This window comes from Trachypithecus francoisi, unplaced genomic scaffold (assembly GCF_009764315.1).
Source record: "Trachypithecus francoisi isolate TF-2019V2 unplaced genomic scaffold, Tfra_2.0 Contig01566, whole genome shotgun sequence".
Taxonomy (NCBI): domain Eukaryota; kingdom Metazoa; phylum Chordata; class Mammalia; order Primates; family Cercopithecidae; genus Trachypithecus; species Trachypithecus francoisi.
In genome coordinates, this window is record NW_022681441.1 from 2,559,103 (window position 1) to 2,703,281 (window position 144,179).

Here is a 144,179-nt window from a genome sequence, read left to right on the forward strand (position 1 = left end):
GTCTGTTCATGTCCTTTGCCCATTTTTATGGGGTTGCTTTTTTTCTTGTTGATTAGTTTAAGCTCCTTATAGATTCTGGATAGTAGATGTTTGCCAGATGTATAGTTTGCAAATATTTTATTCTTTTCTGTAAATAGATTGTTTATTGATATTCTTTCTTGCTGTGCAGAAACTCTTCAGTTCAATTAGTCCCACTTGTCAACTTTTGTATTTGTTGCAATTGCTTTTGGGAACTTTGCCAAAAATTATTTGCCAAGGATGATGTCAAGAAAAGTATTTCCTAGGTTTTCTTACATTTAAATCTCTATTCCATCTTGAGTTAACTTCTGTATATGGTGAAAGATAAGGGCACAGTTTCAACCTTCTGCACATGCCTATCCAGTTATCCTAGCACTATTTATTGAATAAAGTCCTTTTCCCATTGCTTCTTATTGTCAACTGTGTCAAAGATCAGATAAGTGTGTTATAAATGTGAGACTTTATTTCTGAGATTTTTACTCTGTTCCTTTGGTCTATGTGTTGGTTTTTGTACCAGTGCCATGCTGTTTTGGTTGGTATAGCCTTATAGCATAGTTTGAAGTCAGATAATGTGATGCCTCCAGCTTTGGTGTTTTTTTCTTAGGATTGGTTTGCCTGTTTGGGCTCTTTGTTGGTACTATATGGCTTTTAGAATAGTTTTTCCTTAATCTGTGAAGAATGATGTTGGTAGTTTGGTAGAAATAGTGTTAAATCTGTAAATTTCTTTGGGCAATGTGGCCACTTTTTTTCTATGTTAGCTTTCAACTTTTTATTTTTTTTTTAAATTTTGTGGGGGTACATAATAGGTGTATATATTTATGGGATACATGAAGTATATTGGTACAGGAATGCAATGTGTAATATTCACATCATGTAACATGGGGTATCCATTCCCTCAAGTATTTATCCTTTGTGTTACAAACAATCTAATTATACTCTTTAGTTATTTTAATATGTACAATTAGATTATTATTGACTATAGCAGTGCTACTGGGCTATCAAATACTAAGTCTTATTCATTCCTTCTATGTATTTGTACCTATTAACTATCCCCATCTCCCCCCAATCCTCTCTGCTACCCTTCTCAGCCTCTGGTAAACATCCTTCTACTTTCTATCTCCATGAGTTCAATTGTTTTGATTTTTAGCTCCCACAAATAAATGAGAACATACAATTTCTGTGCCTTTTCCTTTCTGTACCTGACTTATTTTACGTAACATAATGACCTCTAGTTCCACTTATGTGGTTGTAGATGACAGGATTTCATTCTTTTATATGGCTGAATAGTACTCCATTATGTATAAGCACACTACACTTCCTTTATCTATTCATCTGTTGATGGACACGTAGAGTAGATTATTTCCAAATCTTGGCTATTGTGATCAGTGCCGCAACAAAGATGGGAGGGCAGATATCTCTTTGATACACTGATTTCCTTTATTTTAGATATATACCTAGAAGTAGGATTGCTAGATCATATAGTAGCTCTATCTGTGTTTTCTGAGGAACTTCCAACCTGTTATACAAGGTATTTGTATTAATTTACATTCCCACCAACAGTGAGTGAGGGTTCCTTTTTCTCCACATCCTCACCAGCATTTGTTATTGCCTGTCTTTTGGATATAAGCCATTTTAACTGGGGTGAGATGATATCTCATTGTAGTTTTGATTTGCATTTCTCTGATCATCAGTGATGTTGAGCACATTTTCATATGCCTGTTTTCCATTTGTATGTCTTCCTATGAGAAATGTCTATTCAAATCTTTTGCCCATTTTCTTATTGGATTATTAGACTTATTCCCATAGTGTTGCTTGAGCGCCTTATATATTCTGGTTATTAATCCCTTGTCAGATAGGGAGTGTGCAAATATTTTCTTTCATCCTGTGAGCTGTCTCTTCACTTTGTTGATTGTTTCCTTTGCTGTGGAGAAGCTTTTTAACTTGATGTGATCCCATCTGTCCATTTTGCCTTGGTTGCCTATGCTTGTGGTGTATTACTCAACAAATTATTGCCCAGACCAATATTCTGGGGAGTTTCCTGGATGTTTTCTTCTAGTATTTCCAATGTTTCAGGTCTTAGATTTAATTGTTTAATCCACTTTCATTTGATTTTTTAACATGATGAGAGACAGGAGTGTCATTTCAATCTTCTGCATATGAATATCTTGTTTTTCCAGCACCATTTTGAAGAGGCTGTCTTTTTCCCAGTGTATATTCTTGACATCTTTGTCAAAAATGAGTTCACTGCAGGTATGTGGATTTGATTTTGAGTCCTCTATTCTATTCCACTGTTCTCTGCATCTGTGTTTACGCTAGTGCTATGCAGTTTTGCTTATTATACCTCTGTAGTATGTTTTGAAGTTGGGTAATGTGATTCTTTCAGTCTTGTTCTTTTTGCTTAGAATAGCTCTGGATCTTCCAGGTCTTTTGTGGTTTAATATAAATTTTAGGATTGTTTTATTTCTGTGAAGAATGTCATTGGTATTTTGAAAGGGATGCATTGAATCTGTAGATTGCTTTGGGTAATACAAACATTTAACTTCATTGGTTCTTCCAGTCCATGAATATGGAGTATCTTCCATTTTTAGTGTCCTCTTCAATTTCTTTCATCAATGTTTTATAGTTTTTATTGTAAAAATCTTTCACTTCTTTGGTTAATTCCTAGGTAGTTATTTGCGCCTATTGTAAATAGGATTACTTTTTGATTCTTTTTCAGATTGTTAACTGTTGGCATATAGGAATGCTACTGACTTCTGTATGTTGATATTGTATCCTGCAACTTTACTGAATTTGCTTATCATCTCTAATTTTTTTTTTTTGGTGGAGTCTTTAGGTTTTTCCAAACATAAGATCTTATCATCTGCAAACAAGGATAATTTGACTTCTCCCTTTCTGATATTGATTCCCTTTATTTCTTTCCCTTGTGTGATTGCTCTAACTAGGACTTCCAGAACTATGCTGAATAGTAATGGTAAAATTGGCCATCCTTGTCATGTTCTGGATCTTAAAGGAAAATCTTTTAGGTTTTCCCCATTCATTATGATACTAGCTGTGGGCCTGTCATTTATGGCTTTTATTATATTGAGGTATGTTCCTTCTAACCCTAGTTTTTTAGTGTTTTTATCATGATGAAATGATGAATCTTATCAAATGCCTTTCATCATCAATTGAAATAATCATATGGTTTTTATCTTTCATTCTGTTGATATGTTGTGTCACATTGATTAATTTGTGTATGCTGAACTAACCTTGTGTGTCTGGGATAAATCCCAGTATGGCCATTTTAATTATGTTGGTTCTTGAAATCTACAAGCAGGGCATATTTTCCCATTTATTTATGTCATCTCCAATTTCTTTCAGCAGTATTTTGTAGTTCTCCTTGAAGAGATCTTTCACCTTCTTGGTTAGCTGTATTCCTAGATATTTCAGTTTCTTTGTGGCTATTGTAAATGGGATTGTGTTCTTGATTTGGTTCTTAGCCTGGACATTATTGGTGTATAAAAGTGCTACTGTATTTTGTACATTGACTTTGTACCCTGAGACCTTATTAAAGTCATTTATTACTTCTAGTGGCATTTTACCAAATTCTTTAGAGACTTTCTCTCTTCCTATTCAGATATCTTTTATTTCTTTCTCTTGCCTAATTGCTCTGAGTAGGACTACCAGTACTATGTTGAATAGGAATGGATAGAGTGAGCATCCTTGTCTTATTCCAGTTCTCAAGGAAAATGCTTCCAGCTTTCACCTGTTCAGTATGGTGTTGGCTATTAGTGCGTCATAGATGGCTCTTATTTTTCTGAGGTATTTTGAGATTCCTTTGATACTTAGATTGTTGAGGGTTTTTATTATGAAGGGCTGCTGGGTTTTATTGAAAAATTTTTCTACATCTGTTGAGATAATTATATATTTGTTCTTTTCAATTCTATTTATGCCATGGATTGCTTTTATTAATTTACATATGTTGAACCAGCCTTGCATCCCAGGAATAAAGCCTCCTTGATTGTGGTGTATTATCTTTTTGGTGTGCTGCTGGATTTGGCTTGCTAGTACATTGTTGAGGATTTTTTCACCTATATTTATCAGAGATATTAGCCTGTAGTTTTCTTTTTTCATTGTGTCTCTGCCAGATTTTGGTATTAGGCTGACGCAGGCTTCATATAATGAGTTAGGGAGGAGCCCCTCCTCCTTAAGTTTTTATAGTAGTTTCAGTAGGATAGGTACCAGTTCATCCTTGCACATCTGATAAAATTCAGCTGAGCTAATGTGGTCCAGTACTGTATTTGTCTGGTAGATTTTTTATTACTGATTGAATTTCAAGACTTGATATTTGTCTATTCAGAGATTCAATCCTTTCCTTAATCATGGGAGACTGTGTGTTTTCAGTAATTTATCCATTTCCTCTGGATTTTCTAATTCATGTGCATAGAGTTCATAGTATTTTCTGAGGATCTTTTGTATTTCTGTGGGATCGATTTTAATGCCATCTTTATCATTTCTGATTGTACTTACTTGAATCATGTCTTTTTTTTTCTTTTTCTTTGTTAATCTAACTAGTGGTCTATCAGTGCTGCTTATTTTTCTGAAGAACAGACTCTTGGTTTCACTTATCTTTCATGTGGATTTTTGCAGCTCAATTTCATTCAGTTCATTTCTAATTTTAGTTATTTCCTTTGTTCTATTAACTTTGGGGTAGATTTGTTCTTTTTATCTGGTTCATTTGGGTGCAAAATTAGACTGTTAATTTGAGATCTTTCTAAGTTCTTGATGAAGGCATTTATGGCTACAAACCTTCCCCTTAACACTGCTTTAGCTACCTCCCACAAGAGGATTTTGGTAGCTTTTGTCCCTACTCTCATTAATTTCAAAGCATTTTAAAATAATTTTCACCATAATTTCAATGTTCACTCATGAGTTATTCTGGAGTAAGTCATTTGATTTCCATGAATTTATATCACTTTGAGAGATTTTCTTGATATTGATTTCTATTTTTATTGCATTGTTGCCTGAGAGTGTGCTTGGTATGATTTCAATTTTTTGAATTTGTTGAGACTTGCTTTCTGACCAAGCATGTGCTTGATATTAAAATATATTGCATGTGCAGATGAGAAGAATGTATATTTTAGGGTTGTTGGGTGGAATGTTCTATAGATGTCTTTTAGGCCCAATTGATCAAGTATTAAGTGCCAAATTTATCTGTTAGTTTTCTGCCTTAATTTGTCTTACACTCAGTGGGGTGTTGGAGTCTCCCACTGTTATTGTGAAATTGTCTAAGTTTTTCATAGGCCAAGAACTTGTTTTATGAATCTAGGTGCTCCAATGTTGAGTGCATATATATTTAGGAGTGTGTATATATTTAGTTCATGTACAGTTACACTTAACTATGTGTACTTGTTGCATTGTAAACTTTATCATTATGTACTATCTTAATTTTTGTCTGTTTAAAATAAGTCTTATAAGAATAGTGACCCCGATCTTTATTGTTTTTCATTTACATAATAGATCTTACTTCATCCCTTTACTTTGAGTGTATGGGTGTCATTACATGTGAGATGGGTCTCTTTAAGACAGCAGATGGCTGAGTCTTGACTTTCTATCAGGATTGCTACTCTAAGTCTTTTAAGTGGGGTGTTTAGCACATTTACATTCAGGGTTAATATAGATAGGTAAGATTTTGATCCTGTCATCTTGTTATTATCTGTCTATTGTGTAGACTTGATTATGTGACTGCTTTATAGTGCTTGTGGATTATGTGCTTTGGTGTGTTTTTGTGGTAGCAGGTGTCATTTTTTCAGTTCCATGTTTAATACTTCCTTAAAGACCTCTTGTAAGACTGGTCTAGATAAAATGTATTCCCTCAGCATTTGTTTGTCTGAGAAGAATTTTATTTTCCCATCATTTATGAAGCTTGGTTTGGTGGGATATGAAATTCTTGCTTGGAATTTCTTCTTTTTAAGGGTGCTGAGGATAGGCCCCCAATTTCTTTTGGCTGGTAAGGTTTCTGCTGAAAGTTCTGCCGCTATCCTGATGAGGTTCCCTTTGGATGTGACTTGACACTTCTCTCTAGCTGCATTTAAGATTTTTTTTTCTTTTGCGTTGACGTTTGGTGAATCTGATGACTATGTGCCTTGGGGATGGTCATCTTGTATAGGACCTTGCTGGTGTTCTCTGTATTTTTTTGATTTGCATGTCCACTTCTCTCGCAAAATTAGGGTAATTTTCATGGACTATATTTTCAAATACATTTTTCTGAGTTGTTTGTTCTCCCGTTTTCTCTCTCAGGAATGCCACTGAGTCATTTGATCTGTTCACAATCTCATATTTCTCCAAGGTTTTGTTCACTTTTAAAAATTATTTTTTTATGTATTCTTGTTTGAGTTTATTTGAAGAACTCGTCTCCAAGCTCAGAGATTGTTTTCTCAGCTTAGTCTATTCTGCTGTTAATACTTTCAATCATATGATGAAATTCTTGTGTTGAGATTTTTAGCTCTAGAAGATCAGTTTAGTCCTTCCTTAAAATGGCTCCTTTGTCCTTTAGTTATTGGATCACTTTACTGGAGTCCTTAGATTCCTTGATGATATGATTTGGCTGTGTCCCCATCAAAATCTCATCTTGGATTCCCATGTGTTGTAAGACCTGGTGGGAGGTGGTCGAATGAAGGGGGGTGCTGTTCCCATAGTGGTGAGTGGGTATCATGAGATATGATGGTTTTAATGGGGGGAGTTTTCCCCGCACAAGCTCTCTTTGCATACTGCCATCTATGTAAGATGTGACTTGCTCCTCCTTGCCTTCCATCATGACCATGAGGCCTCCCTGGCCATGTAGAATTCTAAGTCCATTAAACCTCTTTTTCTTTCCAGTGTTGGGTATGTCTTTATCAGCAGTGTGAAAACAGACTAATACACTTGATTAGGTTTTAACTTTCTCCTGAATCTCAATGAGTTTCATTGCCATCCGGATTCTGAATTCTGTCTCTTATTTTAGTCATTTCTGACTAATTAAGAACTGTTGCTGGGGAGTTAAAAAACTCATTTGTAGGTAAGGGGATACTCTGGCTTTTTGGACTTGCCAGAGTTCTTGCTCTGATCCTTTCCCATCTGGATTGATGTTCCTTGAACTGTGAAATAATTTGAGTATAGTTAGTCGGCTTCATTTCTGGTTGTTTTCAGAGGGCCAAGGCTCTATGTAGGGTCTCTATTTGCAGCTAAATTTTTGCCCTTGGTATGACCTCCTCTTTCTAGGGCAGCTGTGGCGTGCTAGAGGTATGAGTAAAGCACTGAGGCTCTTTTTTTCCCCTAACCTGGGGGCAGCAAGGGGAGGTATCACAGCAGTCAGTGGAGGAGAGGCTATCAGTTGCCTCTGGGAACTCCACTCTAGAGGGACACAGAGATACTGCCTCAGGATAATCAGTTGGGGGTAGGGTGGCTGCAGTGTAGGCCCAAGTCAGGGGTCTTGCTTGGTGCAGAGCAGGGGAAACAGAAGACTTACAGGGAAGACAATGTGGCCACCTCTCCATAGGATATCTGCGGTATGCTGGAAATGAAAGCAAAGGAATCAGGGTCTTTTGTTTCTTCCCTAGCTCGTGGAGAACAAGAGTGGGTATTATGGACATGGCAATGGCAGAGGGCCTGTTAGTTGTCTCCGAGAGCTTCACCGCAGATAAACGCAGAACTGATGCCAACTGAAGTGATCAGGTGGGGGTAGGGCAGTTGTGCTGGTGGCTCAAGCCAGGTGGCCCTACCCAGTGAGGAGTAGCAGGAACAGGGACTCAGGTAGAAAACAGTCTGGCTGCTTTTCCATATGGCAGCTGGGTACACTGGAGGCCCAGAATGGTTCTAAGGCTTTTCACTTCCTCTCCAGCCTGAGGACAGCAGGGGCAGGGAGCACAGAAGCAGCAATCAGCAATTGCAGCAGGTTTGTAGGTTACCTCTGGGAGCTCCCACCCAGAGAAATGGAGAGCCATGACCAACCATAGTGCTCAGGCAGGGGTGGGATGGTTGCACTGGGGTCCCAGGTCAGTGAGCTTTGCCTGGCAAAGTGTGATGGAGGTGAGGTCTGTGGTCTGTCTGCTGCTCAGCACCATGGATATGGCCTGTATTCTGGGGGTGCATGAGAAAGCCTGGCCTCCCTTCTTGGTGGGGCTACGGCAGCTGGTGCTGAGGTGCTCGGGGATCCAAGGCCCCTGGAGCTCCATGTGGGCCTGAACAGTGGCTCTGTACAGATTCCCAGCAGTTCTCTGTGTCAATCTAGAGGGTCTGGGGGGTCAGGGGAATCTCCCATGCCCAGGATTGCAAAGGTCCATGACAGAAGTGTAGGTACCAGGGAGCACTCACTCATACACCCTTTCCCTGCGGTAGGGAGCCTCCTCTGGCTCCACACCAAACCCCGGGTGGTTGGCTGTCCTGCCTTTCTCCTCTTTGCTCTCCATGGGTAGCTGTTGTTTCCTTGAAGGATTCCAACGTAGCCTCTTGGTTAATCCACTTGAAGAACTAGTATTTACTTGCCACTCTCTCTCCTATGACAGCAGTGCATACTAGCTGCTTCTAGTCAGCCATCTTGGCCAAGACTACTATGAGTTTTTTTATAACGGTTTTATTGAGATATAATTTGCATACCATAAATTCATCCCTTTCAGGAGTGCAATACAGTAAGATGTGCAATTCAGCTTATTAGTTTACTCACCTGGTACTGCAGCCACCAATACTATCTAATTTTAGAATATTTCATCACCTCCAAAATTACTCCATAGTAGTTAGCAATCACTGTCCATTTGTCTCAAACTGACAACCCCTGACAATCATTAATCTACTTTCTGTCTCTAAACATTTGCTATTCTCAATATTTCTTATGAATGGAATCATATAATATGTGATATTTTATAACTAGCTTCTTTTACTTGGTGTAACATTTTCATGTTATAGCAGGTATCAGTACTATACTTATGTCTTTTTCATTGACAAATAATATGTTATTGTATAGTTATACCACATTTGTCTATCCATTCATCAATTGATGAACATTTGAGTTGTTCCCACTTTTTGACTATAAAAATAATGCTGCTATAAATATTTCTGCCTAATTTTTTTTTTAAGGTTGATACCAGAGAAAACAACTCTTAATCTTACTTGGTTTGCCTCAGTTTGAACATATTTTGAACTTTTTGAGGGAACTGTTATAGAAGAAAAAAAAAGTGGAGGGAGAAATTTTATTTCTATTTCCCCAAGGTCCAGGTATATCACTCCCCTTCCCATAGATTAGTTACGTACCCCACTAATAAATCTATTAAAATACCCCACTTTATAAAGCTAATTCAAAATGGCTTTCTATTATGTGCATACAAAAATTCAGACTAAAACATGACTTCCGATGAAACCTTAAACAACCCCACAACAACTGAAGCTACTTAAATAATAAAAGTCCAAAGTTTAGAAGTGACTTACAGCTGTTTCCTCATTCTACCCACCGTTCTCTCTCTATGGAAATAATCTGCCTATTATTGCCTCTCTGTGGAATCTGCCTCTCTGTGGAAATAATCCCCAAGATAAAGCAGCAAACTCCAAAGCCTACTTTGTTCTCAGAAGGTTCCCAATGATATTTAATCACCTCTTCTGTTTTTAAGCTTAAATAATTTGTTTTACACATTTATTTGGAACTTATTTCCATGTGAATTAAATTATTCATTTATATACCTGCCTTCTTTATTAGACTGGAAGATTTTTTGAGACCTGGGATTTTTCTTGTTCAACTTTGGGTTTCCAACAGTTTATGTATGTGTGTGTGTGTGTCTGTGTGTGTGCATAATTTTATACTAGAAATTATGATACACTTTGGGATAAGAAAAAATCCTTTGGTTTGTACATTAGTCAGGATTCTCCAGAGGAGACAGAACCAACAGAAGACAGATAAATAGATAGCTAAGAGGAGGTTTATTAGGTTTATTAGGGGAATTGGCTTATGCAATTATGAAGGCTCAGAAGTCCCACAATAGGCCATCTGCCAGCTAGGATGCTGGTAGCATGACTGAGTTTGAGTCTGAAAGTTTCAGAATCAGGGAAGCCAATGGTCTATGCTCAGTCTGAGGCAGAAGCCTTGAGAACTTTTGGGTCACTGGTGTAAATCCCAGAGTCCTAAAGGCAGAGAGTCTGGGATTTTGATGTCCAAGATCTGAGGGGGGTGGGGGAGAGAGAGAGAGAGAGAGAGAATGGAAATCCTGTTCTCTGTCCTTTTATTGACCCCCAGCTGAATGGACCCCCATCAATCTCTAAAGGAGATAGATGTGTGAGTCAGTTAACGGAGTGGGGAAGATCCACCCTCAATGCAGTGGATCATTGAGGGTGGATGTTTCCCACTCCGTTCACTGAGTCACACATCCATCTCCTCTAGAAACACCTTCACAGACACACCCAGAAGTAATACTTTACCAGTTTTCTAGGTTTTCATTAATGCAGTTAAGCTGACATCTAAAATTCATCATTATAAGTCCACCCCTTGTCAACTTAGCACCCATACCCTGAGTGGGTATGTTTGAGTCTCTTTAAACCATACTTAATCTCCAAACAAAGACAAAAACAAGGTAATATGGAACAACTATCTTGTGTACAACCAAAAACAAATTAATCCTTTCCCCAGAAGAGAAGATTGGGTCTCTGGGTGATGTTTACTCTACTCCTGATATGCAATAACTTAAATACTATGATATAAAATTAACAGTACAGTCATGTATAGGACATGAGACTGTGGCCAATGATGAATCACATATATGATGGTGGTCCTGTAAGATTATAATACCATTTCTATAATTATATATGTTTAGATATATAAATATTTATCATTTTCTTATAATTCCCCACAATATTCAGTACAGTAACATGCTGCATAAGTTTGTAGCCTAGGAGTAAAGAGGCTATATCATAAGCCTGGGTATGTAGTAGGCTATGCCATGTAGGTTTATGAAAGTATACTCTGTGATGTTCACACAATTACAAAATCATGCAAGGACACATTTCCCAGAACATATCCCAGTTTTTAAGCAACATATAACTATACATACATACTGATAATAAGTCAACATATTTTATATTACATGATAAAGAAATGAGAGGAACAAAACCAACATATTTGCTTAATGTGAATATGTTGTGAATATGTATGTGAATAATGTGAATATGTTAATCTGCCAAAGGAGATTAACATTTGAGTCAGTGGAATGGGAGAGGCCGACCCACCCTCAGTCTGAGTGGGCACAATCTAATCAGTTGCCAGTGTGGACAGAATAAAAGCAGGCAGTAGAATGTGAAAAGACTAGAATGGCTGAGTCTTCTGGCCCACATCTTTCTCCATGCTGGATGTTTCCTGCCCTCAAACATCAAACTCCAAGTTCTTCAGTTTTGGGACTCTTGGACCTTTGACCACAGACTGAAAGCTGCATTGTTGACTTCCCTACTTTTGAGATTTTGGGACTTGGACTGGCTTCCTTGCTCCTCAGCTTCCAGATGGCCTATTATGGGACCTCACCTTGTGATTGTGTGAGTCAGTACTCCTCAGTAAACTCCTCTTTATATATACATTTAACCTAATAGTTCTGTCCCTCTAGAGAACCCTGACTGATACATTTAATATACGTGTATATACACATAAATGTATTCTTAACAAAATGTGGAGGAAATTACTCATGACACAGTTTTTATTTCTATAACGGGTTGCATGGTCATGGTTGGTATTTATAACTACCTTTTCTTACTACCCATTCTGTATTCCCTTTGCCTTCAGCAAACTTCTCAGCTGGTCATAGTTCTTTACCTGGTAGGGCAACCCAGATCTTCATCCCTGAAGTGTCTAGACCATTCATGGTCCTGCCTGGATTGGCTTGTTTTAATTTACTTTTAACCTTAATCATGGGGTATGGTAACATTAAGAGATGCCCTAAGGGATCATCTGTATTCTAAACATACTCTTTCTTACCATTATGCAGCAGTAGTCCAATTTCCCCTGGGTAATCTGGATCAATCACCCTAACAAATACTGTAACTCCCTTAGCCTATTGACTCAGATGCATGAGGAACTCTATGTGACCAGGTGTCAGCCTTAACTTTCAGACAATAGATTCATTGTTGTGTCTTCTGGTGGCCGCATTCATCTCTCTGGAACTAAGATTTCTAGGCCAGCAGAGCATAGAGTTGTAGAAACAGGCGGCATAAATTTTACTTTTGGGTCACTAAGGGTAAGGGTAAATGGTACTATTCCCATTTCCACCCCTTGACTCTTGGACCCATAAATCCTGGATATGAAACAAACAGTGCCATACATAAGATGCTTATTAAAGAATATACAGCTTTCTGGAGGATGTTGCCCCAGTCCTGCAAAGTATTTTTACTTAGCTGGCAGTTTAAATGTGAGTTCAAAAGGCTATCCCACCATTCTATAAAGCCAGCTGCTTCAGGATTATGGGAAACTTGCTAAGATTAGTGAATTCTATGCACAGGAACTCATGCCACACTTTTTTTTTTTTTGGCTGTGAAGTGAGTTCCTTTGTTAGAAGTAATGTTGTGCAGAATACAATGGTAGAGAAGGCATTCTCTAGGTCCATGGATGGTAGTTTTCCCAGAAGCCTTGCACACAGGGAAGGACAATCCGTAGTTGGAGTAAGCGTCTAATCCAGTAAGGACAAACCACTACCCCTTCCTTGAGGGAAGTGGTTCAGTGTAATCAATCTGCCACCAGATAGCTGGGTGATCAATCCAGTGAATGATGCCAAATAGGAAATTCATTGTTGGTCTCTGCTGCTGGCAGATTAAGCACTCAGAGGTGGCTGAAGCCAGGTTGGCCTTGGTGAATGAAAGTCCATGTGGCTGAACCCATGCATAACTTTCATCCCTGCCACAATGGCCAGTTTGTTCATGAGCCCACTGGGCAATGACAGGAGTGGCTGGGAAAAGAGGCTGATTGGTGTCCACAGAACAGGTTATCCTATCCACCTGGTTGTTAAAGTCCTCCTCTAGGGTTCACATGGAACAGAAATATCTTAGTATCTTTTGCCAATTCAGAGAGATCTATCTACATACTATTCCACAAATTTATTTGATGCCAAACTTCCAGACGTGTTCCTTCCAAGTCCCTGATCATACGGCCAAACCACTGGCTATTGCCCATGAATCAGGATATAATTGCATGTCTGGCCATTTCTCCTTCCATGCAAAGTGCACAAGCATGTGTACTGCCCAAAGTTCTGTCCACTGAAAAGATATCCTTTTTTCACTCTCCTTCAGGGATGTTCTAGAAAGGGGCTGTAGTGCTGCAGCTCTCCACCTTCAAGTGGTACCTGAATATTATATAAAGCCATCTGTAAATCAGGCCCTATTCTTTTTCTCTGCCAAGTGATCACAGAGTACTTTCCATGAGTAAGCGTCTAATCCAGTAAGGACAAACCACTACCCCTTCCTTGAGGGAAGTGGTTCAGTGTAATCAATCTGCCACCAGATAGCTTGTGATGGATGATGTAGTGCCACTGTGCATGGCGAACTTTATGGATTGATGGGTCAGATAACACCCAGTTTATGATAGGCAGCTCAAACTGCATAGTATCTTAGCAACCCATGGTCAAGTGTTCAGTTTCTACAAAGGACTAGTAGCAGGCCAAGAGATGTCTCTCAAAAAGAAAGTAGCAATCTACAGATGATGGCAGGGCCTTGTACCCCAAATCCTAGGGACCTTCCCTGTGATTCACCTATGACAGTCTGCCAAGGGTTCCAGCCAGCATCCCTATCTGCCACTGACACTTCAAGTACCATTGAAACTGATGAATTATACGGCCCTAGTGGCAGAGAAGCTTGCACAGCAACCTGAACCTGTTGAAGAGCATTCTGTTTTTCTAGACCCCACTCAAAACCAGCAACGTTTTGAGTCACTGGGTAGGTGGGCAGGAGCAACAAACTGAAATGGGGAATGTGTTGCCTAAAAAAAAAATCTAAATTGTCCTGCTGGGCATTGTGCCACTTTCTTGGTTGTAGGAGATGTCTGATGCAACTTACCTTCCACCTTAGCAGGGATAACTCAACATGTGCCACACTATTGGACCACTAGAAATTTCACTGAGGCAGGAAACCTAAACATTTTAGTTGGATTTATATTCCAGATGAATACAGAAATGTCACCAGTAAATCCAGAGTAGTTGCTACCTCGTGCTCACTGGGCCCAATCAGCATAATGTCATCAATGCAATGTATCTGTGGAAGGGGAAGGCAATCAGGATCCCTGCAAATTAAATTGTGATTTAGGACTGGAGAGTTGATATACTCCTAAGGTAGGACAGTGAAGGTATATTTCTGACCCTGACAACTGAAAGCAAATTGTTTCTGGTGGGCCTTATGGACAAGTATGGGGAAAAGGGCATTTGCCTGACCAATAGCTGCGTTCCATGCACCAGGAGATGTGTTAATTTGCTCAGGCAAAGAAACCACATCTGGCACAGCTGCAACTGGAATCACCATTGATTAAGCTTATGATAAACCACTGTCGTTCTCTAGGATCCATCTTTCTTCTGCACAAGACAAATAGGATAGTTTAACAGGGATGTGGTTTGATCACCAACTCTGCATATTTCAGCTTTCTGACAGTGGCACAATTCTCTGCCATCCATCCAGGGACAGGGTATCATTTTTGATTTACTGCTTTCCTAGGTAGAGGCAGCTATAATGTCTTCTATTTGGCCTTTTTCAGAATAATAGCCCTCACCAACTGGTCAGAGAATCAATGCAGGGATTCTGCCAGCTGCTAAGTGTGTCTATTTCAGTTATGCATCTGGAACTAGGGAAATAACCATAGGATGGGTTTGGGGACCCACTGTGAGATGAAGCTGAGCTAAAACCCCACTGATCACCTGACGTCCATATACCCCTACTCTAACTAGAAGGCCACAGTGACATGTCAGTTCTTCTGAATCAATGTCAATTCAGAGCCAGTAGTCCTCAAAACGTCTGATTATTTTCATTTCCCCAATGCAGTTACCATGGTAAAAGGCTGTAGGTTCCTCTGGGGAAGGGTAGAAGAAAGATTAACAATATCAAATTTTGGTAGTTACTGGGTCCTTCCTGGAGGTGACCTGGCCTCCTCTCTATTCAAAGGATTTGGGGTCAGTAAACTGGCTCGATCCTTGGAACAGATTGAGGGGCTGTAATTCTCTGTTTTTATGATTCAAGTTTACCTTGTGTTCACTTGACCTGAAAGTTTTCTGCTCAGATAGATTAAGTAAGAATTCAATAGGCTTTCTATCTATTTCACCTCTAGGAGCACCATGGCTAACTAGCCAATGCCACAGTTAGAGTCAGACTATTCTAATTGTTGCTTTGCCTCTGTTTTCCATTATGGTAACAATACCCACCTTGCCTTTGGGTTGAGTATTACTATTTGGCCCCTGCCACTCTGGGATTCAACTACTAAGTTTTCCAGTTGAGTGACTGTAGTTCCCACTGTAAGATCTGGCTTACAGAGAAGAGCAATCACAGAGCTCTTCATGGATACTGTGGGATCCATGGATACCTCACAAATCTATTTCTCCAAGTACTGTTGAAAGGACTCTCCCACATGTAAGTGACATGTCCACTCTAGCATTACAATCTTCCTAAGCCTTTGAATCCTTTCGTGTACATTAAATCAAGAGAGATTGGACATTTCCAACTAGTGCACGGTGGGCCATCTTGATCCATGTCTTAGCCAACCAAACAAACTGTTGGCACCTTTCATAATTTCCCAAGCTGCAATATTGAATGCAAATTCTGTGCTTAGTGGGCCCATATTAACAAATTTGGCCTGATTCAACTTTATGTCCCTGCCACTATTACTCCGTGACTTTATTATACACACATATTCCCTGGATTTCTGTTTGTATAAATTGAAAAACTCAGGTACCTCTTTTGGAGTGTGGTGCAGCCCCTCATGGGCCACACTTTGTACCTCACTTTAGGGTCTGCTAGGACTTGACTCCAGTTACAAGTCTAGAAGCAAAGAAGGGTGGTGGGGGTGGGTCCTGAGGAGAATCAGCATTGTCTTGTGTGGCAACTGACTCAGGGGAGGCATTACTGTTTCCTCAGGCAACGCAGGGTTAACCCTTCAGAGGTGGAATGGCCAATACCACTGTGGGTAGATATGCTGCTGGCACTTGAAGTAGGGAGGACACTTCTGCTGGCAAAATAGACTTACCAGAATATAGGAGCTCAATGCCCTCAGTCTCATCAAGGTCTTCCCACATATCCTCACCCCAGGATACAGGATCCCATTCTTCCCCAACCAATGCCCTCACATTAACAGTAGACACTGAGAAGTGAGAGCCCATCTTTCATTTTAATTCAGCCAATCAAATGACAAGGGCTTGCATTTGACTTTCAGCAATTTTGGCCCTATGACTACAGGAGAGAAGATTCTGGATCAGGGCACACTTAATAAGCTCTTAGGCTATTTATGTGGGACTTGAGCCAGAAATTTGAATACTTGAGCTCATCTTTTTTTTTCTATCATTTTTTCCAGTAACATTAGAAGCAACCAACCAAAATCATTGTATTCCTTGGTTTTCTACAAATATTCGAAAGTATCATATATAGTTACCAAGTCCTTGCCTCTTATGAGAGACTGACTAGGAATATCAAAGGCAGATATTTTATATTTCCATAAACAGTTCATATCATGGGCTATGAGTGCTCTCTGTACTGTTAACAGTAGAGTCCTTAGCATTTTTAGGTCTAATCAGACTACAGAGCCAACTCCAGAAACCCTGAAACCAATAAAGGAAACTCATTCTTAAATTCTGTTCCTCTAGATCACTTTTGGTACCAAAATCTATATTAGCCAGGGTTCTTCAGAGAGATAGAACAAACAAAATATAGATAGATAGATAGATAGATAGATATAGATGGATAGATAGATAGATAGATAGATAGATAGATAGATAGAGATAGAAAAATGAGAGGAGATTTATTCGGGGAATAGGTTCTTGTGATCACAAAATCTGAGAAGTCCCACAATGGACTATCTGTAAGCTACAGAACCAGGAATTCTGGTAGCATGACTCAGTCCAAGTCTGAAAGTCTCAGAACCAGAGAAGCTGATGAAGCTGATGGTGTACTTCTCAGTCTGAGACAAAAGCCCTGAGAACCTGGTGGGGGAAGGGGCTGCTGGTGTAAGTCCTGGAGTCCTAGGGCCAGAGAGCCTGGGGCTCTGATGTCCAAGGGCAGGAGGAGGAGAGTGTCCCAGGTCCAGGAGAGGGAAAGGAAAAGCCCTTTATTTCTCCTTTACTTTTCTTGTTTTTTGTTCTATCTGGGTACCCAGCTGAATGAATGGTGCCTGTCCCCGTTGAAAGTTGACCTTCCCCACTCAGTCCATGGACTCACATGCCAATCTCCTCTGGAAATACCCTCACACACATACCTAGAAGTAATGCTTTACAAGTTATCTAGGTACTCCTTAATCCAGTCAAGTTGACCTCTAAAATCAACCATCACAAGAGGCTTACAGTTTATTACAAGAAGGGTATATTAAACAAGTAAAAATAAACTATATAAGTGGTGCTACTATAAAAACATCAATAATTACAGGGGACAAGAAAGTCACCAGAATAGGGGGTCAGTTCATAGAATCTTGAATTTAAAGGCAAATTCACTGTTAAACCCATGGAGGTAATCCTTTAAGTTTCTGACAAACGTAATGTAATAAAAATACAATGCTTAAATCAGGGTTAATCTGACTAGTTCATTTCAGATTCACAAAGTGTCCACGAGTCTCAAACTTATCTATACTATCATTCTAGTTAATCTGGACACCTATCAGAGAGTGAGATCACTTTTGTGTCTGTATGAGAATCAGGTAGCTAGGCCTCCTCCTGGGAAGAGGAGGCTCACTGGTTAAATTTGTGTAGGAGGAATTACCCCAATCCTTGCGTAATAGGTACTTATGCAAAGGGTAAAAAAATGACAAGCTTTTCTCACATGTCAGTTCTTCCTGTCTCCTTTAAGGTACTATTTCTGATTATTTTTAAAAGTGGCAGACAAGATAGAAATTGCAATCTATCAGTGACCAAAAACAGAGCCATTTTTACAAAGCATGAAAGGTGTAAAAGAAGAAAACTCCCAACATAGTTGGTATTTGTCCATTCTACTTCAGAGTTCGAAGAGAAGAAGGCCGAAGAAATAATTACCCCTTGCTAATAGTACTACAATATTGACAAAATATAGCAAATATTTTAAAAATAATGTGCCATAAAAGTGTTCTATACAATATATTTACCGATTTATCACACACACATTCACACACACACACAAACACACACACACTAGTGTAGGTTAAAGTTCACTTGTAAAAAGAGTTTTGATGCATGAAGGGGCACTTGTCTTTTCCTGAATTGAGACTATTTGAGTGACTATATTTTCATTAGATTAAATTGTATCCCGGTAAGGAACAGGGAACATTTCTCTCATTCTAAGACTGGGCTAACTTCCATTTGTCCTGCCGTAATCTGCAAAGTATTCTGTATAATCCAGTGCTTTCTCTATTATATTATCCCTTCTCTATTATAATATTGTAATACTCTATTACAATTACTTTATTGCAATTGCTCTTTTTGTCTTATTTTTAAAACTCTAAGGATAAAAACCGTGGCACATAGTAAATAATATTTAATTCCAGAATGGCTACATAATAATCTCTCATAATTGTTTTAAGTATTTACTTTTTAAAAATATTGTAGTGTAATTTCATGGCAAGTATTCATTGAGTCTATACATCGAGATTCATTTATTTTTAAGTGGAATTTTTATTGTGTCTAATGATTATACTGTTAAGGTTTCATTATAAATTATGTCTTTTAGTGCATAAAATGTCCATCTTTTATATGCCATTATTAGCATATTATACACATAGAAGATGCTCGGTAAATATTTACAGAGTAAAAACTTTTGTTCTTAATCTTACATTTCTAAATTACTTTTCTATTACTTTTAAGTATTATTTTTAGTTTGTTCCAACATTTTTCAACAGGAAGCAAATGTAACACAATTTATACAAGATATTTTCAATAGCATTCATGAAATTAAATACATTTTCTAGATCCCTCAGCAGAATTTTTCAAAGTGCTCTTCTACTCACATTTCTGCCATTAGACAAATTCACCATACCACTCAATTTCTCTGTATTTTTACCTATTCAAGCTACCACCTGAGAGGTAGCTAGATTTATAAGTTAAACTCTTATTTATCCTTCAATGTAATTTTAAACATCCTTCTCCTATGCACATTTGACCTAGACTCAGAAAGACACCACCCCTAAGTAATGTCTTCTCTTTCCTTCAAGCATATACATGATGTTTCTGGTACCAAGATCTTTATGAAGAATTACTTTTCATTGGTCCCAATAAAGATGGCCTGAGATTTCCTTTAGCATTCCTCAATGGCTCAGCATCCATGAACTCAACGTAATGTCGTGCAACAGGTTGTAGAGCCTGAGCCACCGAGAGCCCTCTATCCTGAAATCTTATGATGGCTTACTAGGACAGCAGGAGTTTTCCATAGGTGTCCTCTTCAAAAGACTAATTGCTACCACACAGCTGGTCCCTTAGAGGGTGAAGAATGCACTCTAAACTAGCCACAGGAAAGGAGCAAGAGAAGCATTCAGAAGATCTGCAGGAGATGCTATTTTCTTGGCACTGGTTTTTTGTTTCAAACATTTCTGTAATTTGTTTTCAGTGAGAATTTCACCATAAAAATGTCACTTTCTGCTTGTAGTTCCTTTCTTAGTGTTTTGGAAAAGCGTTCATTATGCTAACTGCGTTTTCTTCTCTGAATGGGTGTTTCAGATAGTGACTGCAATAGCTTTTGTTTTTCACTATGATTTGAAAAGAAACTAACTTCACTTGCCTCAAATAAATGTCTGCATTTTTTTGCTTCTAAACTATTAACAGGCTACTCATTACCCTATGAAATTATGAGGTAGATATTCTGTATTCTCTTCCAATTCTTAGATCATGTCAAGAGGTACAGTTCTTGGAACCTGCCCTAAGCACAATAGTAGCTAGTTACATCATTGACTGAAACACATTATCTTTGTTTCTCTTCCTGTTGAAATTTTTCTCCAACCACTTCCTGTTGCTATCTTCTGGTTCCAAACACTCCCAATTTCAATGTTTCTTCATTATGAATTATTCATAATGGAACCTGCCCTAACAATCACATTACTTACAAGAATATTCTTGATCCTTCTAATGGTCCAAAAGTATTTTTCATTTATCATGGAACTATTTAGTATTATTTTACCCTACACAATTTTCCACAAAAACTGAAGCAGAATTTCTAGAAGGAAGATATTTTTGGAAGCAAGGGCTATATCTTATTATCATTGTATGCTCAGTGCCCAACATATAGTAGGTATTTACTACATTCTTTTTGAATGAATTAATGAATAATAAAAATATGAAGAGCAATGCTGTTTTATCAATCCTGTTGACAAATGAAGCTAATAAGTTTGGAAGGGAGAGCCCTGTGTTATTACATGTTAGGTAAAGAGTGGGGCTGAAACTCTAATAAAATCAATAATTACAGGGTAAAAATGGAATCAACTCACCATAGTTTACAAAAAACAACTAAAAAGAGAAATGGAGATTTTAGCTTTCTTGACATTCAAGTGTTTTATAATATTGTCTGTTAAAAGTCAGATCTAGGCCAGGCATGGTGGCTCATGCCTGTAATCCCAGCACTTTGGGAGGCTGAGGTGGGCGGAGCATGAGGTCAGAAGATCCAGACCATCCTGGCTAACACGGTGAAACCCTGTCTCTACCAAACATACAAAAAATTAGCCGGGCGTGGTGGTGGGCGCCTGTAGTCCCAGCTGCTTGGGAGGCTGAAGCAGAATGGTGTGAACCCAGGAGGCGGAGCTTGCAGTGAGTAGAGATTGCGCCACTGCACTCCAGTCTGGGCAACAGTGCAAGACTCCACCTCAAAAAAAAAAAAAAAAAAAAAGTCATATCTATGGAGCAAGGCTCCTTCCAGCAAACTCACTTTTGCTTGTTAGTACAGACAGGGGTCTGACTCTGACTGGAGGGGCAGTGGTGGTGGTGTGTGCTATGGTATAAGCAGAAAACCTGCTTACTTCTACAAGTCAGACTCAATATAATTGAAAAGAGAAGAATCAGCACATTTATGCAATCACTAACAAACAAAAGCAAGTACATAATGCAAACAACCATACAGAAAGGAATATCAAATAACTACCACAATCACCAATTAACAATGAGATATTGTTCCATGGGGACTTAACATTAATGGTGAAGGGAATTAAATGTTCTTTAACATATGTTTAGTTAGAAGAATGCACAAAGATTCACCCTATTAATGAATCTTCCCCCAAACTCATCACTGTGAATGTGTTAGCTTCCTATCACCATAAATTGATGTGTTAGCTAGCTGCTGCTGCAACACATTACTACAGTTTAGTGGCTTGAAACAATCTAAATTTATTATCTTAGAATTACAGAGGTAATAAGTCCAAAATCAGTCTCATTAGGCTAAAAGCCAAGATATCAACAGGGCTGGTTCCTTCTGTAAGCTCTGCAGGAGAATTCATTTCTTTGCCTTTAGGCTACCTGTATTCCTTGGCTTGTGGCCCCTTCCTCCATATTCTAAGCATATTACTCCAATCTCTGTTTTCTCATCACACCTCTTCTCTAACTTTCACTTTTCTGCCCCCATCTTATAAGTACTTTTATGATTACACTAGGCCCACCTGGATAATCCAAGATAATCTTGCCATCTCAAGATCCTTAATTTAATTCCACCTTCCAGGTAAATAAATATATACACAGGTTCTGCAGATGAGAATGTGAACCTCTTTGAGGGTTTGCTAAACAGATTAGTATTAAAGAATTCAATTAAATGTGAGGAAGCAAAAGAAAATAAAGCCTCCCAGTAATGACAAAAAAATTATTGCTAAAAATTCCTTCAGACATTCCTGGTATTTGGTTTAGTTTTGAGGGAGTAAATAAGAAGTGTAGTAACATCTTGGGGGAATAATATAATTCAATGTCTAAAAATCCAGGCATGACTGTCAAGAGGAAAATTCCCCAATTAACAAATAGCCATGAAGAAGCAACTATTTCACTTTTACAATAGATTATTACTTTAGAAAAGAAGCAGTTTTGTTCTTTAAACATATCCAGAATCTAAAGGCATAAATAAAGTCAATAGCATGCACAACAGCATCTAGTCTGCAAAGGACACAAGAAATCAGCCATGGCAACTGCAGGGCAACACCAAACAGCTTTAGATATCCATTTATTGAAACACACGGCCAGCGTGAGGCTCTTATAATCTTCACAGAGTGGGGTAATAATATTGAGGCTGTCAATATGCTGCTAGAAAAAATAACGCAAGGGAAGAAGTCAATGGATCCAAGAGTTTGATACATTGAGAAACAAGAAACCTACTGTGGCTAGCATTTTTTTGATACTCTGTAACAGAGGTAAAATCAGAAACCTGTGATTACACACTGCTGGTGGCATTCTGCCTGAAAAAGCTTCTCGGTGTGAGAATTGCTAAGTGCCTCTTCCCTGAGAACAAGTATGAACCAAGAGATAACCCAACATTCCAGATGGTATCATCTCCTTAAGGGAGAAAGCAGGGGAAAAATAAAGTCAACTGTGATTAAAGATGTGTTTGACACAGAAACAAGACCAAAATGAGTAAAAAAAAATCTTTTAAAATATATTTTTATAAATGCACCAGCAAAGTATGAAAACATGTAGACTTAGGTTATCACGTATATGTGTGTGTATGTGTGTGCACCCATGTGTGAACATCTATATATCAACCAAATAGCACCAAAATTGTAATAAACTATAAGTACAGTTCCTACTTATTTTTAAGGCTATTAGTATTTAATTGTATGGGCTTATAGCTCTGTGGAAAAGTGGATAGGGAAACAAAAACATATTTTCAATACTTATATATGTATAACCTATGCTATGATGTTCATGTAATCTTTAGTAAGGGCCTTATGTTACCTTAAAAGGAAGCAGGGGGAGGGGGACCGTTATAATTAAGAGGGCAGGCTATGAAATCAGATCTAGGATTGAATTTCAGTTCTGCCACCTACAGTTTTCAACACCCAGATTCTTCATTTGTAAAATATGGTTAAAGATTCCTTGTTTTGAGAACCAAATGACATGAATATTGTGAAATTCTTACATAGAACATAGCATATAGAATACTTAAAAAAAAAAGAGTAGTGGTTGACTGAAAACAGTAAAACGAAAGAATAAATAAGTCAGTCAATTGGGTAGTCAATAGCTATTTTCTTATTCAAAACAAAAATGAAGCTAGAATAATTTTAACGGAAGATTTTAAATATTTTCTAACACAATCTTATTTTTTTTTAAAAAAGAAAAAAGTCTTCTTTAAAAAAAAAAAGCCCATAATTTTCCTTTCTTTTTTCTATTCACTAGCATCATTTGACATAAGTAATGGAAATGAGCATCTGAAAATATACTGAATTTTCATATTATAAATCTTAATTTCTATAGTTTTGTTAGGAGACAGTATAACATTTTATATCTAGCAAAAACTCGAATACAGTAATTTTAATTTATTCATTAATAATGAATAAATTAGATGTGATATGCAAGGCTCAGAAATATTAAGAATTTCTCCAAACACCCAGATATTGAGGAGCAGAGGCAGGATGGCAACCACAACCTTCTGACTTCCAATCCAGGGCTCTTCATACAAGAAGACTGTCCTGTATATGTGATAGATATAAGTTCCTATGTGAACGCTGTCTTTATTAACATGTTTTTGTATGAATAAATGGGTGCCTTTGAAGATCTGGACACTTAATTGGGGAGCATCATCCGAAGTGTTCATGTTGGCTAAAGTAGCTCTTGTCAGGAATACCTATACCAGTAGATGCATCAGTTAGAATATTCTTTTCTCCAATGGGTTTGTTTAAGACATACTTTCCTAAGAATTGAGTTTCTGAAACACTGAACAACACCCAAACCCTGCAATCCAAATTTCTGTTTTTGCCTATTATGCTGAAGGCTCTGTGTTAACAGGCATATATAGAAGACAACCATTTTTTCAATATAATATTATTTCATAAGTTAGAATAAATCTTTTGTTCCATTATATAAAGTTCAGAAAATCAACATAAAATTAATAATGATGTTAAAGAAACTACTGGAAATCAGATAAATACAATACAACCTATAATTGTTTTCAAGTTTTTTGGACATTTCACATACTTCTCCAAGTTTTCTACATTATGTTATAAAGTTCTAATAAGTTCATTTATGTGAAAAAATTAACGTTTTCTTTGATACTTGATATTTATACTATTCCTAAAAAGCACTTCATCCGAGAGAAAGTTTCAAAGAAAGCCTTCCTTTTATAAGGAGAGGAACATTTAAATTATGTATTATTACCAAATTGATAATCAAAAAATATCTTCAACTTCAAAAGGCAAATGACTAGTTTAGACGTGCTTGAGGGAAGAGACATTCACTTTAAGGTTCTGGGACAACTCCTTTGATGTATCTCCATCTTTAAAACAAGCAAACAAACTTTTGTTTGGAGGGGCTATTTAGAGCCATAAATAATTTTTTACTGGGTCTATTTCTGAGTTGGAGCAGGAGTAAGAAATACATTTTATATGAAATTTTTAAATCACTTTTCAATTTATGAACCTAGCCTAGAAAGTCTGTGTAAAACGAAGTATTTTAAAAATTACAATATCTGTAGCTTCATTTCCATATCTATCTATGTATCTATCATCCATGTATCTACTCATCTATCTATCTAATCATTCTGTCTTTCCAGCAAATGTTCACTAAGTGGGGGCAGTATGGCAGTGTGGAAGACCTAGAAAGGGACAAGGAGAGCTACAGCAACAGAGGCCTAAATATATCCTAGGTGAAAAGGTGAGGAAGGAAACAAGAGCAGAAGTGTTATAAGAAACCAAAGCGGCCTTTTGAGAAGGGATGCAAGAGCAGGCCCCTGAGCAGTTTCACTTCCTCTGGGCGCCCAGCAGAGCGGAGCTCTGGCCTTGCGGGCATGAGCCCCGGGGCTGCGTTTCCTGAGATCTGGCCGCAGCCGCCCCGGGTGGCAGGCGGGCTGGGGAGAGCTGAGGGCCAAAGGAAGAGAAAATCGCGAGGAGTCTCTGGCCGGGAGAGTCCAGGCAGCGCTCGGCGGGCAGCAGTGCGCAGGCCCCTCGGCTTCAGCCGCCACAATGCTGCCTGCAGCGCCGGGCAAGGGGCTTGGAAGCCCGGACCCGGACCCCTGCGGCCCAGCGCCCCCAGGTGGGTAGTTGCGCATTCGGAGGGGCTTGACGCGGAGGCCAGGCTACGGGGCTCTGCGGAGACCACCGGCCATCGTTAGACAGCAACTGCACTCGGGCACTGAGGCAAGGGCGTCCCTGAGATAGGGCTTTCCCTTTTTATCCTGCCGCCGGGCAGACCAGAGGGTTCTTCTGTCCCTGACTTCTCTGAGGGGCATCTGGACGCCAGGAGGAGGAGCGCGCTAGGAGTTCTGGCCAGCGGGCCACCCTCAGTGTCAGGAACTTCTGAGGAGCTAGAACTTTCCCCAGCACCCGGGTCAGGGTCCTGTAGTTTCTAAAGTCACTTTGCAACCTGTTTTAAAGAAATGCGCGTTTTAAAATTATACGTAATCATTTTCAACAGTCGGTAAACACAGCAAAACCGCTCATTTGTAGCGTCACCCATTTACCTGCCCGGCCTGACAAAGCCCAGCCTGGTGAATTGGTAGCGCGGACTGTAAGTGCCCTGCTTCTTGGGCAGTTAGCTTTGCAGAGAAGCTCTACCAACACCACCTCCCTAATCCACTGGCTTTACTAACTTGGTCAAAGGAAAACAGTCAACTTGGTTGAATGCAGTAGATTTACATTTTCAAATGGACGTTAAGGCAGTTTTATTTAGTTCTTTTTGAAGCATTTCAAATGCATTTGCAAATTACATAGTGATATAAAAATGTTTTTTAAATTAAAAAAACTTCACAGGTATTAATATTACTGTAGTGTTCTTGGTGAGAAATGCAACAAGAAAGTATATTCGGAGTGAAATTCTCTTAATTTGCTGAATAGAAATAAATTTCTCATACCTTTCTAGAATTTTTTAGGTAATGTAATTTTGGTTTTAGCTATTTCTGTTGGCTAGTGCATTTTTACATAAATAAACTTTAGGGATTGCTTTAAGTTAAATAAGAGGTATAGTTGTGTCAATGAAAAATGACAAGAAAGGACTTAGCGCCCATGTCTTAATATATTAATATTTTAACTATTGCATATTGACATTCTTGAAAACTGTGACTCTGATGGTCTGCAGCAGAGCAGCCTTTGCTAGCATCTGCAGATAAAACCAACCATGTGTTTGGAACTTTGAGCAGGTTACCTCTACTTTTGTAATTTCATTTAACAATTTTGTTAGGGAATGGGGTACAGTTTGTTTCAAACTTCTAGATTAAGCAGTTTAGGCAGAAAATGGCTTTTATTTCACTTGATACTAAGCAACACTTTGAGGCACTTGCTACTGTGAATAATGCAGGAGTAATGTGAATCAGTATTTATAGCATTCCAATTATTCTTGTTCCTCCCATGCATTCCCCCCCTCCCCATCTCCTTGGGTCCTCCATACAGTATTTATTACTTGCTTCAGATGCTTCCTTTTCTGGCCAACATAATGAAATGTTTCTAACAATGAATTGTCTTTTGACATTATCCCATGTCCATATTCTTGATATGAGTAATCTTCTAATATTCTAGCTTTTATAAATCCAATGGTTTTTTTGTTTGTTTGTTTTTAATGGAGAGCTCCCTCTCTCTCCAACAACTATCTTAATATGGCACATTGGGGGTCAATTGGTCCAACTGCCTCATTTAGAGAAGAGAGCACTGAGATCCAGAGTGTGAGTTGCTCATGGTTTTATAACTAGTAACTATTTGAAGGTCACCCATTCATTAACTTACCAATAAACTTTTGTTCCCCCACAAGAGTCATGTAGTAATAATAAGAGTGTAAAATGGTAAACACAGTTTCATGCCTAGGAAGGTATATTTCTAGCAGGAGGTAGAATGTGCTGCTAGACAACATTAGTGTATACTGCCATCAGAGATTTATTAACTGTTGAGTTTACAACTAGTTCTTTAATGGAAGCAAGAAAAATAGAATACCCAGTTCTACAACAAGGTAAAAATGACGCACGATGGATGAAAATTCCACTTAGAATGTATTTTCTGGTTTGTATTTAACTAGATATTGCTATTAGTGTCCAAAAGAGAGATTCTTCCTGTTTTATTCCAAAACTAATGATTTGAAAAACTTAATTTTAACTGCTATTTTAATTAGGGAATGATTATTTATTAAATCAGATTTTTCTCCACCCCATAGTTTTTTTTTTTAAATTTTTATTGATATTATTTGATGCATCTGATGAAATTTTAATAAATGATTTACTTAAGAACAGAAAGCATGAAAGGGTGGAACTAGCATTTAGACTGTTTCACCTTATGCTGGATGCTTATACATAACTTGTGAGGAACATGGTTTGTCTAGGTCTCTGCCCTCTAGCTTGAAGTTCTTAAAGATTTGAAGCTTTTTTCTTTGACTGCAATCTTCCAACATAGCCAACGTCCTACATTTGTTCCACGAAGGAAATAACCTGGTTCCATGCTGGTGGCTGGAAAAACTTGCTTTCTTCAGACCAATCTGGAAATGTTCTGATAAGGTCATTTTTGCTAGGATTTTAAAGACAAGCAGTGCTTGTAGGATATCTTCACCATAATAAGGAATAAGTCTGAAAAATGCAGTTGCTGAAGATTTCAGGGTTAAATATCAGCATATTCAAAGTTACACCTGGGACAGTAGAGAAACCTTTTCTGCAATATCTATCTGAGGATGTATTGTAGGTGGTTATGCCCTACTTATGATGGTCTTTTGACTCATACTGCCTCGGATCTAGTCCCAGTTTAATTGCCTGCCTTACCTATGACCTTGAATAAATAATGAAACCTGTCACTATCTCAGTTTTATTTTGTTTATTAAAAAACAAAATCCAAGAGAAGAAAACCTTTATATGAAAGTTGTTTGGGGGATTAAACGGGAAAATGCAGGTGAAGTCCTTTTCAGGGTCTCGTAACAGTAACTGCTTTATACATGCTAGTTGTTATATTAATTCTTAGGTCATTGATCAATAGTTTCATATTTGCTTGTATAAGAGTGAGAGTTCTTATCGAAAAACTGCCTCATACTGACTTGAGGGACAACTTAATGGGTGAAGGAATCAAGCTCCCATATCAAAAATAATAGGAGGTATGGCCTCTTGTATAAAGACACTGCTGTATCCTTGGGGACATATTGTGGTTAATAGTTCTGAGAGGAGAAAAAAAGAAATTCATAATGAGAAGAACTAAGGATAGGCTGATTAAAAGGGCATTAAACTAGAGCAGTTGCAGGAAAGAATAAAGGAATTTAATAGGACAAAATGAGAGCATGCTCTGTTTTCTCATATCTGAGTACCAGTTGTGTGACTCAGTTTACATAATATATAAATATATTTGAAAAAAAATAGGCATCAAACAGAAAAACTGTGGAATACTTCAACTTATAGGAAGATGAAGAATCTATTTTACCAAAATATTTACTGCTGGGTTAAAACAAAATTCCAACCTAAAATGAGGAACATCATTCCTGACAAAAATAAATCACATGTTTTAAGAGTTTAAATGGTTGTTGCTTTATCACCTAAGTTACACTTACTAATTTACTGCTTTCTTCATAGCATATAGAGTATCTTGCATTAATTTTGGAGATAGCTATGAAATAAGAATAGAAGGAACAAACATTTCATAAGTTATTATTTCAAAATTAAGTTATTATTTGGCCTTGTAATTCTTTCCTGTTTTAAATATAAAGAATGGTATCTAAGTTTTAGTGCAGATATTGAAATTAGTCCCAGTGGTGGAAATATCAGATATCATATGGAATTATACCCCTCCACTAATTAGTTTTTAGTCAGGGAAAAATAATGAGCCTTTTAGACATTTACCCCTGAATTGAAATCTCTTTGTTGTTTCTAAGTGTTCTGCACTGAAATGATCCAGAAAGATGACTTCCCTCTGTAATCGTGAAGAGTAATTAATCAATGCTTTGTGATCTTTTACAAGATTTCCTTTATATCTAGTTCATTAAAATATGTTGTTACGTTTCATCATGCTATGTGTCATATCTTTGTTTCTTCTAAGTGTCTCTGCCATTTTCCCATATTATTAATTCCCATTGCTTTGTTTTTATATAGAGACACACTGAAAAGTATAAGAACAGTCTCTGACTTGGAATTCCGTTTACTATATGCCTCATTTTTTTGGATCTGATACATGCTGAGAACAATTCCTCCTTTGGTTGGGAGCAATATTCTCATTCCTTTTTAGTTGTAGGATCATGTCTAATTTTCAGAGGAATAATGTGGTGTCAAGGCCACTTGAAATTTTAGCCATCTTGTAATAGCTTCCATTTATTGTGTTTCTACTTTGAATTCATATGAAATGGGAATCATACTAGTTGATAAGTGAGGGTGTCAGAAGAGTAGTGTCTACTCTGGACAAGAAGTCGTATTGTTCAGTATAGTAATATGAAAATATTTAATAATTCACTGTGTTCTTTCATCTATGGAAGCTTTTCTAAACTGTTAAAGGTGAACTATTAAGTCACCATGATTTTTATGTTTTTTTTTCTAGGATTGGGGGTGGAGAAACACACAAGGGCATGACTATAAAATCATTGAAATGGCAATTGTAGAATATTTATTGTTACTGTCTGAAGAATCTCTAAGGTTACACATTTTCTATTGATTACATTTTGTTTAGATTTAATATATTGATACAGTTCAAAATATTGGGAGATGAATGTGTTTTTAGTACAGTTAGTAAAGTATTAGGTCACTATTGTAAAAAAAGTGAGTGAGATAAAATTGAGGCAAAATCTACCCTGGTTCCAATTAATGGTATAATTTCTTTAATTCTCTCCTAATTTCTTAGTAAAAGCTTAGAACTTTCGCTACTTTAAGTACTTATTTGTAGGTCAGAGACTTTTCCTTTATCACGTCCTATAGATCCACAGCGATTTAAATAAAGTAGAATGAGGACAATTATTCAGATTCCCAGAAACAGTCACCTGGGCCAAAAATAGGCACATGATGCAAGCCAGCCAACTGGTTGCTTAATGGCCAGTGCCGCGTGTTGTCAGGCTTATATAGATTTGTTGAATCTGTGTAAGTATAAGCCACATATATAATCTATATAAGCCACAAAGTCCTTTTGTCTTATTAAATGAAAGAATAAAGATTCTTGTCAGTAGAAGATTGAGAAAAGATGAGATTATTGTCAGTGGAAGATTCAGTATACAGTATAAGATGACAGTTAGTTGCCTCATGTTTAAGATGGTTAAACAGAAAGAAGTTGTGATGAGAGAACTAAGGAGACCGAAAGACAAAGGGAATAGTCTCGATTTCTGATTTCTAGTGACAGAGCAGCTGCACTTGTTTTTTTGATCTTATCTGCCCATGAAATTGCTTATAGTATCCTTATATGAACTTCTTACATGAACTACTTTGAGTGAATTTCTCTTTTTGGGAGGAAAAAAAAGTTTGGGCTAGCATACCTTTATTTCTCAAAAACTGCCAGCTATCAGCTTCTCTTTTCAAAAGTTGTTGTTATTGTTAAAATGATGTCTTCTATGTATCTTCCATTGAAAATTAAACAATCTGAGAGTTAAGTCTGTTCCTTTCATGCACTATGAATAGAGTATGAGTAAGTCTGGTGGTCCTGCAGATGAGCATATTTTGGGTGTCCTGTCTTTATTAGTGAAATTTGAAGAATGTCCATGCATTTATTTTTAGGTTTTCAAACTTAAATCCTTAGAACTGGAGAGAAAATAATTCACTCAAAGGTTAGTATTATAAGAATTAAGCACTATTAAAAGGTTTAGAGCTTTGAATTATGTAGCTATAAATGTATAACAACGTTTTCCCATGTTTTGTTAACAGGATATTTTTACTTATCTGAAAATTTTATAGCATACTGTTTCTGGCAAGTTTTTAAAATATATTTAAATTGAGGCATATATTAGTGAAAGAATGGTTGGGGCATTTATCTTAGTAAATGTCACAAAATGTATTTACTTAGTAAAAAAGGAAGACGAGATATAAAACTAGGGATTATCTTCAACCCTCCTGGTATATGAAAAATTATGACACCATGAACAGGCTATTGTGAAAACTTTATATACAATCTCAGTGGATTAATATCAGTATGAAGCAATACAAGTACTGTGTTTTAGAGATTAGTCTTTTACTAACCCATTTTTCTGCAGTGGAGTAGAAAGTATAGTATCTCCATTAAGTTATACATAGTGTGTTATTAATGTTCCCCTTAGAAAATAAGAATTCAGTGTATTCTTTCTAAACTTCAGAGACAGGAACAAATTAATGAAGTTAAGGTGTGATCAATTAACTCCAATGATGTCAGTGAAGAAATGAGACACAGAAAGACAAAACTTTTCAAGATACAACAAGGTTACACTCACAATGTTATTATAATGAGTGAGGAGAAGAATCTGAAAAGTAAACCAAAACCTAATTGCATAAATTTGTGTAAAAAATTCTCCAAGTATAATGAGGAGCTCTTGAAGAGTTTTTAATGAGGGATGGCATGATTAGATTTTGTGTTAGAAGATCACATGAGCTGCTGTTGATAAAATTAATTGGAAAAGGGCAACGATGGAAGTTGGCAAACAATTAGGGGTTTGCAAGGACTAAAAATACAGGGAGAAGTGGACAGATGTATTAAGAACTATTACTTACATACCTTTTGTGATATAGTAGATTTGGAGTCTGAGGGGGACAGAAATGTGAAGAATGACACCTAGGGTTGTGGTCTGTAAACCTAGGAGAATCCAGAATGTGTCATTTACTCCATTGGAAAGGAATGAAGGAACAAGAGGACACTGGGAGGACATGAGAGAATGTCATTTCAATTTCAGACCCGTTACATTTGAGGAGCATGAGAAATAGTCATGTTAAGATGTCAAGTAAGCAGTTTGATTTTAGGATCTGGATGTCAGAAAGGCGGTTCAGACTGGAGATATGAAATTAAGAAAAACATTGTATTTAAAACTATAACAATGAATAGGATAACATAGATAAGATGACCCAGGATAGAGACCTGTGGAAAGCAAACATTTCAGTGTAGGTACAGAAGGAGGAGCTGCTCAATATGACTGAGGGAGGCTAAAAAAAAAGATGGAAAAGAAAAATATAGTGACAAGAATTCAAAAATAGAATTTTTCAGGGAGGTACAATGGTGAACTGGCCCGAATTCTTTTGATAGGTCAGGCAAACTGAAGCCTGAAATTGAGCCAATGGATTTAGTGTCATGAAACTTACAGATGACCTTAGAGAGAGAAGTAAGTAGCTTTAGTAAAGGGGATGAGAGCTGAATGGGAATGAGTGGAAGAAGGTAAGGTGATGGAGGCCATGGAGACACCCTTTAGAAATATGGCTGTCTGATAAGCAGCTGAAGATGTGCCATCAAGGAAAGCATTTTACTTTCATTGTTGCTTTAAGATCAGTGTCACTGCAACAATTTAATAGTTCTCAAAAGCTGATGACATCACACCAAAAGGGGGTTTTCTGCTATGAAAACTTTTAGAGAACAGCTCCATGAATTACATTAGTAATACACTTTAATGTGTAGATTTTCTTGTGTGTTTAAGAATTTCTGTCTCATCAAATGGTATTTCTAGTTCTAGATCCTTGAGGAATCGCCACACTGTCTTCCACAATGGTTGAACTAGTTTACAGTCCCATCAACAGTGTAAAAGTGTTCCTATTTCTCCACATCCTCTCCAGCACCTGTTGTTTCCTGACTTTTTAATGATCACCATTCTAACTGGTGTGAGATGATATCTCATTGTAGTTTTGATTTGTATTTCTCTGATGGCCAGTGATGATGAGCATTTTTTCATGTGTCTGTTGGCTGCACAAATGTGTTCTTTTGCAAAGGGTCTGTTCATATCCTTTGCCCATTTTTTGATGGGGTTGTTTGATTTTTTTCTTGTAAATTTGTTTAAGTTCTTTGTAGATTCTGGATATTAGCCCTTTGTCAGATGGGTAAATTGCAAAAATTTTCTCCCATTCTGTAGGTTGCCTGTTCACTCTGATGGTAGTTTCTTTTGCTGTGCAGAAGTTCTTTAGTTTACTTAGATCCCATGTGTCAATTTTGGCTTTTGTTGCCATTGCTTTTGGTGTTTTAGTCATGAAGTCCTTGCCCATGCCTGTGTCTTGAATGGTATTGCCTAGGTTTTCTTCTAGGATTTTTATGGTTTTAGATCAACCTTTAAGTCTTTAATCCATCTTGAATTAATTTTTGTATAAGGTACAAGGAAGGGACCCAGTTTCAGCTTTCTACATGCGGCTAGCCAGTTTTCCTAGCACCATTTATTAAATAGGGAATCCTTTCCCCATTTTTTGTTTTTGTCAGGTTTGCCAAAGATCAGATGGTTGTAGATGTGTGGTATTATTTCTGAGGGCTCTCATCTATTTCGGTGTCTCCGTTTTGGTACCAGTACCATGCTGTTTTGATTCCTGTAGCCTTGTAGTATAGTTTGAAGTCAGGTAGCGTGATGCCTCCAGCTTTGTTCTTTTGGCTTAGGATTTTCTTGGCAATGCAGGCTCTGGGTATATACCCAAAAGATTATAAATCATGCTGCTATAAAGACACATACACACATATGTTTATTGCGTCACTATCATAATGGCAAAGACTTGGAACCAACCCAAATGTCCATTAATGATAGACCAGATTAAGAAAATGTGGTGGCCGGGTGCAGTGACTCATGTCTGTAATCCCAACACTTTGGGAGGCCAAGGTGGGCGGATCACGAGGTCAGGAGATCGAGACCATCCTGGTTAACATGGTGAAACCTCATCTCTACTAAACACAAAAAATTAGCTGGGTGTGGTGGTGGGCACTTGTAGTCCCAGCTATTTGGGAGACTGAGGTAGGAGAATGGCATGAACCTGGGAGGCAGAGCTTGTAGTGAGCTGAAATTGCACCACTGCACTCCAGCCTGGGCGACAGAGCAAGACTGTGTCTCAAAAAAATAAATAAATAAAATAAAGTAAAATAAAATAAAGAAAATGTGGCACATATACACCATGGAATACTATGCAGCCATAATAAAGGATGAGTTCATGTCCTTTGTAGGGATATGGATGAAGCTGGAAACCATCATTCTGAGCAAACTATCACAAGGAAAGAAAACCAAACACTGCATATTCTCACTCATAGGTGGGAATTGAGCAATGAGAACACTTGGACACAGAATGGGGAACATCACACACTGGGACCTGTCATGGAGTGGGTGAGGAGGGAGGGACAGCATTAGGAGATATACCTAATGTAAATGACAAGTTAATGGGTGTAGCACATCAACATGACACATGTATACATATGTAACAAACCTGCACATTGTGCACATGTACCCTAGAACTTAAAGTATAATTTAAAAAAAATAAAGAAAAGGAAAACAGAAAAGAATTTCTGTCTTGTTTTTTTTTCATTCCTTCTTCTATGTTTCTGGAGCTCCTCCTTCTCTTCTTCCCATTCCTCTCCTCTTTCCTTTTTTCCTTTTTTGGGTTTTTTTTTTTTTTTTTTTTGTATTGATCTTAATGGAGAATAAATAGCTGATACTTCTTTCTGTGAAAACCTTGGTACAGTGTTAAATTATTTCCTAGCTTTACTTTCTATATATCATCCCTTCCTTTTTATCCATTTTGGAATCCATTTATTCTCATTAAAATCCTGTCTTTGCATTTGCTTTGACTCCTTGATCCATCTATTTTACTGTCACAACTACTTGATAAAGCTGTACTCCTGAATAAGTCTTTCTAGCTCTATTCTTCCTGTCTGAATCCAAGAGACTGACTATTGCTAGATAAAAACACAATCAAACAGGTTGGTAATATAACTTCAGGCAATTCTTGTTACATCTTAGTTGTTTCATATAAGATTTATTTATAAATTTTTAAATTTATTTGAGATAGTTTCTCGCTGCTGTCACCCAGCCTGGAATACAGTGGTGCGATCCCAGCTCACTGCAACCTCCACCTCCTGGGTTCAAGTGATTTTCCTGCTTCAGCCTCTCAGATAGCTGGGATTACAGGTGCCTGCCAACACACCTGGCTAACTTTTGTATTTTTAGTAGAGACGGGGGTTTCACCATTTTGACCAGGCTGGTCTCGAACTCCTGACCTCAGCTGATCTGCCTTCCTCGACCTCCCAAGGTGCAAATGTTTCTGTCATGTCAGATTGCTATAATCTTACATGTTTTCTCTATTCTGATGGGCAAAAAACTGTATGCTTTGCTACCTAACACTATAGCCTCCTCTGTTGAGGACTTAAAATATGTCTGGTTCAAGTTGTAATGTGCTGTAAATGTAAAATACACACCAGTTTTCAAAGACTGAGCACAAAAAATAGAATGTAAAATCTCAATAATTTTTATGTTAATTACATGTTAAGATTATACCATTTTGAATTTATTTGATGAAATAAAATCAGTATTGTAATTAATTTACTTTTCATTTGTTGCAATATGGTTGCTAAAAACATTAAAACAACATATGTGATTTGAATTAAATTTTCTGTCGGATAGCAATGCTCTCGGCTTTCAGAAAAAAAAAATTCCAATGAAATAAATTAGAAATTTTATTTCTCTCTCATGACATATTGTTGAATATGTATTATGAGATTACTCTCATAAAAATGTGAGCAGAATTCACAGTTCCTCCAGCAATTTAGAGAGAACCTCTGTCTATTCATGCTCATCACACAAAGCATTTTTATAGTGATATTTTGCTATTATTTTAATTAGCATTTGTCTGTTGAAATTGAGTGTTTCTCATATATTTCTTTGGCATTTTGATTTCTTCTGTGTGTTATATATTCACATCATTCATTCATATTTCTCTTGTGCTTTTTGTCTTAAAAACTTGTAAGGCCACATTACATATTTAAAATGTAAACTTTGTCTTATGCATCACAAATATTTTTCTTTTATCACTTATTTGTTAAATAATTTTGATTGTAATATTTGCTGCTGTTGAACACTTTTTAACACTCATTGTGTCAAATATACTTTTCTTTCATAGTTTCTGTTTCTTGTCTTGATTGAAGACACCAGTGCGTTCCTCTCGAAGTCCAGCCACCTGCCTGCTAGGGTCTAAGGGTCTTTTATAGGCACAGGATGGGGTTGTGGCAAGACAGGGTGGTCTTGGAAAATGCAGTATTTGGGCAGGAAAACAAAAATGCCTGTCCTTACTTAGGTCCGTGGGCACAGGCCTGGGGATAGAGCCCTAGCCAGGGACAACACCCTCCTCTACCCAGTACTTCCCTTCCCACTTTCAGTATCATTTAAAGGGACCACACCCTTCCCAGTACTTCCCTTACGTATCAGTGTCTTAATGATTTTTGTGATGAAGCCATTTCTAACATCATCATACAGATAAAAGAGTAATAGTTGATATAGTTCTATGAATAAAGCTTTAGTGACATATTCAGAATTGCCTAAATGATGCCTGAAGTAATTTATTCCCTACAGGGTATAAATATATACAATGTCTCACCTAGATCTGTGAAGGTCAACAGAATGATAGAAAGCTTCCATTAAGCAAGTTTCTATTTCTGAGCAACATATGGGTAATTAGGAAGCATTTATAATTATGGAAAGAAAACAGGGGCTGCTTATCTATATCTTTTATGAGGGCTAGTCTGCTAAGAAGTTAGCAGTTAGCACACATTACATTTCTGCTTTCACTAAGCATGTATTTTGTGTTTGTATGTAGTAATGACCTCTTAGAATCATATTCTGATCTGTTGCAGAAATGATCTAATGGCTGCTTCACTTAGTGGTTGTAAGGCCCTGTGAAACTTCATTATAAGACCTCTCGGGCCGGGCGCAGTGGCTCACGCCTGTAATCCCTGCACTTTGGGAGGCCCAGGCGGGTGGATCACGAGGTCAGGAGATGGAGACCATCCTGGCTAACGCGGTGAAACCTCGTCTCTACTAAAAATACAAAAAATTAGCCGGGCGTGGTGGCGGGCGCCTGTAGTCCCAGCTACTCGGGAGGCTGAGGCAGGAGAATGGCGAGAACCTGGGAGGCGGAGCTTGCAGTGCACCGAGATCGTGCCACTGCACTCCAGCCTGGGCGACAGAGTGAGACTCCGCCTCAAAAAAAAAAAAAAAAAAAAAAAAAAAAAGACCTCTCTATACCTCACGTTTTTTCTTTTGGAAAAGATGAAAAAAACAAATAGTATACTTGAAACAAAATTGGTGCTCTGTGATTGACAATTATGGCTGTTGCTGGGTGAGTAGGTGAGTCGCCATGTGGGACATTATGAAAGTTGACTTATACTTTTCTTACCTGATAGTCAGTTCCTGAAATATATGGATACAGACTTCCAGGGCTTTATTCCTTTAGTACTCTGTTGCCCAAACCGTGTTCTGTAGCATATACTGTATGTCCTGTGGAAAAAAAATTCTGTGGTGAAATGTTCTGAATATGCATATTAGGATATTTAAATGTGTGAGAGATTCTGCCACACTGTCTCTTCAATTTCCTCTAAGACATTGTTTAACAAATATTTATTTAACTATGGGATGCATTGTTGCCTCAACATTGATAGAGAAATAAGTTCTTTTGAACAAATTTGTCATCTCTGTTAAATGGCAACTAGTTCTTGAGAGAATGATTCTTTCAGCCAGAAATAGGTAGTACTGCTTTTAGTTATATTTTCTTTAGTGTTATGCATACCATAGTGTAAATAGTTATGATCCAGTCTTGGTGGCCATATTTTCATTGAGTGAGAGGGAGGGAATTAATAGGAACAGAAAATTAAGGGGCTACAGTATAGGGAAAATGGCATTGGTAGGTTGAGTAGAGCACACACAATTTGCCTATTTCTTTAATTCCTTTAGATTAATTCCAGCTATTCATTTGGGGTGAGTTAGGGTTGTGCTAGTGAAAATGAGAGGAAAATGAAAAAGTGGTTATCTATTAGGGAAAGTAAAGTGTGTGTGAATGAAATGGAAGTAGGAAAGTGCATAGAGAATTGTAAATACAGTTAACTCTTGAAAACACAGATTTGAACTTCATGGGTCTACTTATGTGTGAATTTTTTTCAATAAATATATTGGAAATTTTTTGGATATTTGCAACAATTTGAAAAAACTCACTGATGAACTGGGTAGCCTAGAAATATAAAAACATAAGGAAGTTAGGTATGTCATGAATGCATAAAATTATGTTGATACTAGTCTGTTTTATTATTTGCTACTTTAAAATATATACGAATCTATTATAAAACCTTAAAATTTATCAAAACATAGTCACACAAACACTTACAGACCATACATGTTGTTATACACATTTAAGAAGAATGTAAACAAATATAAAGATGCAGTATTAAATCATAACTGCATACAATTAACTGTAGTACATAGTGTCCTGCTGTAATAATCTTATGGCCACCTCCTGCTGCTATTGCAGTGAGATCAAGTGTTGGGAGTATCTGTTAAAATGGTGTGTGATGACAGTCAAATCTGAGTGAGTAGTTTGTCTAATAAATTGCATATCACAGTACAAAGAGATGTCTCGTGGTTCTTGTATGTTTTTCATCTTGTAAACCTTGAATAATGCCATGGGACTCATAGGAAGTGCCAGTAGTGATCCTGGTAGTACTCCCAAGAAGAGAAAAGTCATGACATTACAAGCAAAAGGTGATTTGCTTGATACATACTGTAGAATGAGGTCTGCAGCTGCAGTTGCCTACCATTTGAAATGGTGGGCAATTCATCCTATAAATAGATGATGTAAACTTACAGTATTGATAAATACAGTACAGTTTTGTGAATGTATTTTATCTTCCTTATGATTTTCTTAATACGCTTTCTTTTCTCTAGCTTACTTTGTTGTAAGAATATAGCATATCATACATATAAGGTACAAAATATGTGTTGATAGATTGTTTATGTTATTGGTAAAGCTTCTAGTCAGCAGTAGTTGAATTTTTGAGGAATCAAAGTTATATGGGGATTTTCAACTGCTCAGGGGTCATTGCCCCAACCCCTGCATTGTTCAAGGGTCAATTGTATAAGAATATTTTGAATGTGTGTGTTTATGCAGTTAAATAGCACGTGTGCATCTCAACTAATCAAATTATTTTGAAGGTATTTCACATGTTAGACTATATAAATCTGCCACTATGCCAATAATCATGTAAACTATGTAAGTGACATCTCATTTAAATATTGGAATTTCATACATCAAAATGTTCCAAAATCAAGAACTATTTGACTACAGTGGCTACAAACAGATTTTTTTTCATGTTAGAAATGTTTGTCAGTGAAACATGTTTAAAGTAAACATATGGGCTGTTAAGAGTCATCCAAGTAAATTATTGTTGAAATATTTTTCTACCTAAAATGACATTAACATATAAATGCATGTAATTTAGACAAGAATGAATTTTATGTCTTTTAGGTTGACTAACTTAACAGGACATGTAGAAAACAACATTAATATGATAGTAGCTTTAGTACTCAGATGGGATGCTCTTTAAAGAAAAGGGTAACTTCTAGCATCAGTTTAGTAGACATAAGCACATTAATAGATGCTGGCTGACTAATTAGTACCAAGAGTGACATTAGAGTAGCTAATTAAGTATGTGAAAAAGGACAAATAAAGTTGTAGCCATTTCTGAATGCCACATGTCTGAACAGCCTCAGAATTCTTATATCCAACCTTAAACTAACACTCTGGTTTTGGCAATCTTTTTCAAACTCTTTGGTTTGCAGAAGAGCTTCGTTTGGTTATGAAAAAGATCTTTAAAATTCATGAAGGCTTTTACACCTAAAGATAATCTTAAGGTGTTTTCCAATATGAAATTAACTTTTAATCTGATAACAAGTAGTATAGTTATTTTGGCTAAGATTCCTACAACCTTTTAATATAACTTTGAATATTTAGTGAACTATAATATCTTCAATATCTTCTAGGGCAAGTAGAGAGAAAAAGTGTGATTAGGGTCTAAAAGCAAATAAAATTTAATATCCTCTGTGTGTGCCTAGAATATTAATATATTTTGTTTTATTTTTCTTTTTCTAAAATAATACATGAACATAATTGAAAATATGTCATAAAGACACAAAAACTAGAAAAAAACTGTCATATATGTACTTCTAGGTTTTTTATACATTACTTTTATTAGTTTTACTTCATTTTTGTGGCTTTAATATATTTAATATTTGTACATGCTTTTAAAATGTTACATTTTCATGGCTATTTGTTGAGGTGTCATTTTTCTTTCTTTCTTTTTTTTTTTTAATCACCTCCTACCAGACCCCACGTCCAACACTGGGGATTACATTTCTTTTTTTTTTTTTTTTAAGCTTTTTTAAAAATTTATTTATTTTTTATTATACTTTAAGTTCTAGGGTACATGTGCATAACGTGCGGGTTTGTTACATATGTATACTTGTGCCATGTTGGTGTGCTGCACCCATCAACTCGTCAGCACCCATCAATTCGTCATTTATATCAGGTATAACTCCCAATGCAATCCCTCCCCCCTCCCCCCTCCTCATGATAGGCCCCAGTGTGTGAGGTGTCATTTTTCAATAGTTTAGTTTTGCTCTTGCCTGATATACATCTATTATACAATGTTTAAAAACAAAATACAAAATAAAAATCCTCGATGATTTATTGAATAATAGGATAGATCATCCTCCATATAAGCCTGTTAATTAATCTACAGAAAGACTGAGTTATTCTTAATAACATAGAAATATGTTGCACTGGATTTGAAGTTGAATAAGTACAGGATGAAGCCTTGGCTCTGGCACTAACAGAACTTCACCTTTTGCCAGCTCTGCAACCTCTCTGATGCCTAGGAGAGGCAATATTATGTATATTGATACTCACATTAATTATCCATGAGACTAGTTGGTTCATAATACATGGTGCATAATAGTAATGCAATTAATATCTCTGATCTGAACAAAAGCGCTGCAAATATGAAAATAGCTTTTGTTCAGCATTGGGAATTTAGGTTCTTCGTTGAGAAAGAGTAAAGGCCCCATAATCGTATGGAGGGATAATTATACGTCATTCATTTATTCTTCAACCATTTATTCGTGCACTCCTGTGCTCAATTCAGGGGATACACAAAAGGCGGCTACTCCCATCAGGGATTGTATTTAAGTGAAATAGGAACAGAATAAGTTGAACAGCTCTGTTTCATTTTATCTTTACCCTAACCCAATATCAGATGACTCAAAAACCCTAAGTTTACAAAAGTCTGAATAATTCAGCCATGAGAACTAGTTAGCAAGGACAAGCAACAGCTAAGAGTGTTTTCTTTAGCTACCGGGGGTGACTCCTGATGCGTAACTGCTGTTCCAGAAAATCACCAGTCATTTCAGAGGCAGTCATTAGTACATTCCCCTGGGACAGTGCTTTGCAAATTTCAGTTATTCTCATAAGACCTTCCTCAATTTTTGGTTATTCTACCTGTCCTCTTGTACAGAAAAAAATATTTCTTAGACTGACTCTTTTTTTTAGCTTAAATGTCATATATTTTAAAGGAGCATTGTATATCACTACCATAAGTAAGAAAATCATTACTGCCATAAATAGAAGGTAAACATACAAACATACAGATTGAAAATAAAATGGGCTGAAAAAAATTATAGCCAAGGACAGGCTCTGGGCATACAGTTCACTCTCTTTGATAGTGTTGGAATTCACGAGGAACCAGGAGCTCCAAACCGAGACATTGTCCTGGAAGTCATCAGGATTGGATAAGTATTCTAAAAGAAACTGACTTTCTCCCTCTGTGACTCCCTACCACTGTGTCTCCTGGAGATTAGATCCCTACCACTGTTCTCCAAAATGAGATTTCATTTTCCAGAAAGTTGAAACAAAGTTTTGTTAGCAGCAGGTGTCAGGCACTATGATAAATGCTCTACATACTTTATCTTACTGAATTCTCACAACACTGATTCCATAGGTGGTGTTATCCATGTGTCACAAGCGGGAAATCTTGGAACAACGAGGTTCATTATTTGCTTCAGGCCATATAGTTAGTGATAGAACTGGATTTTTAAAATTCAGGGTTGGGCATGGTGGCTCACGCCTGTAATCCCAGCACCTTGGGAGGCTTAGGTGGGTGGATCACCTGAGGTCAGGAGTTCAAGACCAGCCTGGCCAACATGGCGAAACCCTGTCTCTACTAAAAATACACACACCAAAAAAAATTACCTGGCTGTGGTGGCACACACCTGTAGTCCCAGCTACTCGGGAGAGTGAGGCAGGAAAATTGCTTGAACCTGGAATGCGGAGGTTGCGGTGAGTGGAGATCACACCACTGCAGTCCAGCCTGGGTAACAGAGCAAGACTTTCAAAAAAAAAGTGAAATTTTAAAAAATAAAAAAATAAAATCCTAGAGAACCTGTCTTGAAAGCCTGGCCCCTTAACCACTATATGTTTATCTGAAATAAACTCACTTAATTCTTTTGCAAATATATATTTGTGTCGATACCAGAAAGGTTTTCCTCCCATGTAGACATTTCCGTTTTCTAAATAAATAAGGTTCTAGTTTTTTTAACAGAAAAATATACAACATAAAATATGATATTGTCACCTACTAATAGATCCACATGGAGACATTCTTTCCGAGGGATAGAACAGACAAGCACAATTTCCAATTGATAAAAGTAAAAATTTATAGAGTTTTGCTACTTTCAAGGTCCTTGGAGGTGAATAAAGTAAAAGAAAGCAAAATATCTACAATGTAAGCTAGAAAAATTGTATCTTTAATGATCACCATTAGGGTATTTAAAATCATCAAAGTTGTAGTACAGTTGTGATTAATCGGCAGAGTAAACAGACAATCCACAGAGTGGGAGAAAATATTTGCAAACTGTGCATCTGATAAAGGACTAATATCTGGAATCTACAAGGAGCTCAAACAAATCAGCAAGGAAAAAAAACAATCCCATCAAAAAGTGGGCAAATGACATGAATAGACAATTCTCAAAATAAGATATACAAATAGCCAACAAACATATGAAAAAATACTCAAAATCACTGATTATCAGGGAAATGCAAATTAAAACCACAATGAGATACTACCTTACTCCTTCAAGAATGGCCATAATTAAAAAGTTTAAAAAGGCCGGGCGCGGTGGCTCAAGCCTGTAATCCCAGCACTTTGGGAGGCCGAGGCGGGCGGATCACAAGGTCAGTAGATCGAGACCATCCTGGCTAACACGGTGAAACCCCGTCTCTACTAAAAAATACAAAAAACTAGCCGGGCGAGGTGGCGGGCGCCTGTAGTCCCAGCTACTCAGGAGGCTGAGGCAGGAGAATGGCGTGAACCCGGGAGGCGGGGCTTGCAGTGAGCTGAGATCGCGCCACTACACTCCAGCTTGGGTGACAGAGCGAGACTCCGTCTCAAAAAAAAAAAAAAAAGTTAAAAAAAAAAGATGTCGGTATCCATGTGAAAAGTGAACACTTTCACACTGCTAGTGGGAATGTAAACTAGTATAACCACTATGGAAACCAGTATGGAGATTCCTTAAAAAACTAAAAGTAGATCTACCATTTGATCCAGCAATCCCACTACTGGGTATCTACCCAAAGGAAAAGAAGTCATTATATGAAAAAGACACATGGACACATATGTTCATAGCAGCACAATTTGCAATTGCAAAAATATGTAACCAACATAAATGCCCATCAATCAATGAGTGGGTAAATAAAACGTAGTATGTATGCACCATGGAATACTACTCACTCATAAAATGAAATGAAATAATGGCCTTTCCAGCAACCTCGATGGAGCTGGAGGCCATTATTCTAAGTGAAGTAACTGAGGAATGGAACAACAAATATTGTATGTTCTCACTTATAAATGGGAGCTAAACTATGAGGATGCAAGGGCATAAGAATGATATGATGGAATATTGGGACTCAGGCAGAAGGGTTGGAGGGGATGAGGAATAAAAGACTACATATTAGGTACAGTGTACACTACTTAGGTGGTGGATGCACCAAAACCACTAAAGAACTTCTCCATGTAACAAAAAACTACCTGTTTCCCCCAAACTACTGAAACAAAAATATCTAAAAAATTAAAAAGTGGATACTGTTAAAATATATATATTATAAAATGCCAATAATAGAGTACTTTAAAAATGGAAAGATTATAATTTGCATTTCCCTAATTCTTTGCATTCTCAAAGGAACTTTCAAGCTCCCACTAGCTGACTCCTAGAAAATTTTTCTAATGTGTCATTTGCTTTAAATCATGGAGAAATCTAAACAATGATCATATAAGCTACTTAATCAGGGCTATTCTACAAATACTGTGTGAAGAGAAGCAGAAAGTATACTGTACATATATCCATTTTACTTCAAAAGGCTTTAGGAAAGGAAGAGAAGGAACTATAGCTGAAAGCAGTGTTCAGATGGTGTGGTAGGCAGAACAGTGGTACCTCAAAAGTGTATGTGTCCTAAGCCCCAGGCCTGTGAATATGTTATGTTATATGGTACAGAAGAATTAAAATTGCAGATAGAATTAAGATTGCTAATCAGCTGACTTTGAGATAGGGAGATTATCATGGATTGTCCAGTTGGGCCCAATTTAATCACAGTGATCCTTATGAGTGAAAAGGGAAGCAGAAGAGTGAGCACCAGAGAAATGGCAACATGAGAAGGACTTGGCCCAATATCATTGGCTTGAAGCTGGAGGAATGGGACCATGGGTCAAGAACTGTGGGTAGCCTTCAGAAGCTGAAAAATGCAAGTAAATATATTTCTTCATGAGGCCTATAGAAAGAATGTAGCCCTGCAAATATCTGATTTTGTCAAATTGAGACCCATTTCAAACTCCTAAATTTCAGAACTGTAAGATAATAGCTTATGTTGCTTTAAACCCACTAAGTTTGTGATTTTTTTTAGTAGGAGCATTAGGAAACATACAGATATCTAAACACATGTAGGCTATGCAAAGACAAACAGTACCATAAATACTGCAGATAGGACCCCCTCATCAGGCATTTATACACCATCCATCTAGTTAAAAAACAAAAAACAACTAGGTGTAATCATGAAGAAATAACCTTTATAAAGTATGAAGAACATATCAATGTTACCCTTAGGTAGTCATCTTTGGCAAGATATATATTTATACATTATTGGAACATCTTTCGGGAATTCACTGTTATATTTTATTGGCCAAACAAAATAAAAAAGAATGTCCCATTATTGTTTATTTACAGTGAGTGATTTTATCAATTTAATTATTCTTGTCAATAATACTGTTGGCTACTGCTGCTATTATGATTCTTACTAGTACAAATACGTGTTTATTTTATCAGTGGTTCATTTTCCACAAGTGCCAAAGAGGATACAGAGAGCACAGGATTGTTATGAAGTTAAAGTAAATTAATGCTTATAAAGCATCAGAACATTCATTTGCATATGTTAGGCATTTACTGCATTTTGGTAGCCTTTATTATAGGTATCATCATCATTATCTTCATTATTACTGCTGTACATCTCAATGATTGCTGGTCACCAGGTCTTAAACCAGGCATGTGGGCTTCATATTTTATCTCTAGGAATGAGGGATCAGAATCTCTATCTCTTCAGGTCAAGCAACTGAAGCTCAGAGTATAGGAAGTCACCTAACTAAAGTTGAAGAGCTTTTAAATGACAGGGTCAGGACTGTTCCTGAAATGTTTTGTGAAACTTCTGTGAGTCTTTGTGCTAGGTGCTGTGTGCTTCCATTAAATAAGGCCCCATTCCAGCCCAAGCCCCCAAACAAAGTATTCTGAGAGACAACTTGTTAGATGTACAAGTATTATTCTAATCTTTTAAAAAGGCCAGTAATATTATTTTATGGTCTCATTTTACTTTAATATCTTAGAACATGAGCCATTTTTAACCCTGGTAGGGAATTTTTTTGAGACCGTTTTCTCCTAGTGATAAAATTTCAGTTGGAATAGGATCATATGGAACCATATGGCATAGTTTAAAAGCTACTCTCTTATAAAAATAATATATACACATTCTAGAATATTTGAGGAATAAACAATGTAAGAATAATATTATAATATACTGCAACCGTCAGAAATAAATATTGATAATATTTGTCTTGAATTATATGAGTTTTTGTGTATATACATAAAGAAGCTCATATTGTGTTCATGGTTTTGTAATTCTCAACATTGTATAACCCATTCATTTATGATGATTCATTTTAAAAATGCCAAACCATGGAAAATCAGGGCCATTTGTCAGACAGGAACATTTTATAAAATTCAGATCTTTTTGATTTCTGAATTTTTCAGTTCTGCACTTTGTGATACTTAAAGATTTATTGACACTTCCCTTGCAAGACAATACTTTTACACTAACCCTAGGATAAATAAGATTAGAAGATTCCTTCGCCACAGGTCTTAATGAGGTATTAGAATAAACTACTTTGTGTTAAAGTAATTTATAGAAGTCCATTTCCTTTTTATAATACGCAAGTTTTTTTAAGGGCAGGAATTGGGCTTTATAATCTTTTGTCTCTTAAAGTCTGAAAATTTGTTCTTTATCATAATCATTAAATAACTATTACATAAACATATAAACAAAGGTTTAAGTGATTAGAGAATTAATATTGAGGTATTTTTATCAACATTATAATACTTATAAATGATTATGGTAAATTATCTTGTTGAATTTTAAAATACCTGGTCTGGAAATTCCAGTGATGAGTGAGAACTAAAAAATGTTAAGGTAATGAATATTAGAGTCATAGAATGGTAAAGAAGATTATTCTGTGAAATATGACTGGAATTAGTAAGAAGTTCCAAAGAATAAACTGTATCTTTAATTATATATATTTTTAAGTGTCTGTTGCTGATTTTCAACTTTGATTACAATTATAAAGTACATTAACATAAAGGAATACCTTCAAGTTCAAGTGGTAAAATGTTAAAATCATAATAATATCTTATTTTTACAAACTCAGATTAAAAAATGTATATCTAGGGTAACATGTAATATTTGGATTGCTGTTTCTCTACACTATATTTAAAGAAATAATTAAGCAATGAGATTCATTAAATAAAATAAATTACTAAAATTTAAGGATAAATGTAAAACATTCATTTTTATATATTCTTGACATAGCTCTATCTTTAAAACATTTATATGATGTAGAGCTTCAGTTTTTGATGATACTGTTCTATACATTTTAATAGGAGAGAAGAAAATATAATTTTTTATTATATTTTTTATATAATAAATATATAAAAAAGCAAACCAACCCCACCAGGAATTTCCAATGCTTCATTATTTCAATTCAGAAAAGAGTTTGGTGTTCAATCTTGTACAAAATGTCAGCCAGGGACAAAAATAATTGAGCATTTTTTTTTTAACTTTGACCTTTGTAAACAGGTTATTGCCTAAATTCTGAACTGTGAATTTTCCTAATATGACACCTGGAATGTGGGAATTAATAATAGTAAAAAAGTAATCTTGGTTAAAGTTAGTATGAATTTAAATACTGTTTAAAAATTGCTTTTATTTAATCACATATTGTATTATAAACACTCCCTCAAATCACCATCTATATTATATTTTATAGTTTTGGATAAACATCATATTTGTATTTATATACAATATTCACTTCAGAATTGCAATCTAAGTTTTAGATACATAATGTTAAATATTGTGTTCTTTGTCCATACATACATGATTTGGCCCTCATCTAACAAAAATCACTTTGGTGAATTAAGGTAGATTTCAGGCAAGTTAATGATTTTAGTGAATTTAATAAATCACATGGGTTTGGTTCCTTAATAAATAACATTTGAGCTATTTCAATGTATTTTCCTCAAAGAAAAAGAACCTAAAATCTTTATTTTCTTTTTTCACATTAGCAAAACGTGAGAGAGAAAAAAATTGTGACTGTAATAATCTACTGTGGTACTGGAAATATTGTCAGTATAAAAAAGACATTATGGTGATTCTCAAACTTGAGTGGACTTAAGAATTACCAAAGTGCTTAGTTACTTGACAATCCTTTCCTGAACCCCAATTCTGGAAATTCTGATTTGACCAAGTGCCCAAAAGTGGCTCTGATGGATGTGCGTCCTTGACCACATTATGAAAAGACATTGTCACTCTAGGAGAAATGTAGTTGTGACCAAGTGCTGCAGCATAACTGAGGATTGTTTTAGAGTTACCTAGAATTTTTAGCACTTGCTATCTTGTAGACTCCATGCAGAAGTTACGTTTACTCTGAACATAGACCACAGGAGGCCTCAGGGAGCTTCTGCGGGTGATAGGAGACACACTTTGCTAGGTCTGCGATTTCCCTTCTGGCCAAGAATGGCTGCAGAGGATGCACACATCAGGAAGAGGGTGGGGGACTACATGCTTGCTGGTTTTGCTTGCATCCGATGAGTAGAAATTCAACCTATTCTTTGTTTTGGTATGTACATATCTTCTAGTATATAGCTATTTCTAAGATATTTTACAATTACTACATATGATACAAATTTTGAGATGAAATTTATTTAGAGGGGTTTGCTTGTGTTTCAGTCAGTTATGTTTCCAAAGTGTGACGTCCTATGTAATTCTGTACATAACAAAGCCCTTGAAAGATATTAGTGTCACTGTACACTAATACTTGCCAAGATAATTAATTGCAAGATCTCATTGCAGTTAGTTAGGAGTGTACTTATTACATCCCTAACTTATATACTTTAGTAATACAGGCTAAAAAGCATTCATTGTACAGTTAGATCTGCCTAAAGCCCATGAAAAGAATTCAGGCAGGTAAAACAAATTTTAAATATTTTAAGTACTCTGTTTGGGTCATTGCTCTCAAAGCATGATTATGCATACTGTCTTTTTTCCACCACTGCCACCATCTTGTGTTCTGGAAAGAAGAGGTTGAATTAAGGAGAGAGAAAGAACAAGGAAACAAGGGAAATGCCAACACAGTTTTCTTTTCTCGGAACTAGGACAGCAAAATTAGATTTGCTGGTGAAACTAAAGTTATTCTCTTTTCAGTCTGATCGGCTGGTCATATGCTTTTATCCATTGGGAACCTCAAGAAACGGACTGGAGTTTTATTTCATTTTGTCAATAATATTGCCTGTGGTATGGTTTGATACTTGAAGTAGAGCTGGCAGTAGATGATGTGAATTTAAGTTCAGCTTAATGACTTACTATTGGTGTGACCTTGGGGAAGTCTCCTAAACTTTCTAGCTATGGCTTTTCAAGTTTAACATTTTTGTTTTTTCATTAACCTAAGTTAAAATTCTTTCCTTAAAACTGTAATACTAAGAATGGTATAAAAACATACCATAATATTCATGTGAATGTACTTTGTATATTATTACTATTGAATGGAATTCAGTGTACTTTGAAATGTGGCACATTTATTATGTAATAGAATGTTAAGCCACTTTTCAGCATAAGAGTTCAGGGAGTATTGGGTGTAGGGGTGAGGACTGAGCAATAAATAACCCTCGTCAGTGTTTGAGTTGTTAAGCAGTATTAAGAAATACGACAAAGAATAAGGGAAGGGAGAAATCAAATATTGCCTTTATTACTGATGAAGTTGATAATTGGCTCACATGGCTTATATCTGTGAAAAAGTGGAGTTTATAATGTGAAATCCTAGAATTAGAGAAATATACCCACCCAGCCACAGGAGACCCTGGACCATAGGTCAGGAGCTGTCAGAACATATGCCCTCATGCTACAGAAGCTTAACAAAACAATTACAGGTAGAAATTGGGACACTGACTACACGCATATTCTGAATCCTGGCCCTCCAGGATATTTGCCGTACTGGAAATATAAAAATTGAGGAGTAAGTAGAAACTACTACTAATTTATCACAAAATAAAATTGTAAGTATTATACCTGGGATTTTTAAACATATGTCGTTTTGAGGTCTGAGTACTATAATCTGCATTTATTATTGGTTAAAATGTCAATTATTTCTTCAAGAAATAATTTTCATTTTTAAATTACACCAACATTTACTAAGTAATTTAAAGAAGATTCTATTTTCAAATCAGAGATGTACTGAAATTATTATTGATAGATGTAATAGATATGGATCAAGTTCTGACTTTATACATTTTTAGGGTTAAAAAAAGATATTTAAAAATTATTGGAGTTTAAAATATATTTTAAGGCCGGGCGCAGTGGCTCAAGCCTGTAATCCCAGCACTTTGGGAGGCCGAGACGGGTGGATCACGAGGTCAGGAGATCGAGACCATCCTGGCTAACACGGTGAAACCCCGTCTCTACTAAAAAATACAAAAAACTAGCCAGGCGAGGTGGCGGGCGCCTGTAGTCCCAGCTACTCGGGAGGCTGAGGCAGGAGAATGGCGTATAAACCCAGGAGGCAGAGCTTGCAGTGAGCTGAGATCCGGCCACTGCACTCCAGCCTGGGCGGCAGAGCGAGACTCCCTCTCAAAAAAAAAAAAAAAAAAAAAAAAATATATATATATATATTTTAAATGTTTTAAGTACTCTGTTAAGGAGTTGCCACCAGAGCTCTAGACATGTTTTTTAAATCAAATTTTATGATTTTTACTAATTTTTGTCACACTCTTGTTTTTTATAGTCAAGAATATTAAGGTATAATCTACATAAATAAAATTCACTTTTAAAAGTGTGCTTCTGAAGGATTTTTAGAAATTTATACACTTTACAAACCATTACAAGTATTTAAATTTAGTCTATTAGCACAATAATAATGTCTCTGTTCCATGTATTCAAAATATCTACCCTGACTACCCTAACTTTTTTGTAATTATGTGTATTTCCTTGAAATGAACTGTATGTGTTTGTGGAAAGTGCTTTGCCACAAGACAAGGAATTTCCAGGATGAGTTTTCCTACAACATACAAAACCTATAAAACTTTGATTCTATTGCAGCCTCATTTGTAGCTCTAAAAGTTTTCAATGGGCATTCATTGATCACTGATGTGGTCAAAGGCTTGTTATGCAGGTATAATTACTCACAAAGGAAAACTGAGAAACATGAATTCAAGTCTAATTTTCCTTTGTGTGTAACAAAAGACATAGGCTCATGTTTCCTAGCTATTTTTTCTTGTTTAGTAATTTAGTTTGTATATTTAATTCTGAAATGAAATGAACATATCCTTTCCCATTTCTTCTTATTTTGTTCAATGTAGATTCATCCATAGCTCAAGCCATCTTTTCTGTATATCAAAGTGGACTCTCAAATATATTACATGAACTTCCATCAACTGGAAGAATTTCCATTCACCATGAGTGGGGCTGTAATGTGGAAGTGGATGTAATATTCACTTTGGACTGGTGCTGGCATATTTTTCAGAATGATCTGGAAACTAATGCCATGTTTTTTTTTTTTTTTTTTTTTTTTTTTTTAGTGTATTATGTGTTTATCATTATTCACCTCCTTGAGCTTTTTTTTTTTTTTTTTTAATTTTAAGTTCTAGGGTACATGTGCATAACGTGCAGGTTTGTTACATATGTATACTTGTGCCATGTTGGTGTGCTGCACCCATCAACTCGTCAGCACCCATCAAGTCATCATTTATATCATGTATAACTCCCCAGTGCAATCCCTTCCGCCCCATGATAGGCCCCAGTGTGTGATGTTCCCCTTCCCGAGTCCAAGTTTCCTCATTGTTCAGTTCCCACCTATGAGTGAGAACATGCGGTGTTTGATTTTCTCTTCTTGTGATAGTTTGCTAAGAATGATGGTTTCCAGCTGCATCCATGTCCCTACAAAGGATGCAAACTCATCCTTTTTTATGGCTGCATAGTATTCCATGGTGTATATGTGCCACATTTTCTTAATCCAGTCTGTCACAGATGGACATTTGGGTTGATTCCAAGTCTTTCTATTGTGAATAGTGCCGCAATAAACATGAGGCTACAGATGTATGTTGAGGAAGGAGTGGTAAAGTGGTAAGATTTGGTGTCATAGAAGCTTAAGCTACAGGCTCATGGCATTTACTTCTCCCATCCAGAATTGCCTGAGTCTGGTTTTGTATATATCATACTCATTTTCAAATAGAATATTATTTCTCACAACCAAATTATAATTTGGTAGATCACATACACCCAGTTTATGAATGGTCAGTTAGACTACATAAACACTTGGTATCATATAAGCAGACATTATTCTCAATCAGGATCCAATAATAACTCACAAGTTAATTTTCAAATAGAAAGGAGTCATTGGAAGAATAAGGAATGGTATTCCTCCAAAATCTCAGGGGTATGTGTTGTGGATCTCCTATTGAGAGTTGCCAGAAACTCAATAAAGCTTTGTTATAAAGCTCAAAGGACAGTGTAGTGTGCACTGTAGCCTGACTGTATAGTAGAGCCCTTTTTTGCTCCTACTCAAAACTGGTTTTGTTGCTGGCTACCCGGTAAATGGGCCCAAATATGTTTGTTTCCTTCAGAATACAAAGAGACCCATCAAATGGTGAGACCCAATAATTTATATACCCAAAGGAGTGTCAATTGTTCTATTATAAAGACACATGCATATTTTATGTTCATTTCAGCACTGTTCACAATAGTAAATTTATGAAATAAACCCAAATGCCCATCAATCATAGACTGGATAAAGAAAATGATAGACTGGATAAAGAAAATTCCATATACACCATGGAATTTTGTGCAGCCATAAAAAGTAATGAGATTATGTCCTTTGCAGGGATGTGAGTGGCGCTGAAGGCCATCATCCTTAGCAAACTAATGCATGAACAGAGAACCAAATACCGAATGTTCTCACTTATAAGTGGGAGCTAAATGATGAGAAAACATGGACACATAGAGGGGAGCAACACACACCGGGCCTGTTGGAGGGTGAGGAGTGGGAGGAGGGAGAGGATCAGGAAGAATAACTAATGAATGCTGGGTGATTAATACCTGGGTGATTGGATGATCTATGCAGCAAACCACCATGGCACACATTTACCTGTATAACAAAGCTGCACATCCTGCACACGTACCCCTGAACTTAAAAGCTGGAAATAAAAAAATTGTCTTTCAATATATAGGGCTATCCTGATATGCCTTAAAGGAAGCTTGTCCAACCTGACCAGGATGGCTTTGAATGTAGCCCAACACAGATTCGTAAACTTTCCTAAAATATTATGAGTTTTTTTCTTGCAATTTTTTTTTTAGCTCATCAGCTGTCATAAGTGTTAGTGTATTTTATGTGTGGCCCAAGACAATTCTTCTTCCAGTGTGGCCCAGGAAAGGCAAAAGATTGGATACCCCTGATACACCATTGGCTGTCTAGAAGGATTGATGACATTTTAGGTTCCTGAACTTCAACATGGTTTATCCTTCACACTCTGACACAAATGTATCATATTATGACAACTAGAGCATTTGCTCTTTTGCTATGGCAAGTTTATTTCATCAATTTTATATTTTACATATAAAATTATATACTGTATGGCATATATATATGGTCAGTATTTATACAGATGTTATTATGACATGGGGCATAGCCTTGAGGTAAGTCAGTGAAAGGTTGCTGCTGTTTCTACCAAGTGACTGCAAACTGATTATTATCTTTATTCATTGCAATTATAAAGAAAATGACTTGATAAATATCTGTTTATAGTTTACATAGGCTAGTTGATTTGCTCCAGTAAATATATCATCTGTGGAATAGCAATTAATATCAATACTTGGTTATGTTTATGAAAATCAGCAGTTATTTTACAAGACCCTTTGGCTTTTGTACTGGCAAACCGGAGAGTAAAGCAGAGTTGTGAAGAAATAACCACCGTTATATCTTCATCTCCCAATTCTTTGTTGGTGGCAATAATCTGTAATTCCTTCAGGAATGTTGTACAATAGTCCCCTTCTCTGTGGTTTTGCTTCCTGTGGTTTTTAGTTATCCATGGTCAACCATGGTCCAAAAATAGTAACAGATTTTGAAAGGAAGATAAAGAGAAACCACATTCATATAACTTTTACTATAATATGCTGTTACAGTTGTTCTAGTTTTAAAATAATTTTTGTTGCTATGCTTTTACCGTGCCTAATTTATAAATTAAATTTTATCATAGACATACATGTATAGCAAAAAAGCTTAGTATATATAGAGTTCTATGCTATCTGTAGTTTTGGGATCCGCTGGGGGTCTTGGAAGGTATTCTCCATGGATAAAGAAAGATTACTGTATTTTTGGGTTTTTCTAGTTTACTGTGAGGATGGGATTTGACAGTTTCAGATACATATATTTTGCCTTTCCTACCATAATAGTCCTCATTCTCTGTTAGGATTCTGACATTTGCTATGTATACACATTTTCACCAAACATTTCTGGCTTAAAAAATGCCCACAGGATACCTCTGTGGTACTCACATGGGCCCATTGGAATCATTATCATATATACTTAAGGCAAGATATCATTTACTATTACGCCTGACTTCTACAAATTCCAAAAAAATGCCATGGTGGTATTTTCAGTCTTTGGGAATTTTTTATCAGTTAAGACCAGTAACTAATAATTGCTAGAAGATATTCCTGAGTATTCTGAGTATTATTTTTTCCCTAGTACAAGTGCCTTCAGGTCACTCTGACGAAGGCTTGGAGGAAGATTTGTAGTATCCATATTTAGCATCATAGAAAATCCCTTTTTCAGAGGGACTTGAGTTCCCTTCAGTCAAAGTCATCTAAGTCTATAAACTAGGGAGCAGTCTGTGAATTTCCATTATAGCAACTTAAGTACGTTTTTGCACCCCAAACGAGAATTGTTTTGTTTGTAAAGATGATATAGAACCTTCATAGGCTATACATTTTAGGTTTACATTACATTTATAATCTGTATTACAAATATGTACACTATATATTTCATTCCTAAGGACCGTCAGATGAATTAGATACCACCACAATACCTGCAGTGAAAAACACTTTTATTATTTATATTGTCTCTAATGATTGAGTGTTACCGTTTGTTCTCTACCAACTCAGACTTCATTATTCTCCATCGACATCAAAAGTTTACTTCAAAGGTCTAAACCTAATCATTGTGTCTATGCTACAGAAGACAGACATCACAGCACTTTTCATGAATATATTTCTTTCTTTTTTTTCTTTTTTTGAGACGGAGTCTCGCTCTGTCACCCAGGCTGGAGTGCAGTGGCCGGATCTCAGCTCACTGCAAGCTCCGCCTCCCGGGTTTACGCCATTCTCCTGCCTCAGCCTCTCGAGTAGCTGGGACTACAGGCGCCCACCACCTCGCCCGGCTAGTTTTTTGTATTTTTAGTAGAGACGGGGTTTCACCGTGTTAGCCAGGATGGTCTCGATCTCCTGACCTCGTGATCCGCCCGTCTCGGCCTCCCAAAGTGCTGGGATTACAGGCTTGAGCTACCACGCCCGACCTTCATGAATATATTTCTTAATGCTAGCAGAGGGAACATCAAAACACTCTAGAGTAGAGGTCAGCAAATGATAGTAGACAAAATCCAGCTAGTGTCCTGTTTGTGTATCACCTGTGAGCTAACAATGGTTTTTACACATTTAAAGTTATAGAAAAGAAGAGGAGAAGGACAAGGAGGAGAAGAAGGAGAAGGAGATTCCAAGTGTGCCGCAAAGGCTAAAGTATTTACTATCTAGCTGTTTACAGAAAGTTTGTCTACTGACCCCTCCTCTATGTCATAGCAGGGAAATTCTGGCATTGCAGCCTCATTGACTGTAGGCCACCATGGAATCCAAGCTTTAATTAACCATTCTAATAGGCTGTTAATACTACCACAGGTACTTGAGATAATACATTAAATCCTGAATGCTGTTAAAATACAACCATATTGATAAATTCAGTCAGATCCAATCTTCTGATTCATCTTTCTCAGTCTAATAACCCTTAAAATTCATTCCGTACATACTTTCCAAACTCATGCTGATACATATTGGCAATATCCACGAACAATTTCTGAATATTAAATCTTTTTTTGTGGATTTTTCTCCCCTTCCCTTTTGTGGGCTCTAACTCTAGTTACGGATTCAAGAGGCAAGCACTGAGGGATGTTGGCGTCTGTACTAGGAAAAGTTGACATTACTTGTAAGGCAATTGTCTCAAGTGAAGTTTTAAAAAATGTTATTTTTTTTTAACTTTTATTTTAGGTTAGCGGCTACATGTGATGGTTTGTTACATAGGTAAACTCATGTCATGGGGGTCTGTTATACAGATTATTTCATCACGCAGAAATTAAGCCCAGTACCCAATAGTTACCTTTTCTGCTCCTCTCCCTCCTCCCATCCTCCACCTTCAAGCATACCCCAGTGACTGTTGTTCCTTTTTTGTGTTCACAAATTCTTATCATTTAGCTCCCACTTATAAGTGAGAACATGTGGTATTAGGTTTTCTGTTCCTGCATTAGTTTGCTGAGAATAATAGCCTCCAGCTTCATTCACGTTCCCACAAGACATTATCTCATTCTTTTTTATGGTTGCATGGTATTCCATGGTGTATACGTACCACGTTCTCTTTATGCAATCCATCATTGATGGGCACTTAGGTTGACTCCATCTCTTTGCTATTGTGAATTGTGCTGCAGTGAACATTCATGTGCATGTGTCTTTATGGTAGAGTGACTTATATTCCTCTGGGTGGGTCAAATGGTATTTCTGTCTTTAGGTCTTTGAGGAATTGCCATACTGCATTCCACAATGGTTGAAGTAATTTACACTCCCACCAACAATGCATAAGTTTTCCATTTTCTCCATAACCTCACCAGCATCTGTTATTTTTTGGCTTTTTATTAATAGCCCTTCTAACTGACGTGAGGTGGTATCTCACTGGGCTTTTGATTTGCATTTCTCTAATGATCAGTGATATTGAGCTTTTCTTCACGTGATTGTTGGCCACATGTATGCTTTCTTTTGAAAAGTGTCTGTTCATGTCCTTTGCCCACTTTTTAATGGGGTTGTTTGTTTTTCTCTCTTGGAAATGTGTTTAAGTTCCTTATAGGTGCTCGATATTTGACCTTTGTCAGATGCGTAGTTGGCAAAATTTTTCTCCCATTCTGTAGGTTGTCTGTTCACTGTTGATACCTTCTTTTACTGTTCAGAAGCTCTTGTTTAATTAGATTCCATTTGTCAATTTTCGCTTTTGTTGCGATTGTTTTTGCTGTCTTTGTCATGAAGTCTTTGCCCATTTCTATGTCTAGGATGGAATTGCCTAGGTTGTCTTCCAGGGTCTTTTTTTAGTTTTGGGTTTTACATTTAAGTCTTTAATCCATCATGAGCTGATTTTTGTATATGGTATATGTCTGGTTTGGGGTTTTTTGTTTGTTTGTTTGTTTGCTTGATTTTTTGAATTGAGGAGGGATAGTGAAACATTCAAACTAACAGCAAAAATTGTTTACTACACTAGTGAGATAAGGGGAAGGAAGATAGTTATTGGAATTGCATGAAAACTGGATCCATGAAAAAAAAGTCATAGAAAAATGACAACACAAGAAAGCAGCCACTGTCCAAACTGAAATGGAGGAGTGGGTGGAAGGCCAAAAAAAAACCCTATTATTCTTTCTTCTCATCTGATATTCTGATGGTGCTTTCAATCAAGGTAGGCATGGAAGCCTGGGTGATGTAATCCATAAGCGCCAGCCTCCAGGAAAGAAATCAGTCTGGGGGAATCATAGAAAATAATAAGATTCTGAGGAGATCATTCTTGATGTTGAATTGGAGAAATGAGAAGCACTTGGCAAGGCGTGGTGACTCATGCCTGTAATCCCAGCACTTTGGGAGGCCTAGGTGGGTTGTTCACTTGAGCCCAGAAGTTCGAGACCAGTCTGATCAGCATGGTGAAACCTTGTCTCTACCATTAAAAAAAAATGCAAAAAAATTTAACCTGGCATGATAGTGAATACCTGTGCTCCCAGCTACTCAGGAGGCTGAGGTGGGAGGATTGCTTGAGCCTGGGAGGCGGAGGTTGCAGTGAGCCCCAAGATCATGCCACTGCACTCCAGCCTTAGTGAGACCTTGGCAAAAAAAAAAAAAAAAAAGACACTTAAGAGACTGTATGAGATAGTAATGTTACCATATTTCACTGATTCTGGCAATTTGTTATTCAAATGCTCTAAAGTTAAAATTTATCTTTAAATTTGTAGTATATTATCGTTTTTGATCACAGCATTCTCTTCTTAAAGAAACAAAATAATGGGTGGTCTTATGGACAGTGCTGTCTTGGAATGAATACTTTTTTCTTTTTTTTTTTGAGACACAGTCCCGCTCTGTCACCCAGGCTGGAGTGCAGTGGCGCAATCTACCCTCACTTCAAGCCCTGCCTCCCAGGTTCATGTCATTCTCCTGCCTCAGCCTCCTGAGTAGCTGGGACTACAGGCGCCCACCACCATGCCCTGCTAATTTTTTGTATTTTAAGTAGAGGCGGGGTTTCACCATGTTAGCCAGGCTGGTCTCAATCTCCTGACCTCGTGATCTGCCCACCTCGGCCTCCCAAAGTGCTGGCATTACAGACATGAGCCACCGCATCTGGCCACCACATTTTCTTTATCCAGTCTATCATTGATGGTATTTAGGTTGATTCCATGTCTTTGCTATTATAAATTGTGCTGCAGGGAACATTTATGTGCATGTGTCTTTATGGTTGTCTTTGTACTCTGTTGTTAGTTTCTTTTGCGGTGCAGAAGCTGTTTAGTTTAATTAGACCCTATTTGTCATTTTTTGTATTTGCTACAGTTGCTTTCTAAAAGCCATTTCTAACACAATAACTTTCCCAAATCATCCCTCACATTTTCTCTTCTTTTAATACAAATTATCAAAAGGTGCAAGATGTTCTCAACCATGATATCTATATCTTGATAAAAAATATATTTTCAAAAAATTTTCTTTTAATTCCCATTCCAATGTATATAAATAATATAGACAATATAGAAACTTAGGAAATAATCACTTAATTTATGCATATATATATAATTACCTTTGTAAACCTTATTATTGTGGTTTTTGGGAAACTTTTGAGTATGGCCTTCCTGCTTTCAGAAGTAGACAGTCTTACTGGTAAGATCTAATATTTCCTGACTTCTATTGTCCTTGCCATGTGATAAGCACATTGTATGATTTTTTTCAGTTAGTACTTTCAGCAACCCTATTAGGTACTTGTGTTTTATTCAATTTTATGAATGGCCCAACTAGATATAAAAAGTGATTAGAGATGGGATTAGAACATTTTCAGTTTATATATCCAGGGTTAGGAAGACTTCACAAAATAATACTGTAACAATCAATGTCATGCTTTTTTATATAGAAAAAAATCCCTTCCATGGTTGCTGTATGAGACATAAAAGTATCTGTTTGCATCTTAGAAGAAGAAAGTGAAAAATTCTGAATTTGCATAAAAATTTTTGCTGGTTGTTCTTCAACATAGCTGAAAAGCATAATCTTAAAATTATGTGTTAGTACCTTCCTGCATTTGAAAGAAAGAACGAAGTAAAATAATGTAAGTGTATAGGAGAAGACTCCTGTAGAAGATTTGGAAAAATGGACTTGAGTACAGGTATTTGATGATGAGCCCATGAAGCTCTAGTGAGAGAATGGAGAAAGATAAGAAAGGGAGAAAAGACAATTTGTGTATTAATAAGCAGAATAACACAGTGAGGAGTTACAATTCAATACCATTGGGACTTTCTGATTACTGTGTAAAACAAACCTCAGAATTGCCCCATTGCAGGTTGGATAAGCTGAGTTATTTACACATTTACTTCTGATCCTCACTGCCTGAGGTTGTCCCCCTATTCTTGGTGCACTAAATCCCTGGAACTAATGAGCTGCTGGGCAGGTGCACAAACTGAGGAAGTACTCTTAGCAGCAGATAAAGTCCTCAGGCAATAAAGCAGAGGTCAGAAGTGGTCAATATGCTTAATAACTGATGACTAAGCAGTAGCTGGTGGTCCAGGAAGATATGAGATGTGCATTCACAGCGCCCACTACACAGATTTATGCAGATTATACAGGAAACGCTTCATATATGAATGTCCCACTATGAATAAGTGGAAGTAGCCACTTTCCCAGAGGAGAAATATTAGTTATAGTGTGTTTCACTACATTCAAACCTTTGAAAAATCCCCAGTTTTGTTCCCATGTTGTACTAGAAATAACAGTACAAAGTTGGAATGTAAACTCAATTGAGTTATACTTACTGTGTAATTTAAGTAATGATATATGTGTGTGTGATTATATTAAGATTAATGTTCTTGTTGTTACTGCTGAATCCATTATGGCTGTAACTAATTTTTTTCATAATTTTCTGCTTTCTTTTATTCTGCCGTTTGGTTACCAGTTAGAAAAATGTAATATTGAAAGGATGCATTATGCAATCTTTTTCCATTATGCACAATCAAAACATGGGTATAAGATTGGATCTTATTCAAAAAGAAGAAAATCTGCCACTTAAAGCTGTGCATATGGAATAAGAAGAATTTTAATATATGTTTACTCTCATTCTTTTGGTAATATGTAATGTATCCTGATTTTGGTGGAAAAGCAATTATTGATATAAATTATTGATAAATATTTCTTTGAGGTTTGAACATTTGTTATACAATATTTAAGATAAATAAATAAGGCATTATTGAATCTGAAAGAGTATGGTAAATTTATAAAAATTAATATGGCTCGGGGGCGGAGCAAGATGGCCGAATAGGAACAGCTCCAGTCTCCAACTCCCGGCGCGAGCAACACAGAACACCGATGATTTCTGCATTTTCAACTGAGGTACTGAGGTCATCTCACTGGGGAGTGCCAGACAATCGGTGCTGGTCAGCTGCTGCAGCCCGACCAGCGAGAGCTGAAGCAGGGCGAGGCATCGCCTCACCTGGGAAGCGCAAGGGGGAAGGGAATCCCTTTTCCTAGCCAGGCGAACTGAGACACACAACACCTGGAAAATCGGGTAATTCCCACCCCAATACCATGCTTCAAGCAAACGGGCACACCAGGAGATTATAACCACACCTGGCTGGGAGGGTCCCACGGCCACAGAGCCTCCCTCATTGCTAACACAGCAGTCTGCGATCTAACTGCAAGGCAGCAGCGAGGCTGGGGGAGGGGCGCCTGCCATTGCTGAGGCTTAAGTAGGTAAACAAAGCCGGTGGGAAGCTCGAACTGGGTGGAGCTCACAGCAGCTCAAGGAAACCTGCCTGTCTCTGTAGACTCCACCTCTGGGGACAGGGCACAGCTAAAAAACAACAGAGGAGGCAGCAAGGCCTGTGCAGACGCCAACGACTCTGTCTGACAGCTCTGAAGAGAGCAGTGGATCTCCCAACACGGAGGTTGAGATCTGAGAAGGGACAGACTGCCTACTCAAGTGGGTCCCTGACCCCTGAGTAGCCTAACTGGGAGACATCCCCCACTAGGGGCAGTCTGACACCCCACACCTCACAGGGTGGAGTACACCCCTGAGAGGAAGCTTCCAAAGTAAGAATCAGACAGGTACACTCGCTGTTCAGCAATATTCTATCTTCTGCAACCTCTGCTGCTGATACCCAGGCAAACAGGGTCTGGAGTGGACCTCAAGCAATCTCCAACAGACCTACAGCTGAGGGTCCTGACTATTAGAAGGAAAACTATCAAACAGGAAGAACACCTATACCAAAACCCCATCAGTACGTCACCATCATCAAAGACCAGAGACAGATAAAACCACAAAGATGGGGAAGAAGCAGGGCAGAAAAGCTGGAAATTCAAAAAATAAGAGCGCATCTCCCCCTGCAAAGGAGCGCAGCTCATCACCAGCAGTGGATCAAAGCTAGTCAGAGAATGACTTTGACGAAATGAGAGAAGAAGGCTTCAGTCCATCAAACTTCTCAGAGCTAAAGGAGGAATTACGTACCCAGCGCAAAGAAACTAAAAATCTTGAAAAAAGAGTGGAAGAATTAATAGCTAGAACAATTAATGTAGAGAAGGTCATAAATGAAATGACAGAGATGAAAACCATGACACGAGAAATACGTGACAAATCCACAAGCTTCAGTAACCGACTTGATCAACTGGAAGAAAGAGTATCAGCGATTGAGGATCAAATGAATGAAATGAAGCGAGAAGAGAAACCAAAAGAAAAAAGAAGAAAAAGAAATGAACAAAGCCTGCAAGAAGTATGGGATTATGTAAAAAGACCAAATCTACATCTGATTGGGGTGCCTGAAAGTGAGGGGGAAAATGGAACGAAGTTGGAAAACACTCTTCAGGATATCATCCAGGAGAAATTCCCCAACCTAGTAGGGCAGGCCAACATTCAAATTCAGGAAATACAGAGAACACCACAAAGATACTCCTCCAGAAGAGCAACTCCAAGACACATAGTTGCCAGTTTCACCAAAGTTGAAATGAAGGAAAAAATCTTAAGGGCAGCCAGAGAGAAAGGTCGGGTTACCCACAAAGGGAAGCCCATCAGACTAACAGCAGACCTCTCAACAGAAACTCTCCAAGCCAGAAGAGACTGGGGGCCAATATTCAACATTCTTAAAGAAAAGAATTTTCAACCCAGAATTTCATATCCAGCCAAACTAAGTTTCATAAGTGAAGGAGAAATAAAGTCCTTTACAGATAAGCAAATGCTTAGAGATTTTGTCACCACCAGGCCTGCCCTACAAGAGACCCTGAAGGAAGCACTAAACATGGAAAGGAACAACCGGTACCAGCCATTGCAAAAACAACCAAAATGTAAAGACCATTGAGGCTAGGAAGAAACTGCATCAACTAATGAGCAAAATAATCAGTTAATATCATAATGGCAGGATCAAGTTCACACATAACAATATTAACCTTACATGTAAATGGACTAAATGGTCCAATTAAAAGACACAGACTGGCAAATTGGATAAAGAGTCAAGACTCATCAGTGTTTTGTATTCAGGATACCCATCTCACATGCAGAGACATACATAGGCTCAAAAGAAAGGGATGGAGGAAGATCTACCAAGTAAATGGAGAACAAAAAAAAGCAGGGGTCGCAATCCTAGTCTCTGATAAAACAGACTTTAAACCATCAAAGATCAAAAGAGACAAAGAAGGCCATTACATAATGGTAAAGGGATCAATTCAACAGGAAGAGCTAACTCTCCTAAATATATATGCACCCAATACAGGAGCACCCAAATTCATAAAGCAAGTCCTTAGAAATTTACAAAGAGACTTAGACTCCCATACAATAATAATGGGAGACTTCAACACTCCACTGTCAACATTAGACAGATCAATGAGACAGAAAGTTAACAAGGATATCCAGGAACTGAACTCATCTCTGCACCAAGTGGACCTAATAGACATCTATACAACTCTCCACCCCAAATCAACAGAATATACATTCTTCTCAGCACCACATCACACTTATTCCAAATTGACCACATATTGGAAGTAAAGCACTCCTTAGCAAATGTAAAAGAACAGAAATTATAACAAACTGTCTCTCAGACCACAGTGCAATCAACTAGAACTCAGGACTAAGAAACTCAATCAAAACCGCTCAACTACATGGAAACTGAACAACCTGCTCCTGAATGACTACTGGGTACATAACGAAATGAAAGCAGAAATAAAGATGTTCTTTGAAACCAATGAGAACAACGATACAACATACCAGAATCTCTGGGACACATTTAAAGCAGTGTGTAGGGAAATTGATAGCACTAAATGCCCACAAGAGAAAGCTGGAAAGATCTAAAATTGACACTCTAACATCACAATGAAAAGAACTAGAGAGGCAAGAGCAAACACATTCGAAAGCTAGCAGAAGGCAAGAAATAACTAAGATCAGAGCACAACTGAAGGAGATAGAGACACAAAACACCCTCCAAAAAATCAATGAATCCAGGAGTTGGTTTTTTGAAAAGATCAACAAAATTGACAGACCGCTAGCAAGACTAATAAAGAAGAAAAGAGAGGAATCAAATAACGCAATAAAAAATGATAAAGGGGATATCACCACGGACCCCACAGAATACAAACTACCATCAGAGAATACTATAACACCTCTACGCAAATCAACTAGAAAATCTAGAAGAAATGGATAATTTCCTGGACACTTACACTCTCCCAAGACTAAACCAGGAAGAAGTTGAATCCCTGAATAGACCAAAGCAGGCTCTGAAATTGAGGCAATAATTAATAGCCTACCAACCAAAAAAAGTCCAGGACAGATGGATTCACAGCTGAATTCTACCAGAGGTACAAGGAGGAGCTGGTACCATTCCTTCTGAAATTATTCTAATCAATAGAAAAAGAGGGAATCCTCCCTAACTCATTTTATGAGGCCAACATCATCCTGATACCAAAGCCTGACAGAGACACAACAAAAAAAAGAGAATTTTAGACCAATATCCCTGATGAACATCGATGCAAAAATCCTCAATAAAATACTGGCAAACCGGATTCAGCAGCACATCAAAAAGCTTATCCACCATGATGAAGTGGGCTTCATCCCTGGGATGCAAGGCTGGTTCAACAGTCGCAAATCAGTAAACGTAATCCAGCATATAAACAGAACCAAAGACAAGAACCACATGATTATCTCAATAGATGCAGAAAAGGCTTTTGACAAAATTCAACAGCCGTTCATGCTAAAAACGCTCAATAAATTCGGTATTGATGGAACGTACCTCAATATAATAAAGCTATTTATGACAAACCCACAGCCAATATCATACTGAATGGGCAAAAACTGGAAAAATTCCCATTGAAAACTGGCACAAGACAGGGATGCCCTCTCTCACCACTCCTGTCAACATAGTCTTGGAAGTTCTGGCTAGGGCAATCAGGCAAGAGAAAGAAATCAAGGGTATCCAATTAGGAAAAGAAGAAGTCAAATTGTCCCTGTTTGCAGATGACATGATTGTATATTTAGAAAACTCCATTGTCTCAGCCCAAAATCTCCTTAAGCTGATAAGCAACTTCAGCAAAGTCTCAGGATACAAAATCAATGTGCAAAAATCACAAGCATTCTTATACACCAGTAACAGACAAACAGAGAGCCAAATCAGGAATGAACTTCCATTCACAATTGCTTCAAAGAGAATAAAATACCTAGGAATCCAACTTACAAGGGATGTAAAGGACCTCTTCAAGGAGAACTACAAACCACTGCTCAGTGAAATAATAGAGGACACAAACAAATGGAAGAACATACCATGCTCATGGATAGGAAGAATCAATATCATGAAAATGGCCATATTGCCCAAGGTTATTTATAGATTCAATGCCATCCCCATCAAGCTACCAATGACTTTCTTCACAGAACTGGAAAAAACGGCTTTAAAGTTCATATGGAACCAAAAAAGAGCCGGCATTGCCAAGACAATCCTAAGTCAAAAGAACAAAGCTGGAGGCATCACGCTACCTGACTTCAAACTATACTACAAGGCTACGGTAACCGAAACAGTATGGTACTGGTACCAAAACAGAGATATAGACCAATGGAACAGAACAGAGTCCTCAGAAATAATACCACACATCTACAGACATCTGATCTTTGACAAACCTGAAAGAAACAAGAAATGGGGAAAGGACTCCCTATTTAATAAATGGTGCTAGGAAAATTGGCTAGCCATAAGTAGAAAGCTGAAACTGGATCCTTTCCTTACTCCTCATACGAAAATTAATTCAAGATGGATTAGAGACTTAAATGTTAGAGCTTATACCATAAAAACCCTAGAAGAAAACCTAGGTAGTACCATTCAGGACATAGGCATGGGCAAGGACTTCATGTCTAAAACACCAAAAGCAACGGCAGCAAAAGCCAAAATTGACAAATGGGATATGATTAAACTAAAGAGCTTCTGCACAGCAAAAGAAACTACCATCAGAGTGAACAGGCAACCTACAGAATGGGAGAAAATTTTTGCAATCTACTCATCTGACAAAGGGCTAATATCCAGAATCTACAAGGAACTCAAACAAATTTACAAGAAAAAAACAAACAACCCCATCAAAAAGTGGGCAAAGGATATGAACAGACATTTCTCAAAAGAAGACATCCATACAGCCAACAGACACGTGAAAAAATGCTCATCATCACTCGCCATCAGAGAAATGCAAATCAAAACCACAATGAGATACCATCTCACACCAGTTAGAACAGCAGTCATTAAAAAATCAGGAAACAACAGGTGTTGGAGAGGATGTGGAGAAATAGGAACACTTTTACACTGTTGGTGGGATTGTAAACTAGTTCAACCATTATGGAAAACAGTATGGCGATTCCTCAAGGATCTAGAACTAGATGTACCATATGACCCAGCCATCCCACTACTGGGTATATACCCAAACGATTATAAATCATGCTGCTATAAAGACACATGCACACGTATGTTTATTGCAGCACTATTCACAATAGCAAAGACTTGGAATCAACCCAAATGTCCATCAGTGACAGACTGGATTAAGAAAATGTGGCACATATACACCATGGAATACTATGCAGCCATAAAAAAGGATGAGTTTGCGTCCTTTGTAGGGACATGGATGCAGCTGGAAACCATCATTCTTAGCAAACTATCACAAGAACAGAAAACCAAACACCACATGTTCTCACTCATAGATGGGAACTGAACAATGAGATCACTTGGACTCGGGAAGGGGAACATCACACATTGGGGCCTATCATGGGGCGGGGGCAGGGGGGAGGGATTGCATCAGGAGTTATACCTGATATAAATGACGAATTGATGGGTGCTGACGAGTTGATGGGTGCAGCACACCAACATGGCACAAGTATACATATGTAACAAACCTGCACGTTATGCACATGTACCCTAGAACTTAAAGTATAATAATAAAAAAAAATTAATATGGCTGTATTTTGTTTCTACTGAACCATTATATAATGCTGTCACTTTATGATGCAAGACTGTAAGATGTACATTTAAAATAATTTGTTTTCAGATCTTGATTCCATCTTCAATAGTAATGTCTTTTTATTATGATGAAGCTTTCCAGGAATGGAAATTATATATTTCTATGTTTCAAGTTTATCATCTATTGTTTCATTGCAAAGCTTATAAAAGTTGACCAATCTTAATGACAGTAACCCTCCTTAAATGGGGAGAATTACTTAGGGTTGATTTAATTCAAGTGTATAAAATGAAGTACAGTGCAAGGCCACTGGGCTACTTCTGAGAATTTATAAAGAACTATTTTGGGTCTATGGTCCTATATATTATTCAGGTATAAACTTTTTTTCTAGAAAAAGGGAAAAGAAAACCATGGCTTATTAAAAGAGTTTTTATTAACTTTTATATTTCAACACAACTTAGTTTCGTATGAAAAGAAAGAAAGTCAGCATAAAGATCAACAACTATCTTTGTGGCTCTGATAAATAACTTAACCCCTCTGAACCTCATGAGAACATCAGTAAAATAAGACTAACAGGACCAACTCCATGCAGTTTGGTGAGTATTAAATGAGGTTATACACGTCAACTGCTTAGCAACATGCCTGGTACATAGAAAGCCTCAGTAAATAATAAGTGAGAAAACCAAAGATTAAAACACTGAAATGAGTTTATCTGTAGAGAAGAAAGGAATGATATTTGATGTCAAATGAGGATATTGAGAAAATATAAGTCAAATAAAAAGGCTCAATTTTCAACATAAGTAAAAATGCATCTGGAGTATTGAGAAAGACTACCTGTGCAATTTTCTTGGGCTTTGAAAGACAGGTTATTCTAGTTTTGATTTCATATAACTGTCTGCCAATTGTGATACCCAGCCAAATAACATGGGAGTATTAATTCTTTACATTAACATATACTCATAGCTCATTCTACAATTTTCTTGATTTAAATTATAGAGTCAAAAAATCAATTCTGTAAATTCTTCATAGATTGCTCTACTCTTGGAGTGCATGATATGTTCTGTTTCCTCTTTCTTCTTGGTAGGAAACCAGACTCCCAGTAAGCCTTCACATACTGTGCATAGTTAAGAATACCCCACAGTCTGCTTAATACTGACTAATCAACTCATATCCCTGCAAATAATCTACTGTAATCTTTTAAATAATATTATTGTGTCCTTTGCTGTTAGAAGTTAAAAGTATAGGGTATAGGGCAGACTGCCCGCATTGGAGTCCTGATTCTAATACCACTTCAGTTTTCCCATCTGTAAAATGAGGATAACATTAATACTTACTTAGTAGTGTAATTGTGAGAATTAAATGAAACAGCATGTGTGAAACACATGGAGACCTAATTTAAGTGCTTGATAATTTTAATTATTATTAATTTTATTTATACTCCTATTATTTTTATAACTGTAGACCAACTTATTCTGGCTATATGCAATATGAAGAAAACCCTCCTTCTCCCGTTCCTCAAACATAAAAATACTGAATTATGGCATAATATTTCTGTTTGTTAAACAATTTATTTATTTAGCATCCAGGCTGGGTGGGATACTACACTACTACACACAGAATTACAGAACTATGTTGATGATTCATATACAACTTACACGTGATTCCCATATGTTTTCTGTCAGATTTTTTCTCATTTGCATACATAAATATGTAAAAAAAAGTTGAATATCTGTTCAAGAAATTGTGCTTGGCATTGTGTAGGAATTTGGATTGAAAAATAAAGCATCTGCCCTCAGAGATAATATTTATATCACAAGAAAAGACAGAAATACATAAACTCAATAATTTAATAAAATACAAAAGATCTCAGAATCATTATGGTTTTCATTGCCACATCGGTGGTATAGAAAATACATGTTCTGTTTTCAGAGGAAGAAGATGACAAGAGTTTGGTGTTTCATTCTTTGTACTCATGATAATACTGTAAAAACTGATCTTTAAAAATGATTGTATTTTGTAAAATAAGGTTATTATAAAAATATAAGCAATATGGAAGAGTGAAGAAAAAGAAAGTCATGTATCTCTCAAAGTCCTCTCTCTCATAAACAATTGTTGCTAATGATAGAATTATTTTAGGTAGATAGGCATGGAGGTACTATTTTATTAAAAATGAGATTAGACTTTACATGTGCTCTTTAAATATAAAGTTAATTTAAAGTTAAACTAATGATGTATTAATTTTAAGATAAAAATTTCTTTGAGTACTTTTTAGATTATTTATTATTGTCTTGGGAAAAATGATGATACAGAAATATTGAATGAAGTCATTACTTTAAATTAATGTTTCAAATTTAGGCAGTGTTAAAAGATTACATTGTATTAAACATGAGGTTTGTATGTTTTACTTTCTCCTCCCCAAATGCTCAGTTTTTCCCGCTGTGTAATCACTTTTATTTCATCAAGTTAACATGTGCATTTTGTAGTGCAATCATAATGCCCTCAGCATTTAGTTGTTGTTCTATATGTACATGTATTCAACTCACCCTATTCTTTTTCCAAAGTTGAGTTCATTTCCTTTTACTTTACTTTGGTTCTGGGCTATTTTTTGGCTGGATTTTCCTCTATTGTTTAAATTTTGGTTACAGTTACACTTTCATGTAAAACAATGATAAAACATAGTGAAAATCAACAGTGCTTTACTTTCCCTTTCCCCAAATACCATTCCACCCTTCTAAGAACCTTAAAAACCATAATTTTTTCAAAGTTTCTTTTTTTATTCTTTTGCATGTTTCAAAAAGATACATTTATATTATGATTTCTTGATTTACTAATTTTAGTTATTATCTATTGTCTTCCTGTAATACATAAGATAGATATTTTTATACTTTTGTTTGTCTTACTCTTCCTTTATTCTCCAGAATATTTAAATCTCAACTTGTCATTAATTAATTAGTTTTTATATTATTATAACTATAAACACATGCACACTATTGATCCAAATAGTCTATAATTATCCTGCTTTCTTTCATAAATTTTGGGGCTTTCTTCTGGAATTAATATTTACTTCATTTTTTTGTTTTTTGTGCAAAATATTGAAATGTACCTCTCTTTAATTCTTTTTGTAAATGCCCTATAAGACCTGTGAAACCTCCATTATTAGCATATTTTCTCTAATTTTTCAAATACATGTGATAATGTTACAAATGCTTTACTTATTTCCTATGGCTTTCCCTCCACAAGTCATCTAGCTTTTACAGGTTTATTGCAGTATAACTTATATCTAAGATATGTAGATGAGTGAATTTACACACATATATGTTATATATATGTATATCTCCATAAATATATACCACCTAGATCAAGATATAGACCATATCCAGAACTCCAGCAGGCTCTCTCATGCCTACTTTAATTTGTTAATTCTGCCCTAAAATATTCAGATCTGTATCACCGTGAATCAAGTTTTCTGTTTTGGAACTTTATATAAATACAATTATGCAATATATACCCTTTCTTATTTCACTCAATGTTATGTCTTTAGATTCATCCATGTTGCATGTAGCATTGTTACATTCTTTTTCATTGTTATGCAATATTTTATAGTATGAATATACTGTAAAAATTAGTTTTATAAAAATTTTCCTATAATTCATCTGGAAATTGCTCTGAAGAAATCAACACCAACCTCACATTTTTCTTATCATGGTGACTTGGTTTTCCTTCCTGGATATGTGAAGAAATTTTTTAATTATCATTAAGTCAAGGACAATGTAATCAAGATTTCTTTTCTTTTTTATTTATTTATTTTTTTTGAGACAGAGTCTAGCTCTGTTGCCCAGGCTGGAGTGCAGTGTCACGATCTCCGCTCACTGCAAGCTCTGCCTCCCGGGTTCAAGCCATTCTCCTGTCTCAGCCTCCCAAGTAGCTGGGATTACAGGTGCCCACCACCACGCCCGGCTAGTTTTTTGTCTTTTTAGTAGAGAAGGGGTTTCACTGTGTTAGCCAGGATAGTCTCGATATCCTGACCTCGTGATCCGCCCGCCTCAGCCTCCCAAAATGCTGGGATTACAGTTGTGAGCCACCGCGCCCAGCAAAATCTGTTTTCTTTAACAGTTTTAGTTGGAGCCTGATTGTTTCACACTGATTGATAAAGCTGGCCCCTTTATCTTTCTTATTACAACGATTTTTAAAATTATTAAAAATTATATGTTTTACAACATTTTAATGTGTATATTATTCTCTTCTACTTCAGGTTTTTGGATCATCCTTATACTGAATCTTTTCTGTTTTTAACTCTCAACTAAATGTATTGTATTTTCAACAGTTGTGTTAGCCTTGTTCTCCTCCTTTATTTATTTATTTTTTTGAATTACTATGAAAATATCAAGCTTTTCTTTTGGGCCAGAAGTTAAAATATTATCTATAACATTATCTATGTCTAATCTACTCATTTCTTTTTCTAATGTATTTCTTATCTGGGTAATGGTATTGTTTTGGCTCTCAACTTGTTTTCTTATTTATTATACTTTTTCTTATCATTTTTTAAAAATTTAAATCAACTTATCTTTGAATTCTAGTTTTATTTAATCTATGGTTTTTTAATACTATGAAGGACTTTCATATAGTTTTTCTCTGGTATCAGCAACTTAATATATTGCCTAGTAAGCATATTAAAATTTTTGAAAAATAATAACCTGCTGATAGCATTGCAAATATAAGAAAATATTTTTTCTTTTTCAGGAAATACAAAAGACATCATAATGATATATGAAGAGGATGCTGAGGAATGGGCTCTGTACTTGACAGAAGTATTTTTACATGTTGTGCAAAGGGAAGCGATCCTGTTATATCGCTTGGAGAATTTCTCTTTTCGGCATTTGGAGTTGCTGAACTTAACCTCTTACAAATGTAAACTTTTGATATTATCAAATAGCCTGCTTAAAGACCTAACTCCAAAGAAATGTCAGTTTCTGGAAAAGATACTTCATTCACCAGAAAGTGTAGTTACTTTGCTTTGTGGAGTGATGAATTCACATCAGCTTTATGAATTATTAAATATCTCTCAAAGTAGATGGGAGATCTCAACTGAGCAGGAACCTGAAGACTACATCTCTGTAATCCAGAGTATCATATTCAAAGGTAATGTTGCCAAATCTTCTTTGTTTGTTTCATTTTTATTTGTTTTTTGTAATTAAAGAATTGCACGTTCTTTTAGAACCAATAACTGATGTTAGGATTAAAATAAGAAAAATGAGAGCTGCTTTTATTTAACAGTGTATTGTACTGTCCACAAAATACATTAAGGTTCTTAATTTTTAGCTCCATTCGAATCAAGGCTTATTCGTTGTTTTAAAAATGGCTTATAAATATATTCTTCAGGGCAGCCTGGATGAGACCATGGCGGAACAAGTATTGTATGCTCAGCCATATGACAGTTTGGTTCTGGAAGTTGGTTTCTTATATAACTGGTGAGGCATGAGTTAATATACTCTAGTAGTGTTACCAGTCAGTAACAGTTCAAGGTTTGAAGGTCTGGGTTACAATTACAGAGCTTTTAAAATTTTAAGCATGTAACCTTTAGATAAAATACAAGGTCCTGTTAATTAATTAATTACGTTTCCATGTAATAATCAAAATGCTGCAACTTACTAATGTTAAAGCTTCTCCCTTCCATAGTTTTACTCTGCTTGGTGTGAAAGGGGTGCTGTGGCCAGCTGCTTCCCTGGTTTTCTTAGTCTGTACTTTGCTCTCAACTCCCAGTCTTCCAACTATGGTTTCATGGCTTAAAGGGAAGGAGTGAAGCTATTATTTTATCTTGGCCACATCAGATTAAAAGTTACCTGTTTTTCTTGGAGCAGATTTCTGAGTTTTTGGAAATCCCTTATTCGCTGGGAATGTCTCTCCTGCAGTTTCTTAATGAGTCAAATATTCTCTCTTCTCTAAGATCATAGCTGTGGTTGTCTAACGCATATAGATTCTTACTGTTGAGTTCTATGGCTCATTCATATATCTCTCATGATGAAAATGGCACTGAGATATCTCCTGGCTGGGTGTTTCTCCTACCTTGTCCACATCTATCTGAAGATAAACCTTCCTTTATCTCCATTTATCTTTTTCCAGACAAACTTTGGGCATACAAGCCATTCCCAGAGTAGCTATCACCATCCTGCCCTCAGAGCAGCAGTACAGCAACAGTCTCTTGCTTTTAGTAATTTCCAAACCTGGATCAAGCACAAGTGTTGGGAGTTCTGGAAATCCAGGGAACCTATATCAACCCCAAATGGTTTGCTAGAAGCTCTTCTCACTACACTTCTCACTATACTTCTTTCCTGGTGGAAAACAACTTTCTTCTTGCTCTGTCACCCAGGCTGGAGTGCAGTGGCTGGATCTCGGCTCACTGCAAGCTCCGTCTCCCGGGTTTATGCCATTCTCCTGCCTCAGCCTCCTGAGTAGCTGGGACTACAGGCGCCCGCCTCCTCACCCGGCTAGTGTTTGTTTGTTTGTTTGTTTGTTTGTTTTGTATTTTTTAGTAGAAACAGGATTTCACTGTGTTAGGATGGTCTCGATCTCCTGACCTCGTGATCCGCCCGTCTCGGCCTCCCAAAGTGCTGGGATTACAGGCTTGAGCCACCGCGCCCAGCCTGTTTTGTTTTGTTTTGAGACAGAGTCTCACTCTGTTACCCAGGCTGGAGTGCAAGTGGCATGAACTTGGCTCATGGCAACCCCCGCCTCCCAGGCTAAAGCAATTCTTGTGCCTCAGCCTCTGGAGCAGCTGGTATTACAGACATGTACCATCATGCCCGGCTAATTTTTGTACTTTTAATGGAGATGGGGTTTTACCATGTTGGCCAGGCTGGTCTTGATAACCTCAAGTGATCAGCCCACTTTGGCCTCCCAAAGTGCTGGAATTACAGGCGTGAGCCACCGCACCCGTCCCAAATTCAATAGTTTTTAAAAGCATTGTCTTAGTTGTCTGTTGTTGCATAGCAAGTTTCTGTAACTTTTAGCAACTTAATAAATAATGGTTATATCCGTTTCTATGATTTAGGAATCTAGGAGAGGTTTAGCTGGGAGGTTCTGGAGCAGGCTTTGTCAAGAGGATACAGTCAAGCTGTCCGGAACTAAGATCCTCTGAAGGCTCCACTGGGTGAGGATCTACTAACAGGGCTTATGTTGTTGACAGTTTCCTTTGTTGTTGTGATTTTAATAATCCCTTGGTTGGCTGAAGGTCATTTCTAATCATTCCTGAGGAAGGTCCCTTGGAAGTAATGTTTCTAAATTCCTGGATGTTTAAAAGAGTTTGTCTCTTGTCTTACACTGAAGGTAGAGTTTGTCTGAGGACAGTGTTGCTATTGCCCTTCTGTCTCTAGCATTGCAGAATTTACAGAATTTGTATTTGCCTAGCTGACTAAAGGATTCTTCATTTATAGTTGAAGTTTAGTGACTTTACTAGACTATTTTAGTGCTGACTATTCTGGATTATTTTTCCCAGGGACATGCTTTCTTATTTTTGTTTTTATCTTTTTCCCAAAATGTAGATTCAACTCTTCTTTTATTTCATGAAGACTTTTTTAACTTATATATAAGCTTACGGTTTATTTTTCAGGGATTCCTTTTTTATGTATTTTGGATATCATTAGTCTGAAGTGCACTCTACAATTTCTCTCTAATCCCTTTTGACTCTATTAATATCTAATTAACTTAGTTTGCATTTTCACTTTAACTTTTGCTACCATTTTGTGCTTCCAGGAGTCTCTCTTCCTCTGTATTACTTTCAATCTCTTTCATTTTCATAGTACTTTTACTTTTTCTCATTGTACCATTTGGTTGAGCACTTGTAATTTAAAATTCATCTCTTGTTCTTAATTCACTCACCTCTCTCTAACTTCTTGCATATCTGCACTATATAATTGCTTTCAAAAGGTGATTTCTATTCAATACATTAAAAATTCATGGTGAAATGTTTGGTTACAATTTTCAACTTTGTTTATGGTAACATGTTTTTAGTTTTTGCTCCCCATCTCCTTTGGTTTTCTCCTTTCCTCTTTTCCTCCCTCCCTTCCTTGCTTTCTTCCTCCCTCCCTTCCTCCCTTCCTTCCCTCCCTCTCTCCTTCCCTTTCTCACTTTTTCTCTTTTAGTATCTTTATGTAGATTCTATGCTTGTTCAGGTTTTCCTCCTCTCCTCTCCTCTCCTTTCAAGACAGAGTTTCACTCTTGTTGCCCAGGCTGGAGTGCAATGGTGCGACCTCTGCTCACTGCAACCTCCGCCTCCCAGGTTCAAGCAATTCTCCTGCCTCAGCCTCCTGAGTAGCTGGGATTACAGGCGTGTGCTACTACACCCAGCTAATTTTGTATTTTTAGTAGAGATGGGGTTTCTCCACGTTGGTCAGGCTGGTCTCGAACTCCCGACCTCAGGTGATCCGCCCGCCTCGGCCTCCCAAAGTGCTGGGACTACAGGCATGACACCACACCCGGCCTCAGGTTTTCTTATGTGTCACTGAGAAAAGTGAGTTTTTTCAGTCCAGCCAGTGGAAATAGACAGAGCGGGTTTTATTGTTCTGTTTTGTTATTGTTGTTGTTATTTTACCATGAAAGACTGTACTTCTCTGCTTCCACAGATGTAGACTGCTTTCTGTAATATGATTTTTCTGTATAGATCTTCATTTAACCTCACTTTCTCTACTTTTTAGAACCAGACTGCTTCCATAGATGCTTCTCCTTAAATTGTTGCCTCATATCTATAATGTGCCCTTAGCCTTATAGGAAGTATGTTTGCTGGCTGTTATTTAAAATCTGCAGCTTCTGGACTGTTTCTTCAAAGTGTCTTTTCTCTGTTTCCTCCTGTACACCCTTGCGCTCTATTATCACTGTTTTAGGAAACAGTTCATTGAATTTGGGTCTAGAATTTCACTGTTTCCTATTTCCTCTAAATAGGATATTTGCATAATATTTCCTCATTGTCTGTGTGTTGGGATGATTTCCAAGAATAAAAAGGGGAAATATTCACAATACACCATAATGTTTAAACTGGAAGTTTTCAAGTTTCTTACGATCTCTTTTGCTCTCTTGTTAGTATTCCTCAAGTACATTAAACTTTTTTGAGTGAAAAGAAAAAAGTGTTACAGTAGGAAAATTATTTTTTTAAATCACAATAAAGCACAAGTAAGCATATGCTACTTTTCTCCCTGAAGATTGTTAGTAAAATTTTAGATGGCTCCTCACACCCATAATTTCTATTTATTCAAAGAACTCATGTTATTTTGGCCACTTGAGCTATACTGTCACTATTATGTAAAAATATTTGATGTATACCTTTTTATTGCTTCAGTTGTTTTATAAAGAGTGTTTTTGGGTGGATATAAAAGTGGTATTCTGCTATGTCTTCAAATTATATTTCTGTTCATACTTGATGAGAGAAAAACTCACACCTTGTAGACAACACAGTACTATTTTGGAGACACTATTATTTCTCATCTGCCCACATTGATTTTGGACCCCGATTTCATAGCATAACTTAGATATGCCAATTGGAAAATATAACCATCTTATTTGGAAAAGGATGTTCAAATATAGTGTATTTTTGTCTGAGGTACAAGAATGCAACCAGAAGCATATAGTTGTATTTCCAAGTCTACAAAATGGTAGCAATTTCCAAACTGCATAAAATAACTTTTTTTTTTTTTTTTTTTTTTTTTTGAGACGGAGTCTCGCTCTGTCGCCCGGGCTGGAGTGCAGTGGCCGGATCTCAGCTCACTGCAAGCTCCGCCTCCCGGGTTTACCGCCATTCTCCTGCCTCAGCCTCCGAGTAGCTGGGACTACAGGCGCCCGCCACCTCGCCCGGCTAGTTTTTGTATTTTTTAGTAGAGACGGGGTTTCACAGTGTTAGCCAGGATGGTCTCTATCTCCTGACCTCGTGATCCGCCCGCCTCGGCCTCCCAAAGTGCTGGGATTACAGGCTTGAGCCACCGCGCCCGGCCAAAATAACTTTTATATGTGGGTTGTGTCCTTTGAAAAAATTGGTTCTATTTGCTGTAGTCTATGCAGTGATAAATTTGCTTAAGTGCTTTGCTAAATTATTTTATGTTTATGTTGCCATTCATGTTGAAGACATAAAGTCTTGTATTTAAATTGAGATCAGTACAAAAAAAAATGGGTGAAATAGGACAAAGAATGTGGAATGCAGTTTTTACTGTCTCTTTTCTACTTTTCCTCATTCCATAAATAAATTATACAAAGAATAAGGGGAACTTATTATTCAGAAACATGCTATGAAAAAGAGAATAATAACAATGCCAAGAAAGTCAGGGAAATAATTAAATGTTCTAATATATTAATATAAGACAAAGAAAAATCAGAGGAATTTTAAGAAAGAGAAAGCTATTTTATAGTTAATCAAGGCTCCAGAGAAAAGTTTTTAACATTAAAAAAGTTTTTTTAAAAGATACAATAATTTATGTTTTCTCCAAGTATTTTATTTCCTTTAAAGGAATTAAGAAAACCAAATATCCTGTCTTCTTAATTCCCAGATTGGGAATAACACAAATCCAGATGTATTTCCTCTTTTCTGTGTGTTTTATAACCATTTGTGTGATATTTCTTACTTTTTCTGTCCTCTATTTGTTAGTTTTGGTTTGTTACCTAATTTGCTCTTTCCACATTTATAGGTGATATAAATAATCTGATCTGAAATTGTTGTAAAATTAACTGCCATTTCTGAGATTCACGAACATGTACTTGAATCCTTCTGGTTTTCAGGATCCTGGCACCTCTCCAAGACCTCTTTCCTCCCTTGTTCTTTGTTCTTGACTCTGCCCCTGTCACTTCTGGACCAGGCACCCTGGTTTGCTTGCAACCCCTGAGTTATCCTTTACCAACAGCTCTCTCCATGGCTTATTTTCTCATATTTTCTTATTGTCCATTAACAGGAAAAAACTTCTAACTCTTTCTTGAAGAACCTTAGCATTTCCATTTTGTTTTTCTATTACCAAACCAAGGATTTCAAATTTTTAGCTTTATTACACTCTTTAAGAGAAGGACAAAATGAAAAGTAGTAATGTAACAGTAGAATTATTGGAAAGACAAAACAAAACAAACAACACAACAGAAACAAACTATGCAGAAGCATTGTTCTCCTTTCTTTCTGTCTGTGCCGTGTATTGCTTAAGAACTCTGACTCACTGGACCTTCCTAGAACTGGTCAATGAGATGTTGTAGCCTTTCAAATGAAGTCCTTCCTTTTTGCATGGTCTTTCAGCTCTTTGAAGATATGGCTCCAGCATGGTTGTCCAGGACATTTCTGTCACCAGCATTAGTGTAGACACATACTGTATAGTAGGGTAATTGCATCATTCACCATTGAACAAACACAGCCTTTCCATTTTTGCCTTCACTCCATTGTTCTTTCACTTTTCTCTTCATCTGGAGTATCCTTCCACATACTTTCAGTTGAAATCTCAACCATCCTTCAAAGTCAGTTGAAGAGTTTCTTTATTAATAAATTCATCTCATATCATTTCTGCTTGAAAAATATTTTCCTTATCTAATTTTATTAATTTTGATTATTGCTTACTTATGACTTTCATTACATTCTATATTCTCTGTAACTATTTTTTACCATTTTTTCTTCTCCTTTTTGCTGCTTTAAAAATGGAATGTTGTTAACTTTCTTTTACGCCTGTTGCGGTGGCTCATGCCTGTAATCCAAGCACTTTGGGAGGCTGAAGCAGGCAGATCGCTTGAGGTTAAGAGTCGAGACTAGCCTCGCCAACATGGTGAAACCCAGTCTCTACTGAAAATACAAAAATTAGCTGGGTGTGGTGGTGCACACCTGTAATCCCAGCTACTTGGGAGACTGAGGTAGGTGAATCACTTGAATCTGGGAGGCGGAGGCTGCAGTGAGCCCAGATGGTGCCACTGCACTCCAGCCTGGACGACAGAGCGAGACTCCGGCTCAAATAAAGCAAACAAATAAACAAACAAAAACAAAAAAACTTCATTTAAAAAAAGTCAGCATTCTCAACATCAAAAAAAACCCACAAACCCAAAAAGCACAAATTGTGTTTTTAAGTGCAGATTTATAAATGTTTATGGTACAGTGTAGTTTTTCTCTTTGTTGAAACCTCTTGATGAAAGGTTTACTGTGGGATTCTTGTCAAGAATATATAACCTCAATCTAATCATGAGGAAATATCAGACAAATCAAACTGGGAGATTTTTGTGGAATCAAGGAAGATTCTATAAAATAATTGCTCTGTACTCTTCAACACTATTAAAATCAAGAGGTTAAAAGAAAGGGTGAATTATTATTTCAAAATAACGTAATCCAAAGCCATCAGCTCTGCACTATCCCAGAGCTTTCCCCATCTTCTATGTTCAATTAATTTCTGTGGGAACTGTATCTTCGTTCCTATTTCTCATCCATTGGCCTAGATCTTCATTTTCCATTTCACAGTCTACTACTAGAACCTCCCAGCTGGTGGCCTTTTTCCTCCCTATTTTTCTAAAACACACACTATATTATGGGCTCTACGTCATCTATGGAATAAAGTCAAAACACCTTAAAGTAGCAGACAAGGTCTCTCATAATAAAATATTATGTAAAAACATTTTTTAATTAGCAGGATTTAAAACACTTACTTTGATTGTTCACAAATTTAGACAATAATCAATTCTATCAGTAAATGTGTAATGATAATTTAGTATATTTAGGACTAAGACTGGTACAACTGTTTTTGTGCTTCTAGAATTTATTAAGGTTTGAAAAATTATTAGCTGCCAACTTTAAGACTCAGGAATTGAATACTCACTTTTTTTCTTTCTCTAAGAAACTAATAGTTCATTATAACTTCAGAATTCCAATTAAAGTGATGGATTGTTTGAAAAGAATATTATTCAAAAAGTCTGAATTATAAATTGAGTTCAGGTATCTGATACTTTACACAAGGGTTTTATTGTGTCCCAAAGAGTTTCTTTGGCTTGCATGATTTAATAAAGTCATTCAAATTATTTCTAAGACTGTAAGGACTAAGGTTTCAAGGATTTTTCCCTCAATGTATGGCACATATTCAATTTCTCTTTGAAGAAATTTTTTATATATTAATAAATTTATCTTTTTAAATTCTATTTTTAATTCTTTTTTTTTTAATGTCATGTTTGGTCAGTCTCATATATATTGAAGAATGAAACTCAAACAACAAAATGGTTAGTAAAACTTTATTAGTCCTAGACACCAGAATGTAATTATGATTTGTTTATTGCTAATAAGATAAGATAAAGGCATTTCATCAGGATATTTTTAGCGTGTTGGTAATGGCATTTTGTATACGACTCTGGGGAGCTTTTCTCCTCTCCCTCTCCCTCTTCCCTTTACCTATCCTTTCTCCTTCTCCTCTCTCCCCTTCTCCCTCTCCTCTCTCTTCTTTTTCTTTTCTTTTTTGAGATAGGGTCTTGCTGTGTCACCCAGACTGGAGTGCAGTGGTGGGACCTGGGCTCACTGCAACGTCCACCTCCAGATTTCAAGTGATTCTCATGCCTCAGCCTCCTGAGTAGCTGGGATTACAGGTGTGCACTACCACGCCCAGCTATTTTTTTTTTTTTTTTTGTAATTTTAGTAGAGATGGGGTTTCACCATGTTGGACAGGCTGGTTTCGAACTCCTGGCTTCAAGAGATCCACCCACCTCGGCCTCCCAAAATGGTGGGATTACAGGCATGAACCAACACGCCTGGCCTCTGGGTAGTTTTTAACCATATTCATATTATGAATGTATGCACCCTATTTCTGAGTTCTACTGCCTCCCTTTTTGAACTAAAAACTAAGGTACACTATTACATATTACTCAGGATCATTGTGTTATTAATAACTTAGAAGTTAGCTTATGTTATTCTTTGCTTTCCAAAAATCTTACCTTTCTTTAGATGATTTCCTCTTTATCTTTGCTAAAAGCTGATTTTTTTTCACATTTCAGTGCCACAAGGGAAATGATCGTCTGCTGCATAAACAGCACGATTCCAAGGCTTTTCTGAAAATTAACTCTAGTGTTAAAGGGAAGAAACTATGTACAGAGTCCATGAAAAAAACAAAATTTTACTGTCTGTTATTATAAATCATCTTGTTCTGAAATCTATGCCGAGACAGTTGGTATCCTGAAGTCTACCTTTAATCTAAGGTCCAAAAAAATCTACACTTACGTGATGATTGAGCCATCCATTGGAGGGAGAGTACACCTTTGAGCTGTGTTTGACTTGAACATGCCCTCACTTAGCTGGTGACCAGCCACTTGGTAACCTCAATAATTATTTTTCAAGACAGACACTTTAAACTTTATTTTCTTAACATCAGTAACATTTTCTTGTTCACACATATTTATTCTGGAAATTAAGGTGTAGGATCATATGAGATTAGTTAACAGCTTGATACCAGATGATGTATCTGACACTGTTTTGCCATATTTTTGTATTTCACACAGGGAATAGAGTGAGAAACTCGTAATTTTAACTTTATTCTTGACTGAGAAACGCAATAGGTAGTTTAAACTAAATTAAGAAATTAAGATTTTAAAAGTCAGACATTTTATGGTATCACCAAATGAGAATTCACTTACACTCATTTATCGAGGATATGTATTTTTAACCTTAAGTTTTCACGAGTGATTTCAAATTACTTTTACTAGTGTCTTAATATTCTCATGTATTGAGAGAGTTGAAAATTTTAATATCCCATTTTATAAGTTGCATAATAGAAGGGTTGAAATTACATGGCTTTCTTCAGGAACTATATTCATTAAATGTTTATGGTTGTGCTCTTTACGAGGCAATTATTATTTCCTTTTGATTGTAAGAGAAATATTAAGATATATGGAAATCATCACAAGTGCTTCTCTAAAGCTCATCTCATATCTGAATTTTTTAACTATTAATAGTATCATAATGCTACAAAATGTATTTCTAGGGAGGTAAGTAATGCTCGTCAATCCATTTAATAGCTTCCCATAAGAGGAAGCTTAACTGTTATTCAACATTACTTTCTCTTCAAGTACTTTTGTAGGAATTCAATTTGACTAACATTATGAAAATTGAGAACCTGTATTTTTCAGCCCCATTATTATGCTACCCTATCCCTTAATAAATGCTCTATCATCCCTTCAATTCTTAAGCAGAGAGGATTTGTCTGAATCATTGCTTCATTATTCACAATGACCAGCACCATATACAATAATTAATTTTCTATTCAACTGGCCAAGTTCATTACAACTCATTGAACTTATTTTGGAATATGAGAAAGCGTGATTTTTATCTAATGTGTAATTGTTTCTTAGGTTTTCATAACTTTTTAGAAACTAGGACAAAGGAGATACACAATTGCTTTCTTCCCATATTCGTTCCAAGATAGCTACTATATAATTTCAAATATAGCGTATTTAATCTCAATAAATATATGACACCTGACTTTGAATTATGGACAATAATTTTTAAATTTAAAGAAAAAATAGGCCGGGCGCGGTGGCTCAAGCCTGTAATCCTAGCACTTTGGGAGGCCGAGACGGGCGGATCACGAGGTCAGGAGATCGAGACCATCCTGACTAACACGGTGAAACCCCGTCTCTACTAAAAACTACAAAAAACTAGCCGGGCGAGGTGGCGGCGCCTGTAGTCCCAGCTACTCGGGAGGCTGAGGCAGGAGAATGGCGTGAACCCGGGAGGCGGAGCTTGCAGTGAGCTGAGATCCGGCCACAGCACTCCAGCCTGGGTGACAGCGCGAGACTCCGTCTCAAAAAAAAAAAAAAAAAAAAAAAAGAAAAAATATGTATTTTGAGAGAAGGTCTCACTCTAGAGTGCAGTGGTGCGATCTCAGCTCACTCCAACTTCTACCTTGCAGGTTCAAGCAATTCTTATACCTCAGCCTCCCAAGTAGCTAGGGCTACAAGCATGCACCACCATGCCCAGCTAATTTTTGTATTTTTAGTAAAGAAAGGGTTTCACCATATTGGCCAGGCTGGCCTCAAACTCCTGGCCTATGTGATCCATCTGCCTCAACCTCCCAAAGTACTGGGATTACAGTCATGAGCCACCGTGCCCAGCCTAAAATTAAATTATGTGTATATTTAAAAGCTTTTTATTTTTCTAATTATAAAAATAATACATATTCATTGTAAAAAAAATCTGAATAGTACAGAGAACATAAAAGAAGCAGGAAGAAAATGTCACTTAGAATGACAATACCCAGAGGCAATCACTGTTAACATTTTGGCATATTTCATTCCATATATAATTCTGATTGTGCAGAATATAAACTGTTTAAAAGTTGAGAGAGTACTTGCCAAATATGTACATACAAACATTTTAAAACAAAATCATAATATGTTAGAGGAAAAAGCAAGGTATAAATTATAAGACTAAACTTAAATGAATATGTGAATAATCTTTTTTTAAATTAAACGAAATCCGAAATGATAGGCCAGAATTTCAAATTTTGCCTTTGGCTCAGAAATGATGTATTGACAACTGTTCCGTGAGAAATGAAAATCTCACTGAAATCAAAGTTGAACTCCAATGAAAGATTCCAGTTTGGAATGAATAATTCAAAATAATGAAAGCATAGATTCAAATGGTAATAATCTTAATTACACAGAGTTGTTCAATATGTTGATGTAGGGAGAAGCAAAAATTTTATAGATAAGCTACTTACAGATGAATTATTATGAAAAATAGAAGTTATAAATGTATATGAAGAATTTTCTGGTACTTCATATGAAAGATTTTTAAAAACCTTTCTTATAAATATTAAACCAGTTCCAGCATTAAACGTGGTCTCAAATAATATCTCCTCAAACATTGCTATTTGACAGATTGTGAAACTGAAATTCTGACACCTTGCATTCTTTGTGCAAGACCCATGGTGCAGAAGTGGGGAAGAATCTGGTAGAACCCATGTTGAGTCAGAACACTGGCTTCTCCTTTCCAAAGTTCTAAGCCAAATGGCAGTAGCACTTAGACAAGAGAGTATATGATTTCTATTCCCTTATTTGTTCATGATTGATCAATTCCTTTATTCCTTCCATTTAAAAATTAATTTATAACATTCATTAATAAATTTCTATGAGCCAAGCACCAATATAAGAACTTCCTACACATTTTAAAGTTTGTCACAAAAACATTAGGTGCAGTCACTAGTACTAGTCTCCTTTTTAAGTAAAAACACAAACAGAGGAGGCAACTAGAAAATAACAGAGCTGGAATGTGGACCAAATACTTCCAGCATCCCCATTTCAAACAACTACACTTGAACAAATTTTGGTTTGACTTTGAAAAAATAATTTTTAGGCTACTCGGAGAGAACTAGATCACTTCTAATTTCTTAGATATATACGTACTCAAGTCTAATCTATGTGTTCGAGTTTTTATATTTCGGAGTCTAGGATGAAATCTGAGGTGACAATATTGTCATCTTGAAATATAAAAACCTGGACACATGGACAGCTGAGCTAATGCTGTCACAGGTGGTGAATTTTCCGTTTCTTCATCACCTTTATTTTCATTCATGAGAGATTCTCAGCTTTTATTTGGCACCTCTGCATTCTAGGTTTAACAAGAGTGTCACAATGTAACATATTTGATATCTTAGACATCATTTCTTGATTTACACATATAAAGTTGCAATTTATTTTATTTGAATCCAATTTCAGTTATCTTCCCATGCTAAATCAGCTTTAGAAAGTTTTTCTGTCTGGAACAGTATAGTAATACTTAGAAAATTTAAAACTTTTAAAGTAAATGATTTTCTGAATTTTTTATTGGAAACATTTTCTTTTTCATACAAAAATGTATTTCCTTTCATTTTAGGCTTTACATTTCAAAATTTCAAACAAAAAATAGTGTCCACTTTTTTAATGTACCATCTTCTTAGTACACCAGCTTTCCTCTTTGGTCTTATTATGGTAAGGTTTAGTTTTATTTTTCCTTATCAATATTACTTCCCTATTTTGTACTTTTTTGATAAATATTCTATTATATTAATCTTGATTCAATGATGTAAAATGGTGCCCCATAGTGCCTTCTTCAAGAGCATATTAATCATACCAAATTACTCTGATCATAATGCATTCAGACACTTTCTTTATATTATCCTTTTGATCTCTGGGATGTATTTTCACATTGTTACTTGAAACATTAGTATTACACATTTTATCTTTTTTTCCTTTATTATTATATTCAAATGTTAGGAATGCTTTCCCATAACCCTGGAAACCACTTAGATATTCGTGATACTTTTTCCATAAGCCAGAAAATTCATATTTTCTGTGTCTAGTATATTGTCTTTGCATAATTTTCTTTTAAATATATGACTATGGCAGGCCATTGTGGCTCATGCCTGTAATCCCAGCACTTTGGGAGGCCGAGACAGGTGGATCACAAGGTCAGGAGTTCGAGACCAGCCTGGCCGACAAGGGGAAACCCTGTCTCTACTAAAGACACACACACAAAGAAAGATTAGCTGGGCGTGGTGGCTCGCACCTGTAATCCCAGTTACTCAGGAGGCTAAAGCAGGAGAATCACTAGAATCTGGGAGGCAGAGGTTGAAGGGAGCTGAGATCGCACCATTGCACTCCGGCCTGGGTGACAGGGCGAGACTCGGTCTCAAAAAGTAACAATGATAATAAAAATAAATAAATAAATATATGGCTACAAGAGTAATTGCATTCTTTTGGAATACATGTATTTCCCATTGGCTTGGCTGCTTATCCACTAAATAATGGTTTTAGCCAAATCGGTGGACTTTTATTGAGCTTCTACTATGTGGCAGGCCTTTAATCCATGAAGTTTAGGTGGATCCAAAGGTTATTGATTATGGACATCCAGCTATCACTATCTAATGAAAGGGACAGGAAAGTGAATAATATGTAAATAATGTAATGCAATGTGACAATAGTTCTAATGAGGTGCAGTGCATCCAAAGAGCTATTGCCATGTGAAAAAGGATCTTCCACTAGAAGCAACATTGATATGAGTGTTGAAAAGTAATTAGAGGGAAAAATGGGGTTAGGCACAATAGGCAAAACAGAAGAGCATACATGGAAGAATGAAAGGTTGTGGTTATATTCCGGAACTGGTGAGAAGATTGGAATGGCTGGAATGGGAGAGCATGGTCACACATGAAGCAAACCAGGTGGGTCATGAGGGCCCTTCCTATCTCAGAGCACAAGCAAGTCTGCTGACAAGGCCCACTTGCTAGAACTTCTCTTGTGTGAGGCTGAGGAAGGACAAGATGTAGGTGGATCTACCAAAGGTCTTTTACCCTCAGTGCAAAGTATGACTTTGTGACCAAGAGCAGAGGGTTTGGAGTCAGACAGACCTGGGTTTAAGTGAAGCTTTGTGACTTATGACAATTTGTTTAACTTTTTAAAAACTCAATTCTCAGTAAAATCGTTAATTCTTCTCAGAAAATAATGGTTGCATCCCTTGGGATGAGTGTGAGGATTAAATATGATTATGGATATAAATTTCTACATAGGTCATTTGAGACATAGTCAAAACTCAGTACCTATTACCTTACACCAACCCCAAACAAGCTTCTTTTAGGGCTTTATCTATCAATACAGTGGTACTCAAGGAAAATGTTCCTAGACCTAACTGGAAAGGGTCCTTTTTAAATGTAACATACCCTACTGAAGAAATGAGGGGATAAACAAAACTTATTTCTGTCTCAAAGGTGAGTAAACTCAGTTTCTACAATTTTTTTAAGCTGAGGATCAGACATACTTATATATAATATTTCTGAGAAAGTGAAAGGAAATTAAAATATTATGTAGAAGGTTGCTTTATATGGAAGCAAGCAGTTTCAAAATCATTTTACCTAGTCACATGAAAATATGAAACTAAATACTATTCCATTCCTTGATGTGATTATTATGCACTGCATGCTTGTACCAAAACAGCTCACATACCCCGTAAATATATATACCTACTATGTAACAACAAAAGTTAAAAATTTAAAAATTTAAAAAGATACCACATCACCAAGTTATGTACATATAGCAGTGAGATATTTTAAATTTTCAAGTTAAAATAAAATCCTCAGGTATAGCATCCCTGAACTTTTATGAAAATATTCCTAAATATATCAGATTAACATGTTGATTAATATTCTGAAAAACATGCCAAAAAAAAGCCTGCTGTCAAAATTCAAGTACCTCTTAGATAATTGTAGATAATTTGAAGCTACTTGAGGGAAAACAACTGAGATATTTACCTGTCTTTTTCTCTTTTTCAAACTCACTTTAGACCAAGAAGAATCATTATTACCTATTGGTAAGGATTACACATTTGACACAATAAAAATAATTATTTTCTCTAGCAGTGAAAACCAATTGACAACATATAACTGCCTCTGAGAATTCTTTGTAAAGTAAATCATCCTTGTGAGATAATTCAGTGAGAAACAAGAACTGATAAACATACTGACTTACTCATTATTGCCACTTCTATGTAAATTAGCAATCCTAACTAAAACATCAATGCATGTCAAATAGGTATAATCTTATGCTATGTTAAGAATTAATGCCTTAGACATTTTTATAGAGATTTGGGCCATATGTTGTTTTTAACAGCTGTAAAAATTTTGTGTTTTTAATTCCATCAGATAATTCCTGTGATAAAATGGCTGCAGTATGCATGGATAAAACTGTGGGTTGGGAAGCAGTATAGGGTAGTGTATTAGTCTGTTTTCACACTGCTATAAAGAACACTCAAGACGGGGTAATTTTTAAGAAAAGAGGTTAAGTGACTCACAGTTCTGCATGGCCAAAAAGGCCTCAGAAAACTTAAAATCATGGTGGAAGGTGAAGGGGAAGCAAGGAATATCTTACATGGCAGCAGGAGATAGGGCAGGGGAAGTGCTACGCTTTTAAACAAGCGGATCTTATGAGAACTGACTCACTTTCATGAGAATAGCATGGGGGAAACCACCCCCATGATCTGATCACCTCCCACCAGATTCCTCCCTCAACACCTGGGGATTACAATTTGAGATGAGAGTTGTGTAGGAACACAGAGCCAAACCATACCTAGTAGTGATCAAGGTTCTCTGAAGTCTGACTAGCTAAGTTAAGTATTCTCCTGACTTTAGCAATCACTAGCCATGTGGCCTTGAAAGAGTTCATTTATTGGTCAGAAACTTATTTTCCTTATTAAAAATGGCAACCCCCATCCCTTTTCCTCACACTCCTTGTCAGCATCTGCTGCGCTCCAGATTTTACTCATATATTGTTTGCCTCCCCCTATCAGATTGCAAGTCCTCTGAAGGAAGGTTTACCACCATGTCCTCTGCATCCTGAATAGCACCTGGTACATAGTTGGCTGGTAAATATTTGTTCAAAGAAATCCATAAAATGAGGATAATATTATTGCCTGCCTCTTGGGTTGGCAGAGTGTGTGTGTGTGTGTGTGTGTGTGTGTGTGTGTGTGTATAGTGAGTTATTATATGCAGGGCACTAAGAATAGTACTGGCACATAGTCAATGTTCAATGTTGTTAGTTGTTATTCATATTCACAAGAAATTTGGGGTATTTATTTTAATGTTTTATATTGTCTTTTTTTTTTTTTTTTACTATTGTTATTTTTAATTTTTCCATAAGTTATTGGGGTACAGGTGGTATTTGGTTACATGTGTAAGTTCTTTAGTGGTGATCTGTGAGATTTTGGTGCACCCATCACCCAAGCAATATACACTGCACCGTATTTGTAGTCTTCTATCCCTCACCCCCACAAGTCCCCCAAATCATTGCATCATTCCTATGCTTTGTCTCCTCACAGCTTAGCTCCCAGTATCATTGAGAACATATGATGTTTGGTTTTCCATTCCTGATTTACTTCACTTAGAATAAAAGTCTCCAATCTCATCCAGGTCACTGCAAATCCTGTTAACTCATTAATTTTTATGGCTGTGTAGTATTCCATCATATATATCTCACGCAGTTTCTTTATCCGCTTGTTGATTGATGGGCATTTGGGTTGGTTCCACGATTTTGCTGGATTTGCTTCCTCCCCCGAGTTCGGGCCAGGAGGCTTCTTGCCCGGTTCAAATTGTTACAAAGTTCAGCTAGAGAATTCCTTCTCCTGATGGAGTTTTACGCCCTGATCCTCTGGCCATCTTCCTGATGGATCCCTTTGGCGCCAGTGAGGAATGGCTGCTTGGGGACCCAGTGAGCTCCCAGGGCCTTTCTGCTGCCTCCTCTACCTTTATGTTTCGCTCTGCTCTCCAAATTGACTCAGTCAGGGAAAGTTGCACATTTCTCCCTCAAACAGATCTTCAGCTTCTCCAGTGGGGGTGTGTGTTAGGGAGAAGAGGGTCTCCCTTTCCCACTTCCGCAGTTGGGGCACTCACAGTTTTGGAGGGGTGGTCTCCTGGGTCCTGTAGGAGCAGTCCGCTTCCTTCAAAGGGTCTGTGGGTCCTCTTGGGATTGCTGGTTTGTTCTTGCAGTTAATCTGGAGCTAAAATTCACAATGTGAGCCCCCGCTTGCTGCTCTGTTTGGAGTTGCACTCTAGTCCTGCCTCCTGTTCGCCATGGTCTCCGATATTCATTTTAGATCAAATCCATATTTTAATTTTTTTTCTTTTAGGCAATAAATTAATTATGGCTTCCATTTCACTTTTTTTTTTTTTTTTTTTTTTGAGGAGGAGTCTCGCTCTGTCGCCCGGACTGGAGTGCAGTGGCCAGATCTCAGCTCACTGCAAGCTCCGCCTCCCGGGTTTACGCCATTCTCCTGCCTCAGCCTCCCAAGTAGCTGGGACTACAGGCGCCCGCCACCTCGCCCGGCTAGTTTTTGTATTTTTTTTTTTTTTTTTTTTTTAGTAGAGACGGGGTTTCACCGTGTTCGCCAGGATGGTCTCGATCTCCTGACCTCGTGATCCGCCCGTCTCGGCCTCCCAAAGTGCTGGGATTACAGGCTTGAGCCACCGCGCCCGGCCCCATTTCACTTTCTAGGTAGAAGTCATCACTAAAAACACTCCAGTTTCTACACAGTAACTTAAGGTTTACCTTGCTACATTGGGAAAGGAAAGATTAGGCACTAGATCCATTTTCCTAGATAATACAGTCATGCACCTGGGATGTAAGAGAAACACAATCCAGTGTCAAGGGCATGCAGTTTAAAGTGAAGAGTAATATTCTTTTATTAATTGTTTCATGCTTTATTATTTAATTTAGCTATTCAATCATGATAGTAAAAACAAAACAGAACAAAACAATTCTATTGTTACTTAAACATAGGTAATTTTAATGTACAGCCTCTTTTTCATACTCTTTGCAAAGGCAAGTGTATCTAACTTTTAGACATTAGAGATGGATGTCCCTTCATCCTCTTCCTAGTCTCTCTTTCCAGGATCTTGTTCAGGCCCTTCTAGCATCCTCCCACCTCTCCCTTTCAGCCATACAATCACTCCCCAAGTTCTAGCTGCCTCATAGGCGTATCCCCTTATCTGCTGAGCCACGGAGACAACTGGGGCTAGATATACATGCCTTGCTCTTACTTCCCTGCACTTAGCCCCTTGCACTTCACTTAAGCCTATCACACTAGGTTCCACAGTTACATGTAAAAACTTGTAGTATACTGAAGGTAATACCAGAAATGGAAACATTAAAGTTGTTATTACTTCCCTGAGTCTCATGGCAACTGCAGGTAGGCCTTTCTCAAAGAGAGGTTTGGTACTTTTGTACTCTTAATCCGCTTCTTTCAACCTCATCTCCTTGAAGTATGTCCAGTTGAAATGCAATAATGCATTTATTTTACCAATAGTTATTAAGTGCTAGTCACTTCCTCGATCTCATGGAGACTGGAGAAAGGAGTTATGAGAATATAGGTCCGATGGCTAGAATGTTCTCTGTCTTCTCTTCACCATTTTAAGTTTAAGACCCACTTCTGAGGAGGCGAACCACCTGAATGCCTAATACATGTCTTTAGCTTAACAATGAACATACAGTAGTGGTGGTGTTTTTAGTTAGGACATGAAGATACACACACACACATACACACACAAATATATAAGCATATGTATACAAACACTCATATTCTTAGGACATGGAGATATAGATAATGTATGTATTAACACATACTATATATTAAAAATTTGTGTGTGTGTATATATACACAATAAAATTTGTATGTCTGTGTATATATATGATTGTGTCTATCTAATTACATTCTAAACTATTTAAAGCTTATAGAAAAGAAAATTAACTCAAATTGTTATCTAAACAACAGTGAAGTTTCATTTTCTGGCCAGAAAATGTCGTCATTTATTTACTTTGGGAAATTTGGATTTTTCTGTTGAATTTACTACATATGGCTCTGTTACTTTATTCCTAGGTTAATTCTATCTGCTTTTTAGTTTTCTATGTCTGTTTAATGCAAAACACTGTATTCTCTGCACATTTTAGAAAAGTGTTAGAAGAGGAGAGAAAGATTCTATTTGACTTCACATTTTATTGGGGTGGAACAGCTTCTGAGCCACAGAGTTTAAGAACTGTCTACAAATAGTTTTAAATGTTTGACAGAAATTCAGTAATCCATCACTGGACAGGTATTATATTTTTAAGTGTGTGTTCAGAATGAAATACAGTGTTGGTAAAAGTCTTGATAAACTGTAAAAACTCATTAAAATATAAAACATTTTTATTATTGCACTTAATATGAGTATACCTTGATTTGTTCTGCTTTGTGTTCACGTTTGGGTACCTTTTTGTTTGTTTGTTTGTTTGGTTTTTTTTTGAGAGGGAGCCTTGCTCTGTCACCCAGACTGGAGTGCAGTGGTGTGATCTAGGCTCACCACAACCTCTGCTTCCTGGGCCCAAGCAATTCTTCTGTCTCAGCCTCATGAGTAGCTAGGATAATGGGTGTGTGCCATGACACCCAAATAATTTTTTTTTTCTTTTTTTGTATTTTTTGGTAGAGATGGAGTTTCACCATGTTGGCCAGGCTGGTCTTGAACTCCTGATCTCAAGTGATCTGCCTGCCTTGGCCTCCCAAAGTGCTGGTATTACAGGCATGAGCCACTGTGCCCAGCCTGTGCTTTGCTTTTTTGTGCTACACAGACACTGCATTTTTTTTACAAATTGAAGGTTTGTGGCAACCTTTTGTTGAGCAAGTCTATTGGCACCATTTTTCCAACAGTATGCACTTGCCTCATGTTTCCGTGTCACATTTTGGTGATTCTTGCACTATTTCAAAGTTTTTTCATTATCATTATGTCTGTTGTAGCGATCTGTGACAAATGATCTTTGGTGTTACCATTGGAATTGTTTTGGATACCATGGACTGCACCCATACAAGACGGTGAACTTAAGCAATAGATGTTTTGTGTATTCTGACTGCTCCACTGACTGGGTATTCTCCCATCTCTCTCCCTCTGCTTGGACCTCCCTATTCCCTGAGACAAAACACTATTGAAATTAGGCCAATTAATAAGCCTACAATGGCCTCCAAGTGTTCAGGTGAAAGGAGGAGTCATACATCTCTCACTTAAAATCAAAAGCTAGAAATGATTAAGCTTATTGAGAAAGGCATGTTGAAAGCCAATATAGGCAGAAAGCTAGGATTGTTTCTCCAAACAGTTAGCCAAGTTGTGAATGCAAAGGAAAAGTTCTTGAAGAAAATTAAAAGTGCTACTCCAGTGAACACACAAATGATAAGGAAGCAAAATAACTTTATTGCTGATGTGGAGAAAATTTGAATGATCTGGATAGACATCGAAACAGCCATAATATGTCCTTAAGCCTTTTTCAGAGCAAGGCATGTGGTAGATAGAATAAGTTACTGTCCTTGAGATATAAGTCATTTAAGGAAACCTAACAAGGCATGGATGTATTTGCTTATTAAAGCAGGCAACAAATATTTATTAAGTCTCTACCATGTGCCAGGCACAATTGTATGCACTAGAGATATAGAGGTGTGAAGTTCGACTAGGGTGTTGCTAAGACAAGGTGCCTCAGAGGAAGAGTGAGTGAATTTGGGTGGGCAATAGCATAGAAGGAGAGCAGAAGGATAATCTTGGGTGGCGGTTTAAATTTTTAGTTGAGGATCACTGTCAGTTAATAGTTGTTGCTCCTATGGATCTCCTGGTCAAAACACCTGCAAAGTAGAGAGCCAAGCCTAAAAATTTAACCCTTGGGAAAAAATGCTGGAATTACCCCTTCTCTTATCAGTTTTTCTTTCTCTGTTGTCTTTGGGAAGGGTGGTAAGTACATCAGGTTCCATTCTGTTCCCTTATCTAGTCCCAATACTAGCTAATTTTGTTTTAAAATAGTGTAGTTTTATTCTTAGGACAAAAGCAAAACTTCCTTTTGCTCAGTAGAAGTAGCAGCTAGGAAAGTCCCAGTTATCTCTGTTCCAAATTAGGTTTTAACTTATTAACATTATCTTTGTCCCAGGACCTTCTTCTGCTCTTTGAATTTTAAGTTTGTGGTTTATTTAGTTTTGAAAAATAATTAGTTTTGGAAAACGAATTTTCTATTTGAAGTTGTCTTTTCCAATCATGTTTTGGGCTCCGTTTTCTCTGTTGTGATGTCTCTGTTCATTTAGTTCCAGATTAACATTTATCTTTGAGAAACTCCTCAAAATTTGTTCTTATGTAATTGCACCATTTATGAATTTCTAGTGCTTTAATACATTCATTATCTTAAAAGCAATCTTTTCTATTATTGCATTTATATGTTGTAGAGTAGGAAAATAGATACCTGTTCTCAGTCTGCAATCTTCATCATTTCATTCCTCTCTTGAATTAAATGGACATATATAATTTAAAGCTGTAAAATAAATACATTTTCAGTGTAGAAAAATCAGAATGTATATTACATATGCCATATTATTAGATGGTATAAATATTGTATATTTATACCTATTTAGTAAATTACACATGACCCATGAGCCAGAAATAACCACTCAATATTTTTGGGTTATATATATACACACACATATATGGCTAGTCTATTCTCATTCATTCAAGTCTATGTCTTTAATTCCCTCTACACAGCTCTGTATATGTACAGTTTTTATTTTACTAGAATGAAAACCTACTAAATTGACAATTTTTTAACTTGAATTTTTTTCAGTTATAGCATAAACTTGTTGCTTGTTTTTAAATACTCCTTGATAGAATTATTAGTGACAACTTTTATCACATTTTTATCTTATTCCTTATTTCTTAGATTGCTTCCAATTTTCTCCATTATAAACACTACTTCTGTGAATATTCATAGAGATAAGTCTTTTTGTACATTTGTTTTTATGTCCCCAGGGTAAATAAAATAACTTTTTGTAACCTAATATCAGAAGAATTAGCAGAAAATCCTGGATACTGCCATGGTGGAATGACTTCTCCTTTTAAGGTGTATTAAATAAAATCTATTTCTTAGTTTTTCTACAAACTCACAAAAGTAGTGAGCCAGTTTTATACAACCTTTCACTATTTTGATTTGTGTATGTCTATGTGTGTGGGTAGAAGGGGGGGGGGGGGGGGAGAGAGAGACAGGGAGAGAGGGAGAGAGAGAGAAATTGGTTATGAAAGTGTTTTAAATTGTTAGTGAAATAAGGACTGTTTTTCATTTCAAACAAGACTAGTACTGAGAGCAAGCTGGAAATCCTAGGTGCTTTTGTGCCTTAGTTCTTCAACTTTCATAAGACAGAAGAAAACAAGAAAACTTTCATTTTCAGACACAGCGTGGGGACAGCTCCTCCCTCTCAAGGGAGGCTCTCTTTTGTTACTCTGCTTTTCTGATCGAATTACCTATGTGAAGCTGGTGACTTCTCTTACCGCCTTTGTCTCTATCTTTTTACCCTGTCAATGCTGCTTAGCCAAAGACTACCAGGAAAGTACCTGCACTTGAAGTGTTTGGATGTTTTTTCTTGTTGCAATAAAGAGAAGGCATATCAGGGAGAACCATGGGGTATCTCAGGAAAAGGGCGTTAGAAAGGACTTGGAAGATTTAGACTTGTGTTAAGTGATTTGAGGGAGGGTTCAAGGAAGCAGAGCTTGGATATAGTTTGCCTGCTATCAAGAAGCAGGCGTAATTTTATGATTTGACATATTAGTGGAATATTAATGACTCTACTTGGAAGTGAGGGACCAACTTTTCTGGTCTGCTTGAGAGTGAGGGGTTTCCTAGGGCAAGGCATTTTCAGAGCCCAAACCAGGAAATTCCCAGACAAACTAGGAGGAGTGGATCACACCATGCAGAGGGCAGGAGAAATGAGATGAGGCCGGAATTGCTAAAGAAACAGTCATTCGTACTAGCCAGGACTTAGTCATTTTTGTGGTTTGGGCAGTGTTCATTATTTTATCTAGATTCTGACATGATTACAACGTGGTCTTGTCCCTCTCTTGGTTCATCATGGTGACAGAGTGGCCTTGTCTAATTTTGATGTTGCTGGTGCTCAGTAGAAAACCAGATTCTGCCTCTGAGTGCCAGGATGGCTTCCAGAAAACCAAGGCATTCTCATGGTGCCAGGTTAGTTTCCAACTGTCAGGGGCTGCTTTTCTTTATTCCAGTTCCCTTCTTGGAGGGTTTGAGGGCTGCTTTTGGGTGGACATAAGTTTATAGATGTGACCTTCTCATTTCAAGAGTCTTAATTTTAGCTGCATTGGTTCTGTGCCCTAGTGAAATATTTTGGGCTTTGAGACACTGAATAATAATAAAACATTATCTATTTCTCTTAACACATTTTTTTCCAAATAGAGAACAATGTTTTAATGATTAAGACTAAATGTTAAATTGCTGTTAAGATTTTTAAAATCAGATACTATGCTCCTTCTTTGAGATTGGAAATTTACATTAGCATATTTCAGTGTTCTTAGTAATACTGATATAAGTAAACCCAATTTATTTGATATAGACACTTATTTCCATAGAATGCATTAACATTTTGATGAGTACTAGTATTTCACTATTAAACTAGTATATCCTAGAAATAAATACTGGTTTAATTTATTTAGTGATTGTCCCATAATTGTGCTTTCTGTTTTTTAAAATTAGAAATATGTAAAGGGCAAATAACTATTCTGATTTAAATTGTTCCGACTTAAATGTCCTTAATAACCATCATGGAAAACAAATGGTTTTATGTTTTACAGATCTACTGTTTTAATATTAAGAGAAAATATAAATGGTGACTGGATTCTATTTTTTGGAAAACACTTAACTAGTAGATGAACATAGTATTACATATTTGATTTAGTTTAGTCATAATGATTATAAAACTAGTTAAATTGTGAAGCATTATTTTAATTATTAACATTGGTTCAATTATTTCAGCTATCTTAAACTCAGTTCGGTTTTCCCATATATTAAATTGGTTGTTCAGCAATTAGTCTTTATAACAATGGAGGAAATATTGTGGCTTTAGTTATATGATAATCTACATTCATAAAATTTTCTCTAGATTCTGAAGACTACCTTGAGGTCAACATTCCAACAGACCTACGAGTAAAACATTCTAGGGAAATAGGTGAGAGAAAGGAAATTGAAGAACTGCCAGAAGCTTCAAGAAACACCATACCACTAGCAGTGGTGCTTCCCGCTGAAATTCCATGTGAGGTCAGTAAAGATACCTTGTTATTTAAGTGACCCCACTGTGTTATTGTTGTTGTTGTTGTTGTTGTTGTTGTTGTTGTTGTTGTTTGTAGAGACAGGATCTCATTATGTTGCCCAGGCTGGTCTTTAACTCCTGGCCTCGAGCGATCCTCCTGCCTCAGCCTCCCAAAATGTTGAGATTACAAGTCATGAGCCACCGCATCCAGCCCACCTGTTATTTTTTAATAGATATTGTATTTCACAAGAATGCAAACTCCAACATAGCTGTCATTTTTGTCTACTTTGTTCATGGCTATCCTCTGAACTTAGGCAATTAGTAGTAGGCATTTGATGCACACTGGATGATAATTGAATAGGCATTTGTTACATAATTGTTGAAAAATTAAATAGTGAAGGTTATATGGAAGCTTAATTTTATCAACTGTTACTTCACATTTTGCAAATAGATGTACAATTGCCATAGCTATCAAGCTAATTAAAATAAATTTAGATTCACATTAAATAGGTTAAAGATCTATTTTCCTAAAGGGAAACATACCCTTGGATAGAATTTTAAAACACCAATTTTTCAATGATGAAACATGTATTAAAGGCTGATATTAAGTAGAAATACCATAAAAGTTAGATGAGATGGTCCTTCAGGAAGTAAGAGTATAATGTGGGGGGATGATTTCTGGGCAAATGACTGTGGGAATGTATGTTCCCAGCATGTCTTCCTCCTAAATCTTGCTTGGAATGAACCACTAAAATAAGCCTTTCCAAATCTCTGACTACATAAACTTAGGACAAGGAAAAGATGCTGGGCCTCAGTTTGTGGCATCCTTGAGTATAAAGAGGCAGATATACAGGAGAGTCTTATGGGAGTTGCCTGAAGGAGTCTTTCTGATAGAAGCCAGTGACAGGGGCTCACTGACCTTTGGGTGGGTCTCCTGATCCTACTGGTATCAGTGGTTCTGATGGAAGTGGAATATCCTGTGTAGAGGGGTAAAGTTTAGTTTCCTCACCCTCACTCTCTAGACCCTTACCCCATGCCTGAGCAGAAGAATTGCTGTTTTAAGCTATTTGTTCTCAGTTCCAGAGGAACAAAAAAATGCTTTGACACTACCTTAGAGACCCCAGGAGACTGAACTATACAGGTGTGAGGAAACTGACACAGATGATTAGGCAAAGTAAAATTACAAGGACTCAGAACTTAAAGGAAGGAGATCAGGCTAAACAGTCAGAACTCGTGGCTCCTACTGAGTCAGAAACAATGGAAAAGACAGAAAAGACGTGTAATAAAAAAAATGGCAACTACTCTCAAGTAGATAAAAATCAAAGCAGAAAAAAGAAAACCCTCTGAAACTAAAAGTAGCTCAACAGGAGTTATACAACGAGTCTAAGTAGCTGCTTTTAAAAATATCTGCAACAGTAAAATTCGAGCACTACAAGACCCTTCTCTTACTAAATTTTCAAAGAAATCAGTCGCAAAATCAAACCTCACTGCTATTCAAGCAAAGATGTATTATGTAGATAGCTAGTTAGATAAGGGTTTTTTTCAGTAGGAGAATCATGGACTGTTTTTTATTGACATTGATATAATTCTTTCAGACTCTTGGATTTTAATTATTTCAATATAAAATTTCTTTTAGGTTCCCCACTTTTTAAAGAATCCTAAACATTTAAAAGGCTATACAAAGTTATTTTATTACCAGCCCCACATTCTCATCAAAGTAAGCTAATCATTGGACCAAAAATAGTTATCCCAGACAAGATTTTGTTGTTTTCAGAACCTAGATTTTAGTATAGTCTGAATCTATAAGACTATTGCCAACCACCATAGAAAAGATCACTTTTACCCACTGAGTGAAAATCATGTTTCAGACTTGCCACGACAACTTTCAGCCTATGGCAACTGTCTGACAGCACAACTTTTGAACTCCAATTCATTTCTGAGAAGTATTCCAAGTAATCTGTGAATAGAGACCACTTAAGACTACTGCCTTAAGGAAATGATAGTTGCGGTTTCCCTATCATCCTAAAAAATCTAGAAATTTTACAATACTAACTCAGTCAGTCACCAGGTCTTCTTTAAGATGTACCTGATTTACACCCAGTATCTTCAAACTCTGTTAATTTCTCTTTTTAGTTTTGTGTTTCCAGCATGCTAACACTGGGTTGACTGTGAGTTCTTTATAGTTGCATAATTTTCATTCTCCCTCATGAAAAGGGAGTTAAATTATTCCTGCTGCTGGTTCTTGCTGTAGAATTGCTGAGGTCTATGGACCTTCCTCCTAGAGAAATTCTCTTCTCTGTGCCCTCATCTGCTCTGGAGCATTAACTTTAGTCTATCGTTAATTAAGGTAGTGGGTGCTGTTGCTATTGCCTGTGACCCTTGGAGCTTGAGTATATTGATTCCTCTGCCTTGTCACTCTTCCTAGCACTGCTCTTTTTCACAAATTTGGATTTCCTAGACCTTGAAGATTTTGTACCACTTCTCAAACAGCAGAAAAATATTTTACTTTATTTCTTTAACTTTTTTCTCCCCATGCACTAATGAAGATATCCCTCCATTGTCCTATTTATATAAGTTAATTATCTGTATCTTTGAGAAATACCTAGGTGAGTTTTAGCAGTTCCAATCTGCTTCTTAATTTGACCTCTTCTTTTACTTTCTGTATGACTGGCACACTCTTCTTGTTTTAGTATATTTTTTTGAACTTTTCTTTGTTTATGGGCCAAGACATTTGTTTGTCTGGCATATGCCTCTTGATTTTTTTGTGTGGGTTAATTGACCATGAGAGATGTGAGTTCTAGGTCTCCCAAATGCATCCACTGTTCAAATGAATCTCACCCAATTTTATCTCCCTGATGAAAAATATACATGTGAGGTACTCTCCCATTGAAATTACAGCAAAACCAGAACTAGACCTGGTCTGTTTTTTAGTAACTTCTCTTCCCTCTGCAGTCTTTTACTCCGGCAAACACCCCCAAAGCAGTGACTCTCCAATGCAGGTGATTTTGACCCTCTCTACCAAGGAGATATTTGGCAAAGCTTGCAGACATTTTTGATGGTCATAACTGGGGGATTGCTACTAGCATTTAGTGGATAGAACTCTGAAAGCTGCTCAACTTCCCATAATGCACACAACAGCTGCCACAACAATTACACATTTGGTCAAAAAATATCAACAGTGTCAAGGTTAAATCTTATTTTTGTGATCCCTAGCCACAGATTCAGAAATGACTTCTATATTTTCTCAGCAGTAGCTCCATCCTAAAGAACAATTAAGAGTGAGCTTATTTTCTTTATCTCTTTTTTTCTTTAAACCCAGATCTTTAAATGTATCATTTTCCCTTCCTTTTGGTAGAATCTGCCCGCTGTAATCTCAACTTTCCTTCTCCCCAAATCTCTTACTTCCTTTAGTATAATCAACCGTAATTCTTTTATTTTTATTTTATTTTCCCACTGCTGCTATTCTGATGTTAAGATAGAGACATTTAAAAAACCAGTTGAGTCACTTATTGATTTCTTGAGAAAATTTAATTCTGAAAGTCATCGTGCAACCGCAAAAGATCTTTAAAGTGGCTTTATCAGCATTTGGATCTATATTAATTTTATTGAATGTTTTTAAAATCAGAATCCTACCACACACCATATTCCCTAATAAAGGTCTTTATTTTATATGACCTGTTCATTGACACACTCTTAAGGCTAAAACCCTAATATGAGTCTTCAAGCCCATAGGACAGACCATGGATTATGTAATAAACAAATATAGAGATAAATTGAGATGCCATGAAAGAATGTGAGTCTTAAGGGCTAGAAGAATCTCAGAGATAACCTTTTTACCAGTTCATCTGTTGACTCTGAATACAATTTAAAACAGTGTACAAAAGTTAATAGCACTACCCACTTACTTCTGATACCAAATCACAAACTAGTCCTTGGTAACCAACCTTAACTTAAAGCCCAATCCTGTGATTTAATTGAAAAATACAGTAAAAGCAGCAAAAGATGATTGTATGCATTAATGCCTGAAATGTCTGTATTGTGAAGTGATGCCTTCTCAGAGGTGAAGTTTTACAGTGACCAAAAGATGTCTCTTTCTTTTAAGTAAGTGGTTATCAAAAACTAAACTACATACAGGGACTACTAGGGGAGTTTTCACACACAAAAAATAATGCCTGTGTCCTACCTCAGAGATTCGGATATAAATGCAACATTGCCGATGAAATTTTACCTCTTTTGTTAGGTCTCAAGGCTTATGACCAATGTAGCCAAGCTTTAAAGTTTGGAAGTGATAATTGTCATAACCCCTTGTTTCCCTGAATGCTCTGACCCAAATAAGAGATTCACAGAGGAGTCAGAAAGATTGGGAGCAAAACAATAGCTTCATAAGTGGTAAAACCAGTTTATGACCATTTGGGGTTCCTAATATTTTCTCCACTGAATTAAATTTACTCATATAATTAAGAGCCAGTGCTTACTCCCAGGGGTAGAGGAAGCTTTGAGTACTGAGAGAAGTATGGAACAGAGATGAGCATACTCAATTTCAAAATGTCATCTTTTTACAGACTTACTCCATCTTAATTTAAAAATTTATATACAGAATGTTTTTATGTGAATCATTTTTGAAAGGTGCTACAATAATATAAGAAAACAAAAACACCCTTAGGATGTTTAAAATCTAGCTAGAAAGGCAAGACACAGACATGAAAAACTAATCAGTAGTAGAGAGCATGACTCTTAGTAATAGTCAAATGATGGTTATGGATATGCTGTGCTCTAGTGTTCCTTTGAAAGTTCTAAAACTTTTGAGCTGAAGTTGCAGGAGGATTTTGTGAAGCTGGTGAGATCTGAGTTGGACATTGTTGGAGAGGATAAATATGAGGATATAGAAGGAGAAAAGGAATTAAATATCATGCCAACATTATGTTCAAGCAGGCCCAGCTGCCTAGTTTACAGTGCAAAATGAAAGTACAAAGTACCATGTTCAAATTATTATAATGTCAAAGTAATTACAGCAGAATATTAAACCAGAAACAGGGCCTTCTAAGTGTGGGGTCCTGTGTGACTGTAAGGTCATGGGCCCGTGAAGCTGGCCATGGGTACAAATGAAGATATGAGTGCCTCATTTGGGGTGGTCAGTGTGCTTGTCTTTTGTTTAGAGCTTTTCTGTGGAAATGGTTGAAAGGTGGAGTCCTGCCTTTTTTTTTTTTTTTTTTTTGAGACAGAGTCTTGCTCTGTCGCCCAGGCTGGAGTGCCGTAGTGTGATCTCGTCTCACTGCAACGTCTGCCTCTCGGACTCAAGCATTTTCTTGCCTCAGCCTCCTGAGTAGCTGGGATTACAGGCATGCATCACCATGCCCAGGTAATTTTCATATGTTTAGTAGAAACGGGGTTTCACCATGTTGGCCAAGCTGGTCTTGAACTCCTGACCTCAGGTGATCCACCTGCCTCAGCCTCCCAAAGTACTGGGATTACAGGCGTGAGCCACTGCGCCTGACCCTGAAGGGGGAATCTGATGTGTCAGAAGCAGTCATGAGTAGGGAGTCGGTTGGGTGGATAAAACACTGGGAGAGTGCATGTGCACTGGCCAAATGTGGAAAGGTATAAGTCAAAGTTAAACAAGGAATGATGCACACACAGGAAATATCTCTGAACTTTAAAGCAGAGGATCTTGAGTAACTGAGCCCAAGTGAAATGGAAAGACATTATTTGGCTCTTAAAGATTTCAGGTAAAGGGGCAGATATGAGAAACGAAAGGAACAAAAGAACTGCCAGAAGCGAGGCCCTGTGAGGAGGAGGTTGCAGATGTGAGGAAGGGAAGGGTTTACCCTCCTGCTTTTCTGGCATGTTGCATGTGTGGGGCAAGAGCAACAGGTGGAATAGTGGGAGTTCCTTTGAAATAGGATCCTTTCCCGATGAGCACTGTAAATTCTGAGGAGAAATTTAGTTCAAAATACCCTATGGACAAATATTTGGGAGTATTAGACTCTGGTGGAAAATGCCTGAAGTAGATTTTTGTGTGAGCTGAAATGATTCTGTAACATCAACATAGTTAGAAGCTCTTTGGGATAAAGCATAAAGATGTAAGTTTTATTGGTCAGTAATTTATACTTAGGGGCATTTAAGAGAATCTTGAAATTAGTAACTTTTTGATAAACGTGATTTTATAAAACCATATAAGTATGATCCCTGTTTTTTTTTTAGCATGGAATTGAAAGTTAGTATGACTTGAAGAAAGCTTTTGAAAGTTGATATCTAAGATAATCATAAAAAGAATGTTTTATTTTAGCTTTTTCATGGGGTTTGACAGCATGATATAAGGAGTAGTGTGGATTTGGAAATTAAATATTTCTGATTAGACTTCAGAATGCAATTCTATATATTAGTTGTCCTTTTCTTAAAAGAGAAAAAGAAATAGCCTTATCTATTTATTTTGGGGTGTGTGTGTGTGTGTGTGTGTGTGTGTTTGTGTTTGTCTTTCTATATGTATGCCTTTGTGTTTATCTGTTTCAGTTAGGATTAGAGGAAATATATGTATATAAAAAGTGCTGAGTATAATTTCTAGTATAAAATAGATAATAAATGTTTATGCCTTTCTTTACTCTGTATTAACCCCAATCTTTCATTCCTAGTATTGTTTCTCAATATTTTTTCACAAATAGTTATTCAATAACCTTTTTCACCTTATAGATGTGGCTCTTCCATCTTAATTAAATCTAGAAACTTTAGATTTATAACCTTTAGTCAACTCAAAAACCATCGCAGACACTTAATCATAAATAAAGAGTAGCCACTGAACTTCTACTACACAAAACATAAAACTATTGGACTTCTTAAAAGAAAAGTCATTATATTTAAATTGTAAGAGATCTTAAACTTTTTCAATTCTATCATTTATAGATAAAGAAACCAAGTTATACAAAGGAGTAAAAAAGGGATTTGGAAAAATGATTTGGTTAACAACTGAATTATAGTCTTCTGCTGGTCTGTGAAATGATGCGTATACCCTGGTACAGAGAGCCATATTTAGGAAGAGGCAAGAGGAAAAGGAAGAGGCCATATTCACACTGTTTCTTTAAGTTGCAAAGCATGGCATTAGAGGGAAAAAAAGAACATCTAATAACAATAAATTTGATAATATTTAAAATGTAGTGAGAATCACATTTATGTATTTTATTTCTGGATACAGTTGAAAATACAAACACCATAGAAGACTTATTCAATGATAGTGTATTACCTTAATTATAAAGAAATGTAGTGGGTTCTTTGGCTAATGTAAACTTTTTCAAATGCTTAAATGGGTTACATTTTAATCTTACAGAATCCTGGTGAAATATTCATAATTTTGAGAGATGAAGTAATTGGTGATAGTGTGGAGGTTGAATTTACATCAAATAATAAGCGCATTAGAACACGGCCAGCCCTTTGGAGTAAGAAAGTCTGGTGCATGAAAGCTTTAGGTAAGAATGTTTATGATTTAATAAGTATAAAACATCATCCTTAGTTCCTTCCAATAAATTTATGATAAATGGTTTCACTTCCCTTCAAAAACTAATATTGTTCTGCAGGTGTTTCCTGTGTTTAGTTTTCACATACCCAAGGTTGTTATTATTAATCTGGATTTGCAAAAGTAAGAACATGCAAATTATGAGAAATTAGCTTGTATACTGTGTAATGAAATGACATCCAGTAACATCATACATTTTTAAACATGTCAGCAGATTATGGCAATTACTAAACATATAACTAAAATTGTGTGCTTTGTTGTGATATTTGGATTAGCAATTTATTTTGAGTTTTATTAATAAACTCTATTTTCTTCCCTTTCTGTCTTTTTCCCCCCAAGTGTCTGGTATATTTTTGTGGCTCTGAAAAGCATGTTTTCTCCATTATTTTATCAGTATGGTGCAATTTGTACACATAATCTTCTCATCTTTTCCTTATCTCACTTACAAAGCTAATCATTTGATTATTCAGCTTTGCTTATAGCATGATAAATTGTATCAGATTTAAAATTCCAGATGGAATAACCATACTTGCAACAATAATTGTGCTAAAATCAAACTCTAATATTAATCTAATACTAATTTCCAGATATCTTAATATAAATGTAAGACTACTTGGTTTTTACATTTATGATGTCTTTTCATGATCAGAGAATAAAATCATCTTACAAAACCTCATAAATGTGAACTTTGTAAAATATTTAGAAATAAAAAGATGCTCAATCTTGTCATGAATTTGGAAATGTGGCAAAAATATTTTAAATTAAAGATCATGTTAAACACATTTTGAACATTTATTCCTTTTAAAATATAGTGATTATGCAGTCTATTTACAAGGTATTTACAGACTTCTGTTTGTGTGGAAAGCGTGTGTATGGATTTCCTTGCACAGCTTAGACTGAAGTTGGATTATAAGAAGGAAAAACTCCATACTAAACATTTATAAACATTTCAGACACTGCTTTCTGTCATGGATAAGCATATGTAGAAGTGAAATGAGAAAAACTCCATCTCTTTCCTTTTCTTTCTTTCTTGTCTCAATGCCCTCTACTTCATTATGTCACATTCTTAAGTGGTTTAATGAATAAAATTTTCTAACTAATTAGTTTCAGAATTTAAATTTAGTTAGAATAAAGTCACTGTAGAAACATCAATATTGCAGATTCAGAAGCACTTAAATAATATTTCCCCAAAGCAGATCAAGATGTCAAATGTAATTATTCACATTACTTAAAAATTTTTGCTCAGTATACCTGCTGGCTAGGACAGAATAAAGAATAAAACATGTCAAAGTTCAAATTAATTATAAGAAAAGCAGAAAATGAATATGTCATGCTTTCCAAGATATACCAAGACATAATATTATCTCCATGGTTAAACAACAAATCTGTAATAAATAGATAAATAAACCACTATTTACCAACTATCATAATTAAACTTATTTAAGTATTTGTTTCAACTGTTGTATTCTGTAAATTGATGAGAAATTTTCTCCCAAAATGTTGACTGCTTTGTATCAATATTCAAGATGGTTACTTGAACCTGTTTGGGAGTATGGATGGAAAATGCCTCAGCAGAAATAGGCCCAGAGCCTTATTTTCTCTGCTTCATGTCACTGTGTTTTGAAATGTTTTGAACCCTACTAAGAACAACTAGTAAGAACTACATTTTACATCATGACCCAGTACATGTGCACAGATATATAAGGAAAACAAACGTTTTACAAGTAATATTTAGACTAATCATTTTAGCCCCACAGTAAAGAGCCCATTTTTACAAGAAAAAGCTGAACAACTACAAATCGACCACGTTTCTTGAACCCATTAGAAAATTAAAGTTGGAAGGTGTTAGTTGCAGGTGTGATACCTTTTCTCACCATCATAAGGTTAACAGCTGTCATTCCTATAATAAAAGACAGATTAACAAGAGAAAAGCGTAACAAATTTATTTAATCAAAGATTTATAGGAGCCTTCAGAAATGGAGACCTAAGGACCCAGGGAAACTGTCTATTTTTATGCTTAGGTTCAATGAAGAATAAACAGCCGTGTAGAACAGTGATTGAACAAAAGAGTATGAACTAGTGGCAACAAGCTTGAGGGGAGGAGGACCCAGTAAGGCCTGGCTGTTCCGACTTTTGTTGGCTTCTCTATGTGACATTCTTTCCTCCCATGTATGGAGCAGGCTTTCTCTGAAATGAGGATCTTTAAGGGAGAAGAGAGAAGGGAGACCTTTTTTGGTTTTGTGGTTTTCTTTGGGAAAGAGGAGTTCCAGTTTCTATGATCTGCCTTGGGGAAGAGGAATTCTTGCTTCTATGACTAGATCAAGGGCAGGAAGAAGGGTGGGAGACATGAGGATGGAATGTCAGAAAGACCTTGCTTCTGAGGCTCTTTTGTCTTCTTTAGTTCAAAGTATGCGGCACACCAAGACGTCATACTTTGGGGTATTGTCTTCTGAGCTCTGACAAGGGCAATCCACTATTTCAAAAGCTGGAGAAAACAATGAATTAAGAGAGTGTCATTTGAAATCTACTTACCTAGAGCAGAAGCCACTGGAGCCACAAAGTAGTAGGAGCACATAAGTGTTAATTTTGATGGAAGTCTGAAAGCTGAGAATGGATTAGTTTGAGAGTGAGAAACTCCTGGAGGCAGTAGTTTTAGGAGGTTCCCACACTTTTGTAGGATTTACCTCCATGAATCCCACCAGGTTTGTACAATGCAGATCTGAGAAAAATCCCATGGAACCCTGGTGGGGTCAGAGGAAGAATAATCATGGTGAAATACTTCCAGCATGTTCTCCATAGCACAGGCCTACTCTCCAGAAGAAAACACTTTACCAGAGCCTCATTCCAGCTGGGAAAGGATATCATTTCACTGTGGCTCCCTCTGGCCTTCCTGTCTCACTTAAGGGGGATTAGGGGAAGCTATGCCACAGCAAAAACACTTGTAAAGTCATAGCGAAGAGTCACTAAAAGACTAAGACTTAATCATAAGAATATAGAATGCTTTCCTTCCCTACAACCTTGTGGTTACCACAGCAGGATTCCAGCATAATGACAGTGGATTACTGTTTAAAAAACGCAACCAACCAGCCGAAAAAACCCAGCAAGATCCAGACTCTCTCTAGGTAAAGTACTTAGAAAAGTACATAATCAAAAGAGAGACAGAAACAAAAATGGTAGAGGAATTTAAAGCCGCTAGCACCGATAGCTACAACAAACATTAAATACAGTCCAACTCCTAGAGAGATTCCCATAAATTCTTTCACTACAAGACTATTTACCTTATATCTAGTCATAAACCAAAACCAAACATTGCAAGGCATTCCTAAAGCAAGATAAACACAATTTAAAGAGACAAAGCATGCATTAGACTAGTATTAGATACGACACAGGTGATGAAATTTTCAGAGAGGGATTTTAAAAGTGATTAAGATATAAAGGGATCTTACGGAAAATGTAGACAACATGAAAGAACATATTGATTATGTAAACAGAGCTAAATTTTGAGAATCAACAGGAAATGCTAGAAATCAGAACCACTGTATCAGAAATTAAAAAGTAATAGGTTCATTAGTAGACTTGACAAAGGTCAGAAAAGAATCATTGAACTTGAAGATAGGTCAATGAAAACTTCCCAAACATAAACGGTAAAGAAAAAGAAGGTTTTTTTTTGTTTGTTTGTTTTTTAAAGAAAGGACAAAACATCTAAGAAATGTGAGACAATTTCTAACATACATGTAATTGGAATACAAGAAGAATGAGAAAATGAAGAACAATAAATGTTTACGTATTAATGGCAGCGATCAAAACACAGATATAGAAAGCTCAAATAACACAAAGAAAGATAAATATAAAATATTGACACCTATTCATATTACATTTGATCTGTAGAAAACTGAAAACAAAAGAGAAAATCTTGTCAGAAGCCAGAGAAAACAAATAACTTACCTGTAGAGAAACGAGTATAAGAATTATGTTGAATTTCTCTTCAGAAACCACGCAAGCAAGAAAATAGTGAAGTAAAATATTTTAAGTATTGCGAAAAAAAGGAACCCACCAATCTAAAATTCTATATTCAGTGAAATTATCCTGAATATAGAATGAAGGAGAAATAAGGACTTTTTCAGACAGAAAAATGAAGGAGTTCATTACCAGCAGACCTGCCCTGCAAGAAATTTTAAAAGAAGTTATTTGGGAAAGAAAGGAAATAATATAGGTGAGAAACTTAGATCTGCATGAAGAAAGAGCATCAGAGAATAAATGAATGAAGGTAAAAACAAAATCCTTCATTTTCCTTATTTTTAATTGATCTAAAAGATAAATGTGTGTCTGAAGTAAACACTATCAATGTGTTGAGTGATTACAGCATATGGATAAGTGAAAGTAATGACAGCAATATAAGGGACAGGAGGGACTTAGGTTTATTAAAAATGTATATTTCAGACTCTAGGACAGTTACTAAAAATTTTTTTAAAGCTATAAATGGTAGGCTAAGAAGAGAGAAAATGGAATCCTACAAAATTATCAAATAATTTTGAGAGAGAGCAGAAAAGGTTGGGTAGAGAGGGGTAACAAAGAAAAATGTAGGGAAAAAAAAATTACAAGTATGGTAGATATAACCCAACCATGTTACTGAAGCCAAGTAATCACTACTTAAGTTTAGTGAATAGTCTAAGAATGTCAGTTAAAAGACAAAGATTGCCAGAATGGATAACAAGCAAGACCCAATAATATGTTGTCTGTAAGAAACTCAGTTTAAATATTAAGACATGGGTAAATGAAAAGTGAAAAGTGAAAGGGTTGGAGCAAGGTAGGTTGGAGGTTGGTGCAAAAGTAATTGCAGTTTTACAAATGGCATTGAAAGTAATGTAATGAAATTGGAATGCAAGAAGAATGAGAAAATGAAGCAGAGATCAAAACACAGATACACCAACCTAATACCATGATAACACTAATCAAAGTAGAGCTGGAAAGTTGTTCTAATTTCAGACAAAGAAGATTTTAGAAAAAGAAAAATTATCATGAATAAACAGAAGCATTATATAATGATAAAGATATATTCTCCAAGAAAATAGAAAACTCTTAAACATGTATGCACTTAACAACAGAGTGTCAAAATATGTAAAGCAAAAGCTGCTAGAATTGAAAAGAGCAATAGACAAGTCCACTATTATGTAAGATTTGAACACTGTCTTTCCGTAATTAATAGACTCAGCAGACAGAATATCAATAAGTATATAAATGAACTGAACACTATTATTAATCAACTTGGTTTAATTAACATTTATAGAATACTCCATCAAACAACAGTAGAATGCACGTTTTTCTGAAACTCATTTGGAACATTCACCAAGATAAGCCATCTGCTGCATCTTTAAAAAATAAACTCTATTCAATATAAAAGAATAGAAATCATGCAAAGTGTGTTATCGGACCACAATAGAATTGAAATAGAAATCAGCAACACAAAGATAGTTGGAAAATCCCCCTAATTCAGAGATTAAGTAACACACTTCTAAGGTGAAATTAAAATAATTTGAAATAAATTAAAATGCAACTTAACAAAGTTTGTGGAATGTAGATAAAAAGTGTGGACAGGGAAATTTTTATCATTAAAAACTTGTAATAGAAAAGAAGAAACATATGCAATTAATAACCTATGCTTCCACTTAAGAAACTATAGAAAGATGAGCAATTTAAGTGTAAAGCAAGCAGAATAACATAAATCATAAAAATTAGAGCAGAAAACAATGAAATGGAAAATAAGAGAGAAATTCAACAAAATCCAAAGCTGGTTCTTTGAAAGGATCAACCAAATTGATACACTTTTAGCCTGGCTAACCAAAAAAGAAAGAGAGAAGATACAAATTACCAATATCAAGAATAAGATAGGAGTAATTACTACTGACCCAGGAACATTAAAAGGATAATAGTGAGTATGGATACAAATTTGATAACTTAGACAAATGGACAAATTCCTTGAAAGACATAAACCACCAAAAGTCACACAAGGAGAAATGGATAATCTGAAGAGGTCTATGTCTCTAAAAAATTGAATCATTAATTATTGGTCTTCCATAAAGAACAGCAGCAGTGCCAGATATTTTCAGTCAGTAACAATGTAGAGATAAACAAAAATTATTTTAAAGTACAATTATGCTGATAGGTGGTGAAATCTTAAGATGCTCTTTTACTAAGTAGCATCTTTCCCTTTTGATACATGGAAACATCTTAACCTGACATTTTTATTTGAGAAAATATCTTCTAATTTTGCCATCTCCCCTTTCCTTTCAGCTCAATAACTTGCCACACCTATAATTAAGTTATTTTCTAGAAACCACACCCTCCTAATGGTAACCATAGGTTTGTCACTGACAGGGACTGTTTTGTACTAAAGCAATTTGAGTTACTAAAATCTCAGCTTATGTCAAAACTTATAATAAATATATGTGAAACCATTAAACTGTAAATACTAACTAATTTTTACATAGAACGTAGAGAGCATTCCTCTGGTACTTATAGTACTGTGAGAAAAAAATTTAATGCAGCAGGAAGATAACCAATTAAAAGTTGAAAGGAATGCATAATGTATCCACAAAGATTTAGAATCTCTTTATTAAGAAACTGTGCTCTGGATAATGTAAATTATAACTTTACATTTCATTAGAAGAGCATGAAAAATACTTCAGGATATGCCAAATATTATGCTCAACCTTCTTAAGAAAATAACAATTGATAATATATTTTTATAATATCGTAATTCAGGAAAACAATTTTAACATATTTTAAATTGATATTAATTTTTAGGCATGACCCATGTTTTGAAGCCACCTATATTTATTTAATGATAATATTCGAATCCAAATAGAGCCATGTTTATTTCATTTTCATGGAAACAGTGTGGCTTCATTTAATGTTTACCATATGGGAAAAGTCTAAAATGGGATAATAAAGGAAAACAGCTTCTCAGACAATAGACATACGCAGACAAAAGAGCTCTGAAATTAATAGATTTGTGAAATATCCACTTTTATAGAATTAGTGAAATATTTTAACTATTAAGAAATACCTTTGGATTATATTTCTCATAAATTACTTCAATTTGTACCTCATCAAGGACAGACCACTTAAGTATAGAGATAGGGAAGGTTGACAAAGACATTTGAATGTAACAGAATTTGAGATTTGAAATGATGGGAGCAAGGAGTTCCATTTTTCCCTTCCATTCTGTGCCTGTTTTCCTCTTCATGGCTGACTCAGTAATATCCTTGCTTGGTTTGGAGATCTTGACCTGTGTTTGTGTGTACTTACAGGGTTAGGTGTTGCTTGAATACTTTCATCCAGATGGTAAACAACATTTAATTTTACTCTCTTCTATTTGAGTCCTTACATTAATTGGTTTTTATTTTTATTGAGAAGCTATAAAATACAGTCATCATAGTGAACCAAAATTAAAGTAAAATAATGTTCAAGCAGTAGAGGGTACTGCTCATGTAAAGGTCAGTTCAATAATGTATTACTGAGGAGGCCTCCCAACCATATGAATCTATAAGGCATTCTCTGTGACATGTAGTGGGGACCAGTAATTAGGTATTGATTTAATAACTGCCATTTAACAAATATGAGAATGTATACATCAAACACAACACTTTAAAAGGCATCTCCTTGGAGGATTACTCTAAAATCGACATCATTATCAGTAGATGCACTGGTAAAATTTTGAGTTAACTAAGGACTCAATGTATAAGAATAAATCAGTTCAGTTTCATGTTAGATTAAAAAAATATAGAATATTATCTACTGTGTATCAAAAAACTACCAAGCAAATCTCACCATATACCTCTCATGATTCATTACCTGATTTTCTTTCAAAAGGTTAACTCTACATGGTAAAACTCCAAACCTCTTTTGTGATAAACAAAATTAATATCTTCTTTCAAAATAATTTTTATAACTTATCATAACATTTACATTGAAATTTATCTTTATTAAATCTACTGAAATTGATTTCATTTGACTCCAATAACTCTAGAACCACCTTTACCATATGCATACTGCTTTAGCTGATGAGATGTGGTTTAAAACTTTCATTTTTGTTTGTTGTAGTTTCCCTTACATTCTCTATTGGATGAATGCTTCTTTGGGGAGAGAGAGCTCCTATTTTTCTACATACATCATTATAATACAGGCAAGGCATCTAGTCAAGAAATATGAGAGGAATAAATTTCAGCTCCTCGACCTAGTTAAGCTTAAGATTGCTTTCGTTGCATTTAAATTTTCTTCAGCAATATTATAAGAAGTCCTTTAACAGCTTCATGAGATAAAGTGAAATTAATACTTAAACCTTAAAAACTTTTAAATATTCAAAGCTCTTATATTTAATGACTTATTCCTAACCCTAGATATTTGAGTGACAGTTTTCTGGGAGAACATGGGAAGTATCTCAATGACAGATTAAAAGCTCTTAAAATTTGTTTCATAATGAATTTAAAGAATTACATTTTGTTTTCTTTTCTTACACTAAAACATAATAACTTTTTAATTGATTGTTTTTTGGTATTCTTTCATAGTCCTAAATTCTTATATAACTTTAATGCTGCTCATATATTACAGCACAGTTCACAATGTAGTGTATCATTCATTTTGAACAATTTGTTCTCAAAAAGGCTTTAGATGAATGTATGATGTAAATACTACTTTAGTATCTGGGCATTAAACCTTGCCTTTCCCAGGGTTTTTCATTGTAGTCAACTGAACACAAGTTGTATAATTTAAATCATTTCAAATTACAATGTACTCTTCAAATTACAATTTTGAGAAACTTGCCTGTAATTAGTTAAATTGTTTTCATAAGATAAATAATAAATACCTAACTTTTGATAAATGGCTATACTTTTCCAAATTCTAAAGAATTATGTCAAGATTATAGAATGTTACAAAGAAAACTTATATTAGTAAGTAAGTTGGGACAAATAATTTAGTGCTTTACTGTTATTGTTATTTTAGCATACATTTTGTATTTTAAGTTTTTTTAAAGCAATTAAGTCTAAAATTGTACATTTCATTTTGTGGTTTCCAACTACCAAGAATTTTAAAAATGATTTTAAGTGCTAGAGATTAGTAAAAGTGTTATAAATTTTTAAAGACTTCTTTTATATTCTCTAAAAGATGTAATAGTATGAATATGCATTAAATACTCTGCCCCTAACTCTTGTTTATTATTTTCATAAGAGTTTCCTGCTGGTTCAGTCCATGTCAATGTCTACTGTGATGGAATCATTAAAGCCACAACCAAGATTAAGTACTACCCAACAGCAAAGGCAAAGGAATGCCTATTCAGAATGGCAGATTCAGGAGAGAGATTGTGCCAGGTAAATTGATCTTTCCATGAAGTTAATCATAATGTAAGCTGAAGAGCTAATGAAGGATAAGAGGATTCATGCTTTGGTATAAGTTTGAATGTTGATTGAATAAGAGTAAATTACTACGGGTCAATAGGAAGGAAAGAAGCAACCTCTGTTGTGCCAAAAAGTGGACAAATTACTTTGCCTAGGTCAAAAAAATCCAGATAATGTCAATGGAAAATAGCTTATTCATTACAAGGTAGACATTTTGATGGGCTCATTTTAAAGCTGTTACAAGCAGGTAGAGAGAGCAATTAGAAAGAACTCCTAAGAAATGAATTCCTTCTTTATTCAGACCTGCATAACACAAAGTAAAACGAAAGTCAAATCACCTGTCTCATGCTTTGAGATTAAGGAGTTAGACAAACCAAAATATCACCAAAAAGGAAACGTGGTGTCAATCTAGAAATTGTTACTTTCATGTGGACACTTCTAAGCTCAGTGTATGTTTTCCTTAGTTTCATTTATTATTATTATCTGATTGTGAAAATTATTTTTTGTTTGTGATATTTATTAGGAATATGTGCTTATTCCATCAAATTTTCAGAGTGAAATAAAGGCCATTTCTAATGACTTGATAATTAGAATTATATCTTTGCTTAATTGCCTCAGTTTTTCATGTGAGTCAGAGGTAGAAGGGGGTAGAGAAAGGAAGTCTAAGTATCCTCAAATTTACCATAAAATTTACCATAAAAACCTATCTTCAAATTTACAGTAAAAACTTATAAGGTTTTTAACAAAACTATCAATGATAATGTAGCTGACAAGTTGTCATGAAACTTTATGTGTTTAAACTAGAATAGAATTGGAGGATTTGTTATTATTTCGTGTGACACATTTTTCTATTAGAGTTTTATTTTTATATTATATGAACGACATACTTTAGAACAATGGAAAAGGTAAACATGTCTTAGAAAAGGACAGGGAGTGAAATAACATTTGTCAAACTGGAGAGTCTGAGGACATTTGACAAAATATCTATATTGTAATTCCAAAGCAAGTACAAAAGTAATAGCTTGAAAAACAGACTGTTTCATTTTCTTGTGACAAGTCCACCTTATCCTCTACTTAAAAATTATATTCATAACAAAAAAGATTAATAAAGGCAATATATTGCACTGTGACTATTCAGTCAGTGTAGAAGTAAAGTAGTCCCCAAACATATTTTCTGTTGGTCTTTCTGTTGTGGGTGGGGATCTTTGAATATAGTAAAAAATAAATGTAATTTATGACGCCTGGACAATTTTTCAGGATGCTATGAATATGCAACTCATGATTTCTTTTACAGCTTGAAGTGGAAAAAAAAGTGAGTTTGCTAGTTTTTAGATAAGTTGGAAAATGCTGTTTCTTTTTTACCCTCTGTATTGGAATGAGGGGAAAGAAAGAGTCACGGCTTTTCTCAATGATTTTTCTCTACCACCAAGCTCTGGTGGCCTATAGAAGGGAGGATGCTGGGCAGGCACAGGATGATTCAGATTTTACCATCAGGAGAGAGCCATTTTAAGTCAGAGGTCTGAGTAATGACAGACAGAATTACTCTAACCTGGTGGTAGCAAACCATGGCATGGCAAGGAGAGACATTAAGAGACTGTTTAATTTATGTAATTTAAGGGAGGTTTAGAGGTTTTGCAACTGTCATGAGGGCACCTAGAAGTATTGTGGGATTAGATAAAACAAAATCTGAGACTGGCATCTCAGACCAGATCAGACTGTAACAGGCTGGATAGAAGGAAAGGCTGCACTTCAGTGAGTCTCCCAAGCATCTTGGACTAAGTATGACATGGGATTTGTCTAAATCTTCTGGTATCTGGACCACACAGGGTATCTGTGAACTCACTGAGGAGGTGAAAAGCACTTTCTACCCTTGAAGAAGCAACTGCAGAGGCATGGCCGCAGTGTATTTTAGATTTGTTTGACCTCGAAGGAGGTGTCCCAGCCCACACTGTGCTTCTCCTTCAGGGCATTTGGTTTTCCTTTCTATATTTGCCTTTGCTCCCACATAGATTGTGTTTTTAACGAATTTTGTGGTCGGGCATGGTAACTCACGCCTGTAATCTCAGTACTTTGGGAGTTTGAGGCAGGTAGATCACTTGAGGCCAGAAGTTCAAGACCAGCATGACTGACAATGGCAAAACTCCATCCCTACTAAAAATACAGAAATTAGACAAGCATGGTGATGCATGCCTGTAATCCCATCTACTCAGGTGACTGAGGCAAAATAATCGCTTGAACCCAGGAGGCAGAGCTGAGATGACACCACAGCATTCCAGCCTGGGTGACAGGGTGACACAATAAGTCTCTCTCTCAAAAAATAAAAACAAAAAAAAAAGGAAACTAAAAAGAAAAAGAAAAAAAAAAAAAACAGCATTCTGTGGAAGCTGTACATTTCTTTTCCAGATTAGAACATTTCAGTAATTGTTTCTTTCATGGGCTACTCTGCCATTTTATTAAGAAATGTGAATATTTTGCCCATGGTTCACTTTGAACACCTGCATTGGAAACACAATGTACATTGTAATTTTATTTAGCATAGTTACTCTTTATAAGTCGGAATATATGCCAGAAGATTTGAATTTTAAAATAACCTACCTACTTAGCTGAAATGGTATATTGTAAGAACTTTCCTGAGTTTTCTAGTAAGTTTTAATGGCAGATGTGATTTCAGTAATCCTAAAACTTAGCAATAAGATCTTTCTCATGAACATTTAAAAGCTATTGGGCATGTAACAACATGAACATTGTGTGAATTTGAGGAAAGAATTACTAATGAGAATACTGCAGGGTTTATGTTTTAGCAATTGTTGAGTTTGTAATAAGAGACTTTGTATTATCATTTAAAGAAACCATGCATATAGCAAAATGAGCATTCTGTGAATTTGAGAAAATAATAATGAGAAATCTGGCTTTCTAATTTAATTTTTAATGACGTCTATTAGGTTTTAGAACACCTAACCTGAATAGTTTGATTATTTATCTGCTTCTTTAATCATTTCATCTTTGTTGGATAAATACTAAATCCCAGAACATAACCTCATAAAGGTGAAATTTCCAGAGCATCACTTAAAATAGTAAATATAAGAGAGATTCAAATGAAAGAAATCCAAAGCCCAGTTTGGGATGATAATTAGAATTGAAGTGCTAATGTTAGAAATACTAGTAACTCCTATTGAACTAAGGTAATTAAAACCTTGGAGACTTTCATCCTATTTACAAAAATGTCTTGGGGAAATAATAAAGTTAACTTTGTAACTAGGTAACAACATAAAAGCAAAATAACATCGAAAGCCTAAAAGAACACAGTAATTATTAGTTTAAGTAGTAGGATTCTTTATAGTAAAAGATTTTTTTTTTATTATACTTTAAGTTTTAGGGTACATGTGCACAACGTGCGGGATTGTTACATATGTATACATGTGCCATGTTGGTGTGCTGCACCCCTTAACTCGTCATTTATATTAAGCCTATCTCCTAATGCTATCCCTCCTCCCACCCCCTCCCCACAATAGGACCTGATGTGTGATGTTCCCCTTTCTGTGTCCAAGTGATCTCATTATTCAATTCCCACATATGAGTGAGAACATGCGGTGTTTGGTTTTCTGTTCTTGCGATAGTTTGCTGAGAATGATGGTTTCCAGCTGCATCCATGTCCCTACAAAAGACACGAACTCATCCTTTTTTATGGCTGCATCATATTCCATGGTGTATATGTGCCACATTTTCTTAATGCAGTCTGTCACTGATGGACATTTGGGTTGATTCAAAGTCTTTGCTATTGTGAATAGTGCCGCAATAAATATGTGTGTGCACGCGTCTTTATAGTAGTATGACTTACAATCCTTTGGGTATATCCCCACTAATGGGATGGCTGGGTAAAATGGTATTTCTAGTTCTAGATCCTTGAACTAGAAATTTTTCACATTGGATCCATTTTCCACAATGGTTAAACTAGTTTACAGTCCCACCAACAGTGTAAAAGTGTTCCTGTTTCTCCACATCCTCTCCAGCACCTGTTGTTTCCTGATTTTTTTAATGATTGCCATTCTAACTGGTGTGAGATGGTAACTCATTGTGGTTTTGATTTGCATTCATCTGATGGCCAGTGATGATGAGCATTTTTTGATGTGTCTGTTGGTTGTATGAATGTCTTCGTTTCAGAAGTGTCTGTTCATATCCTTTGCCCACTTTTTCATGGGGTTGTTCGTTTTTTTCTTGTAAATTTGTTTGAGGTATTTCTAGGTTCTGGATATTAGCCCTTTGTCAGGTGAGTAGACTGCAAAAATTTTCTCCCATTCTGTAGGTTGCCTGTTCACTCTGATGGTAATTTCTTTGGCTGTGCAGAAGCTCTTTAGTTTAATAGATACCATTTGTCAATTTTGGCTTTTGTTGCCATTGCTTTTGCTGTTTTAGACATGAAGTCCTTGCCCATGCCTATGTCCTAAATGGTATTACCTAGGTTATCTTCTAGGGATTTTATGGTTTTAGATCTAACATTTAAGTCTCTAATCCACCTTGAATTAATTTTTGTAAAAGGAGTAAGGAAAGGATCCAGTTTCAGTTTTCTACTTATGGCTAGCCAATTTTTCCAGCACCATTTATTAAGTAGGGAATCCTTTCACCATTTATTGTTTTTGTCAGGTTTGTCAAAGATCAGATGGCTGTAGATGTGTGGTATTATTTCTGAGGGCTCTGTTCTGTGCCATTGGTCTATATCTCTGTTGTGGTACCAGTACCATGCTGTTTCGGTTCCTGTAGCTTTGTAGTATAGTTTGACGTCAGGTAGTGTGATGCCTCCAGCTTTGTTCTTTTGGCTTAGGATTGTCTTGGCAAAGCGGGCTCTTTTTTGGTTCCATATGAACCTTAAAGTAGTTTTTTCCAATTCTGTGAAGAATGTCATTGGTAGCTTAATGGGGATGGCATTGAATCTATAAATTACCTTGGGCAATATGGTCATTTTTACAATATTGATTCTTCTTATCCATGAGCATGGTATGTTTTTCCATTTGTTTGTGTCCTCTTTTATTTCACTGAGCAGTGGTTTGTAGTTCTCCTTGAAGAAGTTCTTTACATCCCTTGTAAGTTGGATTCCTAGGTATTTTATTATATTTGAAGCAACTGAGAATGGTAGTTCATTCATGATTTGTCTCTCTGTTTGTCTGTTACTGGTGTATAAGAATGCTTGTGATTTTTGCACATTAATTTTGTATCCTGAGACTTTGCTGAAGTTGCTTATCAGCTTAAGGAGATTTTGGGCTGAGATGATGGAGTTTCCTAACTATACAATCATGTCATCTGCAAACAGGGACAATTTGACTTCTTCTTTTCCTAACTGAATACCCTTGATTTCTTTCTCTTGCCTGATTGCCCTAGCCAGAAATTCCAACATTATGTTGAATAGGAGTGGTGAGAGAGGGCATCCCTGTCTTGTGCCAGTTTTCAAAGGGAATGCTTCTAGTTGTTGCCCATTCAGTATGATATTGGCTGTGTGTTTGTCATAAATAGCTCTTATTATTTTGAAATACTTTCCATCAATACCGAATTTATTGAGCGTTTTTAGCGTGAAGGGCTGTTGAATTTTGTCAAAGGACTTTTCTGCGTCTATTGAGATAATCACATGGTTTTTGTCTTTGGTTCTGTTTATATGCTGGATTACGTTTATTGATTTGCATATGTTAAACCAGCCTTGCATCCCAGGCATGAAGCCCACTTGATCATGGTGGATAAGCTTTTTGATGTGCTGCTAGATTCAGTTTGCCAGTATTTTATTGAGGATTTTTGCATCGATGTTCGTCAGAGACATTGGTCTAAAATCCCTTTTTTTGTTGTGTCTCTGCCAGGCTTTGGTATCAGGATGATGCTGGCCTCATAAATGAGTTAGGGAGGATTCCCTCTTTTTCTACTGATTGGAATAGTTTCAGAAGGAATGGTACCAGCTCCTCCTTGTACCTCTGGTAGAATTCGACTGTGAATCCGTCTTGTCCTAGATTTTTTCTGGTTGGCAGGCCATTAATTATTGCCTCAATTTCAGAGCCTACTACTGGTCTATTCAGGGATTCAACTTCTTCCTGGTTTAGTCTTGGGAGAGTGTATGTGTCCTGGAATTTATTCATTTCTTCTAGGTTTTCTAGTTTATTTGCAAACAGGTGTTTATAGTATTCTCTGATGGTAGTTTCTATTTCTGTGGGGTCGGTGGTGATATCCCCTTTATCATTTTTTATTGCGTCTATTTGATTCTTCTCTCTTTTCTTCTTTATTAGTCATGCTAGCGGTCTATCAATTTTGTTGATCGTTTCAAAAAACCAGCTCCTGGATTCATTGATTTTTTTGGAGAGTTTTTTTGTGTCTCTGTCTCCTTCAGTTCTGCTCTGATCTTAGTTATTTCTTGCCTTCTGCTAGTTTTTGAATGTGTTTGCTCTTGCTTCTCTAGTTCTTTTAATTGTGATGTTAGGGTGTCAATTTTAGATCTTTCCTGCTTTCTCTTGTGGGCATTTAGTGCCATAAATTTCCCTCTACACACTGCTTTAAATGTGTCCCAGAGATTCTGGTATGTTGTACCTTTGTTCTCATTGGTTTCAAAGAACATCTTTCTTTCTGCCTTCATTTCATTATGTACCCAGTAGTCATTCAGGAGCAGGTTGTTTAGTTTCCATGTAGTTGAGTGGTTTTGATTGAATTTCTTAGTCCTGAGTTCTAGTTTAATTGCACTGTGGTCTGAGAGTGCAATCTGTTATAATTTCTGTTCTTGTACATTTGCTGAGGAGTGCTTTACTTCCAACTATGTGGTCAGTTTTGGAATAAGTGTGATGTGGTGCTGAGAAGAATGTATATCCTGTTGATTTGGGGTGCAGAGTTCTGTAGATGTCTATTAGGTCCTCTTGGTGTAGAGCTGAGTTCAATTCCTGGATATCCTTGCTAACTTTTTGTCTCGTTGATCTGTCTAATGTTGACAGTGGGGTGTCAAAGTCTCCCATTATTATTGTGTGGGGGGAGTCTAAGTCTCTTTGTAAGTCTCTAAGGACTTGCTTTATGAATCTGAGTGCTCCTGTATTGGGTGCATATATATTTAGGATAGTTAGCTCTTCCTGTTGAATTGATCCCTTTACCATTATGTAATGGCCTTCTTTGTCTCTTTTGATCTTTGATGGTTTAAAGTCTGTTTTATCAGAGACTAGGATTGCAATGCTTGCTTTTTCTTTTTTTTTTTCCATTTCCTTGGTAGATCTTCCTCCATCCCTTTATTTTGAGCCTACAAATGTGTCTGCATGTGAGATGGGTCTCCTGAATACAGCAAACTGATGGGTCTTGACTCTTTATCCAATTTGTCAGTCTGTGTCTTTTAATTGGACCATTTAGTCCATTTACATTTAAGGTTAATATTGTTATGTGTGATCTTGATCCTGTCATTGTGATATTAGCTGGTTCTTTTGCTCGTTAGTTGATGCAGTTTATTCCTAGCGTCGATGGACTTTACATGTTGGCATGTTTTTGCAATGGCTGGTACCGGTTGTTCCTTTCAATGTTTAGTGCTTCCTTCAGCATCCCTTGTAGGGCAGGCCTGGTGGTAACAAAATCTCTAAGCATTTGCTTATCTGTAAATGATTTTATTTCTCCTTCACTTATGAAACTTAGTTTGGCTGGATATGAAATTCTGGGTTGAAAATTCTTTTCTTCAAGAATGTTGAATATTGGCCGCCACTCTCTTCTGGCTTGAAGAGTTTCTGCCGAGAGATCTGCTGTTAGTCTGATGGGCTTCCCTTTGTGGGTAACCCGACCTTTTTCTCTGGCTGCCCTTAAGACTTTTTCCTTCATTTCAGCTTTGGTGAATCTGACAATTATGTGTCTTGGAGTTGCTCTTCTTGAGGAGTATCTTTGTGGTGTTCTCTGTATATCCTGAATTTGAATGTTGGCCTGCCCTACTAGGTTGGGGAAGTTCTCCTGGATGATATCCTGCAGAGTGTTTTCCATCTTGGTTCCATTTTCGCCATCACTTTCAGGCACACCAATCGGATGTAGATTTGATCTTTTCACATAATCCCATATTTCTTGGAGGCTTGTTCATTTCTTTTTACTCTTTTTTCTCTACTCTTCTCACTTCATTTCATTCATTTGATCTTCATTGCTGATACTCTTTCTTCCAGTTGATCGAGTTGGTTACTGAAGCTTGTGCCTTTGTCACATAGTTCTCATATTATGGTTTTCATCTCTATCAGTTCTTTTAAGGACTTCTCTACATTGGGTATTCTAGTTAGCCATTTGCCAAATCTTTTTTCAAAGTTTTTAGTTTGTTTACACTGGGTACATAGTTCCTCCTTTAGCTCTGAGGTGTTTGATCAACTGAAGCCTTGTTCTGTCAACTTGTCAAAGTCGTTCTCCGTCCAGCTTTGCTCCGTTGCTGGCGATGAGCTGCATTCCTTTGGATGGGGAGATGCACTCTGATTTTTTGAATTTCCAGCTTTTCTGCACTGCTTTTTCCCCATCTTTGTGGTTTTATCTGCCTTTGGTCTTTGATGATGGTGATGAACTGATGGGGTTTTTGTATGGGTGTCCTTTCTGTTTGTTAGTTTTCCTTCTGAGGAAAACTAACCTTCTGAGGTCTAACAGGACCCTCAGCTGCAGGTCTGTTGGAGTTGGCTTGAGGTCCATTCCAGACCCTGTTTCCCTGGGTATCAGCAGTGGAGGCCACAGAAGATAGAATATTGCTGAACAGCAAGTGTTGCTGTTTAATTCTTGCTCTGGAAACTTTGTCTCAGGGGAGTACCCAGTCCTGTGAGGTGTGAGGTGTCGGTTTGCACCTAGTGGGGGTGTCTCCCAGTTAGGCTACTCAGGGGTCAGGGACCCACTTGAGCAGGCAGTCTGTCCATTCTCAGATCTCAGCCTCCGTGCTGGGAGATCCACTGCTGTCTTCAAAGCTGTCAGACAGGGACATTTACATCTGCAGAGGTTTCTACTGCTTTTTGTTTAGCTATGCCCTGTCCCCAGAGATGGAGTCTACAGAGGAAGGCAGGCCTCCTTGAGTTGTGGTGGGCTCCACCCAATTTGAGCTTCCTGGTGCCTTTGTTTAGCTACTTAAGCCTCAGCAATGGTGGGACCCCTCCCCCAGTCTGGCTGCTGCCTTGCAGTTAGATCTCAGACTGCTGTGCTAGCAATGAGGGAGGCTCCATGGCCGTGGCACCCCCTGGACCAGGCGTGGGATATAATGTCCTGGTGTGTCGTTTGCTAAGACCCTTGGTAAAGCACAATATTAGGGTGGGAGTTACCTGATTTTCCAGGCATTATGTGTCTCAGTTTCCCTTGCCTAGGAAAAGGAATTCCCTTTCCCCTTGCACTTCTCAGGTGAGGCGTTGCCTCGCTCTGCTTCACTTCTCGCTGGTTGGGCTGCAGTCACTGACCAGCACCGACTGTCCGACACACTCCAGTGAGATGAACCCAGTACCTCAGTTGAAAATGCAGAAATCACCCGTCTTCTGTGTCACTCACGCTGGTAGCTGGAGGCTGGAGCTGTTCCTATTCAGCCATCTTGGGTGCACCCCTCAGTAAAAGATTTTTGAAATGATACCAAATAATTATTGGTTATATTGCTTATTAGTAAAAAGGTATCTTTGTTTTGCATGTATTTATCCTTTTGCATATTTTACTTTACACATTGAAATATTATTTTCATCTTCATGTCAGGTACACTTCTGTTTTTATTAATTGCATGTATTATTCAATCATTGATTTGCTGCCTGCAAATATTTGATACAATGTAAAGCCAGAAGGGTTTCAAATGAGGAAAGGTACAGACTTACGGAACTCTCATCGTGAGGAATTTCTCCCTGGTCTTCTCTGTTAATAGTTTCCTGAAAGGTTAATTTCTTCATTGAATTAATGCTTAGATGTTACCAGTTGTCTCCCTTAAGGAATTCTTCAGGAGATTCTTCCCACTGAGAGATACTGGAAGTCTCCTGCCTTTCAGAAATGCTTTTAGGTCCCTGTCTTTCTCAAAAGGTTATGAAAACCTTCCTTCCTCTTCACCAGCTCCTATTGATAAGAGGTACAAATGCATCTAGTCTCTAAGCTTTACCATACATCAGTGTTATCTAAGATACCTTGCTACAAACTTTCAGTGGCTTACTGGATAAGAAGGTTCAAACTTCTTTGAATGTCACATAGACTGCAGGTTCCCAAGTATTTTCCAAGATCAACTCCTTTCACAGGAGCATTTTTTCCATGTCTTCTTAACTCTGTGATTGCTATGTTCTAGCCACCTTTTTAGAGCATATTGTGCTGTTTTCTTCAGCCCTCTCCCTTCTTTAATGCATGAGCACTGTGTTTTTCATGTTTGCATGCCTAGTATCTTTCACACAACTAGTTCCTGATACAAGGGGGCAACTAATATTTGTTGCTTAAAAAGTGGGGAAAACACAAGCAGTTGCTTTTTACAGTGCTAATTGATTGGATAAGTGAAAACTTATAGAATGGGCATTTAAATAGAGATAGAAATGAGCGGAAGGAGTGGAGCAAATTGGCAGAATAGAAGGCTTTACCAATGGTCCCTCCTGCAAGGATAAAAATTTATCAACTATCTATACAAGAAAAACACCTTCATAAGAACAAAAAATCAGGTTAGCACTTAAAGAATCTAGTTTAACGTTCTATCACTGAAAGAGGCACTGAAGAGGTAGGAAAAAAAACAATCTTGAGTCAACAATGCCAACCTTCCCTGATCCTCTGGGAGCAGGTGTGGTGCAGAGACTGTTTCTGTGTGTTAGGAAGAGGGAGAGCACAGCAATTGTGAGGCATTGAACTCTGAGCTGCCCTATTATAACAGAAAATAAAACAGGAACAAACTCAGCTGACACTCACAGTATTAATCCATTCTCACACTGCTATAAAGAACTACTTGGTACAGGGTAATTTATAAAGAAAAGAGGTTTAATTGACTCACATTTTCTTGTGGCTGGAGAGGCCTCAGGAAACTTACAATCATGGTGGGAGATGAAGGGGAAGCAAGGTACATTTTACCTGTTGGCAGGAGATGGTTGGGGGGACTACCACACATTTTTAAACCATCAGATCTCATTAGAACTCACTCACTATCATGGGAACAGCATGTAGAAGAAACCACCCCCATGATCTAATCACCTCCCACCAGGGTCCTTCCCTAGATACATGGGGATTACAATTCAAGATAAGATTTGGGTGGAGACACAGAGCTAAACTGTATAACCCACTTGTGGAGAGAGCATGTAAACCAGCCCTAGCCAGACAATTATTGATTCTATCATTCTGAAGTTGAATTCCTGCAAGCCTTGCCACTTCTGGCCAAAGTGGTGTGTGGAACAAAATAAACTTGAAAGGCAGTCTAGGCCAAAAGACTTGACTCCTAGGCAAGTCCTAGTGCTCAACTGTGCCCAGATTCAGTGGACTTGGTGGCACACAACCCACTGAAACACAAGCTGGAGTGGCTAAAGGAGTGGTGGTATCACCTCTCCCCTAAACCCAGACTGAACAGCTCATGGTTCCAAAAGAGACCCCTTCCCTCTGCTTTAGGAGAGGAACAGAAGAGTGGGGAGGGCTTTGTGTGGCGTGTGGAATACCAGCTCAGCCACAACAGGATAGGACGGTGGTCAGAAAAGGGAACCCACTGCCTTAAGGAAAGGATCCAGTCCTGGCAGCATTCATCACCTGCTAACTGAAGAGCCCTTGGCTCTGAATAAACAACAGTAATATCCAGGTACTACATCGAGGGCCTTGGGTGAGCCTCTGAGACTTGCTGGCTTCAGGTGAGACTCATGACATTCCCAGCTGTAGTGGCTAAGGGGGAAGACTTTCTATGCTTGAGAAAAGTGGAGGGAAAAGTAAAGGGAACCTTGTCTATCCCCAGGTACAAGTGGCACAGAACAGAGGGAGGCTTTGTTTGGGCCAAAGTAAGGGAAGAGAATAAGAGTCTCTGCCTGGTAATCTAGATAATTCTTTCGGCTCTTGTCCAAGACCATCAAGGCAGTATCTCTATGATTCTGGAAGAACTACAATGTTACTGGGCTTCGGGTGCCCCCTAAAACAGATACAGCTTAGATCACAACAAAGAAGTCTTTTTTAACTCTGGAAACCCTTTTTAAAATCTGGAAACCCCCAAGAAGGATGGATACAAACAAGCCCAGATTGAGAAGGCTACAATAAATACCTAACTATTCAATGCCCAGACATAGACAAACATCTATAAATATCAGGACCTTCTAGGAAAATATGACCTCACCAAATGAACTAAATAAGGCACCAGGGACTAATCATGAAGAAACATAGATATGTGACCTTTCAAAGAACTCAAAATAGCTGTTTTGAGGAAACTCAAAGAAATTCAAGGAACACAGAGAGGGAGTTAAGAATTCTGTCAGAGAAATTTAATAAATAGATTCAAATAATGAAAAAGAGTAAGAAGAAATTCTGGAGCTGAAAAATGAAGATGGCATAATGAAGAATGCATCAGAGTCTTTTAATAACAGAATTGGTCATGCAGAAGAAAGAACTAGTGAGCTTGAAGACATGCTATTTGAAAATATGCAGTCAGAGGAGAAAAACAAACAAACAAAAAGAAACCATGAAGCACACATACGGGATCTGGAAAATAGTCCCAAAAGGGCAAATCTAAGCATTGGTGGCCTTAAGGAGGACGTAGAGAAAGATACAGGGGTAGAAAGTTTATTCAAAAGGGTAATAACAGAGAATTTCCCAACCTAGAGAAAGATATCAATGTTCAAACATGAGAAAGTTACACAACAGCAAGCAGATTTAACACAAATAAGACTACCTCAAGGCATTTAATTCACAAACTCCCAAAGGTTAAAGATGAGTCCTTCAATCAGAAAGAAAGGGATATTAGTGAGCAGTAAAAAAGCATCTGAAGGTAGAAAACTTACTAGTAATAGTAAGTACACAGAAAAACACAGTATGGTAACACTGTAAGTGTGGTGTGTAAACTACTCTTATTTCAATTAGAAAGACTAAACAATGAACCAATCAAAAATAGTAACTACAATGTTTTAAGACATAATCTAATAAGATATAAATAGAAACAACAAAAAGTTTAAAAGCAGGGGATGAACTTAAGATATAGATTCTGTTTTAGTTTTATTTTTGCTTGTATGTTGTTTGTTAGTGTTAAATTATTATCAGCTTAAAATAATGGGGTATAAAATAATATTTGCTTTGGGAGGCAGAGGCGGGAAGATCACTATAGGTCAGGAGTTTGAGTCCAGCCTGGCCATCATAGTGAAACTCCATCTCTACTAAAAATACAAAAATTAGCTGGGCATGGTGGCGGGTGCCTGTAATCCCAGCTACTTGGGAGACTGAGGCAGGAGACTTGCTTGAACCCAGGAGGCAGAGGTTGCAGTGAGCCAAGATTGCACCACTGCACTCCAGACTGGGTAACTGAGCAAGACTTTGTCTCTAAAAAAATAGATAATATAGTACTTTCAATCCTCATGGTTACTTCAAACCAAAATAAATACAATAGGCACACAAAACAAATACAAAACAAGAAACTAAATTATATCACAGAGGAAATTACTTTCACTAAAAGGAAAGAAAAGGCCAGAAGACAACAAAAAAACAAATATTATAATAGCAGGATTAAGTCCTTATCAGTAAAAACATTAAATGTAAATGGACTAAACTCTCCAATCAAAAGACAGAGTGGCTGAATGGATTAAAAACAAACAAAAAAAAAGATCTAGTGATCTGTTGACTACAAGAAATGCACTCAATCTATAAAGACACAGATAAACTGAAAATAAAAGGTTGAAAAAAGATATCCTATGCCAATGGAAACCAAAAAAGAGCAGGGATGGTTACACTAGATAACAGAGAAAACAGATTACAAGACAAAAACTGTGAAAAGAGACAGAAAAGATCACTGTATAATGATAAAGGATTCAATTCAGTAACAGTATATGACAATTTTAAATATATATTTACCCAACACTGGAGCAACCAGATATAAAATCAAATATTACTAGAACTAAGGAAAGAAATAGGCCTCAATATAATAATAGCTTGAAACTCCAACACCTCAATTTCAACATTGGACAGATATTCCACACAGAAAATGAACAAAGAAACATGGGACTTAATCTGCAAAATACCAAATGGACTTAATAAATATTTACAGAACATTTCATTCAAGAGCTGTAGAATACACATTATTTTCCTCAGCACATGATCATTCTCACAAATAGACCATATGTTAGGTCACAAAAGAAATCTTAGAGCAGTCAAAAATTTGACATAGTATCAAGCATTTTCTCTGACCACAATGGAGTAAAATTAGAAATCAATAATGAGGAAATTTGAAAACTATACAAATAGTTGGAAATTAAACAATATGCTTTTGAATGAACAGTGGATCAATGAGAAGGAAACTGAAAAATGCATTGAAACAAATGATATGGCAGTACAACATACCAAAATCTATGGGATACAGCAAAAGCAGTACTAAGAGGGAAGTTTATATCTATAAGTGCCTACGTCAAAAAAAAAAAAAAAAAAAAGAAAGAAAGAAAGAAAGAAAAGAAACACATTAAATAAACAATGTAGCAATACATCTTAAAGAACTAGAAAAGTGATTCTGAAGATGGCTGAATAGGAACAGCTCCAGCCTCCAGCTCCCAGCATGAGTGACACAGAAGACGGGTGATTTCTGCATTTTCAACTGAGGTACTGGGTTCATCTCACTGGAGTGTGTCGGACAGTCGGTGCTGGTCAGTGACTGCAGCCCAACCAGCGAGAAGTGAAGCAGAGCGAGGCAATGCCACACCTGAGAAGTGCAAGGGGAAAGGGAATTCCTTTTCCTAGGCAAGAGAAACTGAGACACATAATGCCTGGAAAATCAGGTAACTCCCACCCTAATATTGTGCTTTACCAAGGGTCTTAGCACATGACACACCAGGACATTATATCCCACGCCTGGCCCGGGGGTCCCACGGCCATGGAGCCTCCCTCATTGCTAGCACAGCAGTCTGAGATCTAACTGCAAGGCAGCAGCCAGACTGGGGGAGGGGCACCCACCATTGCTGAAGTTAAGTAGGTAAACAAAGCCGCCTGGAAGCTTGAACTGGGTGGAGCCCACCACAGCTCAAGGAGGCCTGCCTTCCTCTGTAGACTCCATCTCTGGGGACAGGGCATAGCTAAACAAAGAGCAGCAGAAACCTCTGCAGATGTAAATGTCCCTGTCTGACTACTTTGAAGAGAGCAGTGGTTCTCGCAGCACAGAGATTGAGATCTGAGAATGGACAGAATGCCTTCCTAAGCGGGTCCCTGACCCCTGAGTAGCCTAACTGGGAGACACCCCCACTAGGTGCAAACCGACACCTCACACCTCACATGGCTGGGTACACCTCAGAGACGAAGCTTCCAGAGCAAGAATTAGACAGCAACACTTGCTGTTCAGCAATATTCTGCAGCCTCCGCTGCTGATACCCAGGCAAACAGGGTCTGGAGTGGACCTCAAGCAAACTCCAACAGATCTGTAGCTGAGGGTCCTGACTGTTAGAAGGAAAACTAACAAACAGAAAGGACACCCACAACAAAACCCCATCAGTACATCACCATCATAAAAGACCAAAGGCAGATAAAACCACAAAGATGGGGAAAAAGCAGTGCAGGAAAAATGGAAATTCAAAAATTCAGAGCGCATCTTCCCCTTCAAAGGAACACAGCTCTCTGCCAGTAACAGAACAAAGCTGGATGGAGAATGACTTTGACGAGTTGACAGAACAAGGCTTCAGTTGATCAAACTTCTCAGAGCTAAAGGAGGAACTACATACCCAGCGCAAAGAAAATAAAAACCTTGAAACAAGAATGGAAGAATGGATTACTAGAAAAACCAATGCAGAGAAGTCCATAAACGAACTGATAGAGATGAAAACCATGACATGAAAACTATGTGACAAATGCACAAGCTTCGGTAACTGACTCGATCAACTGGAAGAAAGAGTATCAATGATTGAAGATCAAATGAATGAAATGAAGTGAAAAGAGAAGTGTAGAGAAAAAAGAGTAAAAAGAAATGAACAAAGTCCCAGATTCATAAAGCAAGTCCTTAGAGACTTACAAAGAAACTTAGACTCCCACACAATAATAATGGGAGACTTTGACACCCCACTGTCAACATTAGACAGATCAACGAGACAAAAAGTTAGCAAGGATATCCAGGAATTGAACTCAGCTCTACACCAAGAGGACCTAATAGACATCTACAGAACTCTCCACCCCAAATCAACAGAATATACATTCTTCTCAGCACCACATCACACTTATTCCAAAACTGACCACATAGTTGGAAGTAAAGCACTCCTCCTCAGCAATGTACAAGAACAGAAATTATAACAGATTGCACTCTCAGACCACAGTGCAATTAAACTAGAACTCAGGACTAAGAAATTCAATCAAAACCACTCAACTACATGGAAACTAAACAACCTGCTCCTGAATGACTACTGGGTACATAACGAAATGAAGGCAGAAAGAAAGATGTTCTTTGAAACCAATGAGAACAAAGGTACAACATACCAGAATCTCTGGGACACATTTAAAGCAGTGTGTAGAGGGAAATTTATGGCACTAAATGCCACAAGAAAGCAGGAAAGATCTAAAATTGACACCCTAACATCACAATTAAAAGAACTAGAGAAGCAAGAGCAAACACATTCAAAAACTAGAAGGCAAGAAATAACTAAGATCAGAGCAGAACTGAAGGAGACAGAGACACAAAAAAACTCTCCAAAAAATCAATGAATCCAGGAGCTGGTTTTTTGAAACGATCAACAAAATTGATAGACCGCTAGCATGACTAATAAAGAAGAAAAGAGAGAAGAATCAAATAGACGCAATAAAAAATGATAAAGGGGATATCACCACCGACCCCACAGAAATAGAAACTACCATCAGAGAATACTATAAACACCTGTTTGCAAATAAACTAGAAAACCTAGAAGAAATGAATAAATTCCAGGACACATACACTCTCCCAAGACTAAACCAGGAAGAAGTTGAATCCCTGAATAGACCAGTAGTAGGCTCTGAAATTGAGGCAATAATTAATGGCCTGCCAACCAGAAAAAATCTAGGACAAGACGGATTCACAGTCGAATTCTACCAGAGGTACAAGGAGGAGCTGGTACCATTCCTTCTGAAACTATTCCAATCAGTAGAAAAAGAGGGAATCCTCCCTAACTCATTTATGAGGCCAGCATCATCCTGATACCAAAGCCTGGCAGAGACACAACAAAAAAAGGGATTTTAGACCAATGTCCCTGATGAACATCGATGCAAAAATCCTCAATAAAATACTGGCAACTGAATCTAGCAGCACATCAAAAAGCTTATCCACCATGATCAAGTGGGCTTCATGCCTGGGATGCAAGGCTGGTTTAACATATGCAAATCAATAAACGTAATCCAGCATATAAACAGAACCAAAGACAAAAACCATGTGATTATCTCAAAAGACGCAGAAAAGTCCTTTGAGACAAAATTCAACAGCCCTTCACGCTAAAAATGCTCAATAAATTCGGTATTGATGGAACGTATCTCAAAATAATAAGAGCTATTTATGACAAACACACAGCCAATATCATACTGAATGGGCAACAACTAGAAGCATTCCCTTTGAAAACTGGCACAAGACAGGGATGCCCTCTCTCACCACTCCTATTCAACATAATGTTGGAATTTCTGGCTAGGGCAATCAGGCAAGAGAAAGAAATCAAGGGTATTCAGTTAGGAAAAGAAGAAGTCAAATTGTCCTGTTTGCAGATGACATGATTGTATAGTTAGGAAACTCCATCATCTCAGCCCAAAATCTCCTTAAGCTGATAAGCAACTTCAGCAAAGTCTCAGGATACAAAATCAATGTGCAAAAATCACAAGCATTCTTATACACCAACAACAGACAAACAGAGAGCCAAATCATGAATGAACTCTCATTCACAGTTGCTTCAAAGAGAGAAAAAAATACCTAGGAATCCAACTTACAAGGGATGCGAAGGATCTCTTCAAGGAGAACTACAAACCACTGCTCAGTGAAATAAAAGAGGACACAAACAAATGGAAGAACATACCATGCTCATGGATAGGAAGAATCAATACTGTGAAAATGGCCATACTGCCCAAGGTAATTTATAGATTCAATGCCATCCCCATTAAGCTACCAATGACATTCTTCACAGAATTGGAAAAAACTATTTTAAGGTTCATATGGTACCCTCACTTTGCCAAGACAATCCTAAGCCAAAAGAACAAAGCTGGAGTCATCACATTACCTGACTTCAAACTATATTACAAGGCTACAGGAACCAAAACAGCATGGTACTGGTACCAAACAGAGATATAGACCAAGGGGACAGAGCAGAGTCCTCAGAAATAATACCACACATCTACAGTCATCTGATCTTTGACACAGCTGACAAAAACAAGAAATGGGGAAAGGATTCCCTATTTAGTAAATGATGCTGGGAAAATTGGCTAGCCAGAAGTAGAAAACTGAAACTGGATCCTTTCCTTACTCCTTATACGAAAATTAATTCAAGGTGGATTAGAAACTTAAATGTTAGATCTAAAACCATAAAATTCCTAGAAGAAAACCTAGGTAATACCATTGAGGACATAGGCATGGGCAAAGACTTCATGTCTAAAACACCAAAAGAAATGACAACAACAGCCAAAATTGACAAATGGGATCTAATTAAACTAAAGAGCTTCTGCACAGCAAAAGAAACTACCATCAGAGTGAACAGGTAATGGGAGAAAACAGAATGAGAGAAAATTTTTGCAATCTACTCATCTGACAAAGGGCTAATATCCAGAACCTACAAAGAACTCAGACAAATTTACAAGAAAAAAAAAAAATCCCATCAAAAAGTGGGGCAAAGGATATGATCAGACACTTCTCTGAAGAAGACATTATACAGCCAACAGACACATGAAAAAATGCTCATCATCACTCACCATCAGAGAAATGCAAATCAAAACCACAATGAGATACCATCTCACACCAGTTAGAACGGCAATCATTAAAAAGTCAGGAAACAACAGGTGCTGGAGAGGATGTGGAGAAATAGAAACACTTTTACACCATTGGTGGGACTGTAAACTAGTTCAACCATTGTGAAAAATAGTGTGGCAATTCCTCAAGGTTCTAGAACTAGAAATACCATTTGACCCAGCCATCCCATTACTGGGTATATAGCCAAAGGATTATCAATCATGCTGCTATAAAGACACATGCACCCATATGTTTATTGTGGCACTATTCACAATAGCAAAGACTTGGATTCAACCCAAATTTCCATCAGTGACAGACTGGATTAAGAAAATGTGGCACATATCCACCATGGAATACTATGCAGTCATTAAACCGGATGAGTTCATGTCCTGTGTAGGGACATGGATGCAGCTGGAACCATCATTCTCAGCAAACTATCGCAACAACAGAAAACCAAACGCCGCATATTCTCACTCATAGGTGGGAATTGAACAATGACAATCACTTGGACACAGGAAGGGGAATATCACACACCAGGTCCTATTGTGGGTAGGGGCGAGGAGGGAGGGATAGCATTAGGAGATATACCTAATGTAAGTGACGAGTTAATGGGTGCAGCACACCAACATGGCACATGTATACGTATGTAACAAACCTGCACTTTGTGCACATGTACCCTAGAACCTAAAGTATAATAATAAAAAAAAGAACTAGAAAAGCAAGAGCAAAGCAAACCCCAAATTAGTAGAAGAAAATAAATAATAAAGATCAGAGCAGAAATAAATGAAAATTGAAATGAAGAAACCAATACAAGAGATCAATGAAACAAAAAGTTTTCTTTTGAGAAGTTAAACAAAATTGAGAAATCTTTAGCAAAACTAGGTAAGAGTAAAGAGAAAAGATACTAATAAATAAAATCGGGGGTGAAAAATCAGACATTACAACTAATACCTAGAAATTCAAAGAATCATTAGTGACTACTATGAGCAACTATATACCAATAAAGTGGAAAATCTAGAAGAAATGCACAAAGTCCTAGATATATACAAACTACCAAGATTGAACCATGAAGAAAACCAAAACCTTAACAGATCAATAACAAGTAACTAAATTGAAGCCTAAAAAGTCTCAGAAAAGCCTATTACTCAATGGCTATATTATAGCTGAATCATACCAGACACTTAAAGAAGGTTGAATACTAATCCTAATCGAAATATTTTGAAAAATAGAGGAGGAAGGAACACTTCCAAATTAATTCTACAAGCCCTGTATTACCCTAATCCAGACAAACACACATCAAAAAAAAAAAAAAAAGAAAAAGAAAGAAAGAAAACTACAGGACAATATCTTTGATGAATATTAATTCAAAAATCCTCAACAAAATAATGCAAATGAATTCAGCAATACATTATAAAGATCATTCATCATGACTAAATGGGATTTATTCTGTGGATGCAAGGATGGTTCAAAATATGCTAATAAACCAGTGTGATACACCATATCCACAGAATGAAGGACAGAAACCATATGATCCTTTCCTTTGATGCTGAAAAAGTATTTGGTAAAATTCAACATCCTTTCATGGTAAAGATCCTCCAAAAACTGGGGATAGAAGCACCATACCTTGACATAGAAAAGCCATATATGACAAACCTACAGCTACTATCATACTGAATGGGTAAAAACTCAAATACTTTTCTCTAAGATCTGGACGATGACAAAGATGCCCACTTTCACCATTGTTATTCAACATAGTACTGAAAGTCCTAGCTAGAGCAATAAAAGAAAAGAAATAAACACAGGGCATCCAAACTGGAGAGGAAGAAGTCAAATTATCCTTGTTTGCAGATGAAATAATCTTATATTTGAAAAAATTAAAGACTTCACCAAAAACTATTAGAATTGATAAACAAATTCAGTAAAGTTGCAGGATACAAAATCAGCACGCAGAAAACAATGACATTTCTGTATGCCAACAGTGAACAATCTGAACAAGAAATAAAAAATAGTCCCATTTACTGTAGGCACAAATAAAATTAATTACCTAGGAATTAACCAAAAAAGTGAAAGATATCTATAATTAAAACTATAAAACACTAATGAAATAAAATGAAGAGATGAAAAATAAAAAGATAGTTCATGCTCATGGATTGGAAGAATCTATATTGGTATGTCCATACTACACAAAGCAATCTACAGATTTAATGAAACCTCTATCAAACTACTAATGACATTCCTTACTAAAATAGGAAAAAACTATCCTAAAGTTTATATGAAACTACGAAAGATTCAGAATAGTCAAAGCAACTCTAAGCAAAAGAAATTGGATAAATAACATTTGCTGAATTCACATATACTACAGAGCTATAGTAACAAAAACAGCATGATACTGGCATTAAAACAGGTACATAGACCAAAGCAACAGAATAGAGAACCCATAAACAAATCCAAACACCTACAGTGAACTCATTTTTGACAAAGGTGCCAAAAACATACAGTGGGGAAAAGACATTCTGTTCAATGAATAGTGCTGGGAAAATTGCATATTCATCTGTGGAAGAGTGAAACTAGACCCATATGTCTCACCGCTTACAAAAAATCAAATCAAAATGGATTAGAGACTTAAATCTAAGACCTCATACTCTGAAACTACTGAAAGAAAACATTGGAACAACTCTCCAGGACATTGGTTTGAGCAAAAATTTCTTGACAAATATCTGACAAGCACATGCAACCAAAGCAAAAATGGACAAATACGATAATATTGAGTTAAAAAGTTTCTGCACAGCAAAGGAAACAATCAACAAGGTGAAGAGACTACTCACAGTATGGGAGAAAATATTTGCAAACAACCTATCTAACAAGGGATTAATAACCAGGATATATAAGAAGCTCAAACAACTCTATAGAAAAAAATCTAGTAATCCAGTTTTTTTTTTAAAAAAAAGGGGCAAAAAATCTAAATAGACATTTCTCAAAAGAAGACATACAAATGGCAGACAGGCATACAAAAAGGTGCTTAACATCATTAATCATTAGAGAAGTGCAAATCAAATATCATCTCACCCCAGTTAAAATAGCTTATATCCAAAAGACAGGCAATAACAAATGCTGGTGAGGATGTGAAGAAACCTGTTTGTTGGAAGGGAGGTTAGTACAATCACTATGGAGAATAGTTTGGAGGTTCCTTAAGAAACTAAAAGTCAAGTCATCATGTGACCCAGTAATCACACTGCTGAGTATATACCCCAAAGAAAGGAAATCAGTATATCAAAGAGATATCTGCACTCCCATGTTTGTTGCAACACTGTTCAAAATAGCCAAAATTTGGAAGCAACCTAAGTGTCCATCAACAAATGAATGGATAAAGAAATGTTGTACTTGGCCGGGCGCGGTGGCTCAAGCCTGTAATCCCAGCACTTTGGGAGGCCGAGATGGGCGGATCACGAGGTCAGGAGATCGAGACCATCCTGGCTAACACGGTGAAACCCCGTCTCTACTAAAAATACAAAAACTAGCCGGGCGAGATGGCGGGCGCCTGTAGTCCCAGCTACTTGGGAGGCTGAGGCAGGAGAATGGCGTCAACCCGGGAGGCGGAGCTTGCAGTGAGCTGAGATCCGGCCACTGCACTCCAGCCTGGGCGACAGAGCGAGACTCCGCCTCAAAAAAAAAAAAAAAAAAAGAAATGTTGTACTTATACACAAGGGAGTACTATTCAGCCACAAAATAGAATGAGATCCTCTCATTTGCAACAACATGGATAGAACTGGAGGACAGTATGCTTAGAGAATTAAATCAGGCACAGAAAGACAAACATCACATGTTCTCATTTATATATGTTGATTAATATTCAAAACAATTGAACTCTTGGAGCTAGAGAGTAGCAGGATAGTTACCAGAGGCCGGAATGGTTAGTGGGGGTTTGGGTGCGGGAGGTGGGGATGGTTAATGGGTCCAGGAAAAAAAAAGAAAAATGAATAAGACCTAATATTTGATAACACAACAGAGTGATTATAGTCAATCGTAATTTTGTTGTACATTTTAAAGTAACTAAAAAAGTATCATTGGATTGTTTGTAACACAAAGGATAAATGCTTGAGGGGATGGAGACCCCATTTTACATGATGTGATTATTACACATTGTATACCTATATCAAAACATCTCATGTACCCCATAAATATATATACCTACTATGTACCCACAGAAATCAAAATTTAAAAGTTAAAAAACAAAAAATAAAAATAGAAAGTGAAATGAAAGTTGCCCTCTTAAAATACTGTTTTTATTTATGAAATTGGATAAATGATCTGATGCTTAAGAAAGTGTTGAACTCTAAGAAGTGTCAGATACTAGAAAAATTAAGAACTTACTCTGTAAGCTTTTCTTCATTTTCTACCTCAGTAATACACCATGTTAATACATTTCTTTACTGACTTTTAACAGCATATAATTCCAGTCCTACCTGTAAGGAAATATTTGCTATTCAAAAAGGCCTGAGATAGTACCACTCTTTCAAAAGACTACATATTGTTTTTCCTTTCCCTTTAATGGAAAGTGGCTGCATGACATAGATGCATTAGTTCTGAATGAGGCAGGAGCAAGAATTAGATTATTTTACAAAATCAGCAGTCACTTACTTCATGGAAGTTCTGTTTCCTTAGGGCTAAGGGAATATCCTTATGTGTACAATGAAGGCGCTAGACTATATTATCACCAAGATCACTTTCAACTCAAGTATTCCATAATTCTATGCCAAGAAAATTCTTAGATTGGGAATTACAACCACTCTCTATTCTGGAAGATTGACTTGCAAATATGTGGGCACTCTGTGTATGCTTTATTTCACTTTTATTTGTATTTCTTCTTAGCTCTCCATCCAAAAAAGAAGCAAATCATTCGAGTTCCATGTATCGTCCATCATTTTTATTACTTGTTCCATATTCCTGATGGAAGGTTTGAGATGACTGGAGAAAGAACAGTCAATAAAATGCAGTTTGGAGATTTACTTCTGGATTCACTTTTTCATATTATTTGTGTCCCTTATTAGAATGGATCAATAAGAATAAGGCATATCTATTGAAACTTGTATTTTACTGATAACATAAGTGACATATCTTTTGTGCTACGTTTCCACCTGTAATAATATTCAAGGAAAATAATTCCAAATTGGGGTAGTTCAGATTTAATTATATTCACTTCAGTTACAAATCATTGAACTAGACAGGAGCATACCACTTAGCACACTTATACATTTATTAAAAAATAATAAATTGGTTAACTTTAACAGCAGATATACTAGCTGTTGTGTTAAGACAATATGTAGTTCTGAGTACAATTACTTAGTCATTAGTACCCTTACTATTGATTCTCTACAATTTTTTAAACCTTATAAGCCATCTCAGGCTGTTTTCATAGTTATTGTCCCCATGTTTTAACTTATATTTAGCTACTGTTAAGAATATATTTCACTAATGACTTATTAATTTATAGTTTCTTTTCACTCAGTGGCAATAAATACTCTCTTCACTTTCTATTTATCCCAAACTAAAGCATCTTCACGCTTCTTATATAGCCCTGTCTCATTGGCTGAGGTTGGCTTTGCTCACCACTGCAGAGGATGACTGTGTGCTGATGTGAGTGCTGCCTGTAACCAACTCCATTCAAGGGAAGACTCTGCTTTTACTATCTGCTTCTTTAGAGGGCTCATGTCTTTAACCAGAAGAAACGTTTTAAAACAATCCAGAAAAACAAAGCACAAGTCACACACAGTTAATAATGTTTCTTTATGGCTACTATTCATAATGAGATAATTAGAGAAAATTAGAGGATCTGCTCCTGATAGTAACAAACCTCAAATCATCAATAACTTTTTGGAAATTAGAAGGCTGAAAAATTCCTGTGCCAAAAATATGCTTGCTTGTATTTTCTAAAAGTCACCATGCAATCTTGTGGTCCTCTGTACTAATAACAGTTATAGTACAGTATCAATAATAAGATAAAGAAATAAATAGATATATCATTTGGAAACTCTAAACTCTCTTTAAAATTCTTAAATTATGCTTTTACAGTAAACCAAATCAAGACATAGGAAATAAGTAAAAGCAATGTTTGAAAAGGAAAATGTAACTTCTAAGAATGCTTCCCCACCAATTCCCTATAGGTCAGCCATTTAATTTTGTTAACCTTGGTACCTTAGGTAGCAAAACACAAACAAGTATGCATCTATTATGCTCAAGTCTTTCCTAACAAATGCAATGGACGTTTTTCATGTCAATTTAACTTGAGTTTTCAGCAGCAATTAACGCCTTTGACCAAAGTTACTGTCCTGATTCAATTTTTGTTTTGTTTTGTTTTCTTCGTTTCTATAAGCCATTTTTCCTGGTTTTCCTTTCACTTCCGTGGTGCTTCCTTCTCAGTAGTCTTTGTAGTTTCTTTATTCTGTGACCTACAAAATAAAGTTCCTAATTGGTCAAGTTTTGATTCTTCGACTCTCTTTATTCCTTGATAAATATTCCCTCTGCATGTTATCTCATTAATTCTTAAGATATATTTCAAATGTGTTTTCCCTTTAACCCCATTTTTTCAGTGCTCTCTAACTCAGGAAATGCATCATCATCAATCCAGTTTAAAAACCGCAAACATAAGAGTCTCCTTAATACCTTCTTACATCCTTACTCTACAAATTCAGTCCACACTAATACGTATCAATGTTACTTACTAAATATTGGCCACTTCGCTTTGTATCTGGACAGTTCTAACACGTTAGTCCATCGCTTTTTCTTTTGCCTAAACTATTATAATAGCCTCCTTATTGGTCCTCCACCATAAGTTCTTGCACACCTCCTACTATCTCAAATTCATAGTCTGGGAGTTTTGTTTGTTTGTTTTGTTTTGTTTTGTTTTCTGAGACGGAGTTTCGCTCTTGTCGCTCAGGCTGGAGTGCAGTGGCGCGATCTGGGCTCACTGCAACCTCTGCACCCTCTCCCCTTCCAGTTCAAGCGATTCTCCTGCCTCAGCCTCCCGAGTAGCTGGGATTACAGGCGCCTGCCTCCACGGCCAGCTAATTTTTGTATTTTTAATCGAGACAGGGTTTCGTCATGTTGGCAGGCTGGTCTGGAACGCCTCATCTCAGGTGATCCACCGGCCTCGGCTTCCCATGATTACAGGCGTGAGCTACCGCGCCCGTCCTGGGAGGTTCTTTTAAAAAGGAGGTTCTCAGCATGTAATTCTGCTCCAACATTTCAATGGATTTCAATTTTGGGGTGAATTAAAATATTTGACATGAGCCATGTAGCCCTGCAGAGACTGTCCCTTCTCCTTCTCTCCAGTTTAATCTCACTTTTCTACCTCTCCTTGTGCATTCCAGGCACACTGTCTACTTAGCTCCTGGACCATGCCACGCAGTCTATGACAGGGAACTTTGCATGTGTTCCTCTATCTAACTGAAGCACTTTTCCAGTTCCCTCTTTATTCTTACTATTTTCACCTAGTTAATTCTAATTGCTCCTCTAAATTCTTTATTCTAGTATCTCTTCCTCAGTGGATCCTTCCCTCATTTTACACAACTCCTTGTATATCTCTTTGTAAAACTGATCACATTCTAATTTGACATCTATGTGTGTGACAGTTCTCAAATTAATGCCTGCCTTTCATTACCACGGTCAATAAGGGCAAAGTTACTATCTACAGTTGTGCGTTGGCTAACAATGGGAACATGTTCTGAGAAATGCATTGTTAAGCAATTTCATCATTGTGCAAACATCACTACGTGCAAACATCACTCAGTGTACTTATCCAAACCTAGGCTAGGAGTATAGCCTACTACACACCTAGGCCTAGTATAGCCTGTTGCTCCTAGACCACAAACCTGTATAGAATATTACTATACTGAATAGTGTAGGCAACTGTAACACAATAGGAAGTGGTTGTATATCTGAACATATCTAAACATAGAAAATACAATAAAAATATAATATAAATTATTTTTAAAAGGTGCATCCATAGGCAGCTCTACTATAATTTGGAACCGCTATTGTATATGAAGTCTGTCATTGACCAAAATATTCTTATGCAGTACATGGCTGTATTTAGTTCTCTGTTTTATCTCCAGGACCAAGGATACTGTAAGACACATGGCTGCTCAATAAATAATTTGTTGGGCAAATAGGAGGTGAAATAATTTTATACATTAAGTTTCCCACCCAGTTTCAAGTGATCCACTTTTTAGAGCCCTTTGTTCCAGTTGCCACTAGCACAGGCACAACCCCTTTATGAGGAGGCAATGGGACTACTGGCTGAAGCAGAAACAACAAAGCAAAGAAGGGAAGGACCAGAAAGGAAAGAATCAAATGAATATAAACAAGATGGATTCTGTTGCATAGCTTGGAACCTATCTCCCAAAACACACTAAAAAAGAAATTTCTAAAATATTTTCAATAAATCATGCCATCATTTATAGAAAGCAATTTTGAGAGACATTGTTTTGAGTGTTATTGCTATGTTTGTTTTAAAACTTCTGTCTGTAACAGTATGTTGTTACAAAATGGTTACTAAAAAGAGGCAAAGGTAAGAAAGGGCATGGTCCTTATGCTTTATTTAATGCCCACAATAGAAACACTTTGGTGTGTCTCTTACATTATGAATGTCATTAAGTATCTCCATTGATAGAATCTGTTCAAGTTTGGTCAAGTTAAAACTTTGAGACCTTTTGACATTAGGAATTAATATATTGGGGTGGGAAGCATGTTGAAAAACTCAGCACAATCAAGTTTCAGTCAATACTTCAGAAGTGTATTAAGAAAACTTTAATCAGATTGTCTTTACATAAATTATGATGTTCATGTGTTTTTCATGATTGATGGGGATGCTAGTCATTCCCCAGTATTTTTTTTTCCTTTCTTACAGCATAATATAACGTTCATCTGAGCACATGGAAATACTGCATGTCCTCCCTTGAAGCTAGGTGTAGCCATATGACTAGGTGTTGCTCAATCGCATGATATGTCAGTAGAAGCAATACGTGCAAATTTATGAGCATGTCCTTAAAAGACGGGTGGAGTCATGCTCTCTCCGTCACTGGCTTTTTCTTTTGACTGGTTTGAATTCAAACAAGGAAGTCATGGATGAACCTTCTTGTACCATGAAGGTGACATATAACAGTGAAACTCTAGACAGAAAGGGCCTGGATGCCTAAATCCAGGGTTTCTTTCTTGTTTAGGCCACTATCACTTTGGGTCTCTCTATTGCAATAGCGAAATCTGCATTCTAACTAATTTAAAAGCTATGTGTTATTTAATTTAAGAATTTAGAAATAATAAACAGACTGTATGTTTTGTCAGTGGAAAAGCCAGTTTGGGAGGTCACATCTCCTTATTGCTAGACTTACATGCTCTTCTTATATCATGATTACATTTCATGAGTTTTTGTATCCAAGAGTTCACATAATAGTATTTAGAGAAAAATAGAATTTTTACTGGAAATTTTGCATTCTACAAGATTACATTTAATATTTACATTTAAACTTCTAAAAAATTCTGTTGGTTAATTATTATTGAGATTCATAGCTACTGAGTTCTGGAGCAGGCATTTAAATGCTGATTCCTTGAATCTCAAAACACATTTTCTTCATGTTATAATACCACTTGCAAGTATTTAAAGAGATTCTACAACTATATGAAGACCTAATCAATAATACATATACAATAATTTGCATTGTTTTATATGTTTGTTTTTGTATTTATAGTCACAGATATTGCAATTCAAATAAATGATTCATTCAAAACAGAAAATTAAGTTGATAAAAGAAAATATCTTTTAGATTTATACATTTACATTATTATTTTAAATTGACTGCTTTGAGCTGAGCATGTATGAAGTTTTTAAAAAAATCTTTGCATAACCCTAGAAAATATTTGCTTTGCTCTTTTTTCTATCATTTTCTTTACAAGCTACAGTAAGATATTTTTAAAGATATGTAAACTATTTATCAGATTTCACTTTAAATGGCTGTTTTGGCTCTCTTTCATGGCACACATTTAAGAACAGAGGAACAAACGAGATGACCTTTCTTTTGCTAGTGAAACTTAAACAAGTACAACAATTTGTTATAAGAAGAACAAGGCTGTTTTCAGCTCAACCGTTGACTTTCCTTTTAGATACTTCTTGGCCTACCTCCATTTATGGAAGCTAGAAAGACCAGATTCCAACATTTTTAACTAACCTTGCAGTTAGACATGTCACGTGAGAGAGTTTTCAATGAAACACAAGGGGACGTCTTTGGAACTTTTACTTTTCTGATTAAACAAAGAAAAAGAATAGATATGGTTGGCTGTAACCCCCTCTCCCAGTACCCCCACTTCCCACATACATCACTTTCCTCCCTCTTTCTGGCTAAACATCAGTATAATGTTGGGAACTGCAGTGGTCATCTTGAAGCCATGGGAGCATAATTTATTCTTTACTTAAATACTATTTCAGATTTTATTCTTCTCTCCAGGATTAGAATGTAAGATTAAATTTAGTGTCTTTAGAATGTAAAGATCTAAGTTAGAATCTTTATTTACCACTTATTAGCTCTGCAAATTTGGGTGTTTCTGAGTTTTTTGTGCCATGATTATCACCTCTATAAAAGTAGACATTTAGAAAAATCTACCTTGCAGGATGTTATAAAAGTTAGAGATAGGTTATACAGAGCCTAGCACATTAGCAGTGCTCCACATATGGTAGTTATTACTATTAGTTAAACTGTTTGAATCTGTTCATTGCATGCTTATTCCTATAACATATATCCTTTCACAGCACTCCAGTGATCTGAACTGTTTTCCAACTATTTACATTATGTAATACTGTCCTAAAATGCTTTGAAAGCCTCTAGATGCCATTATGCTCAGTGTTCACACCCCTCATCAAAGAGAGGAGTGAAATCCAACTTCGTAGGGGTACTTTTATGTAAATATCTATATATCTCAAGGAATTCGGTTTTGTGTAATAAATATTTAGGATGATTGTTAGTATTTAATTAAACTTAATTTTTAGATAATTGTACATTGATATATAGTTGTAGGTTATATAGAAAGGGACTGTGTGTTACGGTAGTTTGCGTTTTTCAAGGACTTGGTTCATTTCATCTAAATCATCAAACTTATGTATGTAGAATTGTTCATAGTACTCCTTTTTATTCTTTTGATGTCCGCAGGGTTTGTATTGATATCTTTTGTTTCATTTGTGATATTTGCAATCTGCATTTTATCCCTATTTTTCTTTGTAAGTCTTACCAAAAGTTTGTCAATTTTCTTGATCTTTTAAAAGAATCACTTGTTACTATAATTTTTCTTCATTGTTTTCATACTTTAATTTTGAGTTCTGCTGTTATATTTATTCTCTTCTGCTTGCTTTGAGTTTATTATGTTCTTTTTATGCATTGTTGAAGTAGAAACCTAGATAACTGATGTGAGACTTTCTCTTTTCCAATGTATTATAAAATTTTCTCAGCCCCTCTTTAGCTATGTTCTAAAAATTTTGATATGTTGTATTTCACTTTCATTCAGTTTAATGTATTTTTAAAATTCCGTTCAGTTTCTTTTTGACTCATAGATTACTAAGTAGTATGTTGTTTTGTTTCTTAATGTTTGGGCGCTTTCCTATTATCTTTC

At 36.6% G+C, this 144,179-nt stretch overlaps 1 protein-coding gene across 3 annotated transcripts; it reads left to right on the forward strand.

Annotated features, from left to right (window-relative positions):
• Positions 1–25,001: 25,001 nt before the first annotated feature.
• Positions 25,002–113,497, forward strand: LOC117064207 (B-cell scaffold protein with ankyrin repeats-like). 3 transcript variants are annotated; one of them, XM_033178472.1, is made up of 6 exons: positions 25,035–25,340; positions 30,949–30,998; positions 71,767–72,165; positions 96,455–96,609; positions 103,920–104,058; positions 113,334–113,497. In XM_033178472.1, the coding sequence occupies exons 3-6, from the start codon at positions 71,787–71,789 to the stop codon at positions 113,480–113,482; spliced, it is 822 nt and encodes a 273-aa protein (XP_033034363.1). In that variant the 5' UTR covers positions 25,035–25,340; positions 30,949–30,998; positions 71,767–71,786; the 3' UTR covers positions 113,483–113,497. The 3 variants fall into 3 exon arrangements, with proteins under 3 accessions (XP_033034356.1, XP_033034363.1, XP_033034373.1); XM_033178465.1 differs by lacking the exon at positions 30,949–30,998 and having other exon boundaries at positions 25,002–25,340; XM_033178482.1 differs by lacking the exons at positions 25,035–25,340; positions 30,949–30,998 and adding an exon at positions 48,546–48,664.
• The last annotated feature ends 30,682 nt before the right edge of the window (positions 113,498–144,179 follow it).

Bases quoted from the DNA above. Each gene is read 5' to 3' on its own strand.
- LOC117064207 (XM_033178465.1), top strand. From the start codon at position 25,271: ATGCTGCCTGCAGCGCCGGGCAAGGGGCTTGGAAGCCCGGACCCGGAC. The intron at 25,341-71,766 runs GTGGGTAGTTGC...TTTCTTTTTCAG, and splicing joins CTGCGGCCCAGCGCCCCCAG to GAAATACAAAAGACATCATA. The intron at 72,166-96,454 runs GTAATGTTGCCA...AATTTTCTCTAG, and splicing joins CCAGAGTATCATATTCAAAG to ATTCTGAAGACTACCTTGAG.